The sequence below is a fragment of the Macrosteles quadrilineatus genome, unplaced genomic scaffold, assembly GCF_028750875.1.
Source record: "Macrosteles quadrilineatus isolate MER2022 unplaced genomic scaffold, UCM_ALF_1.0 Scaffold_5__1_contigs__length_97177068, whole genome shotgun sequence".
In the NCBI taxonomy this organism is placed as follows: domain Eukaryota; kingdom Metazoa; phylum Arthropoda; class Insecta; order Hemiptera; family Cicadellidae; genus Macrosteles; species Macrosteles quadrilineatus.
Window position 1 is genome coordinate 5,655,501 of NW_026542598.1, and position 144,179 is coordinate 5,799,679.

The following is a 144,179-nucleotide window of genomic DNA, read 5'->3' on the forward strand; positions in this document are numbered from 1 at the left end:
TTATCTGGTCAATATTTGTAATATTTAATTTCATTTCACCATTCTTTATCACCGTATAACACAAATAGTGCATTGCTAATGTCACACAAAAAGCAGTCCAATATGTAGCGCAGACAGTCAGTAAATTACTCGTACATTTAAATTTAAATGGACAAAAAATATACATTTAAAAGATACTCAGAATAAATTTGAAAAACAGGATCTTTGTTTGAATAAGCGTTTTAGCATTGACTATACACCTCATTGTAGAGGTAATGGTTTTAGCCAAGTAGCCTATCAAATGTAAAGCAATTACGAAAAAACGGAACGAAACAAAATAATGATGAAAATAGCAGTTCTCTTAGGACGCTTTTGTATTTGTTGATTAGGTCGAAACAATAAAAAATTATATAAACATGGGTCTAAAATGTCATATTTATGTATGTTTGTCCGTATGTGATTTTTACAAATTGTAGGCCTATCCAAAACTTTTGAACTCCCAGAATTTACTTCAATCTTACTACATCAATGTTGACATGTAGGACTAATCTTTGCACATAAATTTCTGGATTCTGCCGACTCGGTGCCCATTTTGGAATGTTCTGTCTTACACCTCTTAAAAACCAGCAAAACATCCTAGTGTGTGTTTAGGAAATTGTATTATAGGCAGACAGACAACCAGAAAACCAGGCATTTTATATCCATGTTTATGACTCCGTTTCATTGTTTCAACCCAATGAACAAAATATACAAACGCGTTCCAGATATTCATTTGGGGACAACCACATTACTGCGACGACAGCGAAATAACCTGCTTTTATATTAAAGTGCAAAGAAAGATGCATTATGAATAAATACGTGCACGATAATGTACGACATTAACTATATTCATACTTCAATTCGGATTAGTTTGAGACACTTAAAAAAAATTAGTGCTTTAGCCTATACTGGATTTTTTTTTAAGCAGAACCTCAATTAACTTTGTATATGTATTACTGTCAAATGCGACGTAAATTTTAAGCTACAACTCAAGATCGGTGGAATATTTGGCAAAAAACTTGATATAGTGAGCTGTAAAAACGAAAGCTGAAACTAAAACTTCTATGTAATTTTATTGGTAGGGGCCTATTGTGTTATTTTTGTCGGTTTATAACCAATAGGCCTACGTAGTAATTTCAAAATGTATTTGAAATATGTAAGCTAGAGAATTTGGACACTATTACTGTATAATTTCTGTGACGATAAATTACACCTGCTGTTTTGATAGTTTGAATTCGTAGGATTTAATTTGTCTGTCACATAAAATATAATAATAAAAAAACCGAAAGTAAACAACGAAATGTTGAACTCTGTTTCCATCAGTGTCAAGATAGTGGTACAAGTTTTGACGTTGGTTTTTACAAACAACCACAACCCTCTCGACATACGGGTCAAATGACACACTTCTGACCTCACTTCACTCAACAGACACTTCAACTCTTGACACAACCACATCATCTCTAACACAGCACAAGGTGTAATTCTACCTTTCTCCATCATCGTTGAAAGCGAATTCGCCCAGGAGGAGGTCTCGCAGCCGGTAGCGCGGAGGCAACGGTATGAACTCCGTAGGTACATCAGCGCGCGGCGGCAGCGCCATCGCGACTGACAGGTGGCTGCACGCAGCGCTAGTAGCGGCCGCGTCCTCAACTAGTCGGCCGTTGCTAGGCAACCTGCAACCACCGCCCCCACTCCCAGACGGCAACAAGTAGGCAAATATGGGTCACTGAGAGGTCAGGGGTCAGTGAGTGCATGCATACATAGGCCATTATCCAATGAATGAAGTATTTCATCTATGATACAGATGAATGTCTTGTATTTTAGTTATTTTTTTAAAGTTTTTCGTATGTAAATTTGAAACAAAGTTTTGTTCTTGAAATTTTGTAAATAATTTTGTTGCGATTCATCATTTATTTTTATTTGAAGACAAACAAGGCCTTAGGATAATGTGAGAAAGACACTGGGTGCTCTTCCCCAACCAAGAGCACCTCTTAAAATACAATCATTTTCCAACACGAAAACCACAAAAGTTTTTATGTACAACCTTTACATCATAGGATCCTAGGCTCTTGCCCAAGACCGTTTAACACATTACTTCAGGCTAGGCCTAAAAGGGTTGCGGTTGCGGCAAAAATCTTACAAATTCTATAAAATCTATCGGTGATTCGCGGGATCTCAGGGACCTCGTGATCCACTGCAAGGCCGGCTTATTCCTATCAGAAACCATAAGTGTGTTTCTAAACCCTCTTTCAGATCAGTACGGGCAGGCCCTTTCTAGCTGCTTGAATCTGGGCATTTCGGAACCTAAATTATAATTTGTTTTGTGTTCCGAAGCTGTGAGTCTGCAAGTAAAAATGAAGAAAAAAAATGGCTATGCTTTACATGCTATAGCTTAAAAGGAAATACTGCTGTGACAGAAATGTATGAATAGACGGTGTGTGTGTGTGTGGATAGTACGATAGATGGTATTTTCCAAATGTTATGGTGGCAGCTTAGGAGTGACTAAGTGAAATTCATGAACTTTTATAGAATGTCTATAGCATCAAATACTAGATGATAGCTTTTGACAAACTAGTAGGCCTACTCGCTCTATTGTATCAAAGCTGGTATCAAGGAATGTGGAAAGCACTGTTGTGAGGTGGGTAGGTAACGTGCTCGAAAGAAGGAGAGCGCATGAATCTCTGTGTGGTACAGTGAGACAAGACCCAAAGAGGCACCACAGGTTGGCGTCCTCTCACCGAATCTGTAGAATCTGGTGGTTGACGATCTCCTCTCCAAGCTCAATGCACAGGGCATTTACGCTAAAGGATATGCTGACAGCATTGTTGTCCTAATAAGACGAGAATTTATGAACACTTTCCTGGAACTCATGCAGAGGGCATTGTCCATTATAAAAAGGTGGTGTGACCAGGAAGGTCTGAGGGTCAATCCAATAAAGAGTGTAATGGTACCAAATGTAAGACTACATTACTTACGTAATCTCTTCACAGCTCAATAAAACCATTTAATTGTGGATTTTAATAGTAATGGTATTATTTACAAGAGAAATTTTGACATCACTAGAGTACTTACTCTCTTCGGTAATCAGGTCCAGGTTAAGAGGGAGTTCAAGTACAGTAGACCCCCTTAACCGACCTCACATTAAAAGATAATCGGATTATCCGCCCTTGCTCCCAAAATATCACAGTTTGTTTTAACGGACCTTTTTCTTAGAGCAAGGAATCTTGGCATTTACGCTCCCAGGCTCGGCGTTGGGAACAATATGCTAAACTCAACAGAATGATACAGGCAATAAATAAACATCCTGTCTCTTAACAAATTGTTGATTGTATATCTTTAATTGTGACAATAAATTCTGTACTGTATTACAATGGATTCGTAATGCATCAATTAATATTACTAAATGTATTAAAATAATAATTTGTTTAACTCCTGCCTATGAATATAATTTATTCCACTGAAAGTATTTGACTTTACATAATACCATATTTTGGGTTTATTTGTGACTCGTCTGTCATCAATACTTAAGAAAATATGAGATAAGTGTAGTTTATTTTGTAAATAATGCAACCACAACCTCAGAATAATGATTATATAAAATTCCAAATGAATAGCACTTAATTTTTTAAAGTCTTTAGGGATTGCCTGTTTTAATCAACCTTTTGAGCTATGCGACCTAACTTCGGCCCGGTCCTGTTAGGGTCGGTTAAGAGGGGGTCTACTGTACCTTGTACCTAGGAATAACGCTGGACAAGCTCACTTGGAACAACCATTTGGCACATGTAACGCAACACTCTCAGACCACACTTATGATGATGAGACATATGTTGGGAAGGCATGGGGTCTCAGCCCACAAATTACTATACTGGAAATCGAGAAAATCTGGCCACTAGCTCTCATACTCAACAACTTTTCACAAAGACAATAAGCCGGTTCCAAATTTTATAATAAACTTCCTAAAAAAATCAAATTAGAAACCTCCAAAAATAAATTTCAATAAAAAGTTAAAAAGTTTCTTATCAACAAGGCTATGTACTCCTTTGAAGAGTTTTAGTTCCATAAGTTATATTGCTTTATTTCATAAGTTGAAACTTTTGGTTTTAAAATAATGTTACCTATCTATTATTTTAATTTTGATGTTTTCATGTTTAAACTTTTAAATTGCACTGCTTGTTTTACTTTATTTGAGCTGAAAAGCTATTAATGTTGATGGTATGTGGTTACGCCATGCTTGATAATTATGAGTATTTTAGTTAAGTTTTGTTAAATTACTCATGACGCCATTCCTGTATTTATGTATTGTACTTTAATGAATAAAGTTATGAAATGAAACGAAATGAAAATGACTAATTTTGGCTATACACTACGGTTGCAAGACCAATGATGGTGTATGGCTCGATAGTCTGTGGACCAGACCAAGGTGATGCAAACTACCGCTGTAAAGAGACTAAAAAAGATCCAGCGAGTGTCATGCCTTAGCACTAAAGGAGCCATGAGAGGCATTCCAACTAATCCACTAATCCAATCAAACTAGATCCACCAGTTTGTAGTGCTAAGCCTCCCACCTCTCGACATGAAGGTGAGGCAAGGATGGCAGCCTACAGAATGGATTGCAGTCACAACTAGAAGAATAATGCCTCCAGTGAGCATAAAAGGATTGTGGACACTGTGCAGATGGACACCTTAGAAATGTTACCAGACAGGATAGTGAAGATCACAGATCTAGAAAAGCCATACATCAACATTGTTGACAGGGCTGCCTGGGATAAAGGTGAACCTGAATACACTAAAAGGGGGATCACTTGGTATACGGATGGCTCAAAAAAGCCAAAAGACACTGGAGCGGGAATATAATGTAGTCAGACCCAAGGCGCAGTTATGCGTAAGTCTGGGGAAACTGGCTACTGTATTACAGGCTGAAGTTGTTGCCCCTTGACTGAATATGCAAGAGTGTGTTTGGAGTGTGGTCAGGCCACACCATATACATGAACTCGGACAGCAAAGCAGCGGTAATGGCAATTGACAGTTTTGAATTTACCTCTAAGGCAATGAGAACAACAAGGTTATCCTTAGTTGGGTTCCAGGGAACAAAGGTATTGCTGGCAATGAGGGAGCTGATAAGTGGGCAAATAAAGGAGCTGAAAGCCCGTATGGGTCCAGAGCCAACGTGTAGTATTGCTTACAACACATGGACATAGAACATCGAAGGAGCTGGGAAAGAACAGAAGGCAACAGTCAAAGAGAATGCTGCAGACACCTAGCGGTGTGATAGCTGCAGATGCCCTTGAGCTGAATAGGAAGACCCTGTGGAAAGTGGTTTGCTTCATTAGTGGCCACTGGGTATTCCGTGGACATCTACACAAGATGGGGATTCAAGTTAAAAGCCTCTTATATAGAAAATGTGGTAAGGAGGAGGAGACAGCCTTCCACGTTATATGTATGTGCCCAGCCCTACAAGGTCTGTGTATGAGATCCCTTGGCCTATCGACTGGAAATCAAAGAGAAGAACAGGTTATCATAGTCAAAAGAATGTCACGGTTCACTGAGAACCTGGGATTTGACGGAGAATGAAGACCTGTGAATGAATGAGGTTGCACAATAAGCTGTTTCAGCTGCGATGCAATTCCATGGTCTACTTAAAAACCTGGACCTCTGTCTAAAAAATAAAACAAGTGTGAAAGCACACATAATAGCCAATGTTTTAAAATCTAACCATCCTTTCTGGTTCCGCATTGAAAGTTTAGGTTTGTCCGGGTTTTTTTTTCAACCCTTCCTTACAGAGGTTTAGGTCAGGTCTGTCAGAGCGAACCTGCGCCAGTGTAGAGGTGTGCCGTTGGAGCTGGAGCTGTTTCAAGGGAGCGCTCTACACAAGGAGTGGAGCTGGAGCAGCTCCGACGGTTCTCATAACAGCTCCTATGTTCATTTGTCTATGCTATTGAAGCAAATATTCCTATTGGATAGGTATGATGGAAAATGAAAAGAAATGAGTATTTTTCAATTCATTTTAATTCGGCATTTAAAAAATCCTCAAACCACAAAAATAACAAATGTAAATTATACGTCATGTATCCATGAATGATATTTCCATATAAACTAGGGGAAGGGGTATCAGTATTTAATATAGAAATACACTTTTTTGTTTTACAACTTTGAATTTTGCACAGTTTTTTTGTCTTTACACTACTTATTTAATAATATAAAGCAGAAAAGCCAAATTGCATAAATTGGCCATAAAGTTCAAATTAAACTAAATACTAGTTGTTTGGTATAGCTAATTATAATAAATAATATAAGTTACCTGTTTTAATTCTTAAAACAATACTGTATCTTGACAAATTATAGACGTGTAATAAACACTTGTCATGGAGAAATAAAATGATTTTCAAGGGATGATAAGTTAAAAGCAAAATATTTCTCAGTGGAACCCTTCGTCAAATAACTTATAAACTAAATCAGAAGCAATTGCTCTCTTGGAATGTTAGTTTCATGTCCAAAATTGCACCCCTTTTGTAAATAAAAAAGATTATTTCAAAACTAGGCTAATATTGCTCTTGGCTATAAAAACCCATTTACATCAGCATTTAAGGATAGACAAATAATTATTTGCTGCATGAACAAAATCGTAATATTGCAATCAGCAAGCAATAAATTCTAAATGCAATCTATTCAACAACATTTAAAATAAGTAATTGTTCCTCAAGTCAAGTTATGTAAGATAATATAATAACATTAGAAACCCCTATATCTCTTTAATATATCACACGATTTAGCCACAAGTGAATAGACTTCCAAACTATACACAAACAATGATCAACAACAACAAAATCTACACAAAAACACACCTTAATCCTAATGAGGAAAATTAAAAATCAAATTACACAAATCTGTGAACAGTAGTATCCAGCCTACCGGTACTTGTGTTTATAAAAGATAAATACTCTGTGACTTGGAGTTGCAAGTGTTACGAGGACGGAAGGGCCTGCGGGACTGAGAAGAGAGCGGGAGGCAGCGGTGTGCAGTGTGTCGACGCAAAGTCTGTCAGATATATACTCGCCTAGGAATCAAACACAACAATCGTTATAAAACTTAAGACTTTTCCTCCACGATCAGTAATAGTATATTTCACTTCTTCTAATCCTGAAAGTAAGTACCTGAGCCCAGAAAACAGCTAGCAATATAAAACAAAATCAGAAAAGAACAAGTCAGCTGTGAACAATATTTCTCGTAATAAAAGAATAAATGTAGGCCCTAGTACACTAACTAGAAGAGTACCCGTCCTTCGTACGGGGTTGGCATATAAGCCGTTGGTACACCTTATAACTTTTTAATGCTATTGCATATAATAGAACCAACTTAAATGGTTGAAACAGCTGACTAAATTCTTTAAGGGTAGCAGTGCGCGAATACACCACTCCCATGTTATTCTTATGGGAAAACATGTGATTAGATAGGTACATTTATTTTTAAAACCGTTAGAGATGTTGACTTAAATTTTTTTTTTATTCATTCCTTAGATTGTTTTCTATGATTTTGTGCCATATAAACAAGAAATTAGGTCTAGTTTTTAAAATATAAAATTAAATAAAAATTACTAATTTTTAATTGTGTTTTTTTATAATAAACAATTTATTTTTAAAGTAAAATTAATGGTAACATTCTAAAAATGCATGAAACTATTCACCATGGTAACAGGAAGTATTGTGTAAAATTTGGATCTGACTTAGGGGAGGTACGATTGAGGCATTAGTTCAAAATTCCTCCGTGAATAGCGCTGTAGTAGAGAGCATTTTGGCAATGAAGGTTTACTAATTGCAAAAATAGTTCTGTTCATAAAATAAAATTATAAATGCCTCAAATTCAATTTTAAATTTTTTTTATTATAAAATCACTATCATAACCTAACCGAACTAACCAAACTTGCTGATAATGAAATAATATAAAAAAAGATTATTAATAGAAAAAAATAATTCTGTTCATCAAACAAAACTAGAAATTGCTCAATTAAAATTTTATAATGACTTAATAATAAAATTAAACTGTCATAACCGAACCAAACCAACCAAACTTGCTGATAATGAAAAAAGCTTAGTCAAAAAGTTAATTCCACAAGCGGGATTCGAACCCGAGACTCACAGACTGTCAACCCGGCACGTTACCCACTAGACCATTGAGGCCGATAGCTGAAAACCGTATTGTTACGCTAATGGTGTTCCCTCTGCTAATGAGAAGCCCATAGCTGTCATCGTAACCTCATCTATACCTCCCCTGAGTAAATACCGTAAAATTTGGGCTTGATGAGTTAAGTAGTTTTCTTTAGAATGGTACCCAAACTTATAAAAACTAACTTTCGGATATTCACATTTGAACCCTTGAAGGGCAGGCTCAGTAGAATCCAGAAGGGCCCTCTTTCAAAAATCGGGGAAAATTATTTTTATTTACAATATTAGACTATGGGTACTCAAATTGTTCAGTTTTTTATCCTAAATGTAAATATGCAGTTTGATTGAAGATAAGACTATTACAAGCTTAGTAAACCAGGAAAACCCGGAAAAATGGGTAGTTTCCTTAATTTATCTTAATGGAAGATTAAAGATTCCTTCTTATGTAAGAAAATATCCAAAGTAGGCCTATAAGTGTTATATATTTTCTTAAACAGCACAAAATAAACAATATTTTGTCATCATTTAATAAAAGTAAATTTTTTGAGCATTTTCACGCACTGCTCCCCTTAATTATCCCTTTTAAATATGAATACTCATAAGGTTAACATGGGGAACAACAGAGGTACTGGGGCGGAGCCCGAAAGGATTTTTGAGATAAGAATAGTAATCGGGAATGTGAGCTATCATCTTGCCAAATTTCAGCCCCATCCGTCCAGTAGTTAATGCATCTCAGAAGGTGCTAATAGTTAAGTTCCTTTCAGTGGGGGAAGCACCACACTGATTAGACTTATCAGTGGGACATTTGATTAGAATAATTTCACAATCACAACTCGTGATAGCTAATACATAATGCAACTCACTAAGTAAAGCAGATGCTGAGTCTTCTGAGATGGATCTAAGGAAGTGCCAAACTGAGACGGGAAACTTGTCGGACCCTCCCTGTCTAGGTAGGCTGCTAGGATGGAACGACAAGATGCCTCATTGACATCGTACTTGACTAGCAACGACCCTGTGGACAAAGTCAGAGGTTGATTAATTACTGAAATAGTTAACATATTTCCTTCTGCCAGTTCATCAAACATATACATAAATGGAAAAAGAAACATTCCTGTGAAACTTACTATCTGCCTCTACAGTAAACCCTCTTTTTACTGCATTCCGTTAAACCGAAGCCAGGACTGATTGAAACCATAGTAAAAATTTAAATCAGTTAAAAATTAAATTAGCAAGGCTATAGGATCTGCCCTGGCAAGGGTTGTTGACAATTACTTGGAAGATAAAGTTTAGAAAGCAATTGTGTATTATTTTAGGAAATTAATTTTGTGTTTCAAGTTATAGATTTTATGATGATACGGTATCAAAACTATTGTTAGGAACCACCATTTCAGACCTCTTTGAACCAAAATAGTCTTTTAATTCCAACCAATGATTAACCCAAATAAAATTTTATTCTAAACAGCTTTGCCCTCTTAGGCCCGATTTCACCAAATTCACGCTAACGATGGTTTAGTTTATCTTCAGTTAAAACTAACTAACTGATGATTTAAGTCATAGTTAAGGAAATCTGATTTTGCCAACGCATCAAAACTAACGCTGGTTTTATAAACAAGAGTTTAGAGTAAAATCCAGGTGGCGGTGGCAGTGAATTGTCATGTTACCGGGCTGTTATGGGAACAAGTAAACATAACCTTTAAAATAAATCAGTGTTTAAAGTAGTGAAAACAAACCTGGAGTCAGCAAGATTATAAGAATACAATTGATTCTGAGCAGCAAGAACAAAATAACAACTGAAATAACAATAATAAATAGCAAAACAATTAAGATGAGTAAATAAAGACAAAAAACTTTGATAAAACACATTCAATTGAGAACAAATTGATTGAGTTTTGCTGTCGAGTCACGACTCAAAATCTAACTTTTTACAGGGAAGTTCAAGATTTCTGTTTGTTAACTAACCAGTTTGGTACATTAGAAGTAGTGAAAGAACTGGAGACAAAAGAATTACAAGAACATATCTAAAGATAACATCAAAATAATGGTTTACTATAAATACTAGCAGAATAATGAAAATTTAGGTTTAGTTATTGTCCTTAATTACGTCTGATCGACGCAAAACAATTGTTTGAGCGTAGGGTTAGGGTTACCCAAAACCGGGGAAAGGAAAAGGGAGCCTAATTTTTCAAGCAATGAAAAAAATAATTTGATGACGTTGGTAGAAAAACACTCTTTTCAGTCGGGATATAAGAGTGGCTATTAATCGCCTATCAGTTCAACCGAACGCTGATCACATACCTAGACTATACTAAAAACCTTGTGGGATAACCTAACGAAAAAGACCAAACGTGTTGATAGTTCATATCTAGTAATAAAATAAATTTTGTCTTGATTATTAAAATCATTAACCCTTTCTCTTATCCACCTAGTTTGGTGAACAACATAGGCTACTCTTCACTATCACTTTCAAAAGCTAATTCATATCGTATGTTCTTCTAGCATTTGGCCTTTCCATAGAAACTTAAAACCAGCTGATATTTACCTGACGAAAGATTAAAGAAGTTAACCGGTCAAAATTGGGCAGTTAATTATCTAATGACGAGTTAGTCTAAACTAGCTCTAACGGCGAGTGGTGAAATCCGATTTCGTCAGCTAAGAGTTAACTGCAGTTAGAACATGGTTTAACGGCGGTTTAAGTGTTAGGGTTAGTTTAATCGGGTGGTAGGGGTTTTACTGTACTTAAAAAAACACGTCATAGGACACTGATGTCTGTTAATTCAAATAGCTCTATTTGTTGCAAAGGTAAAATGGTTTGAAGAGTTGCTTTTTACTTTCTCCCCCTATACTTACTATAAGGAGAAAGTATTGTTTTTGTCAAAATTTTAGAGTTTTAGTTTTGAGTAGATATATCCATTTTGGGTCCCCCTGAACCCAAAAAAGTGGTTTTCGAAGTAATGTCTGTGTGTGTGTCTGAATGTGTGGATGTGTAAAGAGCTACAGACCACACCACACCTGTAGTACGATTTTGATGAAATTTGGTATGTAGGTACTAATCCATTGTGTCTTCAGGTGTTTTTTCCATTTTTTTAAATTTTGATTTTTTTGGGGGATTTGCCAAAACACCCATAAAATAACGGAAAAATAAAATTTTCTTGAAAATAGCCAGAATGATTTTGATAAAAATTTAGGATGTTAAGACCTTTAGATTCTGAACAAAATGGTACAAATCCCATTTCCGTAAAAATTACGGTTCAAAAGTTATTTTATCTGACGTTATTTTTCCATAAAGGATCCCTTAAAATTACAAATAAATTGGATTTTGGAAAAAACTGGTTTTTATTAAAATTAATGTGTTATGGTCCTTATAATTCTAAACAAAATAATGCAACCCTTATTACTGTAACAATTACGGTTGAAAAGTTATTGTATTTTTGTGATTTTTCCCTACAAAATTATCATATTTACTCCCACCGCTTACCCATAATAAAGTTTGTTGACAAGCTTATGGGAGAAAGTATATGTCAGATTTGCTGATACCGTTTATTTTTAAACTGTTGATAGCTTATTTAAAAAAATGTGACTTAGTAACAATGAAGATTTCTAAACACTTGGCCTTCTAAAAGGCCGCCTCTAAAAGCTACGAGTGCTATAAAAAAGAATATCAGTTTCTGTATTTTCCCTTATAAAAAAGATTAGATAAATTAAGTCTAAAACCACTAATACTACAACCAACACCAAAGAGACTAGAAAGTAAACATTCAAGTTCACCCTGTGGTGGTCAAGTCAACATCCTTTGGAAGTGTAGTTGAGGAAGTCATTATATCTAGACTTACACAACAAATGATGAAAAACAAATTAGTATCTCCAGCAATAAACCTAATCTCTAGTGGCATTTACCGACTGCTTAACCACAATATCTTAGGTGATATGATTCGGCTAACTGGAGCAGACAGCATTTGGGGTAGATGAGTGTTTACAATCCTTGCATTCAAATCTAAAGGTCGCTGGTTCGATCCAAAATGTATTCAATTCTGGACCCATATGCTGTTGGGCTATCAATTAATCATGGTACCTAATGGTCAACATTAGGTAGTAACATGACATTGGACTGTTTCCTTACAAAATACTTTATTGATTGCCTATGGTGCCTTATGTAGAATAAAACAACATAAACACATTACTGCTGGCTCTCTTGTGTGACAGGGATGTATTATTTTTTTAGTTTAACTAACGACTAAGAATTTTACGAATTATGTCAACATATTGGAGTTCCATATAAATTAGGCCTATATTGAATTGTGTCTAGTAACGCAAAAAAGAAAACCCCTTGTTTAGAGGACGAACTTTATCATGGTGGGCCAATCAAAATTGTAATGATTAATAGTTAAAATTAAATATACTTACATGTATATAACAAAAAGAAAAAAAACACATATAATACAAGGTGTCAGTCTATTATGTTTATACCACTTCAAAACAAGTTTAGGGGATATCAAATGTCATTCAGGCAGCGTACAGTGTAATAATTATTGTTTTGCTATATCATGAAAAAAATGGATAGTTTAAAATATTTTCTTTTATAAGTCTCAAGAGTCTAAAACAGATTTTCTTTATGATTTTTTTAATTATGTCTTAAAAACAATAAGTTAACCTAATTTTTTAATTAAATAATTCAAACATAATATGTTATTTACACATACCAAGTTTTTTTTACATTAAAAAGTGCTTGGTTTTGATGGATTGGGTATGGATTATTTTACTATTTTCGGTTAAAAATAACTAACTTCCCACACAAAATTATTCCAATCAACATTCTATAGACTGAAAATAGGAAACTGTTCACTTCCGTTCAAGCTTCATACAGTTATACCAATTTGACCAACTGTAACGGTCGGAGGAACAATGGTAAACAAACATTTTATTGAATTCACAACCGGTAACAACAATTGATGATTGTAGGTCCAGAGAGAGAGGGGGGGGGGGGAGAAATGGTATGATCAGCTGTTAATGACAATGGGTAACCCAGATACAGGATGACTGACAGTTTTGCTGGGAGAAAGCATCAGTTCAGCTGTGGATGTGGACCAGAACTTATCTCCTGTGCCTCTCTGTGTACTCCACCATGTCCTTCCCAACCCCTGGTGCGTATTTATTTTTACCCGCCTTTATTTGTATATTTAACAGCACTTAAATCAAATCCAACTAAACTTTATTCTGGTATTTTACATCATGTACAATTGGCATTAATTTCTTCTGCACCAATAATGCAATACATAAGTAGTAAAGTAAATAATAATAATTAAATAAAAATATTAAAATGAATGTAGGTACTATTCACTATGTTAGACATTAAAGAAAATGTCTCTATATTTATAAAAATCATTCAAAGAATAATATGTATTATTAAGCATAAAAAGGTTTTTAAAATTGTCTTATATTTATTTATATTACTTTCTGTTGTTTTTTCTGGTCTGGTAGTCTTTTTTTATGTTGCACCCATACAAAGTTTATTGATTTACTCATTGAATAGGCTAATTAACTTTTTTTTATTCAACCTTTCAGATATTTTTAAAACAATACTTTGCTTTCTTCAATTGATTAATCTCAATTTGTTTTTGAATTTTATATTAGAAATTTTATTTTATTTTATGAGGGACTCATTCAATTTCCCACTGAATAATTTTTGTAGGCAAATTTGTCCAGTGCCGCTCTTTTATTTTTGTATATTTTATTCATATTCTATTAAATGTTAAATTTGTGTATTTTGACAACGACATCATGTTCAAATAATTTGAAACTAGTGTACCTGTTGCTCGAATTCGAGCAATTGCGAAGCATTACAGGCGACTCACGAAGATTATGGAAATACTCACGATCTACGCAACAGTTAGATATAATCAAAATCTTTTGTAAATATCATATCTTTTCTCAAAAAGCTGATCTTGTTTTTTAGTGTTTCTACAAATTTTTCCCTCTCATAGCCGCATTAGGTTGTCTATAATAACGATTATAAATGAAAAAAAAACATTATTTCTTTTCTTCTACTTGGTTGTGTTCTATGACTTTTTCTATGTTTCCATTGTTTGCAAAATCGGTTATTTCAATGATTGCTCAAGAAATGTAGCATATTGTTAATTCAGTTTTATTTTTAGCCTATATCAAATTGTCCAGGATTTCTCGCTTTTTTCCATTGTAATAATTTCACCAACCCAAGTCTCGTCTACAGATGCAATACGCCAAAAAATATCAACTACGTACAATCTCCAAGAAGTGGTAAAAAAAGGCAGAAACCAAGCCATACAATAGATATAAGTTAACTCCATAAGAAATAATATTAAGAGTTACTGTGATATTAGGAGTTTCCACTGATTTGGTAATAGAACATTATATTGCAAAACATGACACGATGCAGAATAAAATCGATTTTAAAATCAGTAAAAACCTATTGCAAATACTGTACTTCATTTTGAAAAATTCAATAAATCACAATTTAAATATTAACAGCTGTTTCATTAAAAAGTAGTGTAGAATTATGCATATGGTAAACACATTTAAAGAGGCAACTTTAAAGGCTTCTGGGGCAGAGCCCCAAGGGAATTTACCTTATTCCTCTTTTGATGGCTCATAGACCAAGACATTTCTTTAGAGACCCCTACCAAGTTTCTACGCCCAGCCGTTCTCTCAAATTAGCTGGGACAAAAACCCAGTTTTTCCTCCATAAGAATAACATGGGATGGGAATTCAAAGGCCACTGGGGCAGAGCCCCAAGGGAATTTACCATGTTTCTCTTTTGATGGCTCATCTACAGTCCAAGACCTTTCTTTAGACACCTCTACCGAGTTTCTACGCCCAGCTGTTCTCTCAATTTAGCTATGATAAAGAAAAACAGTTTCAAATTAATATATAGATTAGACAACAAGGCTTGAAAAATCAGTTTCAAAACTACTCGCCTGAGACTATACTTGGGTTGACGACGCAAGGTACGTAAACCTATTTTATATTATGTTAATCATCTTCAGGCAACTGAAAATGTCATTGAATTTCTTTTTGATAAGTTCATATTTGAGCAGCAAAAATATTCCCCAATTTTTTCATGACACTAATAATCTTCAGTAAACTTATTTATGCCAGTGAGTGTCTTTTAAAATAGATCTTCAGGTAACTTAAAAATATCAGTGAGTTTCATTGTGATACTATTCATCAAGCAGCTTAAATACCAGCGAGTTTCTTTTTTATATTATTCATGTCACAAACGTTTGTCCATGACCAGCTACAGACGACCGCATGATGCAGCCACTGTCGGCTGCGGCTAGTGGTAACTACACCATCTCCTTCATGCCTCTACTCACTGTACTGGTCAACATGTTCCCTAAACTGCTGACCAGAGTCAGGGTACAGCCTCTCACAGCAACCTCACACGCTCGCAGTAAGTTGTCGTACTGAGATAGTTGGTGTGTATAGACGTAGTAAGAGAACTTAGGCCTATTGAGGCCATGGCTCCCAAAGTGTGGGACTATTTTAAAATCGACGTAGCCAACAATAAATTTGCCAAGTGCAATATTTGTTCTTAAATATCAGTAGGTGGAAGTACTACCAACAGAAGCACATTTAACTTGATGAAATATTTAATTTAATCACCCATAAGGTGTTTCTCACTACACCAACACAATCTGGATGTAAACCCAAATAAAATTCCGAGTTGGATGAATTTGTAATTTTAAAATAAACTCAAGTGTTTGGAATAAATTTTAATGATTGTAAATTTTTTTGTATTTTTCCCCCGAGAACTGTTTTCAGCCAAGAACCGAACCGTAAAAAATGGAACTGACACATCGCTAATAACTAGGTACTGTTTCTGCAAGCATTCATAATAGAGAACTGCCAAACTTGTGTACAGACAAACCTGTGTTGGATAGCAACTAACTAACCTGGTACTCTCTGGGTGAGGGATACCACTCACTGACTGTATCATTTATATTGTGCAAACTTTACTTTTTTTTATGGCGACCATACCAAAGTACGTATTTTAAGCCAAGTATGAATGGAGATGAGTGTAGGATGAGTGGCGCGATCTTGTAGTCTTTTTACTGACTAAGGCCGACATATTTCTTAGACATGTTAATTAATAGCCCATACAGCCAATGGCAACTAAGCAAGGCCCCACTAAAAAAACAGGCCATGCTGCAGCACGGGCAGCGCAACACAACGTCACAGTGGTGGATAGGTGTACTAAACTCTCACCATTAAAATCTAACAAACAGCCAGCTTGCTTATTTACCTACAATCTAAAACATATGGGAATGGCAATGGCAATGAATTTATCAATGAAATCTATCCACTAGTGTGACGTCATGGATCCTGCAGCATGGCCTGTTTTTCTAGAGGGGCCTTGAACTAAGGGACCTACAGTTTATGGTGGAATCCAAACCACATTTTTGCCTTGTATGTAATTAACGACTTGGTTAATTATGGAACAGATCGATTTAACCTTCTAAATTATATTGTGTGTAGAGCTAGAGGCCTTGTGGGAGTGGGAGAGAGACAGCCTGTGTCACATGTTGGAGACCACAGCTACCGAGGACCCTTGTCACCTGTACACATGCAACTACAACAAGGACAGCTACTGCCCGTTACCTCCGCAGGTTGTATTTGTAAAATATGTGACTAAATTAAATCTCCAATTATTACAAATAGAAATTGTAGAAGCTATATTTAACTTTCATCTAATCATATAAGAGGTCTGTGGGTAACCGATATTTACTGGTCAAGTAAACAATTGGATGAGGAGTCTGTTTGGGCCAAAATATTTTTGGGACAAGATTGGATCAATTCAAGCCGAGCCGAGGTTATACTCTGCGATCACGGAAACGTCTGCAAAGATGCAAGATCAAAAAGTTGAAGATTTCACTGTGATAGCAAATGATGTTCACAGTTTTGCAGAAAGTAGTTGTTTGTCTTTTTTTTTAGAATTGACAAGTACTACACCTTAGTTGATAATCCCAGGACTAATTTGTATACAAGTTAAGATCACAGACATTGTTGACATCGCACTGGTGAAAAGTATAGCAAAATACTGTATAATAACTCATCTAGTAGTAAATGTTAATGAAAACCTAGACAACATTTAATCTGACTTTTAGGGAATGTTTAATAGTACATATCTTTCGTAAACTTGAAAAATTATTTGACAGGAAAGCGACCCTGCCAATAATTACAAGGACACTGAGCTGGTGACTTTGACCGTGATTGACGAATGTACCACCCTGGAGGTGCGGAGATGTACCATCCCGAACCACAGGTATAAATGTTCAAAGTACCACAGCACTTGTCTATACATCTAATTATTTAATTTAATGTTTATATATTATATGCTATTATTAAACTATTTATATATCATCTAAAATTATGGTATATCTAATAAACAAAGGAGTCCCGCTTATCCGAGGTAATTGGGACCAAAGGCACCTCGGATACGTAAAAACTCGGTTAACACGGAGAGTGTTGAGAATAAATAGGTCACTAATAAATTAGTATTTATAAAACATCGTAAAAGGAACACTTAAATTACTTTATTGATGAAATTGCACTTCTTCTCTTTTGTTACATGACACTGTAAATACAACCAAGTTTACAATTACCGTAGTCGGAAAAACAAAACTTATTTTGGTGATAAGAAATTTAAAATAGTTTTCTGGCGGAGTTTAGCTCCTCTTTTCTCGGCTGTGATGTTCCGCCATCGCTGCAGGCAGAGTATTTCTGACATCGTGGCCTCGGGCTGCTGTTCCATGTAAGCCAGTGCCTTCTCAGTGCTTTCAGTCTGTCCGTGTGTGATATGCGTTTGGCTTCGGCTGATTCGTCGTCACTAGCAACATTTTCATCTCCCCCACACTCATCACGATTTACAACGTTTACAATATCGTTCTCGGTCAATTCATTACGTTTGTTTACCCAGTCCAGCAAATCTTCTTGAGTTAATGGCTCACTCGTAGGCAATGTAAATGCTCACTAACATCAGTTTTGTCATTTTTTGGTGCATCATTAGAGTGATATTTTTCTGTTAATTTTTGGATCCCAAAAGCTTCCTCCACGATTCTCTGACTGTGCTATTGTCCAACTGTTCAATCAAGTAGGTCAACAGTATTTTTCGATAGTTCCTCTTGAACGTTTCAAGAACACCTTGATCAAGCGGCTGATTTAGCGAAGTAACATTAGGTGGCAAGAATATTACCTCAATGTCTCCACTTACCAGATTGTCAGAGTCAGGGTGTGAGCGGGCATTGTCTAGAAGCAATACGGCCTTGCGTGGGAGATTCTTTTTCTTTAAAAATGCTTCTACAATAGTTACAAAATGGTTGAAAAACCACTGCTTAAAAAATTGACCATCCATCCAAGCATTTTTTTTTTTTTTTTTTTTTTTTGCTCTTTTACAGCCCTGGTAAGCATTATTTAATGTTCAGGTTTTTGAACGCTCGAGGGTTCTTAGCTTTACCGATAACCACCGATTTCAATTTCAAACTTCCGGATGCATTTTAACATCCCTATCGTAAGAACAGTAACCCTATTTTAATTTTTTTTATATCTAGGTGCTCTCTGATCATCCCTAGCTGCTAACGTTTTAGATGGTAACATTCCAAATTTAGGCCTGTTTCGTAGCAATTAAATATCTGTTCTGAAGCAAGACCATGTTTCATATCAGGGTTTCCAATTTTTTTTTACTCTCTAACGTCATTAGAATTTGCCGACAACTTTTCTCCACTAAATCTAACTGTCTTATCCCGAACCTCTTCTTCCAACGGTCTAGCCACCCTGTGCTAGCAGTAGAAGGTTCATCGCCATCTTTGAACGGTTTTTGAAACGCAATTGCTTTGGCTTTGATGATTGGTCCACTTAATGGACTACCCAGTGACCTCATTTGGGAGACCCATATAAACAAAGCCTCAGGTGTCTTTTACTCACATTTTTTCATAGTTTTCATAGTTACTTGAAATGTTGTCAAAACTGCTGCTCTGAGAAGCCCAACCTTCAATTTCAGATCTTTTACGCCGCCAGTTTCCCACGGTCACTTCACCAACACCTAGTTCCTTAGCCACTTTCTTAATAGACTCTCCATTGTCAAGACGTTTAATTGCATTAAATTTAGTTTCAATCGAAACAACAGTACCCGTTTACCCCCCATGATGGGCTTAGAAATAGCACAACACACCTCACAATGTACCAGTACCTTTAGCGGCACTCACTACAGTATTGACAACTAAGCAAAACCAACTACAAAATGGGGGGCGGGCAACAAACCACGAACGCACTCGACTTCAGCCAAACACACACAATGTTTGCCACTTGCTTCCGACGACTGCTGGTTGCTCCCAACTTTTTCTGACCGCTGCCGACTATTACGGATATCTGTCCACCTCCGATTTGACGCAATTTAGAAATTTGTATTTTCAAGAAGTACCTCGGTTAACCCGGAGGCTCGGATAATCGGGACTCGGTTAACCGGGACTCTACTGTAGATTATATTAGATCTATATAGGGTCAACAGGGAAGCCTATTGACCAACCTTTCCGCCACAAAACTTAAATCTGTACTAATCTTTTGCAATGTTCAATGATACTTATTTTGTTAACGTGTTGAGTTTATATGCCATGTGTTGTGTGTGGCGTGTGTGTTGTGTTGTTGGTATTGCCGTTATAGAGGTTGGCTTATATTTTTTAAGTCCATGACTTAAAACTTCTCACCTATTTTCAATCCTGTTTAGGTACAACTACGACAGAGCAGCATGTGAACCTACTGACCCTCTCATACTAGCCAAGTGTTCACCTTACACTCCAGGCCAGGTCAAACAAGACAACAGATAAGTCTGGACCCCTGCATTATAAAATCTTAAGCACAAAATTAGTTCCTATCTTTGGATAAACTTAACCAGTGAATTAGAAAAGTGTACAAATTTACAATTTTCACAAGCCTTTTGACAAATATGATTAGAAAAATAGTTTTAAGCCCTATAAGATATTTATAAGATGAGTTATTAATTTATGTATCCAACTGAAAATGTACAGTGTAGACCCACTAAAAACATAAATATTTCGATAAATTATAGTAATTTCACTGCTAGTCCCAAAAGTGACCCATTTTGGAGCAAGATAGTTTGGTTTGTAGGCAAAGAATAAACTATCGAGCCCCGAAATGGATCTTTTGTGACAAATAGTGAACAATACTTTTCATCACCATGCAAAAATCACTCAAAGATTCGTAAATATTATTATACGGTCTATTAAATCTCTTTTAAGTTTAAGTTGTCTAGCATAGATTGAAAATTTATTTAAAAGTCAGCTATTTCAAAACTATTTCTCGTAATAAAATCATACATTTAGTTTTTCCTGCATAGTTTTTCATTCATAGTTTTTTTTTCATTATAATCGTGTGTTTTGTACTTTTTAATAAACTTTTTCATTATTACTGTGTTGTAACCTAAAAACCAAACATCCAAAAAATGCACGAGAAAAGTCTCAATTATTGGAATATCCTTAAAATCTACATAAAACAATTAACCTTTTTATTTTATAAATTGACTTCTCTACAATTAACCTGACGCCAATCAATACAAAATATGATGCCAGAGTTCTACTGAGTTACAATCACACAAAAACATCAGCCTCAATGTTACTTTCTAACTGATAACAGGAATATTAAATTATACAACATATACAATATTGTAGGGTCTGACTTAGGGGAGGTACGAATGAGGCATTAGTTCAAAATTCCTCCGTGAACAGCGCTGTAGTAGAGAGTACTTTGGCAAAGAAGGTTTACTAATCGCAAAAATAGTTCTGTTCATAAAATAAAATTATAAATGCCTCAAATTCAATTTTATTATTTTTTAATTATAAAATTAAACTATCATAACCTAACCGAACTAACCAAACTTGCTGATAATGAAATAATATAACAAACGTTTATTAATAGAAAAAATAATTCTGTTTATTAAATAAAACTATAAATTGCTCTACTAAAATTTTATAATGACTTAATAATAAAATTAAACTGTCATAACCGAACCAAACCAACCAAACTTGCTGATAATAAAAAAATCTTGGACAAAAAGTTAATGCCACGAGCGGGATTTGAACCCGGGACCTTCAGCGTATCAGCCCGGCACGCTAACCATGAGACCACCGAGGCCAATGACTACTGTTCGTTTTGTTACGGTAATGGCGTTCCCTCAGCTTATAAGAAGCCCACAGCTGTCATCGTAGCCTCTTCTATACCTCCCCTGAGTAAATACCCAATATTGTATATAAACTAGGATATTTTGAGTGTATATAATTTGGGTGTCTTAAAGAGTATGTTGTTGGAGGTGTCATTTCTTGAAATTGTCATGCGGTAACAGTGCTCCTTTCTTGCTTTCTTCAGTCTCTTTTTACCCTCAAGTTTGGGGGAATCTTTTATAAGTTAACCTTGCATTATATGTTTGTTCTACTGCTTTGTAGTATCAATATTTATAAATGTTTTCACAGTGCAAATACCATTTTTGAAAATGTAAAGAAAGGGAACTAAGGTGTATTGTAACATATAACAACTACCTCTCTAATTGCTATTTTTAAGTTCTTTGGGTTGCCTTAGCAAACTATTTTTTATCTCTATAACATCATGATCAGATTTCTTTAAATTGGGATACTAAAAGCCTACCGGGACTCAGACTCGCCATTCTCTATCATCCCTCCAAACATTTCCCAACCAACAAACATAGTGCATCATTATTGGTTTGGAAATGTTTTAATTTAGTACGCCTTGAAACTTTTATAGAGTAAATGTGTCTCTAGGAATCAAAAAGTAATTCCACTCCCCTCGTACAGTCAGTTCAAAGTTAAGTAATACTTACTCTGCTGGTTGCCCGAGGTCTCTAGCCAGTTGGCCAGAGCGTCCTCTGACTCATCACAGAAGAGGTGGGGGAAGCGATACCTCAACAGCTGACCTAGTAGATTGTTGCCTCTGTTGGTAGACAGCATACCCGGGCTGAAACATATTTTGACGATATTAGGCATACTTTTGGTTAGACTATTTTTTTACTATTTATTGAAGAGTCAAATTGCTAGTAATGACTAGAGATGGAGAGGTCCCAAAATGTCAGGTAATTCTCAGAAGATTGTTGGGAAATAGTCATTTGTGCAACTAGTGAGCAAAGTGAGCAATTGCCTCATTCGAGAGAAATCTAAAGGAAGCGGTTTCTCGAGTGAGGCGATTACACTTTGCACTCGAGTTGCACATTATATTTTTCCTACAGTTACCATAAAACAAATAAATTGGTAAAGAAACGTGCCTTCACGTTGCAAGTCTGGAGTGAGACAAAGTAATTAGAGTGAGACAATGTTAACATTGTCTCACTGATGATGAGGGAATTGGCCACTTTCGTGCCTTCACGTTGCAAATCTGGAGTGAGACAAAGTAATTAGAGTGAGACAATGTTAACATTCTCTCACTGATGAGCGAATTGTCCACTTTGCTTTCTCAAATCAGTGAGAGAACATGTTCATTGTTAGGTAACTGTAGGAAAAAGTATATTTGTAATCTCTTGGGCAAAGTTAAATTTAATTCATGATTTTCTTAGGAGAGGATTAGTTGTAACTATCAGTGATATTGCCGCAACCCCGAATGACCATTACGATGTCTCTGTGTATGAGGGAGATGATCGCTATTTTGCATAAATTGTGGAAGACGATAATGATGTCCCCGTGGTCACCAGAGATGGTTATGTTTTGGCTGGTAAGGCAGTTGACGATGATGTTTTTTCCATGATTGCAGGAGATTATGATGATCCCTGCTTCTCAGGAATTTTAACTATAGTGCCATATCCACGGATTCATGATGGCATAAAACAGCTCAATAACACTAAAACTTGATTTTGTTTGCCTTAATTGCCATTTACAAGATTTTATAATCAAACACAGGAAGATAAATCTCATCCTAAAATCCAGGAAATAAATATGCATAATAATCCTGTCCCGTCATGTTACAAACTTAAACTACAATCCTGTCCATCCCTAGTTAAGACAGTAGATTTTAGCAATGCAAAAAAATAAATAAATTAGGTTTTATTTTTTTAGGGTGGTTTAGGTCAGATAATCACAACTCAATTCTGTAATGAATAAAAACTAAATATTAAATTTGCTAGAGTTAAAATTGAGTGGTCGACGGTTACTCACACAAGACAGATGACCTCGTCTTCAGTTCGTCTGTAGAGTCTGACAGGACCCGGGTACTGACACAGCTGAGCAGCTATGTCTAGGTTGACATGATGTCTGACAGTCCTCCTCACCACAGGCTCTAGGGCTGCTGGCATGCGAGGGACGGCGAGAGGCAACAAGTCATCAAATGAGGCATCAATCATCTACCAAATGAAAATTAAATTTAGCATTTATTCACAGTGTTCGAGGTCATATTTGTTATTTGGATATAGTTTGTGATAACCCAAACGTGGAAGATAATCACAATATTGCAGCTAGGAGTGACTGGAAATGGAAGGCTATTAAATCAAAAGCAGTCAGAACTAAGTACTCCTCAATAGTACAAATGGTATCAAAAGTTTTGAGAAACCAAGAAACAAAACCAACCCATCCCTATTTTAAAGATTTAAATGAGAAATTTATAGCTCAATACAGGTTTTTTCACATTTAAGAAAGTTCACAGTATTCAACATATTCACTTCAGAATACCGGTAGGTTTTTCTCGAGAAAATAGGAATTCGACAGTATTGTAAATGTTTAAAACATTACAGCATTACTAAAAATAGGTAATGTTTTTAGGAAAAAGCATTTAGCTTGGATTATAAAAATATCCAAATCTTCCATTCCAAATAACCAAAAATATTATTGGTTATAAAATATGGATTATATAAAAATAGGTAAGTATTTGCTACCATCAATTCCATAGTTTAATAACAGATAACATTAGTTTGAAGGCATGTTGCCCCGTTGTCAAATCTTTTGTCTTCATAATTGTGCTGAACACTTAATAACAGTCATGAATACGAATACATTAAGTTCACACACACACACATACAGTAAGCCTACATACACAGTAAGCAGTTAGTACTGAAATTACTTTATTTCCGAGTTTGGCCAGGAAATTATTTCTCGCTTAAACTGATTCCTTGGGCCAACTGTTGACTCGACCCAACCCAAAAATATTGTGGTTACAAATCTCTGATTTCTAGGCTTGACCCAACCTATAATTAGTTCAATTCGTAATTCAATTCAAAAATAAATATACGCAAAGAATAAATTAAATAAGAATGCCTTCATAAAGGAAACGCAACAACAATGCACTCCTGTATTGCAAGTATTGCATAGACTTTCTGAAGGGGTTTTTCTTAATTAAGTCTCAGAGCAAAGTTAGTCTCGCTCGAACAAAACAATTTTTTAAATCTCGCAAATGTGTCAAAAATTCTAGACTTGTCCATCTCAACATATTTTGAGCCTTAATGATTCAAGCTGGTTGCTTGCTTAATAACCCATAATTAACATTATTATTTCATATTTATTAACATAATTTCATTATTTGGTCCCAATGATTCTGCATTATGAATTTAATCATTGCTTGCAGCAAGGTGAAAAACAAAAAACAGGTGTTTGGAAAACTTTATTTTAGTTAGGCCCAAATTTTTGTGACTTTTGGGACCTTAAATTGAAAATCCATTACTTTTCAGTAACTACCAAGTCTCCCTTATAAAATTAATGAATTTTCCATTACTTCAGTGACCAGTAGACACCCTGTAACTATCATTATCCCTCCTTCCATAAAACTACCTTGTAACTTATTAACTCAAAACAGCAGCTCACCACAGCCTTGACTTCAGGGTAGTTACCAGCTGCCCATGACGTAGCGTATCCACCGATGCTCCAGCCAAACAGTATAATGTTATCTGGGGTGAAGCCTAGCCTGTGTATGGCAAACTGCATCACTATGTCCATTGCATTCTGTTCCTGCTCAGGGTACGGCATACCCTACGATTGTGAATAATGTCATTAGCTGCTTTACTTGGATAAACTTGAATCATTAAGTGTTTTATTGTGATGATGTAGTGATCAACTTGCTTTTAGTGTCAAAGATAAAGGTAAATAGAACAAAATATATTCTGTAATCTCAGGATTGCTTTTTAAATCTTTTTAAAGAGCCTACCATAGTGATAACAGTTGACAATGGCATGATTTCAAACCTAAAATCAATTAATTTTATACTTATACTTAAGATTTGATTTTCGTATCCTACTTTCAAAAAAATGTATTTAAAGCAAGATGTATGTATACATTAGTTCTGGTTATGGCCACATCAATTTAAATGTTAAACAAAACACTCATTAGATAACCTTTTAACAAACTATACTTACTGTACTTCCCCCAAACCCAGGATGGTTCCAGCCCAAGACAGAATAGTTGCATTTCAATGGAGTTATCATAATCCCGATCTCATAGAACCCAGCGTTTCCCTCAGAACAGATGACTAGGGTGTTGCCGTTGCCCCTGGAAATTCAAGAAAATTTAATCTGAAGTACTTGGCAAGGCAAGTAACAAATATAATTAATTTACTAATAACATTCAAGTTTATTAGTCTGAGTTAGGCTATTAGTTTATTAACCGCAAACGCAAACTAAAGAACAATTTAATATTTGAAAACAATTACATAGAACCTTCGACCTTACCACACCTGTGGAAAAATTTAATCACCAGATATTTATCCTGAGACAGTTGTGCGGTGTTATTATAATAAAGAGTAAAAGGTCGAGGGTTTTGGTATAAAAGAGGTTTAATTTATGAGAGAAATAATGAGTACGTGTTGTTATGAGAGGTGATTCGCGATGAATGAATGCAACAACTTTGAATATTGACATAAAAATGGTAATGTGATGGGAATTACAGATGGACTGTTAAAAACAAAGACATAAAATTAATACAAAAAAACAAAGGCAACTTGACTGAACATACCGCCCCCTTTGAACCAACAAGGTTCAACAAAAGAGAAATTGAAAAAAAATATAAAATTTGTATGAGAATTGACCAGAGTGGGTTGAAAAATTATTTAAAGAATGCAGCTTAATGGTATGAAGACACTTTGAATGATGGTCTTGAATGAGGATCTAGCTGGTCTGTAGCTAGGAGAAGGTTGAGGTTTTCTTTCTTGAGGTTCCACTTGAAACAACGCTGATGAGAGGTCTTAAAATATCCTTGACTCCAACGGCAGCATAGGCTTTGGGTGATGTCTTGAGGTAAATTTTCAATAAGAGGTGAGATCTTTGTTGGGTCAGGAACAGTTGTCAGAGAAGAGTTAATAAGAAGATGGCCAGGAGCTACAGCTGCCAGTTTCGAAGGTTTTGAGTTTGATATTGCTTCTTTTAGCGAATTTCCCATATAGGGAATAAGCTATTACCGTAGTACTCATGATAAGACCTGGACCCGGAACCGATTTTTTTTTTCGTTTTGAGGTCCCTAGAGGCCAAAAACACCATCCGTTCAAATTCATATATATATATTTATATATATCTAATATATAAAATTCTCGTGTCACAGTGTTTGTCTGCAAACTCCTCCGGAACGACTTTACCGATCGTTATGAAATTTGGTGTGTAAATTCTGTAGGTATGCGAATCGGACGTAAACTATTTCCCGTTTCGAAATTCTTAAAAGGGCTACGCCCCAGTGGCTCTGGAGTTTCCCATGTTAACCTTATGAGAAATGGAATTAATGAATCTTAACAGCTGTTTCAATTAAACAAGTTGGTTCTGTTCTATGATGTTCAATAGCATTAAAGTTACAAGGATTACCAACAGGGTGCAGCACTATTATTTCTTTTACATTTATGACAACAGTTAATTTGCAACCAAAAGGTGAGTGAGCGTAGCGAACGAACTTCAACCTGGAGGCGAGTGAGCGTAGCGAACGAGCTAACCTGAAGGCAAGTGAGTGCAGCGAACGAGCTCCAACCTAAAGGTGAGTGAGCGTAGCGAACGAGCTCCAACCCAAAGGTGAGTGAGCGTAGCGAACAAACTTCAACCAGGACGTGATTGAGCGATGCGAACGAGATCATCTTGAAAATTAAACGTAACGGTACTTTCTTTCCATCGGTCTGTCTTAGGGGAAACCTATAACTTAGGCGATACGAAGTTCGCCGGGTCAGCTAGTATATATATATATATTTATATATATATGTGTCCGTTAGCGCGATAACTCGAGCAAAAATGATCCGATTTTGATGAAATTTGGTACAAACGTGTAAACCTACGTTTGTTCGAACGAGTTCGCGAACCAGCATGATCGGACCATGGGAACAGGGGTTTATGGGGGCTTTTATGGGGTAAAAATGGGTTTTCCCTATTTTTGACCCAAAAAACATAAAATTTTGAAATTTCTTTCCAAACTATTTTGTAGAGCTTAAAAAAACAAATAATTTAGTATATTGAAGCGTTATAATGCGCCTAATGGTTACGGAGAAAATTCAAAAAAATTGTTAATTTAAAATTCCCATGTTATTCTTATGGAGAATAAGTAAACCGTTGTAGTGTGCTTGTTTATTAACATACTAGCTGTACCCGCGGGCTTTGCCCCGTTTAACTTCATATGTGAGCTCGTTCGCATGGCTCAATCACGTCCTGGTTGAAGTTCGTTCGCAACGCTCACTCACCTTTAGGTTGGACCTCGCTCACACGTCCTGGTTGAAGTTCGTTCGCTACGCTCACTCACCTTTTGGTTGCAAATTAGCTGTTCTCAATTATTAAAAAAAAAAAACAGGGTGTCTAGTTTATTTCCATTATAAAATTCAAGACTAATTCCAGACTTTTCAAGACTAATTCCAGATTTTTCAAGACTAGTTTTTTCAACAATTAGTGGGTGTTGATACCAAAATGTATCGATTCTTGATACTGATACCAATTGAATTTTTATAGCTTAACCAAATTTTCTAAATAATACTACACCAACCCCTGTCATTGTCATAAAGTAGTATTATGATAATGTGGTGTTTTCAAGTAAAGAAATAGTGCAGCAATAAAAAATTCTAACTAGAATATTTGGTTATTTTTATCATGAAATCTTCCGCATAACGTAATTTAGACATCATCATTGACTGCAGCGGTTACAGAAACGTGATCGTCGTCGTCCGCGATCACGGCAAAATCATTGTCATTTCCCGCGGCCTTGTAGACATCAATGACATCATCGTTGTCTCCCGCGGTCTCAGAAACGTCATCGTAATCGTCCGCGATCACGGCAAAATAATGAAAATTTCTTGCGGCCGTGTAGACATCATCATTGACCCCCACGGTCATGGAAACGTCATCGTCATCTTCCACGGCCACGGAAACGTCATGGTCGTCTTCCACGGCCACGGAAACGTCATCGTCGTCCTCCGCGGTCACGGAAACGTCATCGTCGTCGTCCGCGATCGCGGCAAAATCGTGAACATTTCCCGCGGCTGTTTAGACATCACCGTAATCTCCCGCGGTCACGGAAACGTCATCGTCATCTCCCGCGGTCACGGAAACGTCATCGTCGTCGTCCGCGATCGCTACTAAATCATGAACATTTCCCGCGGCCGAGCAGATATCATCGTCGTCTCCCGCGGACACGGAAACGTCATCGTCATCTCCCGCGGTCACGGAAACGTCATCGTCGTCGTCCGCGATCGCGGCAAAATAATGAAAATTTCTTGCGGCCGTGTAGACATCATCGACTCCCACGGTCACGGAAACGTCATCGTCATCTTCCACGGCCATGGAAACGTCATCGTCGTCTTCCACGGCCACGGAAACGTCATCGTCGTTTCCCGCGGTCACGGAAACGGCATCGTCATCTCCTGTGGTCACGGAAACGTCATCGTCGTCTCCCGTGGCCACGGAAACGTCATCGTTGTCTCCCGCTATCACAGAAACGTCATCGTCGTCTCCTGCGGTCACGGTAACGTTATCGTCGTCCTCAGCGGTCACGGAAAGGTCATCGTCGTCTCCCGCGATTTCGGAAACGTCATCGTCGTCGTCCACTATCGCGGCAAAATTGTGAACATTTCCCGAGGCCGTGTGGACATCATCATCATTGGCTTTCGCGGTTACGTAAACGCCAGACGACGATCGCGGCAAAATAATGAAAATTCCCGACTTTGAAATCAAATTTAAGACTAAATCCCGACTTTTCAAGACCATTTTGAAATTCAATACTAATTCCCGACTTTCCCGATTTTCCCGACTACTAGACACCCTGAAAAAATAGTGCTGCACTCTGTTGGTAATCCTTGTAACTTTAATGCTATTGAACATAATAGAACAGAACCAACTTGTTTAGTAATTGAAACAGCTGTTATGATTAATTAATTCCATTTAAATATGAGTACTCATTAGGTTGGTATGGGAAATTCCAGAGCCACTGGGGAGGAGCCCAAGAGTCCGATCAGAATAAAAACCACTTAGTTTTCCTATTTAATGCCTAAAGAATCAGTGTACCAAATTTCAGCCTCCTAGGTAAGTGGGAAGTGGGAGAATTAGTGATGAGTGAGTGAGTGAGTCAGTCAGTCAGTCAGTCAGTCAGTCAGTCAGTGAGGGCTTTGCCTTTTATATATATAGATTTTTCCCAAATTTGGAAAATGTTTTTATTTCTTACCAACTATTAACATTTTAGGCCTACATAAAAAAAAATTTTACCCTCCCTGTTGCAGCAAACCTAAGTATGTGTTAAACTGATTCTATTTAAATAGGGAATAAATGTGATATTTTTAAGGAGACATTTTAGTCTAAATCCAATCAGGCAAATGGAAATTCGCTTAGTCTGCAGGTTTGCTGCGGCGGGGGTATTTGTTCTTGGTTGGAGTGATTTTTGTTATCAGCCATAGGCTTAGTAGGATTCAAAAAATGTAGGAGTGTGTGATGAAGTTTCAAACAGGTCTTACAAGTATTAGTCGACTTGCAGCGTTTAGCAAAGTGATTACCAAGGCAATTTGTGCAGCGTTTTAAGTCGCGTACAACTTTAAGCCTTTCTTGAGGGGTTTTACTATTAAAGACAGGGCAACTGTACATTTTGTGATTTTTATGGCAGCAAAAACATTTCAAATCGTTTGAAGTACATATCAAAGCCATAGGAGGATGTTGAAACTGAATTGATTCATCAATTTGACGTGGAACTTGGTGAGGGTTGGATATTTGGAGAGGAGCTGCTTGCTGACTGCGACATAGAAATGCATTTTCACTGTTGTTACAAAAATCTTTGAGGAATTTGATTATTTCACTAGCTTGAGGAAAATCAGAAGAATTTATGCGTTTTGATTCGAAAACTTGACAGAGGTTGGAATTCATTTTTCGTAAGATCAACATACTAAGTAGGTAGTTGTCTTCCATGACATTATAGTCAAGAACACTAAGAGCTTGTTCATTTTCATTGAACTCATTTAAAAATGATCTGAGGTTTTTGATAGATTTTTCAGTAATATTGGGCAAATCGACAATTTTACTGAGGTGAACAGAGATTAGCCTACGCTTTGAGTGGTATCTTTCCCGTAAAGCATTATAGGCTACTGTATAATTGCCAGATGAGATCGGTAAAGATTTGATTAAGTGTAAGGCTTCGCCTTCAAGAGAACTTATCAAGTACTGGTGTTTTTCAACAAGGGATAAGCTACTATTGTTGTGGATAGTAGTATCAAAAAGGTTAATGTAGGATATCCATGTTTTAGTGTCACCATTGAAGGACTTCAGTTCTAGCTTAGGCAATTTTACTATGCTAGTAGTAGGCCTAGAGGTTGGGTTTGATGTTACCGAGTTAATTACCAAGTGTTCATCATTAGAGTTCTGAATAAGAAGAGAAATTTCGGTTTGAATGTTAATTGATAGTTCTGTTATGTCGTTCTGGAGCTTTAAAATAGCTTCTTCATTGTCAGAAAAAACGTTAGTATCGTCATCAACGTCAAGAAGCTTATCTAGGTTAGATTCAAAATTGGCAGAAATGGTTTTAGCTTCGTGCAAATAAAGGTTAAGTTTAGCAATTTGAGCTTCTGTTATTTCTGATGGACATGTTTGAATATACTTACTGATCGTATTTAATTTATTTAATTGCAATTTGCATCTATTAGAAAATGTGGAAAATCTCATTTTGGAAGTTAGGCCTAGATCGTTCAATGAGTTCAGTAAGTAGTCTAGATATTGTAAATGGATGGAGTAATTTGAGGATAAGGACGACTGAGGAATAAATTAAGGGTTTCTTTATTATTTTTGTGTTGTTATTGATTTATTTTAATAACTTACGATGAGATGCGGTGCGTTGTCTTCGAAGTACAAACATAAACTTACTTTTGAGTTTCTTGACGTTTGACGTTGCGATGCGATGTAGACGAAATGAAGTCGAGTCGAGATGAATGCAGAGCGGAACTAGCAGTTTTGATGACGAAGTTGAACACTTGGAATGAGAGGAGTGTGGACTGTATCGTGACGTAGATGACAAGTTCAAAATGGCGATGCGGTATTGTCCTTGGCGGCTTCACGTTGGATGAAATACGTTCAACCGAGACATTTAAATTAACTTGAAAAAAGTCGCACTAATTTCGTAGATATAATCCGCGGCTCAATAGGACCAAAAATCCGCGGCTCGAAAGGACCAAAAATCCGCGGCTCGAAAGGACCAAAATCCGCGGCTCGTAGGACCAAAAATCCGGCTCGAAGGACCAAAAATGTGCGGTGTTATTATAATAAAGAGTAAAAGGTCGAGGGTTTTGGTATAAAAGAGGTTTAATTTATGAGAGAAATAATGAGTACGTGTTGTTATGAGAGGTGATTCGCGATGAATGAGTGCAACAATGAAAATTGACATATGGTAATGTGATGGGAATTACAGATGGACTGTTAAAAACAAAGACATATAAAATTAATACAAAAAAAACAAAGGCAACTTGACTGAACAACAGTTCTTGATTATTTTAATGCCAAAATACATATTGTTCAATAATAAAGGTCCATTGTTGGTTCTAGAAATCATCTAAATATTTGCGAATATGAAAGTTCACAACAAATGTTCTAAATTAAAAGAAAGTTGATTTTTTCTTTTTGTAATTAGGCCTATTAACAGTTTAAAATTTACAAGAATAAAGTAAACATATTCCCTAGGTAGATTTGTCTTCCTTATGGATCAGCTGAAGACGATTTACATATTGGTTTTGTCTGATGCCACTAGGTTCGTGTTTTTGTTTACAGTTTGTTTCTTGTTATTTCAGTCTCTCAAAACATAGTTTAACTAAATAATACAGTCTAGACCTAATAATAAACAATTAATAGCTCGGCCGCAAGTTATATGAGCAAACAATAAAGCACAAATCATAAAATTAACCCTGAAATAATATAAATTAAATTCCATCGAATGTTGATAACCCAGTGTCACCAACATGAACTAGACATGAAAAATGAGCTTTAGATTTTACAATGGGTCGAGAAGTATTGGCCTACTTGTATTGATTGGTCTATGTTAGAAGTCACCTTCCTTTCTTTAAGTTAAAGGAAAAAAAATAACACTAATCATAAGATCAATTTCAAGATCGAAAGTACGTTTTTAAGTTTTTAATTACCCTTTCTTTCTTCTGTCAACAAACATGGAGTCAATTTCGTTGTTATCTCTGGTTTTCAGTTTGTATCTTTCGCCCTCATCTTTTTCAACTAGTTTTGATCTTCCTTGCATTAAAACAGGAGCTGAAACAGTTTGTACTGTAATATAATCCGAAGAGGATCGGAGGGCCTATTGCAGTATTTTCAAATATAAAACAACACCATTACATTCAAACCTACTTTTTAAAAGTAATATTCTCTATAGATAATTATTGCTGATTACATTAACTTGAATTATGAAAACTTACCCAACAAAATAAAGAATGTTTAAATCTTTGATAACAATAGTTTGTAAAAAAACTAGGTTAGACCTACTTAAACAAATTTTACGTAATTTCAGAAAATTGTTTGAGATTCAAGTCAATTTAAGGCCTTATGTTATTGGTCACATACTTCGCTGTTATTTTTACAATTTCCAGTTTTATTATCATAGTCTATTACATGTATTACTTAGGTCTATCCAATCATTCTAAATTTTGATTTAAACCACAAACTAACAAAAAACCTCCTTCAGATTCATGGTGAATAGTTTTTAACTTTCATCAAAAAACTATTGTATTTAAAAAGATTCAAAAACAAGTTTAATGAATAAAAAATTTTAAAATGTATAAAATTAAAACTGTACTTACACATCATGAAACTAAAAGCAGCGATGGCACCTGGGTATATAAGCCTGATGCCGAAGGTATGTGCTGCTAGGTAACTGAGTATGGAACACGGGGCATACAGAATACCTCGGTCCATGGACCTCTTACTTGACGAGTCTGTAAGTCGCTTACGATCCTTCTCTCTGTGGATAAAGTAAAATAACAATAAGGATAAGATGGAACAATATCAAACAAGGGCACGTGGTGTAGTTTATTATTTATTTATTTATTTATTCATGCAACAAAAAACATAATAATCAAAATACATTTCATACAAAGCTACAAAAGCCTCAGTAGGCTTGTCCGCAGCTATAGATAAGAGTCCAGTTCAAAAGTCCGTTCACAAAGATTCCAATCAGTTTCTTATCTGGTACAAGCTATTCTCCCCATCTGTTGTATTAAATAAATAGGTTTTCACATTTCATTACCATTTCTTTAATTTTTTTAACAATAATAGGAAAAACTAATATAACAAAAATTTTAATACAAGTAAATAAATATTTGAAAAAAACAACAAATTACTACAGGTAATTAACAAACCCATGTTTTAATCTAATAATGTTTAAACTAATATATCAACGCAATTTGCATTAATCTAAATTTTGATCCAATTCTCCCTATGCTGCAGACAATCCAGAATCATATTATTTAATGGCTTTTGCAGCATGTCAGAACAAAAATCACTTTACAGTTAAAACAAAAGGTATTTACTAGACTAGGAATATGTCTACAGCTTTAAGGCCTGTTCACACCGGCGTAGCCAGACGTCTGCAGACGTATTCGGTGTATTAATACGTCACCCGTGCACTGTTCACACCGCAGCTACGTCTGGCGGCTACTGCCACCACTGCTTTTTCCCATCCCCCGCCCACCAATGCCACACTCCATAATATATTCAGCAAATTGTGTTCAGAATCCCAAAGATCTAATTGGATCCATCCAATTAATTGAAGAAAATGTTTCTCAAATGAATATTTACCATGAAATCAATTTATAGACTTGTTTGTTATAATAAAACAAAAAGCGTTTCCTTCTATACTTTTAAATAGGTAGTTTTCGTAAGGTTTTGGATCCTTCCTTTTTAGTTCTTACAATATATGGCTTTCAATTCACAACAACTGCTCATGTCTGGATACCCACAACATTTTTCTTTTATTTATTTGACGTTTTTTTTTTACGTAACAATAAACAATCAGTGATTATAGAGCTTAAACCAGCACCAAAAGCAAACAATTGTTATTTATCCATTTTTACACAACAATGCGTGATCAAATTAATATGACACCGTAAATGGCAAAACATGTTTAAGTAATACTTCACACGATGGTTTTTCATCATACCTATAATCCTTATAATTCTGCAAGACAAAATCTTTACCAGAAAATTGTGGACGTCTGGTAAGTTGCAGGAAAGTGGGAGAGGTCTTAAATTAAAGGTCTTGACCCCAAAGACTCGGGAAAAATAGCAAAATTGTCACAAAGTTAACAGAAAACGAGATATAACGTAAAATATCCACCATAAGAAAAGCATGGACTGAAAAACGACTGCATTCTAATCAGCTGTTACTTATTTATTCGCAATTTTTACATTTATTCCGAAAGTCAATGTTGTTAAATAATGTTTGAAAATAAAATGTCTGTGTTAAATTTTTTTTGTTTTCCGTTTATATAATGAGTAAATTAACTAGACAGGGTGGGGAAGACCTGCAAGACGTGGAAGAGTATCCAGGAATTCAACTGACACAAGAAATGCTAAAAGAGAACGTCATGTAAGGCCTAACTATGAAAGAAATCAACAAGCTGGTTTACAACCTGCCTTAAGAAGAACGCTGGAAAATGAGTTGAGTGTTGTTTCTCAAAATTTAGATCCTCTTAACAGCACTTGCATGCATTGTGGCGCATTTCACTTCGCAGAGGAGGCCACAAATGGACATATCAACGCATGTTGCCACAATTGACTCACTAACATGCCACAACCACAAGTAAATGACGAACTAAAATAACTGTTTTCACACGATTCTAACTTCATAAAAAACATAAGGCAATACAACAGTGCAATGGCCTTTACGTCGCTTTCCGCTACACAAAAAGAGATTCCGGGAAATGGGCCTGACTGTTTTAATTTTCAGAGACAAATTCATAGATATATTTCGAACTTAATACCTCGAAATGGGGAGTTGCCTTCATATGCACAATTGCGTCTAAATTAGGGGCTATGCCCCTACAGGCCACTAGTATCATCATAAATTTGATAAAAGATAATATATTAAAGAACTGTGTAATGCCGGCTTTATAAATAACTAGCTGTACCCGCGGGCTTTGCCCCGTTGAACTTCATATGTGATGAGCTCGTTCGCATGGCTCAATCACGTCCTGGTTGAAGTTCGTTCGCTACGCTCACTCCACCTTTAGGTTGGAGCTCGTTCGCTGCGCTCACATGTCCTGGTTGAAGTTCGTTCGCTACGCTCACTCACCTTTTGGTTTCAAATTAGCTGTTGTCAAATATAAAAAAAAAATAATAGTGCTGCATTCTGTTGGTAATCCTTGTAACTTTAATGCTATTGAACATCATAGAAGAGAACCAACTTGTTTAATTGAAACAGCTGTTATGATTCATTAATTCCATTTAAATATGAGTACTCATTAGGTTAATATGGGAAACTCCAGAGCCACTGGGGCGGAGCCCGAGAGTCCGAATAAAAACCACTTAGTTTTCCTATTTAATGCCTAAAGAATCAGTGTACCAAATTTCAGCCTCCTAGGTAAGTGGGAAGTGGGAGAATTAGTGATGAGTGAGTGAGTCAGTCAGTCAGTCAGTGAGGGCTTTGCCTTTTATATATACAGGGTTAGTAAAAAGTGTGGAGACCCCCTGTTATTTTTTTAACAGCCCATACTAGAAAAACTAAACTCGGCACACCATTATGGCATGTTATGAAGTACTTTTTGGGCATAACCACCACTTGGTGTTAATCCCCAAAATGGGGGATTTTGGGGGACACTAAAAAATTTCAAATACAAAGACCCATCGAGTGACCTCTCATTTTGATGGTCCTGGTAAAGGAAAACCAACAACGCAAACTAGAGGTCTCTATCTCAGTTCAGTACAAAATGGGAGCCAATTGAAATTCTCATAAGTTCCCAAACCCAAAATTGGGGATTTTGGGGGAAACTCAAAAATTTTAAATGATAAGCCCCATCGAGTAACCCCTCATTTTGAAGGTCATAATAAAATAAAACTAACAACGCAAACTATAGGTCTCTATCTTAACACAGTAAAATATGGCAGCCAATTGAATATAAAATTGCAAGTTATTTCCGATTTCTAAAGATTTCAATCAGCTTCCATTTTTTACTGGATTGAGATAGAAACCTCTAGTTTGCGTTGTTAGTTTTCTTTTACCAGGACCTTAAAAATGAGGGGTCACTTGATGGGGCTTATCATTTAAAACTTTTGAGTTTCCCCCAAAATCCCCCATTTTGGGTTTAGGAAGCAAGTGGGTATTAGGCTTAAAAAGTACTTCATAACATGCCAAAAAGGTGTGTAGAGTTTAGTTTTCCTAGTGTGAGCCGCTACAAAATTTACAGGGGGTTTCCAGACTTGGAAAGCTGCAAGTTAAATTCAACTTCTGAGAATTTCAATTGGCTGCCATTTTTTACTAGATTGAGATAAAGACCTCTAGTTTGCGTTTTTGGTTTTCTTTTACCAGGAACTTCAAAATGAGGGGTTACTCGATAGGTCTTTGTATTTGAAATTTTTTAGTTTCCCCCAAAATCCCCCATTTTGGGGATGTACACCAAGTGACGGTTATGCCCAAAGTACTTCATAACATGCCATAAAGGTGTGCCGAGTTTATTTTTTCTAGTATGGGCCGTTAAAAAAATAACAGGGGGTCTCCACACTTTTTACTAACCCTGTATAGATGTTGAAAAGTTTAGATCATACAGGTTAGGGTACAGGTTTGAGGGTGACTGTGACAGCCCAGGAAACGAGTGCAAATGGGACGCTAGCCGGCGTAGCGGCAGCGCCTTAGCTTCCGCAGCTTACGTATAAATACGACGGTGTGAACACTCTCTATAAAAAACATTAAGAGCCACGTCAGCTCCTATTCTGAAAAAGTAGTAATACGTCTGGCTAAGCCGGTGTGAACAGTCCTTTAGAAGTCGTTATTAACCTACCCTTCAACATCACTCCATTGGAACTCCGCAGGCCAAGCATTGAACTCAAAGTCGTACTGGGAGATTGCTTTCTGGAAACAAAGAGTCACTTAATAATAACTAAGATATTTTATACAATATCTAAATTGCTGAGTTGAGAACTCAAAAATAATAGCAAATAACTTATCAATAAGCTAGGCCTATTTTATTTTGTATTAAAGCACCAATACATAGGCCAATATGTTAGTTACCTTGTTGATTGGATTCGAAATATCTTTCTGAGCCTCGGCAAGAACTCTCTGGAATTCCAAATACATTGGAGAAGTCATCCGTCCATAGCTGCGTAGACAGTATGACACCACTAATATTATCATTACGCCAACACCAAATTTGGTCAGTGTCACAAGGCCGTCTGGCTGGAAGTAACCTTTCTTGAAGAGTATGTAGGTGAGAACTGGAGAAGTGTAAATTGCAACATTGCCCATGATGTACATCTGAAAAATCAGTTAAATATCAGGCTATCGGTTCTTGAAAACATCAAAGTTAGGCACAACAATTAACTTAGGACCTAGAGACTTGATGTTTTTATTTAACTTATAATTAACCCTAAGCCTAAAGCAGCCTTAATAAAGTAGGTAGCCTATAAAACTTAAGGTACCGGTAATTAAATTAACTACGGTGAAACTTATATATGTTAGTGAGTGAGACTCGATGTTATCTTGCTTCCAGTTAAGTTACTCATGGACATAAATCTTGATTTAATTTCCAACGGAAGAAGCTAGCCATAGCTGCTTACTTGATGTCAAATTTAAATTGCTGGACAGTAAACTTAATAGGCCTACAACAATAGAAGTAACTTAACTTAAGCCTATAAGCCTAGGCCTAAATTATTAATTTCTTTAGGTACCGTAGGAGGCCTACTTAACTTACAGATGTGATGATTTGATCTCCCCATTTCTCAAAATTGCCTGCTTCATAGAGACCCTGAAAGCAAAGTATTTTTAAGTTAAATAACAATTTACACTAAGTTATGTTAGGCCTACTTACTATCTAAAATTAGTTTCCTTTTTTGTTAAATTTCAAGCAATTTCCTTTGAAGTTAACGCTGCTTCAAACAGATCAAGTAGGCCTACCTACAAGGATTAGGTCTGGGCCTAACTAAATCTTAGTTACTAAAGGGCAATACAACAAATATAGGCAGTAACCTAATACTTAAATACTTGAAAACAATCAGCTGTAAGTAGCCTTATCTTACTTCATTCACAGCTCATTCCACTTGTAAGTTTAATGTCATAGGCTATGTCCTACCATAGACAAAAAGAATTTTATAGACTAGCTGATGCTGAAGTTACTATATGGTTACCAAAGGTTATGAGGCACACCGTGTAGTTACGTAGTGTGAACGCCAAGGCTACATGGCGCTACCAGCGGTATTGCGCCAGAATCAATGGTAACCGCAGCACAGCTGGTGGTCTATATTTAATTTTTTTTTGTCTATGGTCTTACCTTGTTTATTCTAATGTTGTATAAGTTAGGCCTAGCTATTTGTACAGCAATAAGTCGCCTATCTTGAGTAGTATTCATCAGCGGTGGAAAATAATGGTATAGGCCTAAGTATTTGGATTCAGGAGGTAAAAACTAAGTTATGAATACGGTAACAGGATTAAAAATTTCTTTGGAGGCACCTAAGTTATAACTTAGTAAAACTCAAAAGCACAGTGGAGTTAATGTCCTCGGAGGTGTAGCAATGGTAATTACTCCGTATAAGTTAGGTGTCTCCAACCGAATTTTTAATTTTGATATCTTACTTTATAGTTTTTTACCTCCTGAATCCAAATATAGCCTACCATTATTTTTCACAGCTGATGAGTATTTCTCAATATATCGCCGTAATAATATAGGTACAACATTACAATAAACAAGGTAGGATGGATGGCATTTACAAGTGGAATGAACTAAGTTTATGGGTTAAGTAAACCAACAGCTGATTGTTTTCAATCATAGTCAAGCAAAATGGAAGTGACGGTATTTACTCAGGGGAGGTATAGAAGAGGCTACGATGACAGCTGTGGGCTTCTTATTAGCTGAGGGAACGCCATTACCGTAACAAAACGATCCGTAGTCATCGGCCTCGGTGGTCTAATGGTTAGCGTGCCGGGCTGGTAAGCTGAAGGTCACGGGTTCAAATCCCGCTCGTGGCAATAACTTTTTGTCCAAGATTTTTTTATTATCAGCAAGTTTGGTTGGTTTGGTTCGGTTATGATAGTTTAATTTTATAATTAAGTCATTATAAAATTTTAGTAGAGCAATTTCTAGTTTTATTTAATAAACATAATTATTTTTTCTATTAATAAACTTTTGTTATATTACTTCATTATCAGCAAGTTTGGTTAGTTCGGTTAGGTTATGATAGTTTAATTTTATAATTAAAAAATAATAAAATTGAATTTGAGGCATTTATAATTTTATTTTATGAACAGAACTATTTTTGCGATTAGTAAACCTTCTTTGTCAAAGTACTCTCTACTACAGCGCTGTTCACGGAGGAATTTTGAACTAATGCCTCATTCGTACCTCCCCTAAGTCAGACCCGGAAGTGACAACTTTAATTAGCTAAGTTAGGGTAACTCTGATTCTGTAATATGAAAATCACCTTATTAAGTTACACTTTTCACTTTCTAAGACCAATAAGTTAGGCTACATAATAATGTATTAATTATTGTTACCAGTATTTTATCCTTATTATTGATTTATATTTCGCCGTTTGGAAATTACCTACAGTAATAAAATGGTGCTATTCTAACATAACCTAACCTAACCAAACCTCTAGAATGTGTAAGCAAACTCCTTTTGATGTCAGAAAAGGCATGTCAGGGTGATAGGTCGTGCTGTAGGCCTATGTGAATTGGTGACTGCATTAAGTTCTTTGAAGGTAGGTTAGATTAGGTAAGTTAAGTTAAAGTTGGGGTTATAATGTATCAAGTTGTTAGTTTATGTCGCCTGCAGACTGTTTTTGTAAAATTAAAATCCAGAAAAAACACTTCAAATTACTATTTCAAAAATGCAGTCACCAATTCACATACAGCACGACCTAAGTTTACCACCCTGACATGCCTAAATAAGAACTACATGTAACTTAATTAGTCCACCAGTCCATCTATATCTCCATAATTTGACAAAATTCCTATTATAGAGAACATTAAGTTATTTGACTACAGAATCACTTGAAATGTTATCCATCGTATCTTGTTTATTGTAATGTTAATGTTTTACGGCGATATCTTGAGAAATATTCATCAGCGGTGAAAAATAATGGTATATTTGGATTCAGGAGGTAAAAAACTATAAAGTAAGATATCACAATTAAAACCTATACGGAATAAATAGGCCTACCATGATCATAGATGTAGGCCTAGAATGACTTACTTCTCATGAAGCGGTTCACGAGAGAGTTCACCAAGTAGGCTAGGCCTATGAAGTAAGTTAAGTATTAAGTTGTGCCGGACTGGGCCTAAGCCTAACTTAGTCAAAATTGGAAAATTAGGGTACCGTAGGCTAATTGGATTGGAAAATAAGATTTAACTTAATGATTGACACATCAATTTAACTTAATTATTTTAGTTGAATTATTATATTCAACCCTAGGATGTCAGGCTTAAATAGGCCTAATAAGTCCACTAGCCCTACCACCTTAAAAGCCTCGCTATGAAAATTTCATCCAGTAAAATGTACTCACTTGGTTATTTCTTCCTGAATACACTTTGTAAAGTTTAGGAGAAAACAAACAATTTAAAAATGCACGAATGGACATTTTTGTTGTCGTTACCGAACAAGGATTTTGATATTAGGAGTGAAGATAACCAACTACCAATTAGCTTAATAGGTAATTATCGAGAGCAGGATAATCGGTTTCTAAAACAATTTGGTATTCTAATTCAATCTTCATTGATTCTATGATGAATCCAAAACGAAAACACAACTTTCAGTTTCTTGAGAAATGAGTTTTCAGTTTTCACATTATTGTTTTCTGCTATTTTGCTGATTTATTTTTCTCTTTAGCAATGCTGCCAACTACAAGGTCTTAGTCCAAATTATTTTAAGTGCATACATTAAGTATACACGTATTACCTTCTTCTTCACCAAGACCAGCTATGCCGGATAGGTTGTATCAATTAGAATTAATAAAATTGAATAAAATACTGACTGATACGCTTGTATGTTACTATTTACACATATGTACACGTTACTTATGGTGGTGGATGTAGCCTCAATTTAGTTTCAGTTTAGTTTTAAAAAAAATCTCATCCAGGCTATAGATTAGCCTTCCTACTAGCCATGCCTTCAACACTTTATCATAGACTAACCAACTCTTTATCATAGATAAAACAACTTTATTAAGCTTCCTTGTTTCAAGGTTCTTAATTTCTTGGGGCAAATTGTTGTAAATCTTGAGCGCTATGGTCGGGAAAGCATTTTTAGTTTTAGAGAGCCTGCAAAAGGGAAGGTCTATTTCCTGATTATGCCTTGTTCTGTAGGTATGGAATGTATTTCTGGTCGGAAAATTTTGAATGATGTTTTTTACATATGATGCACATAGGAGAACAAAGTGGCTGTAAACTGTACAAATTTTGGTTTCTATAAAAAGAGGCTTGCAGTGGTCCAATCGTTTTCTAAAGGTTGTTATCCTGATAGCCTTCTTTTACTCTAGAAGAACTTCTTGGCAGTTAGGTGCATGCCCCCAAAGCAGCGGGCCGTAGCTCAGCACGGTATGGAAGAAAAGCTTGATAGACGACCAGTATAGGTATTGTGGTGTTACCAGCTTAACTTTCTTAGCAGACACACAACTCTCGATAACCTTCTGCATACGACTTCAATATGCTCAGACCATTTTTCAGTTTGGGCTCAATGGTGAAACCGAGCAGATTATCTTTAGTTTCAATCTGAGGATGTCTAGTTAATAATGATTTTAAGTGCTGAGCCACTTAAGTCTAGGTCATTGATTGAGACCAGAAATATAATTAATTGGTCCCAGTACTGATCCCTATGAGGAACGCCATGATGTTGGATTGGCAAAGGTTGACTGAGCACCGCTAAGTGATATCATTTATTGCTGTCTATTTTCCAGGTAGGAATGGACAAGTGTGAGTATACACAATTAATTAATGGTGCAAAATAAATTGGTTATTAGGTAAATTATGCCATAGATTTAATATACTCATTGGATACAATTATACAAGTATCAAAGCATAGTCACAACCACTAAGCTGGGGGATATTGGAGGTACGGAGATGAAGAGGCTGTACGAGAATAGTTCCATACTGAATAGACCCATTAATTCATTGCCATGCTTGTCCTAAACAGCGTACAGAAAAGCACTGATGGTAGGATGTGTAGACATTTTTGCAGAAATACTAGCTGTTTTCTACTATAATCACCTGATTGTCTTATCTGGACCCGGTGATTTGAAGAGAAGGGGCGTAGCAAACTTACAGTACAAGCAGTACATATCTAACCTCACCCATATATATGTTATGCGAAAGGATCAAAGGAAATTCTCCAACAGGTATGTGTGGCGCCTCCCCCGTCCAGTCACCGGTTCTCTCCTCATCCTGCTGCACATAGGAAGCAATAATGCAGCATAGGCATAGACTAACCAACACTAAAGTAGACTTCTCATCCCATTGTAAATTTTGAAGCTCGTTTTTAATAGTTCATGTCCGGTGACTCTGATCACCAAGCATGTGTCGACAAAATTTTGTTTCTATTATTTTAGCGTTAATTTCATAATTTGTGCTTTACGTTTACCTAGGGAGTATTTTATGCATGCCATTTAGGGAAGTGAGTTAATTCTTACCGCGTGGCCTGGAGTATTTCAATGGGTTAATGGGTTCGAAAAACAAAGCTATGCTTTTACTCGAGAGAACCTCATTCACGTTTTCTGTATCTGAATGCTTCTCGGATGCCTTCGCAGTCTACCGCTTATTTGGCACACTTACTTCTCACTTCTTACTTCCGGTTTCCTCGCCACAATCGTTTGATCGGGGAGACGTCAACTATCTTCCTTTTTCGGGGTTTTCTGTGTTTCGGGTTTCGTGTATTTATGTTTTATGTTTTGTGTATGTGTGCTCCTCTATGTATTCTTTTATTGAGTCGTACGGCCTTATGCAGTTAGGTACAATTTTAATTTTTTTCCAAAATTGGGTGTTTGATTTTAGATGTTGGGGTAATTGATTGCGTAGAACATTGATCCAGAGTATGTGGGTGTGTTGTTTGTTTTTTGAAGTCTATGTTGAGGTATATTTATGTTTATTTTACTTCTGGTGTTGTGGTGTGCTACTATTGTCTTAGGTTGGATTGGATCGGATGGTAAAGGATTATGGTTTCGCAGATATAAAGTGAGATTAATGTCATTATTGAGTTGGATGAAAAGGGGCTTGTGATTGGTTGATTCTTCTGATCTTGTTATTGTTTCTGATTGCTTTTTTTAACGTGAACAGTTTTTCCATATTCATTTGAGCTGTTGATCCCTAGGCTGCAATTCCGTAGCGCAGATGTGAAGTGACGAATAATGAATGGTTTTCAATCGGTCAATTGCACACACTGATCAAAAACTGAGTATGATACGAAATCAATACTATGAACATCTCATATACATAATAAAAGGAAGAGGGTCTTCAATTAATGCACAATAAGCTTTCGGTCGACTTGCCAGGACCCTGTCTACCCCTCTTCTATTATGAAGCCTAAGCAACACATCTTCTATACATCATTATTACGGAGGTACCATTAATTTCCTCCTCTATATATCAGTTACCGGTATGACATATAAAGCTGGCTCCGGCCGTAGATTTATAATTCATCTCCGACTATCTGTAAGCGGATGGCAAATCCTTGATCATGGTCCTGGACTATGTTTTATCTATTGTCCTGACTAGATAAGATGGTTTTAGTCAGTTACAAATAAGCTATATACAATCGATACAATGCATCACACACTTCATTCTATCGCTTCACTCATAGTGGGTTAAAATACGCACATAGGTGGCGCCACCATCTCAAATATGTTACTTACTTGTTACTTGTGGTTGTTCGCCTCCGCTGTCCTTAAGAAAGGGGGCTCGTCCGGATTTATTTATAAATCTTTGACAAAGTTACCAATGGGATTACAACTAGGGACCTCTTGCATATCAGCCGAGCACTCTATCCACTTCACCACGAACACCGATGGATGTAGGCTACATCATATCGATGTGGTAATGGTGTTCCAAATTTGTCAAAGATTTATAAATGGTAACAATAATAATAATAAATCTATAAGAGAATATACTTATTCTAAAATTGTATCCTCTATCAAAATAGGTACCCAATGTAGTAACAGTAACCAAGTCTTTTCACCAAAATAGTATCAACAAGTTACCTGTAGATTATATAGAGATAAAAGCAATCATTTGTTCAAGTTTTTCCCCCACTTTCCTTGCTAGAGTTAAGTAAATTTAGTGGTTTTCCACAGCTACATAGCATGTCATAAAACTTAGCACAGAAAAATTAAACAGGGTCCTGTTTGACTTTTCTTCTTCATTTTGTCGAATTGTCGTCTGTCTTTCCTTATGTCAGTTGTCTTGTCAGTCAATATTCTTCAAATCAATCGTCAATGTTTAAATGTTATTAATGTTCATATAACTCAGGCACTGTCATTGTCACTGTCACTACTGTCACTAGTGTAAGCAGTGTGAGTAGTGTAGGTCAATTTGTCAAAGTCAAGTAGTGCTAGAGTGAACAGTGAAGTCTTTATTGTCTGCTTGTTATTATTGACATTATTGGTTATTCAGAAGTTTATGTCTTAAGTTAATTGACGTTGACTTTAAAAAGTTTAAATTTTAGGCCTAGTTGCCATTTGGATTGTTTCGTGTTAGGCCTAATTGGGAAGGTAGAAATGGCACACAATTTGGACAAATACTTTGAAACAGTTCTGAAAATTACAAAAGAGGCTGGAAAGGTAATTTGAACAAATAGTAGGTAGCCTAGGCCTACCTACATCACCAAAACAAATGGTTCTAGGTAATCTAGGATGTCTGGTCTATCATTGACCTAATTGATCAGTTCAAAGTTTATTTCTAACAACTAGGTCTATCATGTTTCGGTAAAATTTAAAATCATTCATTTAAGCCTATAGGTAGGCCTATTCATTAATTTAACCTAACACCTTAACCTATTTAGGCCTTAATACACAGAGGATACACGTCTGGTAACCGGACGCGGATTAGGCGTCCGGCAGTGACGTCAACGTGTTGTGGGGGGCCCGGAACACCATTACCACATCGATATGATGTAGCCTACATCCATCGGTGTTCGTGGTGAAGTGGATAGAGTGCTCGGCTGATATGCAAGAGGTTCCTAGGCTAGGCCCTAGTTGTAATCCCATTGGTAACTTTAACTTTTTGTCAAAGATTTTGCTTTAAATTCCATTTCTTCTTAACTGTTCATCTTTTGTTTGAATTTTTGGCATTTATAATTTTATTTTATGAACAGAATTTAACCTTCATTCGATTTTTTCATTAACAGCAAGTTTGGTTGGTTAGGTTAGGTTATGACAGTAACTACCGAACGCCTAATCCACGTCCAGTTACCGGATGCGTATCCTCTGCGTATTTAATATTTGGAGGTGGATTGCATCTCCACTGGAAATAAGTTATAAAACTGATATACTAAGCTACAACTTTTAATCTTCAGATTAGTTTAGCTGCAAAAACTCATCAGCCAGCTAAGTTATCTTACTGGAATAAGGTAGGCCTAAGGTGTCCTAAAGCTGAAAGCTACTGATGGTTGTTTTTACAGATTATTAGACAACGGATATGGGATGTTAAAACAGTACAGACAAAATCAAGTGCAATTGATTTTGTCACTGAAGTCGACCAACAAGTGGAAAAATTTATAATTGATGACATTACATCTCATTTTCCAGATCACAAGTAAGTTAAGATTTTACTGTGCTTACAGTTTTTTCTGCCCTTTTTACAGAAATATATTTTTATTTTTTATATTTTTTACTTCTTAAGTAACTTAAATAGATAAGTTAGGCTAAACTTACTCATTGTGTAATCATGGTGGACTCCAACATAACTGCATGAGGCCGTAATTGTCCATTGCACCAGGATATGCATATTACTCATAATCTATGTACCGTACTTATAATATGTCTCATCGTATTCAATTATTTTTTTATGTCTTGGAATCTCAGTACCATTGTAAGCATATTTATTGTACCGTACATAATATCATGTACACAATAAATTACCTACATGTACAAGTCATGTCTTCATGTGTCAAGTAATTGTAGCCTACTCTCATAGCTGCTCTATTTTTGTATATTCTACTCACAACTGTCTCACATTGTTAAGTACTAGGGTAGACTTCCGTATCTGTTGTTAAAAACAACCAAATGAAAATATCGATTGTTCGATATATTGATTATTTCATTCGATATATCGTTTGGTTGGTTAGGTTAGGCCTAACTAACCAAACGATATATCGAATGAAACCATAGATATATTGAATAATCAATTTTGATCTATATTTTCATTCGGTTGTTTTTGACAAAGATATGGAAGTCTACCCAAGTACTATTATATTGTGACTTTGAATTAGAGTTAATAATTGGACATATTTGAACAAACTCTTTTATTGAATGTAATATTTATAAATTGTAAATTGAAAAGGTAACATTGAACTACATTGTTTCATAATTAATAACAACAGCTGATCATAGAAAGTATGAAGGATACTACACAAGTTTAATAACTACTCTATTGTTTCACTACTTAAGCATGCTCCTTATTTGCTAACTTAGGTATTATTATATTATTCAACCTCACATGTAAATCGAGCACAACAGTGGCTGTGCAAATTTATTTTTAAAATGGATTTTCCGTAAATAACTATTAACTAAATAAATAAATGAAATAACTTTTTGCAAAAAACTCGCTACAAGTTTTCTATATCTTGTGTTTTGAGTTGAAAAGTGATGAGAAACTGATCATTTCTTTTCTAATCTAATCTAGTCAATTTATCAGTCCTCTGTACTAACTTGGAGCAGTCACTCAAAAAGACTGTGTATTGCTTATAACATAAGTACCTGAGTTTCTCTCTGCAGTCCTACCGAATTATAAGATAGGCTAAATAAAACTTTATTTGCATAAAAAAAAAGAATTGGCCTGACCACATGTGCTCAAGAATTTCTTTCCTTAGGTTAAACTTTATACCTTGGTCTGAACAATCTCGAGCTGACGCGACAAAAAAATACCTACCTAGGTACCTTTGCTGCAGCAAACCTGCAGACAGAGTTAACTTACATTTGCCTGATTGGACCTGCACTTAATTAAATAATTACCATAAAGTTGTCAGATTTATTCCCTATCCAAACAACATAAAGTTTAATGGGTACTTAGGATTGCTGTGCCAGGGAAAGTAAACGGGTTTTTTTTTGTGAAATCTAGGTAGCTTAGCATAAAACAAACAAAATGTCCAAATTTTATCAAACTATATCCATAAATACAAGCTAACTAGAACAGTTTACTTATTCTCTATATAAGAATAACACAGGAATTTCAAATTTACAGCTTTTTTTACTTTTTTCCGCAGCCATTTATTGTAGCCTATATGCAAATATTCAAGTTTTTTATACTCTAAAAATGGTTTTAAAACTAACCAAGTTGAAGTATATTAATGTATTATTGAGGGTCAACAACAACCCATTTCAACCCATGAAACCCAGTTGATCATGCTGATTCGCAAACTCGTTCAAATAAACCTAAGTTAGCTAACATGTTTGTTTGTACCGAATTGCATCAAAATCAGATGATTTTTACTTGAGTTGTGCTAACGGACACATACATAATATATTCTTGTGTGTGGCAGATTGTGTGAAAATATAATAATAATATCTATGGTTCTTACCGTCAACGCAATCAGGGGTAATATTCCACTATGGCCGTTTCGGAGATGACTCCATCGTCAGGTGCGTAGTGGTACACTAAACTATAGTCTTGTCACATTTAACACGAGTTTTCTTCATTTGCATTGCGTCAGGGGTTGAATAAATAATACACATATATGTACACATATATGAAAACATTTAGAGCGTGTGCACGGCTTGAAAACTGACGACCGACTCGAAGTGAAAGTGAGAAACTGAGTCGGTCGCCAGTTTTCAAGCCGTGTACGCGCTCTAAATGTTTTCGTGTGTCCGTCCTGTACATATATGTGTATTATTTATTCAACCCCTGACGCAATGCAAATGAAGAAAACTCGTGTTAAATGTGACAAGACTATAGTTTAGTGTACCACTACGCACCTGACGATGGAGTCATCTCCGAAACTGCCGTAGTGGAATATTACCCCTGATTGCGTTGACGGTAAGAACCATAGATATTATTATTACATACATAATAACTATGAATTTGAAGGGATGGTGTTTTTGGCCTCAGGGGAACTCAAAACAAAAAAAGTAAATTGGTCCTAGGGGGGCTATGTCTTGCTGTGAGACCCACGATAATAACTAACTTAGTTACAACCTAAATTGGAAGGCAATGTTTGATTTTAATTGGTAAATTAATCACATAAACACTCTTTTTCAGATTTATTGGGGAAGAATCGTCAGCAGAAGGTCATAAAATAACATTAACAGATGATCCTACCTGGATCATAGACCCAATTGACGGAACAATGAACTTTGTTCACGGATACCCTAACATATGCATCTCCATTGGTCTATTGGTAAACAAAGTAACCGAGATTGGAATTATTTACAACCCAGTACTGGAACAGCTTTTTACAGCGCGCAAAGGGCAAGGAGCATTTTACAATGATAAACCTATCCATGTTTCTGGAAAAAAAGGTAACTAATGTTCAACTAGTGTGTCCATTCTTTTAGTTTCATGCATAGATATTCTTTTTACTGACCAGGTCCCTCAATCAGCCACCTCACTTTCCTCTTCTCCACATCCTTCCACTGCTGTATAACATCAATGTTACATGGCGTTTAAGTGAATTTTAGCACAGCCTATTCTCATACAAGGCCGCAGCGAGACTAAAGTGGCAACGCCGCAATCCCGGCCTACCAAAACCGCTGTTGCATTAATTAATGTAGCATCTTTGTGCAATGTTTATACATTACCATGGCAATAGGCCAGCCGTTACGACGCCACATACCAAAGGTTGCCTTTTATTAGAGGAGACTAGTGTACCTGTTGCTCGAATTCGAGCAATTGCAAAGTAATACAGGTGTTATTTCAAAGCGAATAACACAGTCATAATTTCCGATGACTTAAAAGAGTCAACTCAAAGATAATGTAATCAATCACTACACTCTAGTTATCGAAACTGAAAACGAACTATCTTGTGTGTATGTCATGTGTTTTCTATGAACAGCTGTAATTAATACGAATTATTCGTCCGTTCAAGCAAACAAAATCTTTTATCCATAAGAAATACATTGGGATTTTGATGGCCTGTGGGGCAAAGCCCAAAAACTTTTATTACAGGAATTGGTGAAAGGGGACATCTACACAAACAATACTTCATTTTGACACCTCGTTTGTAAAAATCAGTCCATTATTAACGTAGGAGTAGTGTTTCGTAGAAATCGCCTTCACGTATTATATATAAGGAAGATAGCCTAACATATTAAAAAATATACTTTTTTCAGTTATTTCTGAAGCTCTGTTGGCTATGGAATTTGGATCAAGCCGAGATCCTGAAAAAATGAGAGTAGTCCAAGAGAACGTCAAAATACTTTACCCTCTTGCCCATGGGTAAGTTGATGTTGTAAATCATGTTATCAGCTTATGCGAAGCCACAAAACACACAGTTATACAATAGCTTTTTCTATAATATGTCTTGGACCATAATTACATGACCTTGTTTAGCAATTTGTCTAAATAAGTTTAGGTAATCAAAAGATCCGTGGTTTGATCCTGAGAAAAGTCATTTAGCTTTCTGATTGTTTGAAACTGGGCTCAGGTGTTCTTGAATAAACGATCCTAGCAAAATAAAACCTACCTAAAAACAGTCATAGCTACTACCAAAGCTACAAAAGTTACAGTTCGGCAAAAACTTCTGTGCTAGCGGATGGGACAGGTTATTGGCAGTACCCGTAGGGGTGAGTGAGTAGCAGGGGACACAAACGTTTTCACAAAAGTACCCCCGCCTGGACCCGGCCAGATCTGGTCGCGTGTACAGAAACTTTGGCTAACCGAAACTGTATTCATATTTAGCTTAAAATACATATCCAAGAGTCCATTGCTGTATATAATACCCCCGCAGCAGCAAACCTGCAGACTTGGCAAATTTCCATTTACCTCTCTGGATTTTTACTTAAATATTCCTGAACAGGAAATTGCGTAGAGGGCCACTATGGGTGACCAGCCCGAGCTGGGGGGCTACATTTAGTGGTGTGCTGACAATGTCGCGTCATTAAACAAAATGGAGAGAGTCACTAAGTGTGGCTTTCCTGTTCTACAGGGAATGAAAACAGAGAGAATAATACGACCGCAAAGGGTTAAATTGATTTCCAAAATATACGACTTTCATGATTAGGCTTTTAGTAGGTAGTCCTAGCTTTAAAACGATTTAAAATGTCCCGAAATTTCAAGACTTGCCTATCTCTACCCTCCATATTAAAATACATAAGATACTGTTTTAATACTTTTATTTGAAATGGCGACCATACAAAGTAGGTATTTTAAGCCAAGTGGCGCTGTCTTAAGAATGTAACCGAATTTTCTTGTTGCAGGATGAGATCAGTTGGTTCAGCTGCTCTAAACATGGCCAATGTGGCTCTAGGGGGCATTGACGGTTACTTTGAGATGGGGATCCACGCGTGGGACATGGCCGCTGGGGACATTATTGTCAGAGAGGCTGGCGGAGTGGTCATCGACCCTACAGGTGAGAAACTTACTTGCCAACCCGGAGATGATAGATGCTTCACATGCTGCACTTATTGTAGCATACAGATTGAAAAAAACCTTAAATGTCTTGAGAGAGAATAAGAACTAAAATAATGTAATGTAGTCTCACAAATCTGGATTCTATGGTTTGACTCGCCCCTTTGTAGATAACATAAGGAGTTTTACTTCAAAGCACCAAAATGTATTTCTATTGAGCACATAATCTTTTTCAGGGAGTCCTTTTGACTTGATGAGTGGTAAAGTGTTGTGTGCTGCGTCCCTGGAGTTGGCTCAACAGCTGAGTGCTACCGTGAAACAGTACACACCTTCACGGGACAATTAACCGCTACTCGCTGACAGTGTGCTTCCGATAGTAGGTGCCTCTCTAAACCTCGTTACCTATCATGCATTTACATCAAATGATCAAACCTCATGCTGTAAATCAATGTGTTCACGCGATATTATAAGCGTCATTCCAAAGTATATTTATATTGTTTGTGTGTTTTAAATTATAATAGTGTTGATGGTATCTGTGTTCTTTTATTTCCCAATTGATTTTTTACTAAAATTTACTATTACAATAACAGCTAGGAAGTGATTTATAGGTTTCACGAGCAACATAATAAATTCTTTATTGATAGATAATAAACATCAAAGACATAACATTGTATAAAATTACAATCAGTTAAAACTGGAAATATGAAATGAAATATGGTCAGTGAAATGCGTTCAACGTTCAACGGCATTTTTTATGTTGATATGTAGGCAAGCATGTTTCTTTAAAAACTTCTTTTCGCAGGAAAAATCTACACATAACTTACTGTTAGAAAAATATTTGCATGTAGATGTGTAGAATCCCTTAATGAATTAAAAAAAAGCTAAAAAATAAGCACAAAAAATGAATTTAAAATAAAAAAAATAACATAGTCCTTATGATTTGCCGTGCTGATGACGAAATAACAACAAAATATAAGCAGAAAATCAAAACATCAATACATATTTTAGGTTGAGTTTTCATCCACGAGGCGACCACTTGCAAAAAAATCATGATATTAAGATCTCTTGTTTGAACATTATTCATTTATCTGCTTATCAAATTTGGTTTGTTTATTAAATAAAACAAAAATGCGGACTCTACAATCAATAGTGATTTTTTCAGCTATTCATTTTTTTAAATGGCACTTATGACACATGTTAGATTATCCTTGGGATAACGTCAGGTTACGAAGTTTGTTGAGTAGATTTTCGTTGTTGGCGGCTTCCAGGCTTGCTTGCTTGTAGGCTGCCACACATTGTCTTGCCTGTAGTTAACATATTAGGTCATCAAATTTGCACACATCACAAATCTGCTAGAACTATTTGCTGGACAAAATTTGAGGGATTAACATTTGGGGATGTGTACACCATTTGGAATATTTATTGTTATTGGTAATCATAAAGCTATAGCATCAAGAATTTATTTTAATACTACTTAAACAATTTTCACAAACAATTTAAAATCTTTACTGGAGAAAAATGAAAAAAAATATCAACTGGTCCATTATTAAATTGATTTTCATTAATAGTAACTAGATTCTTAAACGTTGTAAACATTCATTAAACTATGATTGATAGCATTTAAAAGTTACACTTACAGACATGGGCTTACTTTAAAGATATGAACTGTTTTTTAGTGCGTGAAAGAAAAATGAACAATTAGCTTCACTTATTACTATTCTACGTTCTTCCTATATACAGTATACAACATAGACAAAATATTTTTTTTTCGCTTTTGGTTTTTTTCTAGTTTTGTCTATTGAGTTTTTATTTAATTGCCTAGTTGACCTCACCTGTTCTATCAGCTCCGACCTAACATTGCTTAGTCTCTCCCTCTGATCTCTCTCTTCCAGCAACTTCTTCTTAACCTAAAATAGAAATCACTCTTTAAGTAGATTTACGTAGCCTACTATTAACTAAATACCCCCGCCGCAGCAAACCTGCAGACTTAGCGAATTTCCATCTGCTTGATTGGATTTAAACTAAAATGTCTCCTTAAAAATATCACATTTATTCCCTATTTTAACAGAATTAGTTTAATGATTACTTAGGTTTGCTGCAACAGGGAGGGTAAAAATGTTTTTTTTTAATGTAAAATATTAAAAGGTACTGTGGTTTAGTAAGAAATTAATGTATTTTCCAAATTTGATCAAAATATGTTCATTTAAACAAGCAAACTACAACAGTTGACTTAGCCTATTCTCCATAAGAATTACATGGGAATCTTAAAATTACGATTTTTTTGATTTTTCTCCGTTACAATTAGGCGCATAGTAACGCTTCAATATACTAAATTATTTGTTTTTTTAAGCTCTACAAAATGGTTTAGGAATAAATTGTGAAATTTTGTGTTTTTAGGGTCAAAAATGGGAAAAACCTATTTTTACCCCATAAAACCCCCCATAAACCCCCGTTCCCATAGTCCGATCATGCTGGTTCGCGAACTCATTCAAGTTTATCCCGCCTTACACCTTCAAACCAAATTTTATCAAAATCGGACAAAAATTACTCAAGTTATCGTGCGGATGGACACATATATATATATATCTATATATAGATATATAAAAATTTGAACGAATGGTGTTTTTGGCCTCTGGGGACATCAAAATGAAAAAGTAAATCGGTCCCGGGCTTAGGTCTTACCATGAGACCTACGGTAATAGCTACTTCCCTATAGGGAAATTCGCTAAAAACTAAACAAACTTAGAAGAGTAGCCATAGACAATCTTTATTTAAGAATATACATACATAAAATGTACTTACCAATCTTCAAAACCAATACTTTTAAGAGTTACAAGCAGAACAAAAATAAATTTAAGATCAAAGTATTACCAACCTAAATTATTGTTAAAAATTCAAGACTCATCATGAATTTTTTTATTACTCCAGGAAGCTCGTTATTGGAGAGAAGAGCAGAATTATTCTAATTCCTTTCAGAGATTGTTGGACGATGAGTGATGAGCCATACTAAGATCTGCATAATTATATGGGTGTATACTATGTGGCAGTTCACCAAATCCTAGATTGAACAGATTAAGGTAGTATCTTTGACTATCAATACAACCAATATCAATATTCAGTACCCAAGTAGTGGTTGTGTTGCTAGCCTAGTGGTTAGCATCTCGGACTTCGGTGCGGGAGGGACGGGTTCAATCCCCGGCACATCCACAAAACTTTAATGGGTTTGGACCGCTTTCCCTTAAAAGTGTTTGAAATTACTTCATAACTAAAATGCCACTGGCGTAGATACGAGCAAAAGAAATAAAAATAATAATAAGTCAATGGTAGTATTAGTATATAGTTACTTTTGCTTTGCTGACTTCGATTCCCTGAAGAATGCCCTCAAGTTGTTCGACAAACTGTTCTTTGCTTGCCTGAGATGCCATTGCTCTGGAAAATGTTGGCGTGGTATTAGAATTCCAAATACATATAAGGATGAGACAAAGTTGGAATACATCTAGATATTAGATAATTTTGCAACTAATAAAATTAAGACATAAATGTTCTAAATGTTAATCTGTTTGTAATTCAGGGCTTGAATAAAGGAAATATATTACACTTGCTAACAGGAGTTCTTGGTAAGGTTGATCAAAACAAAAATATATATTTTTATTTTATTATTTTTTAGGGATAGAAATTTGTTTAATTTTCCGTGGGGATTTTTTTGGGATGTAAGCCCATTGTTTGATGCCTTTCCATGGCACCCATCTCTGAGATGTTTAGACCTTTATACTGATGGCAGATTATTAAAAGTGCAGGATCATCAGAATTTTTGTTGATTTCTTACTATTTAAAATTTATTTAAGTATAAGTTTTTAGTTCAATTTTTATTGTTGGCATGTTAATACAAAACAAAAGCGCTATTTAAAATATTTACATTTCCCAAAAATTTCATTTAACATGGGCTGAAAGAAAAATCCTGCCCTATCCCGTCTGCAATCCGGAGCATCACTGATTTCAGTGATATTTCCGGTTTCTAATCAATTCCGTTAAAACAACCTGCTGGGGCCAACCACGAAAACACATTCTAAAAGTAGCCTATATTTAAAAATACTCACTCATTATAGTTGTCCGAGATGGATGATAGTAATCCCAATTCCTTACTAAGAAAACTGTGCTTATCATTCAATGTGTTGTATAGTGTGAAAAACTGCTTTGTTTCCCTGTGCTTGGCAGACACTAGAACAAATTTCCTATATTAATCATGGTTAACCTCTATTTTTTACAGGTAAGTAGGGTTAAAGACCCCAACATTTGACAAAATGCATCTGCAATTAAAAAAAGTTGACAAAATTAGTTACAAAACAAAATTGAGTCAGAAAAAAGTCCGGCAATTTGCTAGGATGATGGCTAATCATTCTTGTGCGAGCCTGAGATTTTCGACTGAGTCACGCTTTCGGAAAACTGTAACTGTATACAACTGTTACAATTTTGCATTGTACTACTTTTAAAACGTGTCAATGTATTACCTTTGACTGGATAACTAACTATACACTTTATTCCCACATAACAGTTGTACCAAGTTTCAGAAACATTGGCACAGATGAATTGGGCCACTGACAGAATGTGCTTGTGTAAATTGACCATTTTTGTCAAATACCCCAAAAGTTATAGTTATTTAAAAAGTCGATTTGTTAATAAATATTTATGTTAATTGCCAGGAAATCAACCAAGACAACACAACAAAATGGCAGACACCTGAAGGATTAAGGTAAAAACATGGCTACTGTAGGACAATGGAGATGGTATGTCTACTTCAGTTTTTAGTGTATTACCTTGACTGTACAGTTCCATGAACCTGCGCTGGTACTGTGCCAGTTCTGCACGAGACGGTACCTGGTCCAGCTGTCGCTGTAGTGCTGCCACTGCTCGGGTCTGTCGGGCCAGTGCTACCCTCGTAGCAGCAACACTGCGAGTCAGCTGTTCCATAGCCTTCTCACTCTCCTCAGAGTCTGTGTCCGGAGCTTCAGTCTCCTCCGCTTCTCTGCAATTTGAATTTTTGTGTGGAATTTAATATATCTCCGGAAGAAACAGATATCGGCCTCTAGAGACTTTTGAACTCTGCCTTATCGCTACATTGGCAAACCACACGTGTGAATACAAAATCAAATCAAGCTTGAAACAACACTGCGCTGAAGAGGTTATTACATTTTCAGTCAGTGGCGAAATTGTATAGATTAAGTGAGACAGTTCAAGCTGGCAATCAGACAGTGTTTGTCAATATTCTCAGTTTTTACTACTTACTATTACGGTGGAAAGTGCTAGTTGTTGTTCACATCCAGCTATATGACATATAATGCTAATGTAGCCTTAACCCCTTAACTAAAAGTTTACTATTTTTGTGAAATGTGCAGTAAAATAAATAAACAGTAGGCATAGAGTAGAAATGCATCAAACAGTAGAGATATACTGCATACTCATTTCATTTTTTGGTGGTCATGTTTTGGGCGATGATTACCATATGGTCCCATATTTTTAAGATTTTGCACATGACCTCCTCTACTAGTAAATGTGCAAAACAATTGGGCCACCCTACTGTAAAGGTAAAGTAAGAAACGAAGAAACACTGCACATCTTTATGGCCTCGGGATCGACTTTACATTTGACGCTGCTCTTTCTAGTGTTTTGTAGTTCATTGGCTGTAACAAAGAGTTCATTTTGAAATATATAAAATGGACAAGGTCAAGCAGTTTGCAAAAGCATGAGTTTTTGCCCTTTATTCAAAGGATTCCTTGTGACAAACCTAATCAGACAAAACCTTTAACACTAGTAACAAAATGAAGACAATCTGTTATTACTGTATTTAATTTCAAATTAGAAATCAATCAACTTTGAAACATTACTAACAGTTCGGTCGTATATACTCACTTAATCAGCTGTTGTAGGGTGGCCAGTTCAGTTTTACACTGTTCTCGGAATTCTAGTTCTTGCTGTTTCAATGTTTCACTTGTTGTCACAAGGCTCTGCAACTTCTTCAATATCCTAAAAAAATTGTTTTAGTTAGAATTTTCTTTCCACCTCCAAAATATCTGACAGCAATACATGTCCTTATACACTGCTAACAGGTAAAAACTTCAGTTATAACTTATAAGCTATTCTCAAGCGTTCAAACCAACAGTTACTACAGTTAAAGGTGGGTGTCATATCCCTGAATCTGTCTTAACACGTGATTTAATTAGTATGTAATTTTCAAATAATGGTCAGATGTTTACACTTTTATTTTAGTTAATTTAACAAATATTAGTTACATCTTATCCAGTGTGCGTATTTAATAGTACAAATAATACCAGGCCACCTGTTCGAGTCACAACAGTGGGCCTAAGCCATGGGGTCATGGAGCCATTAATTCTAACCACTAAATTCCAAAGGCATGTAAGTTAACGAAACATAAATAATACCTATCCCACTTTATGATTATACAACTTAACAACTAAGGCATATTTTAACACAAATACTATGGACTCGATTTAACTGACATTAGCAATTTATTTAATCAGGACCATTTTTCAAAAGAATAATGAAGCACAGCTAGGCCCAGTTTAAAACTACCAAAAAGCTGACTTTTCTCAGGATCGAATTGGCAACCTTCAAACTGTCAAGAGAGCACTGTAACCACTATACTACCAAGCTATAAATTGTGTAGATAATCTCAATTTAAATAAATAAATAGGCATTAGTTATAAAAAAGTTACATCATTGTTAATGTTAACACTTTTTAAATAAAATGAAAAACTATACTTACCCCTGTTCTGCCTCAGTCAGCATGTGTGAAGGGGAATCTTCATTTGAACTGTCCTGTATCCTTTCTAGTCGATCAGACTCTTCTTGCAATTTCTGATCTAGCCGTTGTTTTTCTTCGATTAAAGCGGTTTCCTTGATTTTCAGTCGTTGCAGTTGGTTGGTTTCACTCAGCTAGAAGATTTCAAATGGCAATGAAAAGAGGAATCAAGTAGGGCCTAATGCAAATATATGGATAAAATAAGAAAATGACTTTATAATGGTTATATGGTTAGTTCCCAGCAAAGAATGAGATGTTGCTTAAAAACTAAAAATAACTGGTAGTAAAAAGTAAAAGTAACTGGAGGGTCTTTAAAAAAAATGTCTGTGGGAAATGAACTCGGCAAATTGTGGAATGATAACAAAAATTAAATAAATACAAAGACAGGGTTCACACAACACCTAGTAAACAAAATTTGGAGAACTTTTAGGGATTTTTATCAGCAATATCCAGAATTTGGCGATGTTTATTAATGTGACTGCAAAGAATATTTCAAAGTATTTACGTATTTTTACATGATACATTGTTGTCAAGATAAAATCAACAGCACACTTCCAACCATCTCTTACCTCACTTGTGCTTAATCTAACAAATAGTATACTTCACTACTAGTCACAAAAGTGTTCGGGGCGAGATAGTGTTTTACATGCGAGTTGAAGACGAGCATGGGAAACACTATCTCGCCCCGAAATTGAACTTTTGTGGCGAGTATTGAACGATACTTTTTATCACGATGTAAATTTGTAGGAGTTTAGAAAATGTATTTTCATGCAAAAACATTGAAAAATGTACAGTAAAAATTGGGGATGGAATTTAAAACTCTATGGGTTTAAGGGGACATCTGGGGAGCCAGCTAATGTATTGGAGACTTTACCAGAAGACCAAGGATATTTATGGGAGCTGTACTCATGCCAAGCCGCGTTTACACAAATCCAGTAGGCATGCAGGTAACCTGCCCCGTAACCTTGATGCCTACTGGTGGCCTAAATGCGGCTTGAGTGGTATTTTTTAGTCTAATAACTAGGACAATAGGTTTATAGTTACAAAAACAACTTCCACACAATTTTAGCAGCTACACCTGGCTTAGATATATCTTATAGTCCATCACATAGATACTAACCTCTACCTGAGCCTGAAGTTCAGTGTAGTGTTCGACCGCTCGAGCAATCTCATCCGCTTGTAGACTCACGATGCTTCCTACTACACCTGCACCTACACGCACCTGTGGACATATCACCCGTGAACAACCTCAATCAACATAAACTTATGCGATTTCTTAAGGAGTCTGCAGATTCCCAATATTTTTGGGGCAAATTCAGGTGGGGTTGAGCCAAACTTCCTGGGGACCTGTAGTGTTCTCACCAAACCAATCTCCCATCAATAAGTTTATTTTGGGCAACAGCAGAGTGTATAGCGTTCTCTATAGAAAGACAAGTAAAACTGGTATCGTCTGTATGCACACTCAACTAAGCATTACAGAGTGAAGAAATTGCACACTGTCTTATTTATGGACGTATGCGAGCTTACGTTGAGACATTGAAATTTGTATTACAACATGCTAAATGGATGCGTTTTCTTGAATGTAAAGGTAACCAAACCATCAAAGTTTGAATAGAAGGATATATTAAGTTTACTTGGTTAATTTTATTTAAAATGAAAGGAATTATTTCTTTGAAGACCTTACATTTTGTATAATAATCCACAATTAAAGAGGAATGGTATTTTATAACATTATAAAATACTGAACGGAATAGAGTAGATTGTATGCAATTCAATAAATCTTTGTTTCCGTAATGTTTTGGGTTACATTTTGTTGGTCAAACAAAAGGTCTGAACTTGACCTGACCTAGGTAAACAAAATAGCTCATCAGCTGGACTTGAAGAATAGAAATAGAAAGGAGGCCATTCTATGACGAGACTATCCCGATCCATTCTATGACGAGACTATCCCGATCGTAACACCCCCCTCTACCGCACCATGCCGTACGCTTAGCATCAACCGAATCATACCGGCGCATCAGCATAGCATTACTGTTTGAGGCAAATTGTTATCTCTATCACTGTGACTGTTAAAACGTATTGTTTGTAGGTTAAATTTAAATTAAATATAATTAAACTGTCATAACCTAACCAAACTTGCTGATAACGAAAAACTCGAATGAAGGTTTACTAATCGAAAAAAAAATAGTTCTGTTCTAAAAGTAAAATTATAAATGTCTCAAATTCAATTTCATAATTTTTTAATTATAAAATTAAACTGTTATAACCTAACCAAACTTGCTGATATGAAAAAAATTGTTGACAAAAAGTTAGTGCTAACAGCGGGATTCGAACCCGGCACCTTCAGATTATAAGTCCGACACGCTATCCACTACACCACCAAGGCTCATGGCTCTAATCCGTATCGTTGTGGTAATGGTGATCCCTCAAGAGAAGAGACTAACATCACGCCATCGGTAAGGCCGGTGGTCAAATCAAATCAAATCAAACATCATTTATTCCATGAATCAAAATATACAACAGTAATTCTAACAAAAATGGATCCTCCCCACATAGGCAGAGCCTGTGCGTGGGGAAACGAGTTAATCAGTCATCATATTCTACAATCTATAATCTAACATAATCTATAATCTAATTTACAAAAAGGGAAAAAACAATTTTACTGGGAAGCCACAGCAGATAACTTAAATATTATGGAAATAACTAAAAGGTGTAAAAAAAGGGAAAGTAATTATAATAAAATAATTATAAAAAACCAGTAAAAAGGTATTTAGATAATAATGTCAAAAATCACTGGGACTTGGAAACCATTCATACAACTTCTACCCACACGCACGCACAACACCCACCTAACACGCATGCAACGACTCACTACAGGGCCTGTACAGGCGGCTGGTAGCCCCAAAGGGCGGTCACTGCTCTGTCCCTGTGGGCCAGCGGCGAGCCGACTCACTCTCTCTCTCTCTCATGCAACTCTCTCACTCAGTCACTCTCTCTCTCCCTCCCACACACAAACACATCATCGACGACACACTCACACGCACACGACCCTACGAATACAATGACACAAGATGGTGGTGGGGGGGTGTTACGATCGGGAACGTGTGTAAACATGATGTAACATAATATTGGCATAATAAATACTTGAACATCAGAAACCTATAAAGAAACATTGGAATTGTTTCCAAAAAGGTAAACATTAGTTAAATAATATCTCTAAGAAAGTAAAGATTCAATAAGTAGGTCTTTAAACATGAATGGAAAACTGCCAAAGTTGTTTGTAAACTTTATGCATATTTTAAGACACTTTCTAGTTCCCATTGAACTGAACAATACTCTGGGTAGTGGAACCTGGCTCTGGCTCCATACCCTCACTTCTTGAGTTGAGTTACCCATTTAACTTGTGAAACGTTCTTGACATTAAAAATGCCCTTTGGAAAACATAATTCAAATATATACAAAAATGTTGTGTCTGTCTACCAAGGACTAACCAATGGTTTAAGACCCAGGCCAGGTAGACGGTGGGTTAAAAGAAAGGTCCAATAATACAGACTATAGAATATCCCAACATAAAACTAAGTTAAACCTACAATACAATTCAGTACGGCACATTTGGATCTGTTTACTGTACTACTCACATTTAACTACAATTTATCAACATGCTCAGTTAAAAAGTACAACTACTAAAGAAGCACACTATCAACTTACCTCTTGTTCTGGCAGGGAGGCCATTGATGTCATCAACCTCCGAGAACGGTCCTGTACAGAGATAAACTGACAACCATGCAAGCAAAATTGACTTTACAACAGGCCAGTGGTTCCCAAACTCATCATACAATACCATCTTAGAGCAGATTTGCAAAAGTCTCATCACAGTGTGTGGGGCCTGACGATGTATATTTGAAGGTCAGTACTCCCAATAATGAGAAAACTCCGGTAGACATTCCAATCTTAGTAAAACAACAACTTCAGGACTTTGTGTTCTTAGGCTACTATGAAGAGTTTTGAAATATTACTGCTTCTCAATCTTGTTTTAAGGATACACTTTACAGAATGGACACGAAAAAGAGTTCACAATAAAAACTATCTATCTATATATTAAGAGGCAAGCATGTTTCTTTAAAACCTTCTTTCTCAGCTCGTGTGCATCGCAAGCAAAATCTACTCATACTGTTAGAAAGATATTTTCCTGTAGATGTGCAGAATCCCTTTAAAAATTCAAATAGGCTAAAAAAGCACAAAAAATGAATTTGAAATTTAAAAAAATTAACATGGGTTTTATGGGTTGCCATGCTGGTGACGAAATAACAACGAATCATAAACAGAAAATCAAAACAAATGTAAGAAATTCCAATCACATGTTTTATTTACAGTGTGGGGTGAAAATAAAGAAGACTGTAAATAACATATTTTTGGTTGAGTTTTCGACCACGGGACAACCTCTAGTATGTATGAAATTAAAACATAATCAGTAGCTGTTACTAAATGATTGATAGTAATTATTAGAGTTCTCTCAATGAAAAATAAATAAAATTTAATTGGTGGTTTAATTAACATGGTTTAGAAAGAACTGATAAAAGTAAACAGATTATTAACAATTAAATTATTACAACATTAATGATATTATCTTCGGATAGTAGGCAGTGATAGTACTGTACTTTTCTTTCCCCCTATACGGGTTTTGAGGTTTTTTTTCATGATTATTTTTTAGTAGTACAAAGAAGAGCATGAGAGCTTTCACACTACACAGTTACTGCGACAGCAGAAAACCGTGCCGTCTTGTAACCGTCCATTCACATTGAACCGGATGGTTGTCATGCCGTGGCTGTGCTTCAGTGGCGCATGTAGTTAAACGCAAGTTTTCATACTGCAACCAGCCAGTGGAAATAGATCAGCTGTTGCAATGTTTATTGTTTACAATATGACCTGTCCATTGTACGAAATTTATTTTAATTTTGAAATTGTAAACACATTTATTTCGCTGTACGGTCAGAAACTGTATCATTTAAAAGAAACATAGAAACAACGTAAAATTGTACTGTTTTCAACTGGACAGCAAAAACCGTATAGTGTGAAAGGCAGCTGTTTTGTTCTCATCCAGGACAGCTGGGTTTAGTTCAAATACAACTTTTTCTGAGAATAGGGTAAGTACTTTGTACAACTAATACTTTATATCTGCTCTTTGAAGGTGTGCTACAAGTATAAAAAAGTATGTCACCCATATACTTAAGTACAGTATTCACAGTTTAAGAACCACTGGACTAGTCTATACACACAAGGAAGCAAACAACAGAAAATCAAACTTGTTAAAACACTCGACTGTACAACAAGAACAAAAGATCCTTACAGAAATTATATAATTAAAATATAATCAAGAATACTTTAAAATATAAATTAAGACAGTTTCAAGCACCAACTTTTTTTGCTAAGCAAAATTGACTATGAGCAAAATTTAAAGGCACTTGAGGCTAATAAGTTAAACAAAATGTTTTAATTACACTTATCAAACAATATGTAGGTCCTACAGTGCTGCAAATCAAGTAGAAAAAAATAAATACAAAAACACAAAAAATGATCAAGGAAAAAAAAAAACTTAAATCAAAGAAGGAAAGAAGCATGATTTCTAGCAATCAACCGAACAACTCTCAATAAAACAAATGGAACAAACAACAATACCTCGTCTACTTGAGTAACTTCTGCTTGTCCATCAGGCCCACTCGTTACCTGCAAAAGTATTTGAAAATTAATAGCAAGACAGAAAATAAAATCATCAGTAAATACTAAATAATCTATTGGTTATGAATTTAACAGGCAAAATCACTGCTTCATTAGCTTTCCATTTCACCCTGAAATGATGGTTTAATTCCTTTTGACAGTGAACAATAGATAAGTAAGAATAAAAGAATCATGAACAATTTGTTAAGGCTTTGCTGCAGCGATTTAAATGCTACATTAAATTAATGTAATAATAATATATAATGCTTATTGAATTTGAATAAACTTAATTTTAGACAACTGAATCATTGTTAATAAATTAGTTGACAAATCTATGAGCTAGGATATGCAGCACCTTTAATTTTTTTTTATTGAGTAAAAAACATGTTTAGATTATTTAGAAACACCATTGCCATACTTCTTTTCACTATTCAAGCAGTGCTAGGTGATTATGACAGAAAACACGTAAAATGTTTAGTTTGCCAAAGAGTTGTCGAGGAAATAACCGAAGAAATTACAAGCATCAGCCCAAAACTGAAGTATGCCAGGGGTAGTTACATTTTAGAAAATAAATCAAACGCTAAACCAATTGAAATGAGAAGATCTCAAGAGTTTCTGGTGGATGTGATGGAACGTTTGTGCAAGAAAATGAGTGATTATGTTCGAGCATACAACAAAGAGACAGGGAAACTAGAAGTGATTCCACTGGTGATAATGGGAAGTATGAACCCGAGATTACACGAGTATGATGTGATCCAAGACGGAGATCTAGAGAGCCTAGAATATTACTGTGACTCAATTCTTTCAGAATACGAAGAAAATATTATCAACATGTTTCAGTCCGGATTGAGAAACATTGAGTCTAAACTCTGTTACTCTACTGACATTTGCTTGAACAATACTGATGAGTTATGACATAAATCAATCTTGGATAGTGTATTGAAATTACTTTACTTGACTACTAGAAATTTGAACAAGTTAGAAAATTACAGCAGATTTTAAGTTTTTATTTTATTTTTACTATTAGGCCCTAAAGTAACCTTACATGTGCTCCACAAAAGGGTTTAAGCTTGTGATTTATAAAAATAAATCTTTTACCAATAACTAACTATATTATTTATATAGCTAACTAATAACTAATAACTAACTTTTTATTTGCCTACAGTCTTGATAATCAAGCCACTAAATCATAAAATCGAGCTGAGCTGAGATTTTACTAAAGTAGACATTTTTGGTTGCTAAAAGCGTCCAAAAGATTGTGTGATAAAAAAAGATGAAGATTGATTGATTATCGATTTTTGCTGTCAATGATGATGTCCCAGCCACCGCATGAGACAGTGAGGATCAGGATGTCTTCACAACCAAGGTAGGCCTAGATATGTCGCCATTGCGAGAGGTCATATTGGTGCACCGCATGTACAAACATACTTTTAGAAAAATAACATTTTAAAGTCTTCAGAGGGCTTGGTTAGTTTTTCACACATCCATGAAGTTTGCTCGTGTGTAAATGAAGTATGAATAGCCTACATTTAATTTGTAAAAAGTCAAATGATGTTTTCAATATGTAGGAAACATTTATTGCAACCATTTGAAAGTTATCAACCAATAATAATGTGTTATAATGTGTGCAAGTGGCTAGACTTTTGAACAAAGCCTAGCTTTAATACTCTCACGATATTATCAAGATCACAGAAAGTGTCTGCAAATATTGTTAACATATCCCATGATCCTGGGAGATTATAAACTCTTCGTCATAACATTAAATGCATTTTTATTTCATTGATTTTCAAATCAACTTGTTGAATGGGATTATGAGTTATGTATCAAAATATCATATACAAAATCTTAACTGAAACAGTTTTAAGTTAGGGACATTTTTCCAACAGCTTGAATTTAACAGATTCAGTCCTAGTGACTTACAGCCTAAATAAATTGATTTAGCTAATATATCTTAAATTCACTACCTACTTAATATGTAGGCCTATTAAAAATATTTGTTGATGGATAAACTTTTTGACAAACTTACTGGAACTGAAGGGAAATGGCCGTACTCAAAAAGAGTACTTTCCACTCTCTCAAGTATATTGGTTGGTGGGTCTCCTGTTCGGCGAAAGTTTCTTTGCGGACGAAACTTCTCCTGCGTACACAAAATATTATATTACTAGTGCTCTTGTTGCTCGAATTCGAGCAATTGCAAAGTATTACAATTTCAAAACGAATAACAGTCATAATTTCCGATGACTTAAAAGAGTCAACTTTAGGATAATGAAATGAATCACTCCACTACAGTTATCGAAACTGAAAACTCACTCACTCGAAAAACGAAGGCTCTTGTGTGTATCATGTGTTTACTATGAACAGCTGTAATTAATACAAATTTTTCGTCTGATTAAGTAAACAAAATCTTTTCTTCATAAGAAATACATTGGGATTTTGATGGCCTGTGGGGTGAAGCCCGAGGACTTTTATTACAGGAATTGGTGAAAGGGGGCGTCTACACAAAAAGTACTTTATTTTCACACATTGTTTGTAAAAATCCGTCCATTATTAACGGAGGAGTAGTGTTACGTAGAAATCGCCTTCACGTATTAATTATAAGGATATGGTGTTATTAAAGTTGTTTGGTTAAATACTCTTACAGAACAGAGTTTTAAGAAGTCATAGTTCACATGAATCTTACTTATCAAACATATGTTTTATAAACAAACTACAGAAAAATCTTTATTATCTGACCTAAGAATGGTAAGAATGGATACATGAGGTCTGATAAAAGATACAAGATCGGATAAAAGAGGTTTGATGATATGCAAAATAATAAAAATTAAATTGCAGAAACTAACCTGAACATTTTTTAGGTTGAGTTGTGCTTTTTGGCAGAATGCTTTTTGGGCTTCGACTTCAGGCTGAGAGTACATTTTCTCAAACTGTTTCACAGCATAAGATCGGAAAAAATCCCCCATTTCCTTGCGTCTCTCCATCGAGTGTTTGACAAGCCACTAAATTTGGATACACAATATTTTTAACTTTGTTACAGAAAATGTGTAAGCTAATAAACAAGATACATTTCCTTACATCCCTCCATCAGGTGTTTGACAAGCCACTAGATTTGAATGTACAAGAGTTGTCTGAAAATTAAGGTCTCCATCTCTAAGAAGACTAATGTTGTGTTCTTTACTTAATCCACTGCTATACTAACCCAATCACAACCCTATGGGACAATTAGTCTCGTCATAGTAGGCCTATTTAATTTTTTAGATAATTCTGGTACCATAGGCCACATATATAAATATAACCCACCTAGAGAGATATATTCCGTCCAAGTGGCCAGTGGGTTAATACAAAAGGAAATTACCCTCTTCCCACAAAAATATTAATCACAATTCTTGTTTGGGGAAGCTTCAACTATTTTTACAAATGTTCTTGGAAACTAACAAGACAACTGTAGTTGTCCCATAAACCTGGAAACCGGCTAAAATAGCAGTGGATTAAGTTAGGAACACAACATTGGTCTTGCATTTGGACTAGCTTGCTTGGTTTCGACAAGAGCTCAATGGAGACCTTAATTTACAGACAGCCCTTAGACTATAAAATTTTAAACTATATACAGAATAAGTTAAAACTATTAAACATAGAGTAGCTTACCTAACTAAGTATATTGTTAGTATTGTTCAAACCCTCTAATGATACATTATCATAATTTATATTAATAGCTAATTAATTGAAACATTTATGCTCTTCTATCCTATATCCAAGTATTTCACAGAAAGGGTCTATAAATATTATGTTATAGTTAGTACTTTCACAACAAGACTCTAATGGTAATTATTAAAATAATAAGACATCATATCAAGGTTGAATAGTTCTAATTTAGGTTTGCAATAGCATAAGATTAGGAGTAAAATAAATTCAAGGGGGTTTGAAAATGCCACCAGTTATCAAGAGCGACTTGTTGTCAAGGATGACTTGTTATCAGAGGTTCCAATGTTCATGATGTAAACCTGACAATTCTTCTAGTAGCTAATGTTGTCTAGTAGCTAATGTGTAATGTAGTAGCTATGTAGCTGTTCTTGGCTATTCAGAAAAAAAGTGTAATAAAGTTGTTACCAAACAGAATATTATTACTGTACTGCTTACTACATAGGCCTCCTACCTGAATAACTGGGTAAATGTGTATGAAATCCAACCCTTGGATCTGATGAGGTTCTATTCGATGAGGGCATTTCATTTTTGGTAAGACCATAACAATTTTTTCCGTCAGGGCTCTGAAAAAGGAAAACAAAAGCCTATTAAAGTATATTTTGCAACTTTCTCAGTAGTATTTTTTATGTTAACTCTCTTAAGGTACGTTATGCACTATGTTTACAAAGTGGCAAAGGAAGTAGACTGAATGGGTTAAAATCAGAGATCAATAAATAGAGGTTATTGATATCAAGAAACATAAAATCACTATTTGAAACAGTGACGCACATACTTGTACCTATAAGCATTACATAGGCAAAGATTGTTCAAGTGAAATAACCTGGTTAACCTTGATAACAGCTATGACCGGCTGTTTTCCAACAGTGGGGCCTTGGTTATATCCCTAATCATTAGTTATTTGGTCGTCCCTGTGGACGAAAAAGTACCACCAATTTGCACGCTATTTCTGCGTGAGCGTGGTATTACTGCGACTAATTCACAGTATGACCACTAACTCACGATGAGACTACCACCTGAGTACCTTATTAAATTGTACTCGAAGAAACACACCAGACTTGAAATGCGCTGAATGTAGTATTTATGTTGGCCAAAAAGGACGAAGTTTCAAGACAAGGTTTAAAGAGCACAGAAAAAGTTTCCAGCCTAACCAAAAAAAATCCACCTTTGCACAACATTTATTAGACTTCAATCATTCAATGGGAAATATTGACGACAGCTTTGAATTCTACACACTTGCAAAAAAAGGGAAAAGATGTACACTCTGGAAGAGTATGAAATATACAAAAGTTTTAGCAAAACGTTTTTATACAAAACATTAAAACCTGTGGGACCATATTGTTAAACGAAAAACTGCAGTCCAGTTTCCACTCCATGTTTAATTCGCTCATCACATCAATAACTCTGTTCATCCAACAACAGCTAATCTGATCTTTGCCCAATGTCTCTTTCTCTCTCACACAATTAATTGATAAGCATAGACGACAAAGTTTTTCTACTCTGCCCCTTGCTACCTGTGCGGTTGGTCATCTTTTGTTAGAACAGGCCCTGTTTCTGAAATGTTTTATTGTTTTATGTATTTATTCATATAATTTTGTTCGTGCCGTTTCGTACTGAGTTTATCTTCTGACGATGTTAACTACTGATCAACTCTACATATGTACCAGAAGCTGGCGATGGTGTTTTAATACCGAAATAAGTACTGAATTGACTTATTTCATTGAGTTGTGATTAAATTAGGTAGGTAAGTAATTAAGTCTTACATTATGCACACATGGATTTTAATTTAGGCATTATCTTTTAACTGTACTGTCTTGTTTTTTTTTTAAGTGCTGCATATGAGCAGAATTCAACCTATGCAGCACCTGGCATTTTTATTTTAACAGAACCCTATGGCTGAGAAGTCCTATTAGCTAGGACATTCTGTATTGGTATGGTCAAACTCACATTTTTTGACCGATGGTAAGATTTTCTTGAAACAGCAAATCAACATCAATATCAACATCACAAGAGTCGATACACCAAGTCATCCCGCCAACAATCTGTAAAATGGTACATTTAAAGTTGTTAAACGATAACTAATATAGAAGTAATGTTAGTTAGCATCCAACCAAGTAGATAATCTAAAAGTAAAAAGTTGAGCATGGTTTGGCTCAAACTTGGATTTGTTGTATAAGTTAAATGACCTCAGAGATGATAATTTTTTTGATGCAAAGTAAGCAATAAACAAATAGGCTAATAGGCCTAATAATAATGTTGCAATAAGCCCTCTGTTTTCCAAATCTACTTTTCATTACTGTTCCAACTTCAATGAAACAGGTGTAAAACCCCTTTGCCGGCCAGCTGATATTTAAAACAGAACTTACCTTATCAAATGCAGAGAGCCCTTTAATTCTAGCTCGAAAGTATCCAGCAGCATAGAGCAAGTCAATTATTTCCTGCTGCTTAACAGATTGCTCTTCATCTTCTCTTGTTTCTGCCTGAAAAAATGTATTTATTCGATTTAGACAATAATTTTGTGAGTCAGTGGCTTAGTCGGTAGCGTCTCAGAGTTCGGGCCCAAGGCAGCGATGTCGTGGGTTTAGATCCTAGTCACTGCCGAAAACATTTTATCAGTACAGATCACCTTTATACTGTACCAGCTCATTCCTTGCTTCAATATACATACGATCCAAGCAAGGGCGGTTAGTCTATGTGGACGGGCAAATGCAAGGTTAAAAGAGGCTGCCAAACTCTTTTTATAATAAAAAAATAAATAAAAAAATGAAATAGAACAAAAGATTTAAAACAAAGGACATTTTCATTGCTTTAGACCTAAGGGGCTACATAAATGTAAATCTTGACCTGGAAATTTATGCACATAAATAGGGTGGGTACGGAAAAAGGCATTACCTTTCATTACTCAGGTTCATTATCAGCATTACTCACGGTACGGTAGTAAATAATGGAAAAGGCCGGGCTAGTTAGTTAACTATCATTTCAGCCTCTGGATTGCTTATATAATCAAATAAATAGTAAACTCTTACCTTAGCAATCCTTATTATGGTTGTCCGATATTAATTTCAAACCCGTAGGTTCATCTTCAGTCGTAAGTTTAGGATTTTATAATAAGCATTTGGTCTACCTAAACTTCCGACTGAAGATGAACCTACGGGTTTGAAATTAATATCGGACAACCATAATAAGGATTGCTAAGGTAAGAGTTTACTATTTATTTGACTAGTTAGTTAACCTATTGCATCTTATTCCTGATCAACATTTTTACCGTAGGCTAGTTGATTTTTGCAGGAAAATGTGAGCTATTGTCCTTAATTACTTATTTTAGGCCTATGAACCTAAAAACTGCTTTTGCTACAAGCAAAGTTTTGTTATTATGAGTAACTTTATTGGTTCAACTAAACTTCACCTCCTAGCGTTATAATATGTGTATGCTCGTTCATGTTTAAATTAGCTAATAGATGAGTTTACTTATCAAACGTACCATAACTTGGATGTAACTTTTTTAAGTACCGGTAGTGGTTTCTACATGAGCTATATAGCCTATGTTTTGACGGACAACAAACAAACGTAGGACTAATTATATCGATCACAGATGTCAAGTAAAATAGTAACTTATATAGTACTTGTTGTACTTTGGTATTATATGGAGGCCACATATTTTACAGCGGACTGTGGCGGTTATGTTAGGTTGGGTTGTGTATGTTTGTAGGACTTTCCTCGTTTTGTTATGATTCGAATGATACCAGATGAGTCATACTCTCAATTTATGACAACCCAACCTAACATAAGTTAACCGCTGCAGCGGGCTGTATAATGGTGGCCTCCGTCTAATAGGCCTACCATATGGTATTATGTTTTATTATTTGGTACTTTGAATTACCGTACTTGAAGAGGCCTAGTTTAACACAAAGTCTACTGCAAGAAGGACGAAGAAGAAGATTAAACAGTACATAGGCCTAGCGGAATTTGAAACTCCCCATTGAAAGTTAACAGCGGATGTAGGAAATTTAAATTGAATAAGTTAACTAGATGTTTGAAAATAGTTCTGAAAGTGAGACTAGGTTATGAAAAACAACCCATAAGTTAAGCACAGAGTTAGTAAGATACAGGAGATGCTTACGGGACAGTGTACACTTTTAGCTAATAGTATTTTGGGGTGGAAATGAACAAGTATCGAACAAGAAAGAGCCGGAACGGCAGTGGCAACATAGCATTGTTGTACAGCAGTCGTTGCGCACAGGGTCTTGATACAGGGATGAGCGATGTAATACGAGATGGCGAGGGGGAAAAAGAATAGAATTTGCTGTAAACACCACCAACTGGTGCTAGACACCATTGAACCAATGAATATATCCTGTTTCTTACTTCTTTGTGCTGTAAGAGAGCAGATTACAACCTACACTAGGCCAAATATATTCTAATTTACCTACCGGTACCAAGACTCAAGCTTATGTCAGGCTAGACCCTATGTTTAATTTACAATATGAAATTCTTATCACAAAAGTTTAAACGTTTATAAAAGCTATCATCTTCACAATAAATAATCTAATTTTAAATTTCGAAATAAAAAGCAGTAATAAGTTTTAGTTTATTACCTGAACAACCTTTCCTTCAGCATTAACAATCATGGACAAATGCTTTGAACCATGTTTAGGTTTCAATGCGTCTGCAATTGACATTTTGATTAAATTGTATTAATCTATGTAAATTTATTTAATGGCAACTGGCAATTAATTAACTACTAACTAGGCCTATTATTGACAAGAAGTCGATGAAGTGAAGTGACAGATAACAGAAACTCAAAAACCTAACCTCTAAACCAAACAATTTTTTTTTAATTCTCAAAAGTAAAGGAAGAGGAAGGCTGCAGTTGTTAGAAACCATGTAGTGTCACAGTTCGACCCTGGAAGACCTGCCAAATTAGCATTGTTAATAAAGCTTATACACTTTTTTAGTACTGTAGGTAGAGCATATTACAATGATATCTGTAATAGTTGGGTGTAAGCACAGACAAGGGAAAATTAGTCAATGGTGTGAGGCTCTGGGGAGTGGGATTTCTTGATAGGGATTTTCTCCCTAATCCTCGTTTTGTTAAATTTTACCATAGATAAAACATACTCCCTTCTCGTGTTGGTTAGTCTATGATTTTACCATTTTACACACTTAAAATAACCACTGATATTACCTGCACTTCGCCGTGATTGTGTGTTAATAGTATGATAAACAGTAGTTGTCTAAGATTAAAGCTAAAGGTCAAAATTAATTATGAGGCAAAATAATAAACTCTTCTTTGAATGGGGAGTGGAAGCTATGAAAACCTTTGTTAGTATAGCACATTTTGCACTTGCCTATGCAACAACCATGGTGGAAGGAAAATTGCAACAATATGATAGTTTAGCTTTAACATGGTTGTACTTTTTTTTCCATTTTAATTGTTTTATTCATAGGTTGGTAATAGAAAGTCGTTTTGGAACTTCTTTTTACACTTTATACAAAAAAGTATTGTTCTTGAAAACATGTACTGTATTTCCAAAAATTATCCTTTATAACAGAAGGAATAGTAAATAGTTTTCAGATTATGTTCAAGATTGTGAAAATAACAAAGGGCAATGTCATCGTACGTGGGTTCTCCAGGAAAAATAATTCACAAGAAAAATAAAACAAATATCTCCGCCACAGCAAACCTGCAGACTAAGGGAATTTTCATTTGCCTGATTGGATTTACATAAAATATCTCCTTAAACAATATGACATTTATTCCCTATTTAGATGGCATTAGTTTAACGAGTACTTAGGTTTACTGCAACAGGGAGAGTAATAAATGTTATTTTGTAAAATGTTTTAGTATGAAATAAATGCATTTTCAAAATTTGATTGAACATCTTCATAAAAAAGCAAACTACAACATTTTTCTTATTCTCCTTAAGAATCAAATGCAAATTTTAAATTAAAATTTGTTTTCTCCGTTACTATTAGGCGCATAACAACGCTTCAATATACTAAATTATTTGTTGATTTTTTTATCTCTTCAAAATGGTTTGGAAAGAAATTGCAAAATGTTATGTGTTTAGAGTTAAAAATGGGAAAAACTTATTTTACACCATAAACCCCCGTTCCCATAGTCCGATCGTACTGGTTCGCGAACTCGTTAAAATAAACAAAGGTTTACATGTTTGTACCAAAATTAATCAAAATCGGATGATTTTTGCTCAAGTTCTGGTGCTAACGGACAGACACACATATTATATGAACTCGAAACTCGAACAGATAGTGTTTTTGGCCTCTAGGGACCTCAACACGAAAAAGTAATTCGGTCCCTGGTCGAGGTCTTACTATGAGTACTACGGTAATAGCTTATTCCCTATATGGGAAATTCGCTAAAATATACAAAACATAAAAAATTATATTCCTGCCTTTTCTAATGTTTACTGTTATCTTTAATAAAAAATAATATAGGAGAAACGTACATTCAGATTGTTCATCTTCTCCCAGTAGTAAGCGTTTTTAATATCAAAGGATTTCACTTTTGAAGCTCAGAGAGTTTTTAAAAATCGTTGCATTACACAGTTCAATAAAAGGGGATTCAATGGGGACATGTAAACTGAGATGTCTGGGTCTTTCTATTTCGAACTTTTACCCGCGCAATATAGTAGCATTCATCATGTTCACTAGTGATTTTGAGTTCATAATTCATAAAATTTATTAGGCTACTAATTTAATCTTGTTACGATTGTCGTGTCTGTTAACGAATTGTGCATAGCTAAATAATAATTTAAACAATGTAAAATGTGTTTTATTCACATACAGATTAATAACTCGCTCTTACATTGATAATTGTTTTGCTTTTAACTACGGCTTTGTTTAGTTTTATATGACTTGAAAAACATAGCTTTGGGCGTTCATTTTCCACATAAGTCAAAATCTTAGGAGATTGGGTACCTAATATAATAGTGTTCGATTATTTGCTTTATTTTTTGTTTGCGTAACATTGAATCATCCAGAAACTGCGTATACTTCTGAATATTGCATGTATATATTGATTTGAATGCAAAACCCCAACGCTCTTACTGCCTCAACCACACAATATCCGGCTAGTTTTTTATTCAACAACTACAGAGAGTCCCTGTGTGGTTGGAACAAGCTTTAATATTTAAAACTTTCAATACAATATTTTGCTCAAATGCTTTTTCATATATTTCGTTGGCATGGAATACGAAAGTAAACTTGTGCGCTATCTTTTACATTGCCTATAAGTAAATGAAGAAATTGACTCATTTCTGTACCGATTGGAAGTCTTATAATGGTTACCTATATTTCCTTTTCACACTTCAGGAGGGTGGTGTGTGAAAAATTTTTCGTGTGCAGGTCCAACGCGGCCTTGTAAAAGCTGGAAGTCTTTAAACATTCCAAAAAGTGAATATTCTATTTGAAAAATTTAATACAAAATTGAAAACTGTTTCTAAAAATATTTTTCTTTTCCAAAATACGCACAGGTATGAGCTATGTTATGCTTGTCTAGAGGTTGAGTTCGAAATCCTGCAGGGCTCAGATTCAAAACCTACGCTTCAATACTTTTAGCAACTACATATCGTATCCGAGGACTTTTATTACGGGAATTGGTGAAATATCTACACAAGTCTACACAAAAAAAAAACTTTATTTTGACACGTCGTTTGTAAAAATCCGTTCATTATTAACGGAGGAGAAGTGTTTCGTAGAAATCGCCTTCACGTATTACATATAAGGATTCCACAAAATTAAGAACGAAGATATTACACATTGAATATACTGTAGTGTAAATCATCAGTAAAATTACTACCCGTAAATTGTTTCCGTATTCACTTATAATGCCTAATGTGGATTTTCCTGATGAGTTATTTTTGATATAGTACACAAAACATCAATATTTAATTGTTTACAGTATGTTGTAGCGTATTAATATGTTGGCTAAATATAAAATAATCTTAGTTTTCAACAGCTGATTAGCAAGTCCTCTCATGATGTGCAATAGTTTCTTACTGGTTCATTGTTGTCTTGTATTGTTCGTGTCGTTGATCGGTATAATGTATTTTCATGTTACTACACGTAGTGTCCGTGTGTGACCACGTTGTGAGTCTTTTTCTCTATTCTACTCGAGTTTTACAAGACATTTAAAAGGAGTAAGTGTCAAGTGATTTATTACATGATATTTTACGCAGATTTTCCTGTGAAGACATGCATCTTTGTACTGATGATTCGCCACAGTATTAAGGTTGGTAAATTTGTTGTATTTTCTATTAAATATCTTTATTTGCCAATCTTAAAAGCTAACCTTTTTCGGTAAAAAAATATGTAACTATTCATTATCTGTCTTTCACAGTTTACTGTTTGAACCTAATTATAAAAAATAAAATCATTTGAAGGGTGTTGTTTTATAGCCTTAAAGTGAATGTAGAGTTTATGGAATTAGAATAGGAATACAAAATCTTTGGTTGGAACAACTATCACAAATAAATTAAATCCATAACGCTAAAAAGAAAATGTTCCATGATAAATACATTTATTGTAATTTTCCGTCGAACCAAACATAAAGAGTGATCATTTATAACTAGACCCTTGGTGCTAATGTAAGAAAAGTCTTTTCCCGGACGTTGGAAAACTTTGCGTTAGGCTCCTGGGTGTAATAGACGTTAGTGGACGTTACTTTTATTGGATTTAGTTCAGTTTATAAACTTGGTCAGCTTAAGTAGCCTACAAATCCCAGTTCGTCAAAGATTAATGATAATTTTTGTTTGTCATTTTAATGTTTACAAACACTCATAACCGTTATGTTCATTTTGCAGTTTAGCCAAACTATCTGAAACATCTGAAATACAAAAAAAGAAGTATGATACTGTAACTAGATTTTAAGAAACGGGATTGAACCTGTTTCATTTCGACATTTATTTTAGACATAAGACCAAGTACAATAAATTAAACAAAGCAAATTAGATCAGAGTAACACCGTTGACTGGAAATACTTGAGTTACCGTTGTAGGTAACATTAGGTAAAAGACGAAAGTTCGTAAAAAAGTACAGCGGCTGGCAAGGCATAAATTCGATCCTATATAATTTAGGATAAATTATGTTTTAAATCTAAAATGGTATAAATTATTTTCATCATAGGGTGCAGCAAAATATGCCATTTTTAATACACGCGTTGCGGGTCTAAAGTACATCTTTTACTTACTCCCTAGAGAGTAAAACAACTTTTTAGCCTCATAGGGAGTAAAAGTCGCTTGTGGAGCAATCGCATGTATTAACATTATGTATCGATTGGTATAATCGGTTGTAGCTTATTGTTGCATTTTTGTCACTAATGCAAGAATATTACTTTACCGTTCAACATATTTATAGTTTAATGTGTTACATGTTTAGTAGCACGAATACAAGAAAGTGTGTACACAATCTTAATAGACGAATAATTATGGAATCATTTACCAAACAGGTGCTTGTATGCATTCGAAAAATTGAAAACAAGTTGGACGTCGCTTTGAGATTTTACATTTACATTTTTCAATGATACATGTTTTCTAACTTAGTTTGCTTAAATTATGTTACATTATGACAAAATATATAGTTCACGACACGGACAAAAATTTTCTTTTCAACCCTCGCTCATTTTCTGCTGAAACTTGAGCTCGGGTCGAAAATAGTCACTTTAGGCCCTAGTGATTAAATATACAATTTCATCGTGCTAGGATTTTATCAGCTGTTGTGGAAAGAAAACATTTCACAGGCTGGGATAGACTGTTAGTTTATTGAATTAAAACATTTACTTCTCTCATTGCATGATTTTCTCATAGATCGAATACAGTACCACTATTTAGGGTTTATTGTGAGTGAAAGTAAAAATTTATCTCTTGATCTCGATATATACCCAGGCCAGTTCCTTACACATGCTTAAACGCATCTTGGAAGTGAAACGTTATCCAGAGGCTATGGCCTCTTTTTCGGTTCGTATAAAATATTTTATTCGGAGAAAGATTTAGCGTTTATTTAAAGGATTACCTTATTACAATAATTTACCGTAGAGATGAACATGAATTAAAACATGTTAAATATTTTCCTTTTAGCGAATTTCCCATATAGGGAATAAGCTATTACCGTAGTACTCATGGTAAGACCTGGACCCGGGACCGATTTTTTTTTCGTTTTGGTGTCCCTAGAGGCCAAAAACACCATTCGTTCAAATTCATATATATATGTGTGTCCGTTAGCGCGATAACTCGAGCAAAAATGATCTGATTTTGATGAAATTTGGTACAAACGTGTAAACCCACGTTTATTCGAACGAGTTCGCGAACCAGCATAATCGGACCATGGGAACGGGGGTTAATGGGGGGTTTTATGGGGTAAAAATGGGTTTTTCCCATTTTTGACCCTAAAAACAAATAAATTTGCAATTTATTTTCTAACCATTTTGTAGAGCTTAAAAAAAGAAATAATTTAGTATATTGAAGCGCTGTTGTATGCCCAACGGTCACGGAGAAAATTCAAAAATAGTGTAATTTAAAATTCCCATGTTATTCTAAAGGAGAAAATTCAAACTGTTGTAGTTTACTTGTTTATGGATATATGTTGATAGAATTTGGCAAATTTATTTATTTCATCTTATACTGATGTATGGTCAAAAAACACTTTTTACCTTCCCCGTAGCAGCTAACCTAAGCACTTGTTAAATCTAATGTTATTTAAATAGGGCATAAATATGTCTTATTTATGGAAATATTTGAGTAAAAATGTAATCAGACAAGTTGAAATTCGCTTAGTCTGCAGGTTTGCTGTGGTTGGGGTATTTATGCTTTTGCTGTGTTGTATCTTATTACGTTTTTACACAGCAGTAAGCTTTAAGTGGACTTTGAGCATGAATAAAATAAGTTCTGAACTAAGAGGGTTTCATGCACCGTTAAATAAAGTTAACTTCACACTTAACTTGTCGAAGTATTTATGATCCGTGAAAGCAAGGATATTCTCTCTCTGGTATCCTCATTCCAATTTGTATACATACTGTAGGTTGAGTTATCTAACGATTAAGTAGCTTACATTTGGACTTTACGAATTATTATTTTATTTATTGAGGCAATATTCTCAAAAGTTGAATAATGCCCGATCAAATCTATTTCATTTACTAATTTTAAATATGACTAATCGCTTGGTACTCGTTAAAATCATTCATGAGGTAAAATAAATTAGTGTTATTTAAATGCTGTGATACCATTTAAAATTGCAAGCATAACATTCACTGACGAAAACTATTAAATGAAATAAATATATCTATGGTTCTTACTGTCAACGCAATCAGGGGTAATATTCCACTACGGCCGTTTCGGAGATGACTCCATCGTCAGGTGCGTAGTGGTACACTAAACTATAGTCTTGTCACATTTAACACGAACTTTCTTCATTTGCATTGCGTCAGGTGTTGAATAAATAATACACATATATATACAGGACGGACACACGAAAACTCCTAATAAACACCTATTTATTCAACACCTGACGCAATGCAAATGAAGAAAGTTCGTGTTAAATGTGACAAGACTATAGTTTAGTGTACCACTACGCACCCGATGATGGAGTCATCTCCGAAACGGCCGTAGTGGAATATTACCCCTGATTGCGTTGACGGTAAGAACCATAGATATATTTATTATATTTTCACGCAATCTGCCACACTCAAGAATATTAAATGAAGGATGTTGTAGACTTAGAATGTTTCAACTGTTTTGTTTAACTCAACATCAATTAAGTTACCCATATAATTCATGCCACGTAATTATTGTAAATTTAATAAAATTACTTCCGGTAGTAAGTACAAACCAACAGTTATTGTATTTTGTAACTGTTGACATATTACCCATTAAATTATATAGTTCTGTTATATACTACCTTTGACGACTCAACAAATATTCGTGTTTAATCTTTCCTATTATGTACCATTTATTTATATTTACATCACAAAATATTCTAGTAGTTGTAACATTTGTTTAAAGCTTATTTTTCTTGTAATCCTGTAGGGAATTACGTGAGGACACAATTTGGCTTTTGAGTTAGGATAATTTAGTCATCAAATTACACTTTTAACTTGTCTCAGTAGGATAGTAAATTACTTACTTAATTGGTAAGGAACTTTATTAGAACAATTTTTAGTTAATGTAAAGACCTAAAATTATTAGTGTTCAATTTTTAATTTTTTACCAAACTGATATACAATACCTAACATGTTACGTTTGAATAAATAGTTTTCCTGTTTTATTAACGATTTTCACTGATATCTTTAATCATAAAAATATAACTAAACAATTAATTTCCATATTAAGGCTGTATTTTAAATATACAAATGAAATAAGTTTTATTGAAACTCCGACATAGTGTACTGTTGGAGATTTCTTATACACTTGATTATATCTTTTTATACTAAAATTACCAAGGTATTTCTGTAATATCAACATTGTATTTGTGTTGTGACAAGTTTTAATTGACAAGTGATTAATGTCTTGGTAGTCGCTGCAATCTCTTGTATTATGTGGTGTTCTCTTAGTTGTAGATGTGATTAGCACCAAAACAAGTTAAAATAGTAATTGAGAAGTATGCATCGTAATAATGCTCAATATGCTTCGGTTGACGTGCTTCAGTTGTAATGTTGACACTGGACCCACATTACAATAAAAAGTCATTGTTAAGTATTGATAAAAGTAAGTTCAACCTTTCCTAGATGAGAAGCATTGTAACAAGGTATTTTTATGCCTAATTATCCGTGTGAGCAAAAATAATTATACCGGTAGGTGTAATTATTTAAATTATTAGCTATTTAAAGTACTTTTCAATATTTTAAGGATTCAGAGTTAACTCAATATCAATCTGAAAGAAAAGTGGAAAAGTAGGCTTAATTTTTTTGATTACTTACTTCTCCTTCAATTATAACGGATGTTAACAGATAATTAGTATCCTAGAACATTTTGTTATATTTTTTATAAATATAATTTTTTTGTCTATCTACGCCAATAGCATTTAATAAAGTTTTTTTTTTATAAAGGGACGGTCCAAACGCTGGTCTTTTGCAAGTTAACGTCAATCTGTTGTAAGAAAGCATCATTAAGGGATAGCCCAATGATTAATCACATTCGAGTCTGTTAACGATCCATCCTGGAATCAAAACGGCGAATTTAAGATTTTAAGATATTGCACTATAAAACACAAGAAGAAAATTCTGTGCCTAAGTAGGCATAAGGGCCGTAATAATAATCTACCGTAATACCTACTATAATAAATGTTGGCCAAGACTATTATCTGTAAATTTCGATCATATATTTCAATAATACATTGTGATGCCTTATAAAAACATTCTAGTATTTTAGAATGCTTTTTACCGCTCGGATCTTTAAAACATGCGAATCCTTAAAAGATGATTTATTCATGAGGATGGATATATGAGATCTTCCCACTTTAGCTTCGCTAGAGCAATTTCAAATGCTAACGTGTTTCTTGTATGCGTAATGATGTTGAAGCATTACATTGAATGGCAAAGAGTCAGAAGTATTAAACCGTACTGCTCAATGGTTACAAACAAAAGTGTTCCTTCACATGTTGAAATAGTAGCAGAATAGAAACTTATATTTTATACAAACACTAGCTTGTAACCCGTGGCTTCGTTTGCGAGAGTATTACCAATAATATAATACAGCATAACATAGAAACATTTAGACACATCGAAAGTCATTGACTTAACCAGTATGCATTGAAAATAAACACACGTTACTCCTTTTCCCAGACATTATTTTTGGGGAAAGCAATAATACAAAAAAAATACGTTTCTATAAACATAAAAAAGATATTCGTTAAGTTGATGGATTGTCCAATAACATCCATATATCTTTTGACGAATACATTGATAGTAATTATGAGTAATTTATATTTAACGTTAGTAATTGATAGTAATACAAAAATGAATCACAAAAAGTATTCTGGCATGATAAACAAGATTTCATGTGGTCTTATTTTTTAATTCTATGATACTATTTCAAAAGTCCCCCTAAAACAGGTTTCTTACTTCTGTTCTGTGTTGTCAATAATTATAGCTGCTTATATTTTGAAAATTCAAACGTAATAAAAACTCGTTGTCAAACCTTGTAGCATTTAATACTATTGAACATCACAAACCCCAACTTGTTTGTTACGTAGGTAGAAACAGCTTTCTAGATCCTTTGATTCTATAAACATGAATATCCATGATACCAGCATTGGAAAATCTAGAGCCACTGGGGCGGAGCCCTAAAGGATGTTTGAGATGAGAATAGCCTTATCTTATTTTGTTTACACAGATAATCTTGCATCAAATGTTACTGAGGAATTACCATACCAAAAGTCACCTTAATGTGACCAGTAGTGCATGACTGATTGAGCCCCAAACACATATATAAACACACAAACATTCAGCTATATTATTATAATATTTTTATTAGACTATATAGTATGAAGTTTGATTTACTAAATCTCTCTATAAAAAGACGCGACTTCAATAAAACAAATGATGAGAAAATACTAATGCAAGTGGTGGGTGAGGCTACATAAGGACCATTCTGTACAAACACAAATTGAGGGAAGAGTAAAAGGGCGTCGAATTCAAATTAGGGAAGGGGGGGACATTTTTGAACGCGGGGTGTCATTTAAATCGTTGTTTTGTTTAGGCCACGTAAAAGGCCATATAAATAACAACGTTCTTGAAAAAAAAAATACTTTGTATAATGACTCGTGTTAAAACTGAATTGACCCGTAAACCTGCATTCGTTAATTTCATGAATACACTTTATCTGTTTTTAGCACCCGTTTGCCTTTTACTAACTTTCATAAAGGGGTTTCTCTGTTTATTTTGCTACAAGGGTGGTGGTAAACGTTTGTGTATTTTGTCAATATTTATTACGCATGCCAAAGTATCGTACCTATTTGCCCCTCCCCCAAATTGCACTCCAGCCCTAAATTCACAAACTATTGAAAGGTACAACAGAGTTGACGGGAATGTCAAGTGTAAAGTTTCTAGCCTTTTGTCAAACAGAAGTTTCTCTGAGACACTTATCAACTATAAAACTTACTGTACTTCGTACCCTTTGTGTTATGTAAATAAAAATGTATTGTTTCTGAGGTGTTACATTTTTAAAACTGTTACAATTACATTTCATAAGAAATATGTTGCTAAATTATGTAAAAACCTACTATGGTATACCGTAAAGGGAAAATATGAATAGAAAAAAATCTTTGAAGAGAAGAAAGAATGAAGAAAGAGAATAACAAAATCACAAACTCTATCGCCATCTTATTGACCTTTCACCTGGATTGTTTCTTCCAAAACTGACATCAATACCAGAGAACTGATTCATACCGCTCTGTATTTTTCTAACATGAATTTCTCTATGACTTTTAATAATATATAGCAACGTGTTTGTTAAAAAATGTACAGTTGTTGAAAATGTACTCATAGTTAGTTAATTTATGCTTCGTTGACTCCTGGTAAATTTCTAGTAACAAAATATTTAAGTTAAGACAACAATATCGATTAGAAAAGTGGCATGCAACTTATCTTTCAATGGTTTTTAATAGAACACTAATGTTAATGGTATGATTTTAAAATTTTTGGAATTATTTTTTAAAAGACTACGTTGAAAGAGTAGACCACTCAAATTCCTTTTACAATATGATCCTAGTTACGAATGAACTCATCCATCTTATCAAAAGGTTAAAATCCACAACGATCTACCATTGGTAGCCTGTCTGGATTAAATGCAAAACTGATCTGCCGTAGGATACTATTACGCCTTATATGTTTTAGAAAACTATTATAACGAACAAAATCGTAACGAAATAAATAGACGGTTAGGTTATACAGTATACGACCCAACTAGCTTATACACACTTATTGAAGTAGGTAATTTTTACGGTGATAAGATTCGTAAAGCCTTTTTAAAGATTGCCGTCTGTAATACCGTATCTTTGTTGCCCAAAAATATGATATCAATTTAATTTTTCTCCCAAGCATTCTAAACGGAAGAGAACGATGTCGAGTTCTGATTTCTGTTAAACAATCTCCAATAATTCCATGTAGGCCTACAGTAGTTCCAAGTTATTAGTTTTCCTAAGTTACAACTGACAAAATATTACTATTCAACAGACTTTATCGTACAATTTCGTGTTTATCCCTTTGATACTTTGAATGTAAAATTTGATGGATTGACTTCGACAATTGCATTACAATATCTTTACCTTTTCAAGAGGCTAAGTGCGAAGTCTTTGTATTCAGGTTCATGAATAATTCATTGTAAAGACTGAGAAGAAATGTCTACTTCTTAAACAAACATCGCCTCGAAGGAAGTTTGTTTGAATAATTTTCCAGTCTCTGTTTGTTAGTTTTTTTATATCTTATGACAACTTGATGCTTTTATAACTGCAAACTGTTGGAATGAATCGTAGATGCAAGGAGTTGCTAAAACTACTTTGTTCTTTACTGTTTATCCAATTTTATAGTATGTAATAAGTTATGGAATTATGTTTTTAGTGTTCATTTTTTTAGTCGCACTTCAGTATTCCAACCAAACAACACAAAACAGCGTGCTTTTATTAGGCACGTAATACTGGAACGCTTAACACTGAAAAGATACTAAGACTTCGATCGCAACGTTTCCCATTTCTTTTAACGGTTTGATTGTACCTAACCTAAAAACCTATTGTGTATAATGTTTTAAAGATTAATTATATATAATGATTTTTATTAACTGTAGGAAAATTATAATATGTAACGCGAGTGCAAAGTGCCTTTGTTAAACTCGAGAAACATTTATCTTATGTGCAGTAAAGTGTCACTTCACACACTAGTTACACAACTATCTAACTAGTCTATACTCATTCCCCTGTTTATAATTAAAAAGTACAAATATTCTTATACATATTTGGAGTGTTCCCACAATATGATTGTTAATATCAATTACAAACTGAGCAGTCAAATTTAAAAATATAAAACAAAAAACTCTTTATGGGATCAGCTGTATGATTTATTTAAATATGGATGGATAACTGTAATGATTCGATTTACATTCTCGTAGTTCAGTAATGCTGCTGTATTTAAACATCGAAATGAATAGTACATTTTGGCTGCAAACTAATTGTTTATAAAATTTATAAGATTTTATTTTACAGCATTACTACCATATGACCTAATACAATGCTAAACCTATGCTTAAACCTAATACTCTAACGTATTAGGCACAGGTATTTAAAACTAAGATACCTCGAAAATTCAAAACTATTGCGGAGCTCTTAAAGACCAATAGAGTGAATCAATATGTGTAACTTTTCTTGATAACTTCGCTCATCCTCACTATAGATATCAAATGATACGTTGGCAGGTTTTTCGGAACCTTTTAATAGCTATCAAACTATTTTTTAAATGTGTCAATTGTATAAACCAGCAATAATTTAGTACTATTAAGTTTTCTTATAAAAAAATACATAAAAAATATACTACAATAGAATATTGTAATGAAGGAAATAAACGCTTAAAAAATAATAATAAAATCCATACAATAACAATTTGATTACTAACCTATATAACTTTGTAAAAAGACATTAATAAATTACATAAAGGTTTAAAAATACTCAATCAATTTAAATTGAAGAATTTTATTTACAGCATCAAATTGCATATTTTTGTAATTTCATTAACATTACATTATGCTTATTTCAAGTGAACATGACTGATGTGAACTAAGTCCAAACAGTAGCAAATAATTACACGTACTGTCATTTAGCCATTTTCTAACAACACCGCTAAGCCATTACTGTTATGCATTATACAACATGTCTGTCTGTCTGTCACTTATGTCTGTCACTAAACTAGTTAGTGGTTATTTACGTTTCTTGGTAGAGGAAGTGGTAGTCAAGGCTAGAGTTGGCTATTGTAGTTATCTCTTTGTTAAACACATGCGTTTATTGTATGTAGATTCTTTAATATTCACACATGTTATGAAATCAGAGGATTGATTGGTTAAAATAAATATTAATCACTCTAGCTGATATTGCTGAGATAACGATATTTTGATTTCGTAGTTCTCCACGACATTTTGAGGAGAATATTATGATTGGTCTTGTATCAAACTGTTTTGACTATATCTTAAGTAGTTTGGACAAGCAGTTTCACCAGTTATCAATAAGTGGAGAGGAATAAAAGGGTTAAAAGGAATAAATATTGGATCAATAGAAAAAATAACAATAATTTTTAGTATCACCATTCCTGTGAAATTTTGACGTATGGTGTTTTTGGTCTAAAAGGACATCAAAACGGAAAAGTAAATTGGTCCCAGATATAGGTCTTACTATGACACCTACGTTGCGTATTCTCTATAAGAAATTCGCTACTCAGGAATCGAAGACTTGAGAATTTTCTATATTCTGATTGTTTACGAATCCTTATTTGACGTTCAGAATAATTTGCCAATAAAGGTAGCAAAACGAAGAAAAGTGCAATAATTTGGCTGTGCTTATTTTCATATTAACTCTGAACTAAAGGTCTGCTCGTTTTTATGACTAACATTTGATCATTTTAGTCTTACCTATACTTATTAAACTTTCAATAATCCTTACAAAACTCCGCCATGGATTTTTTTTTAAAGAGGTTAGTGGCCACTTTTAACCTTGCATTTGCCCGTCCACATAGACTACAGATCTGTGCGTGGAACGTATCCAGCAAAGCAAGGAGTGAGCCGGTACAGTACAAAGGTGAACTGTACTGATAAAAGTTTGTGGCAGTGACCAGGATCCGAACCCACGACACTACTGGCCCAAAGTACGCGACGCTACCAACTGAGCCACCGACTCACCAAAAAAGTACGAATGAAATCAGTAATGCAATAAAATACCGTGTCAAATGCTGGGGCATTTCACAACCTAACAGTAACTTACCTTACACATTGTACAAGGCAAACAAGATGAGCTTGAAGAACAAAGCACTACAGAAGGCTTTTGCAATGGAATGTTAAACATTTACCAATGTAAAAAGTCAATAAATTAAATATGTTAATGTTGTTACAAATCACAGCTTCATAAGTACTTATAACTCATCATTCCAACAGAAATATTCGTTTTTATGAAAAATTTTTACTAATCATTTGTGTGATTGCCTACATAAAATCTTGATGTACAATATTCAATTAGCTTACAAATTTAAATAAAATATCTAGGACACAATTTCAGAATTTTTCATGGGATATTGCAAGGTAAATTAACATTCACACACATATATAATTAACATTCACAATTTTTATATTTAGGAGTAGAAAGATAAATATTGATGTATCATTGTTTAACGGAATATTTTTCCTTTAACATCCGTGATAAGTGAGTTTTTCAAACGGGTCCCTTTGAGACAAGGAGTTGAATCATCAATAATTTGGGATTAATACGTCCTGGAAAATTAAAAAAAAACCTGGCTAGCAATTCAGGTAGTTGTCGTGTCATAAGAAATTTAATTCACGAGATACTTTTTAGCTTCTGTCTTCAATTTCGATATGGTTTGAATTTACTGCAGTTGTTCTAGCAAGGTCTGAAACAATTTTACCCCTTAGGCTTTAAATTAGGTTTATACAGTGTTTGGGTTTATATAAAAAAAGTGTTCTCGCCAAGGCTCGTATCTTAAATTTTCTACTCGTGTCGTTAACCTTTTCGCAATCGCTGCGTAAACTACTATTACAGGGATGATTACAGGTGATCGGACCGAAGGAGTTAATTCGAAAGCGGAGTCATGGTGGGAGGGTAATTTCTTTCACCCTGTGTTGGTAGTGTTGTAAAAGATTGTTTACAATTAGGTCATTCTTATAACTTAGCTAGTAAAATAGAGTTTGGAACAATAGTGAGAGCATGGACACAGTGTAATGGACAGACAATGTTGTAGAGGCTTGCAAACACGAGACATTCAAGGGTAGATTTGCATTCGTTTGTTGACACTCCTGTATTTGAACTCAGGGCAAACCTGCCCCAGTCCTTTATTTTACACGTTTAGTTTGACAAAAGGTTTTACTTATTTTAACAACCATAACGTATACAGTTTAACAGGAAAGCTTAAAACCTGATAAGTTAAGCAATTTGTAAAATGTATTTGTAATGCAACTCAGATATACAGTATTACGTCTAAAAGTTTGAGGTGATTAATGATTATGTAAATTCTATGATTTATACTTGTAAAATATTAAATCACCAAACATTTTACACTGTAATAAACTTAACGAATTTGCTTTACCGAATGTTCCAACAATAGGGTTTTCTCAAATGGCTAGTGACAGTCTTTCAAAATATATAGGCTTAAACTAATCAGAGATTATTCTTTGAAATGACAGTCTTACAAAATAAATAGGCTTGACCTAATCAGAGATTTTTTTGTTGAAATTTGCTCGTAAACGTGATTAGACAAAGCTAAAATGCTTAATTAATACTATTTTGTTTGGTTATTTACCATAATTAAACACTATTTATTTATTCTGACCTCTTTTCAAGTTATTCAACAATGTAGTGATTTCAGTAAAGCTGCTTTAACATTTTCTGAAACTTTTTGTTTACCAAATATACTTAAAAATCTGCTAGTACACAAAAAACTAAAAGGGTAATGTTTAACATTATACTTAAAAAAATGTGTAAAATTAGGTTTGGAAAAGACAGATATTTCCAATATAGTTATATTCTTTTTAAAGTAGTTATGACCCTTAGGTGATTTAGATTGGATATAAAAATGTTTTATTTTATTGGGCGGTGCGAAGCGAAGCTCTTTGGAATCGGTTTCCATGCAAACTTTCTAACACTACCACTCAATAACGGCTGAACATATTTTAGCCAAACTTAGCAAGGTTGTTTTGACAAATGTTTGTAAGGTTTGGGACGAAATAATTTAAAATGTTGATGATGCCTATATAATTTAAATTAAAGTTTTTAAATTTTTACATTGGTCTTATAGGTTGCCATGATGGTTACAAAATAACGACGTAAATGTAACAAATAAGCATAGCATTTCGTCTAAACAGTAAACCCAGAACAAAGGGGAAAAATCGAATGATGACTACTGCACCGCTGATCAAATAAAACAGAGAAAGATGTACAGTATTACACGCTATTTGTAACTACCACTGATCGAATACAAATTTTATCCATGCAATCCAAATTATATTATAACAAATAATATTTATCCTATGTAATTGGGGATAAATAAAAAATAAATATTTGAATCTGCATTTTTTAATAACTAGGTATTCTCAAATCAATAGACCTGTTATGATCTCAACATGCGGTCTTATTATTTAAGTTAAACAATGCAATTAACTTCTTATTTAGTTGTGAATTTTAACCACTATTTAATGTTTGTTTCATGCTGTGGAAACGTTGTCAATGACAAACTAAATAACCACGTGTGTTAAATAGCAACAATTCACGAGTAAATTGGATTTAAGTAAATGAGAGTTAAAACAAAACAATTTGAATAAGCTGCTTACTACTAATAAAGCATTATTGTTAAATTAATGCTTATGCAAGGACAAAATACGTGGTTTACCACAGAGTTCAAACAAAAAGTTCTATACTTGTATACAGCTAGCAAAGATTTGAAAGCAGGAATTAAATTTTCTACAAAACACTCTTAGAATTTTTCCGGAAATCGCACTCCTTCGCCTTAAAAAAACACCCTACTTCCAAAAATTGTAAAACTTCTCTCGATTTTTTACGTGTTTTTTAAAACGACTTAGTGGACATATGTTTGCACTTTTAATGCTCCCGCATTGAAAGAAAAGTGTCTAAAGTAAAATTTTAAGACTTTCAACCCCTCAAAAAAAAAAATAAATAAATAAAAATGGCGAATTTTTGGTAAAGCAGTACACATAAGTCGGTAACCTAGTATAACGATTTGGTTCTCGCTCTAATTTTTGCTAATGGATTTAACTTATAATGAAGAAGTTTCCGTGCGATTTTAAAGATATTTTCTTGGATCTCTATTTTTACCAATTTAGTGTGTTAGCATGGGTTTCTCTTGCATTGCTGCTGGGTTTTTCCACCAGGGATATCCCAGGTTAACCGAGAGCAACAACGCACAATGCATGGCTAATGCAGTAGCAGCCTGTGCCCTCGCCTGGCAAGTGTTCACATTATCTCTGTGGTTGGTTCATTTGTTTGATCCTGGTTTGATCGTTGTACTTCATTCTTTTTGGACTCTTTTACTTGTGAGGTTTAAGTCCGTTTGTTGTAGATTTGCATATAATTTTTGTATGTTTTAAAAATACTTTTAATTTAATTCTTGGGTTGACTTCCCTTGGGTAATACAGTATCTTTGATCTTTAACAGTCGTTATTTAAGAGATTTTAGAGTTGAAATTTATCTTCTGGGAGGTACATACAGTATTATGCTTGATTTTTGCTGGACATGTGGACGTTTGTGTTTGCAATTACTATCTTAATGCAGACCTCGTTATTATTGAAGTTTTATATCTGGTCATTGTTACTTGAAATTACTCTGTTATTACATGCCTTATAACTTGATTTATTTTATTTTAGTTTTATTATAATTTTTCTTATTTTATATGTATTTTTCGTATATGTATTTTTTATATATTTCTTGCAATCACTATCTTCATGCAGGTCGTTGTTCTTTAAACTTGGTTTCATTACAAAATTGAATTGACTTGGTTTATTGAAATTACAATGTTCTATAATGTCCATGTTACACATCAGGGCATGTGTGTTTGAAATTAATTTATTGTATCAATATCAATATCAATATCAATTAGTTAAGATGGGACGCCACTATGTGCGTATTTTAACCCAAATATGAGTGAAGGATGAGTGGCGCGATCTTGTAGCCTTGTTAGTGACTAAGGCCGACATGTTCCTTAGACACAGCTGTTAATTAATAGCCCATACAGCTAATGGCAACTAAGGGACCTACAGTTTATAGTGGAATCCGAACCACATTTTTCCTTGTAATTTACGAATTGGTCTAATTATCAGGATAGTACTGCGGATAGTCGTAGTACTCACTAGTGCGGACGTAATCCACACCAGGGAGCATCGCATCCACAGTGCATCCCTATAAATATCCACAATTCGTGACCTCCTAGTAGCTGGATTACAGGACGACGCCACCCGCCCCAGTCACCTTCATATTGGTCTGTTTTTCACCATTTCTAAAACACAAAAACACATTATAAATTCAATTCCCTTATTGTAACATGGCTATTCACACAGCATATGGATTACCCTTGTTATTTCCCGATACAAAATGTAAGCCTCTTTTTATTCTGGTCGGACTGACATAATCCGTTTATTTTAGACAGCCGTGGACGTAGGTTTTAATTCAACTGTTGAGACAAAAAATCTGTCAACAACTAAATAAAATATTGTAACAAGACTAGTTCTTACCTTTAAAATATTAATGATAGAAATGGTTAAGTCCCATAATGTCTTTACTAGCTCCATATCCATTATGACACTAAAACAGACATTCCATTTTGTTAGTAAGGTAGTACGTTTTGTGGTTCCTATGCAATCAGAAAATTTGTTGAAAATAATATAAATGCTACTTTACATTTTAAAACTTAACTTACCTATATTTGGTTGTTATCTATATTGGAATTCGATTCAAAGTATCATTTCATAATTTCAATTATCAACCACCTTGTAGCAGGTCCATATGAAATCTTGACGAACATGTTAACATGAACTTGATTATCTTGACACAACTCTCACTTAGCAATTAAACGTATCTTCTAACTCCTTCCAGCTTGTACACCTTTGTTTTCGTGTGTTGCCATAGATCTGGTGATTTTGGCAATGTTCTAGCGTTGTAAAAATAAACAAAAATCTTGTACCTTTGGATGAAAATGAATGCTTCGTTTGCGTGACATATGGTTTTCTGGAGGTATCTTCTGATAATATGTTTGTGTTGCCTTGTCTTTCCTGGTAACATGGTAACTTGATGTTTGTGCCTCTAAATGTGTTTGATTTTTATTAAATCCCTTTAAGAAGTACAGGAAACTTCCACTGAATATCGCTCCTACTAACGTAAAAACGTCCACAGTTATTACATTACCCATATCCTTGAAAAAAAAAAAAACTTTAGTAAGTGACTGCAATACATACAATAATTTTAATCACTGAGCTTACACAGTGAGATTGAATGATGACTTGTCTTCTTTATCATCACCGGTCTCCTTCTTGGTTGGGGTTATCTTATAGCAAAAGCAAAATACTTAAACATCACCACCTCTCGTTAATGAAGCTTAACCTTGTGTTGATCGACAAATACAATACTTCCTAAATGTACACAAAACATCAATACATTTACAAACAACTGTCCTCATCATCTGTTATATTGCTGTCATATTGGTGTCAAAGGTGATCAAATCACAAATTTCCATACTTTCCCATTTCTACTAGTAGGACAGTTTAGTTCCAACAAACTCTAGTTCAAAGCCGGTTCAGTTGAATACATCCTCTGAATGTCAAGGAAAATTTTGTTTTTAGTACAGAGTTTCTATTAAAACCAGTAAGAATTCTGAAACAATTACATGCACCCAATGAAAGGATAGCAAATATAATTTGGTCTATTCAAGTATACATAGGTCTAACGATATTTTTATGAATACATTCTATAGCTAGAACACCAATATTAAAATACTGCAAATACAACATACAATGAATACAAAATAATAATTACAGTACTACGAACCAACCTTAGCAATGAGACAGATAATGCAGGAGATTTTCTTGAACAAAGTTTTAGTAAATTTTAAGAAATAATTCTGAATGGTTACTGTGGATTCGAGTTCTTTTATTTCGTTATTAGCAACAACTGTAAACCCTGTGAAATTTTTTGTACACATCTTTTTACCTTAAAGCCATGATAGAGTACGCATAGGTACACAGAATATAAATACAGGATGTTCAAACAACTTTGGACAGTTGAATATTTATTATTGACGATTCTGGTTGATATAGTTTACTTTTTTATTTTATAAAATTTTTTTCCAAACTAGCTATTTTATTCACTGCCGCTGTATGAATTGACTTGAAATTACAGCTCTTGAAATATTATCAACTTTTAACCACAAGGTTTCAAAACAAGTTCAACGTAAGTATTCTGGTCCGCCAAGTTTGTAGAATGCAGCCGTGTAATTTCAAAGCAATTAAATTTTTTTTGCATTTAGCTATTTATGAAAACCTATTTATTGTTCAAACAAATAAGTTAAGGTATAAGTTTTTATAGGTCAACTAGAGTTCCAAATTATTAGTTTAATTTAAACATTTTATTTTATTTAAACATTTAAACGTTTTATCTAAACATATTTTAAATGCCAATTTAGTATAAAACTTACAGTATAAAACACTCGTATAAAACTATGCTTAGAACTTAGTCCAGTTACCGTAGTATGCCTAATTTTGGAAAACCGTTAAAATTTTATGGCTTTCTGTCCCAATATCTTCAGGTGTTGCAAAATCGGTGACCAACTCGGTTTGGAGATGTATGGCAATGCCTAAACGCTATAAAAGTCAATAATGCAACATGACTTATAATTGAATTCATAAAGTCGTAGCCTACCAAAACTTCCAAGTCTTAAAACAATTACTGTGGAAAATTTTAGGAACGCCAAGAATGCTGTTGGTTGACGTAACATTGGAGTAAAACATAGTAATAAATTACAATTTATTGTGACAGTATAACATATTTATATTCGGGACATTTGAAGTGGGCGTGCGGTAGTGTTCAAGTGCTGAGTATACAGTAAGTATAATGATATGGGCCAAAGTAGTTATTCCCAAATCCTTTCAAAAATACTTTATCCCCTTTTATAACCACCTTGTTCTAATATATTTTTAATATTACCTTTTAATATCCCCAAATGCATTTAGTTTTTTTTGTCGAAATACTATTTTTATCGAAAGGACCTAATAGTGAAAAAAGGTACAGTCAATATGGAATGTCAGTCATCGTTCGTCTGCCTATTTCAGTTTATCAGGCACAATTCAGTTGTTCACTATCTGCTACGATTGCCTACAGTTATTAGCCATTGCTGCGATATGTAGCAACGCTGAAAACGGAAGCGGTATCCGTTTCCTGTGTTTGAATTTCCGCTCGCAGGAATTCACCGCGATTTTTCAATATCATGGAAGAGATAAAAGTTTAAATCCATCGATATTAAAACTCTGATCGCCATAAAACCCAATCGGTCTAAAGAAAATACGAAAAGCGTTCTACCCACGTAGATTTTTATTTCTACTTAAAAATGCAAGGTCTTGAGTAAAAAGAAAATTGATAAGTAAATAAATTTCCCTCTGTTAAATTAATTTTACTTTAGTATGAAAAGGAGGTTCCTCCAACAGAATTTAATAAAGTGTTTTAAAATAAATAGTTGATGAGAAGAATATTAAATAAAAGTATACACTTACAAACTTAAGGACAGATTACTTCATTCCATTTTATTTATATACTATTTCTCTTGATTAAAGAAAATGCACAAATCTATATGCCTATGCTGTAAAAACTTATTACCATCCAAAAATTAAATTGCAAATATGTATAAAATAAATCGAAACTTTCACCAAATACAGGATAAAAGTTATAGTTGTATTTAAAACTCTCTAGCTGTAGCAAAGTGTTGAAGAGCTGAGCTGAAGCATTTTCAACGAAGTTTGATTATTCAATCAGAATTCATGGCTTAGCGACTCGTAAAAGCAAAAGTGTATCCAGTAAAAGTCAACTTATTTTGTCGTTTAAGATCAACTTTATGCGTGTGGTAAAGTTTTACTCATCTAATAAATTGGTTACGTTGTATGTAAAATGTTAAACTACTTTACAGCATTCAACTACATTACTTAACTTTTTTGAAATACTTTTCAAAATTTGAACTGGCTATTACAACATATTGACAAAGCTTAAACGCCGATCATCTGAAACTTAATAAACAAAGTAAAAGAACATTTCCTTTACGCTACACTACTGTGAAATGTTTTCGTTGCATGTTTATCACATGCGCAAATCTATCATTACATTGTTTACTACGCAAAAGAATGATTACTATGCGAAAGTAATGTTTACTATTTTTTTTTTTTAATTTGCCGAAAATAAACAAACAAGTATTTGTTATTGTTTTATCAACTGCTTCAATTTTCAACAACTAAAATAAACATTAACTTTAAAATGAATACATAACCTAAAAAACTCTATGAGTTTTGTGATGAAGAAAATTATTATTCTTTGTAGTGTAGCGAAAAGTGACGTTAAAACACGAGTGAAAGTGGGTCTATACGGTACATATTATTCTTGACCATTTAAAGAGCTCGATAAATCTCGCACTTCAAACATGGTCTCAAATATGTAATGACTCACTTTTTACTCTTGTTATGAAATATACTATTTGGAAGGACATATAGAAAATATAAATGATGATTAAGTATCCTACTTACGTAAATGTACAATGTGGCATCAAATTTTATATATTGACACATTTCTTTGGGTTTTGATTTTTACCAATTTCCTTTTATGAATGTAATACTTTTATATTTAAATGTACTGTTAATGAGTAACCTATAAGGAATGTAATAGAATAGACATAATTAAATAAATAGTGAATAATATGCTAGTGAATAAATAGTGCTTGGTAGTTAAATAATTTTGTTAATAATTTAGTTATCAGCTATTTTATAATTTAATTCAAAGGTTAATAACTAAATAATTCAAATTTATATATACAATGCAAATGAAAGTATTGTATTAGATTTTGTTTCAAGTGAACATGCTGGAAGTGACGTCAGTGAGTGCTTTGGACTCTTTCTCATACAAAAACTGCCTGTGAGAAGTATTTTTTTTACTATAACAGTCACTATTGTTCATTGGATATATATAAATAAACTTGAACATTACAGATATAGTTTGATTAATTATTTTACTAGTGTGTTTAATTGAAATAATTATATATATAGTTAAAATATAACAAATAATATCTATAATAAGTTATTTTTTATTTTGTAAACTCCACGCTGGTGAAAACTACTTAGGTAAAGTTTTAGGTTCATAAGAGATTTTTAAAAATCTCTAAAGAAATATAAAATAAATACCTTTATAAATTAAAAAAAGAAGCAGAGAGTTGTAAAGATTGATGGGTCAACTTTCTGGTAGATGATAAATTAGTGACACAATGGCAATGCCGGCTTTGTTTCAGGAACTCGTACAACTGAGTTTTCAGATTAGCTTTAAGATATAAAACTAATTGCACCTGTTAGTTGAAGTGTTAAATACTTATAACTGTGGATTGTATAATACTTTCTAGTTTAATACATGACTGTCCAACATGTGCATTAGTTGTATAGTTGTATACATTTTTCTATAGTTTAATAGTACTAAGATCACATTTTTGAATAAACCCATCACGTTGTCAAACATGGCCTAATAGCCCTAGACAGTGGAGTATGTTTTGTTTATTTGGTTTCAGATAGATTATTCACAAGTCAATAAGGTTGCAAAACCCGATAGCAAATGAATGTTAAACAAGGTATATAGAGTCCCAACAAACGGTGCCTTGGAGTGGTGCCAAGCTACAGTCCCTCTGAATATTAACTTAGAATATTCTTAAGCTTTGGCTATGTTGTCCTCAAATTTATTATTTTGTGTTTGATTGATATATTTTAGTACCTTTAATGTCCAAGCATATTAGTGATTGAGCTACTAGGGCTAAAAGTAAATACCAAAAGCTCTGGCAAGGACTAAGACACGCTTGAAAACAGAATAGGACCAATTGACTTAAATTTAAATTAATGTATGTAAAATTAAATCACATGTTTTAGTTAATTAGTTGTTAATTAATATTTACTAATTATGTGAAACCAAATACATTTTACATATATGAATTAATGTCAGTGATAATTGGTGTAATACCATGTCCTGAAAAATCAACCATAATAAGTCCCACACCATTTGCAGTAATAAGCAGCAGTAGAATACATTGCCAAGTTTGCAATGTTAATGTTTGGTTAGTTAATGAATAGCCATGCCGTACTACAGAATAACAAGCAAACAATTCAAACACTCTATTACTCTGTAATAAAAATACCCCCCACTGCAGTAAACCTGCAGACTAAGCGAATTTAAATTTACATGGCTAAATTTCGACTAGAACATTCCTTTAAAATGGTTTATTTTCAATTTCAGTAACAATAACTGTAATGGGTACTTAGGTTTGCAAATACAGGAAAGGTAATGAGGTGTGTTTATTTCAATGTTGATAGCTTAGTATGTAATAAAAAAAATTTCCAAATGTGATTGAAATATATCCATAGACAATTTTAAGAATTTTAAATTTAAAAACATCTCCATAACCGTTAGGCATACAACAACGCTTCAATATACAAAATTATTTTCTATTTTTAACTCTAAAAAATGGGTTGGAAAGAAACTAATGGTGAATTATTATGTTTTTGGTGTCAAAAATGGTAAAAAGCAATTTTCACCCTATAGAACCCACCTTATATGGGAATATCCCGTGTATGGAAAATTCGCTAAAGCACCAAAAAAACAAACAATATAAAGTAACAACCAACAACAACTAATAATATTGCCAGTACAACCAGCAACAAACAATATTGTAAGTTCAATAGTATTTTGTGTTTGTATTGTTGCTTATGCAATCCTAACAAAACACTCAAGTGTTGCAGGCTGGCAGTAGTCCAAGGCAATGAGACTCTATACCCTGCTTTACATTCAGAAGCTATTGGTTTGAACAGCTATATTGACTTTCAAACAATACATTAAATTCTTTCAAGGTAAATAATACTCTGTAGAAAAATTTACCAATAGCTCCAACATATTCAGGTTTTAATTTGTTTAGTAACGTAATTACCTTCATATCAAAGTGTTGTCAAATTCTTGTCAAATAATTATTCTTATGACTATTTTTCATTGTATAAAATGACAACACGACTAAGGCGCATTATACCGCAATATTTTTAGGAAGAGGTGGGAAAACGCATTTATGCACGCAGGTGGCTAGCTTGTAGTGTGGGACTCTAACGGGTTTAAGGCCCAGAGACTACCCACTAAAAACCTCCTCTACTCATACAGTATAACGTAACATACTGTATGAATACAATATCTTATTATTTTCATATCTAATGTGAGCTAGATAAGCTACACTTAATGCAGTAAAATTCGTCTGAAATTTCACAAATATTGTTGTTGACTTGCTTAGTGATGTAGCCAATTAAGTTATAATAGTCCAATATAGTAGTCCTATTTAAAACTGGGAACAATTAGTTCTTTATGATACTTAATGAATTGATGTGCAATAACTAATGGCATAGTTTACTTAGAGTAAAAAAAAGAGATATTACTCAGTCTAACGGAAAACTTATTATAAATGTCTGCTTTTTTTGGGGGCGTCTGGTTTTGTTTTATTATACAACAGATTTTCCTTGTATAAATTTGGTACATTATCCACAACCGTAACCGTATTAAAAATACCTACTTAATGACTTGATAAACAATTCTTAATCATTGAATTTCCGACCAGTTGTTAAATTTAATCCTGAAAACACGATATGTATAAATAAAGGTACGCTACATGACACATTGCAATATATAACATACACATAACCAATAACTCAAACAATTCTCTAGTTTTATTGTAGGTTAGTTACATTCAGGTTAACTTGATCTGTTAAGCTTCTATGGGCTATAGACCTATGTATTCTATGGGCTATAGACCTATGTATTCTATGGGCTATATACATATGTATTCTATGGGCTATACAGTAAACCTATGTATTCTATGGGCTATACAGTAGACCTATGTATTCTATAGGCTATACAGTAGACCTATGTATTCTATGGGCTATACAGTAGACCTATGTATTCTATGGGCTATAGACCTATGTATTCTATGGGCTATACAGTAGACCTATGTATTCTATGGGCTAAAGACCTATGTATTCTATGGGCTATAGACCTATGTATGAGGAGGACATGTCCAGTAGTTGTTTCCACAGCTGTCCAATCACTAATTACTCTACACTGATGTATGCGGGTTTGCTCTAGCTCATTAGTAATATTACACAGTATGTTGTGTAGGAAAATGGACAACATAGGTTACGATGTTTTGCTGTTAAATGTATCACAAACTAGTTATAAATACTTGGTATTTACATTAATTTGCATGATCATGTTTAGTAATTTCGTTAAAAATATTTTAGCCTCTGCTAGTAAGTAGTTAACATTTCTTGTAATAAGTTTATCGGTATGTTTAAATCTTTTATTAAAACATCTGAAAACTGTTTAAGTCAAACCTTTTCTTGATCATAACATAAAAATACGCCATCAATAATTTGATTGCAAAAAATCAAAGATTAACTCGAAAAAGCAAGATGAGAAAACAACTTTAAGGTAAAACAAACAAAGGTAAAAGGAAGATCATTTGTATTGGTTTTCTAGTATAATATACACAGAATCACAGCATGTAGAAACTTTACCGACAATATTATCTTGCATATGGTTCCTTAATAACGCCTCGCTTTTTTAGGGTCGAAAAATGTATTTTCATCCCTTATTTAGGTCAAACTGCTAACCACGACTCAATACACCTGAACAAAATGTGAGTAAAGCTCAGATACTATTTGCCAAGGATATATACAACTCCTTCACATTCTGTTTATAAACTTAAAACACTTTTCCAAGTTGAATGTTTTAACCTTATAAATATGAATATATAATTTACGTTTAAACATTAACAATGTGCATTTAATTGGCATTCCCTTTCCTACCTGGCATTCCTCCTACGCTGTATTGTCAGTCAAGTATAAACTTTGACAGTTGATTGTTTGGCTAAACTACGCCAGACTTAGTCTCTGTCAAACTGTCAAGGTACAGGAACTGGGAGAGAGTGGCAGACGGCCTGGCGACTTAACATGTTTTAGCTTTTAGAAACAGGTTTCCTCATGAAACTGTTCAATAAATTATAACACATTAGTTACCTTACACATCTTTATGACATAATATACAGATCATATTTACAAAATACACGTTTAAAAAATTCTGTTACCTACAATTAATTAAATTCTACATTGAAATTACATTTGGTCACGTTCTGCTGTATATTCTGTCGTATATTTATGTTTCTCAATAAGATAAATCTCAGAGAGGTAATTTAGATAAGGTGTTTCTGTTTCAATTAATTACAATTAATTGAAATGAACAGTTTGTTAATTAATTTTTTTTTATTTTAAAAACATTTGACACAACCGTACCGAATAATAATGTTGCATAATTTCTTTGTTAGTTTTTTTTTTCTTTTTTTTAATGCATATGTATCATAAATAATAATAATAATTCCTCTACTATTCTCTACTATGGCCAGACAAACAAAAGACCAGTTTTTTTAGAACCTTTTGAACTTTTTTTTTTTTTTATCTACGCCAGTGGCATTTTTCTAATGAAGTCAAACACTTTTAAGGGAAAGCGGTCCAAACCCATCAAAGTTTAGTTTAGTTTAGTTTTTTGATTTACTATATTGGTCTGAGTTAGCAGGGTACCAGATAGGGTAACAAGGTGGTAGAACTTCGATAACAATACTCTGATAAATAACACTTTTTATCAAGGTTGACTTCTCAAGGTTTCTAAAACTTTTTTAAGGGTCGTAAATATCATGGGTGTTAGAAAATTACACTTTTTTTTATCTAGAACCTCTTGTAACCCAGGGTGTTATGATTGGTGTTCCACTGTATACAATCTAACCAATACTTACTATTGTTATTGCCGCATATTAAAATATAATTTATTCCACACTTTGACGTTTTTAGGTGTTTTACATTGGTGGCTGAAAGTTACGTTTTGCTGGCTATGCCAGCTGTCATCGTTATTTGGGGACCGAGAAGATTTTTACATCACTAGGGCCGCAAAATCAGATGCCCGCTTACTTTCTTAAAACATGAATGCATAAGTATCCATAGCATTGCAATAAAATTGTTTTATTGTCATCGCTGCCTAGTAACTATTTATCACTATTTTTGCTGATTCCTCAAATTATTTCTTCACATAACCTTTAAGTTGTAGTTGTGTTGACTATCAGTGTGCATTATTATTGTGGTGAATAGTGGTAATAGGGTATTGAAAAATAGCATTCGTACCACGGACCGAAATGGTTTTGCAGCTCCCAACCTTTTTACGTTCTCGACTTCGTCTCGCACTTAAAAACTATTTCGAGCCGGCAAAAACCTTATTTTCGGCCCTAGGTACGAAATATACTATTATCGTCTATCTACAGATAAAAAACTCCAATGCGGGTAAAATACATTCTAACCCTATAGAAGTTCATACGAGTTGTATGTAAAGGGACGCAAATGCAAACTATTATCAGAGTTTTAGCCGATGTTATATTTGGAAGAGCTATACATTATTTTAAGATTTTTATATTTCATGGGATTAGGATTAAGATTTTAAACTTTTTCATATGAATTTACTTCGACACTATTTTATTTTAAATTGACAACCTTACTTATAATCGTACTAAATCATTAGTCGTAATATAAGGTTGAGAACGTGTATTTTCGTTCTACTTGAATTAAAAACCCAAGTACTCGTTTGAATTAAAAATTGAACTTATTGATTTAGGAAATAAACCATTATCATAGGTGTCATGGCAAGATCCAGAAAAAGAGTAAATTTAACTGTACTTTAAATTAAATCATCCCATTTAGTTAAAAAAATATTAAACTAATTTTCCAATTATTCATATGTTTATTCTTATGAAATGACCTAATAAAGGTGTGGATTAAGACTGACACTGCATTATTCTTCATTCTTAAGTAAACAACATTAAGTAAAGTACAACATTTATCAGAAATTGGAGAAATTCCATACATACAAATATTTAAGGTTCAAAATTTTTTAAATCCTGAAAAAAAACAAGTTGAATTGTAATTGAATTGTTTAAAATATAACATGGGCATGTTATTTTCAGCTGTTCACATGTCACTTGATACATGTCAATAATAAATGTTAAGAGCAATCATAATTAAACAACAGTTACGCTCTAAAATGTTAAAATATACATAATATTTGTAAGTAAAAATATACGAGTGAAAATCTCAATTTTCAAATAGGCAATGCAAATTCTTTGTTAGTGTAAAAATTATTTAACACAATAATGTTGATAAAATGGTACAGGTTAAATGCATAATAGTTTAAAAAAAAAAAAAAAAAAAACTACCTACAGAAGCAATAATGACACTCTAATAAATGCGACTGCAAAGACATCAATATTGTCTTGTCTCTAAATTATGTCTTCTGCAGCGAGAGAATTGTTAGGTCGTTGCAAAACTCTATAACCTGAGATACAATTTATGTAGCTTAGCTACTATGGATTACTGAAAAAATCTCATCAATATACCCAACTCCCATTTTATTCTTTACCTCTTTAAAATATTTATTTCGAAATTTTCTTATTAATACTCTAAATTGTATGTCCATTTTAATTTATAGTTCTTATAAGTTAATATCTTCTTTCTGATATGATCTAAATGTATTCAATAGACCTACTTTACCCTATTGTTTGGATTTTATTTACACTCAATCGCTAAATCATTTGGGATCTACAATGATATATACATAATGTTGTATTCGTTGGGGGATTTTCTAACACTCATACTTTCTTTTAAAACACCTACACGAATATACTGTAGTAAATTAAGGTATTGTATGCTGGGTGTAACATGCAGCTTGTATAGTTAACTTATGTATCATCGGGCAGGAAAAATACTATCCCAGATAAATAGTTTTAGGCTACGTTCGATCGTAGATCAAAGTTCTGTCAAGCCGGTTTTATAAATAGAATGCCATTTTCTTACAACAAAATGTTCTCTAGTCACTACACCCTTAGCCTGTGTATTGATAATTTTATAGTAGAGATGGAACATGGGAGAGAGGGCATACTAGATATATGTATATATGTATATGTATGTAATAGCTATAAGTTGAATGTTGAATTTAAGTAAAAAAAAAGTTATTAGGCTGGTTTTTGCACTTTACATTGTTTTTTTTTATTAACAACCAACGAGATCAAAATAAATTAGTGTTAGTGATAATATTAATTTCTGGTGTTCCAATTATTGTTGTAGACGACTACTATGGAATAAATATTTATTTTATGCTACTACTACGCGTTTTAAGTGGTAGCTGAATTCCAATAAATTAATGGTATGAAATGTATTTTGAGGTACGTAAGAAAGTCTTTTTTTATATTGAAACGGCTCTTTTACGTTAGTGTTGAAGGGATAGAGATTTATCATACTAAATTACAAAAAATTAGAGTTTATTTTAGGCACAAACTTAATAAAACTAATGTTTGTAAATAACAAATCTTCATGCAGCTAGTTATCTTAAGGCCCACTTTTGAATGATAAGGCAGCATCTTAGCTCTATGTCTTGATGGATTGCTTCCTAATAGCATCTGAAAAATTGGCATTTATTTTATGGACACTTTTACTTGAAGAGTAAAGATTTTAGAAGGTGTGACATGAAAATCTTTCAGACTATTTTTGCTTCTTCAACAATTTTTACATGTTTAACACAACAACATGTTACATGTTAAAAAGGATTCTTCATCGATAAATTAATTAAATACACAATCCGGCTGAGCATTTGAAATATTCTTGCCTTTTAGTAAACATTCACATTTCTATTAATCAACCTACAAAAATGAGTACTAATTCCATCTCCATGTTAAAGTTGTAGCCAGGTTTTTAATCAAATTTGTCTTAGTTGATGTGAGCCACCTAGAGATTGCGCTGATCTAAATTACTGATTTCTGCCGATTACATGATGGTTTTTACCAAATTAAACTGATGGAATGACTTATTATGATGGGATGTCTTAATGGTACTAATCAAAAGTTTTTTTGTTTCAACTGACGGAATGATTTATCCAAATTATTTTATCCTGAACTAAAAATATATTTATAAGCATTCTATGAAAACCTTAAAACCCTTGTGTTATGAATCACTATGAACACAATCAATACAATATAAGTTGGTCCACAAGTATTTAATGAAGACAAATAACAGAGGGTATGTTTCATTTGACCACAATCAATACAAATCTTCTGCAGCAGCCATTAATTCACTTGATCAGGTGTTGGTCTGAAAACAAATCGTAGGTTTTATTGTAATTTATTATACTGTACACTTTGTTCTAACAATGTAAAATTGTTAATAATTATTTGCAAACTGAAATACTCGACTTAAAATTATAATACTGTATATCGGTAAAACTATTGTTATTTTCCACTGCATACTTAGAACTATATTGCAAAGTATATAATATATTGAAACAGTTTAAATCCTCCCAGGAAAAACAAAAAAAAAAATATTTTTGCATTCCCTCACAATAAGTCATATACATTTCTTATTAAATTATTCGTTACAGCAAAGATAAATTATTTTAGTTAGACATAACACTTAGAAAAACACTTCTAGGCAACAGTTCAAGGTAGAATTTACTTTCAGAACTTTTACAAATAAAAATTGTTCGAAGCGATCAACACTTACTGTAAAGTTACAGGCTGATTTAGAGTACATGGTTTTGTAAAAGTGTTTGAAGTGGGGTCGGTTCTGTAAAGCTCTAAAACCCCAAAAGCCCCTAAACTGAATTTATGTGAGAGGGAGTAAGTGGCCTTAACCTAAATAAGTTATCAAGGGAAAGTGCCTATATGGTAAAGGCCTGAACTACTATAAATACTAAAGTATTAACTAACTTTTAGTGCTTGAGTAAAGAATTTCGTTCAGAACTTTTTATAATATAACAAAACCGAAAATAACTGGTTGTGGAGTGAAAATTTTGAAATATATCCTGCTTCTGTGTATTTTTTGTATGGTGACAAACATAATAATCATTTGGAACTGCTTTCTTGGCAACAACTTGTTGAAAATAGCTGCAGAAATTAAATTAAGTCTATGCTTTTCATACATCATAAAATAGGTATTTCCAAAGTACTACTAAGGCTCCTAATTTGAAAACCCCGTCGGCTTATTTACGAAGTTAGGCAATGTTACATGTCAATTTAAAGTATTCAATTGGTATTTTAGTGAGGTGAGTTTAAACTGCTATAAAAAGGAGGCCAAAATAAGCATTGAAAGGTGATTTACAAAATGACCTATATGAATAAAACATGAATTTGGCACACGGTAGAATGAATTGGACTAGTATCTATAATAGTAGGTAATAATGTTACCTTCTACCGTTCCAATTTGGTAACATTATTATTATTTATTAATAATTGAGGTTCCAGTAGTAGGAAATGAATTCCAGTATCTAAACTACAATAAAATTAATACATGTCGATATTAGACGCTTTGCATAGATTAACATCGTATCTTTTATTTCAAATATTTATAAAAGATTTCATAACTGGTTTAATCCATATTTGTGTCCATTTGTATTCTGTTCATGACTCGTTTTATAAAAAAATGCATAAAACGACCACTTAAAAGACAAATTTAAATAATGACTACGTAGATGAATGTATCATTGGTGGATAAGCAAATATTAAAAGCTGTTCCACAAAAACGGAAGTAAAGTTCCCAGCATCCACCTGGTCTTGAAAACTCTCAGAAAACCTCATTTTAAACTTCTCCACTTAGTTATTGAAGAAAACATTTCTAAGGCTAGGTATTTTCTTAAGGTAATGAGAATTACGACATTTGGTATTACAAATTTTCCAAGGTATTGTGAAACAGTATTTTGTACTTATAGAAGACCATAATTACTTTTATGACGAAATACGCATTGTTTTAATGGTTATATTGAATCACGAATACTAGAATATAATATTCGTGGTATCGATTTAAAACATTATTTACCGACGACATTATGTAAGTTGTTTTATTTTGTTGTCACATGGAATCAAACTAATGATTTTAATAATGTAAACTAACAATATTATTACTTGAGTAGAAATAACGTATATTATTGTTCTTTTATTCTATTATTTTATTTCTTTTAACATACTTTGGTTATGTGCTATTACCTCTACCTACTTTTGGGGTAGTAAAAGGATTTGTAATAATGGAACTTGACAATGTCAAGCAATCTGCAAGCTTTTAGTTATCCCAAAAAACGCATATGTTATCAAGGTAAAGTGCCTATATGGTAAAGGCCTGAACTACTATAAATACTAAAGTATTAACTAACTTTTAGTGCTTGAGTAAAGAATTTCGTTCAGAACTTTTTATAATATAACAAAACAGAAAACAAATGGTTGTGGAGTGAAAATTGTGAATTATTTACTGAATAATTATTATTATTATTAAAATACCTATTTTCTGACATGTGCCCAGAAAAAGTTTAATTTGTCAAAAAAACATGACACTTTGTACTATTTATTTATTTATTTATTTACTGTATTTATTTATTTAAACACCAACGGCAAACACCATTTTGCATTAGCTATGCTAATGCTAATTATGCTAATTCAAACATTTTTTTAAGATAACTTGATAACTTGATAATAATATCAAATGTTATCTTATTTTTACACACTGTCCCTTATAAGTTTTTTTAGTATCTAATGAATTTTGTTTTGTGTTTTTATTTTTATGTAAACCATATAGAATTAAGAATATTTTTGTCGTGAACACAAAATTCGGTGTATTGACAATGGTCACAACTTAAATGTAAAACAAGAAAATATACCATGATGTCAGATGATATACATATATATATACATATACATACATGGATATAAACAAAATATTTTGACATATAAACAAATGGTATACTTCTAAACTTTTTTTGTATGGAATAACATAAACATGGACATTGATTGTAGGATTTAGTTGGTCATTTCCCAGCATATATCAAAAAGTAATTGTATAGAGTCGTTCGTTAAGGAGTACATTTTTTATTTTATTTTTAAATTTAGTTTCTGGCAGTGACTTTATATTTTTTGGTAATAAATTATAGAGCTTGGTTGACATATACAACCAGTTTTTTTGTAAAGCACTTGTATTGTTGAACTCTTAAGCTAAATCTTTTCCTTGTATTATAAGAAAGAAAATCTGCATTAGTACTAAATAAATCTAAATTTGAGTGGACATAACACACAGAGTTGATTACACAATAGACAGTAGAGCGTTAAGACACGTAAATTAAAAAAAAAATATTTACAGACTTTCTTTAAGGGACATTACAAAAAGCCCTGATTGCTCTTTTTTGCAATATAAACACATTTTTACTATATGAACTAGCTCCCCATTAATCAATACCATATGTTAAACACACAATGAATTTGTGTATAATAAACATTTAACAATACATAATTATCAACACAATGTTATAAACATATTATCTACTAACATGTGTTTATCAACACATTATCTTATAAACATAATATAAAACTTTAAACAATCTCTTAGAATTAAATTACATGGAAGTTCTAAGAAATTCATATACAATTAAAAGAATACTATTAAGAAATTTGGGTATAAAATTAATATTTTAACCATTTAGTAAGTAACTGCTAAAAAGGAATATAATATAGATCTTTAAAAATCAGCTACTTAAGCTATGAATTGTTATAAATGTATAATGTTTTTGTATAATAAAGAGCATAAGATGGCAAATATAATTTCATTCTTCTAACTTTTTAGATAAACCCATATTTATGTTCATTATCCGCCACGGACTATAAAAAATGCTAATCGTGAAACGTGTTTACACATGTTAAGAAAGGAATTTGTATCTACTCATGTATTTTGATTGCTAATTATTATTGCTAGCAATAATTACTAATAAATGCTAATTTATTGCTATATCGTCATTTATATTGCTCAGAAAACGGAATCAGAATTTGCAGGAAAAAGATTCTGCTGAAACTCTTTCCTCGTAATCCTGTAGGAAATTATGTGAGAACGTAATTAAGCTCCTCCGTTCTAACAACCTTTGAGATAAGATAATCCAGTCAACAAATTATGTCTCTTTACCTTTTCCCAGAAGGATATGTTTATTACAATCCCTACTAATTTGGTGAGAGAAACGTATACAGTTTAGCAATCTCCTTGTATTTACATGTCAAAATATGATAGAACTAAGATTTTTCTTCACCATGAATAAAACTCAGACTATGAGGTACAATAGCTAATTTGGAATGTACGTTGTGGCTCTTAAAAGTGTTAGTTTAAAATCAAACTTTCAATATTAAATATTTGATTTCTACAAAATAAATAAAACTTTTAACAATTTTTATTTTTATTCTGTATGTAACTGTAAGGTTTATGTAACAAATTCACATAAAACTAACGAATGGTGAATGGTTATAAAACTGTGTATGATGAAATATAAAAAAAAACTTCAGTGATTATTGTTTTAACGTCCTCCTATATTAAGAGCTATTTAGAGAAAATTATTTCTGCTGAATCTCTGCTTCTCGGGAATCTTCTGTAGCAGCACACCAACCTATATTAGTGCAGGATTAAATGTACCTTAAAACTGTAATTGCCTGATAATTCATTGCAAATGAAACTCCAAGAATAACTATTTGTTGATTAGGCTAATCTCTCAGAAAGTCGTAAACAAGCTACAAAAGTCTGTTAGACTCTTTATTCGGTTTAATCGTTTAGCGTCGATAAAATGTAAGAAATTGTAATTCGATTAAACAGTTAAAGAGATAAATTAAGGTTGGTTAGGTTATTCTTTTCGCTTAATAACAAATACAATAATACAGGGTGTTTCGTAGCTCTCTGCCAACCTTTTAAGGGATTATTCTATGGTTCCTAAGGCCGGATTCTAATCTACGACCGGTTCCATGTACGTTATGTACACCTGTGCAGGTATACTGGAGCGTGTTTGTGAGCCTGTTCAGGCAAACCTGCACAGGCAAATTGACCTGTACAGGCAACCGAAGAACACAATTTTCATATATGATACCTGCACAGGTTTGCTTAACCTGAACGTGTGTGTGGGTCGGTCTGGTATACCGCACAAGTTTGAGTCAGTTGGCAAATTCTCCAACTAGAGTTTCGCGTTCCTGTGTTCCGTTGCTGTATTGTTGACATTTTTTTTTTGTTTTGTGCGTTTTGCGCTGTGTCACCGTGACTGTCCGAAAATTGAATCGAATTCTATCCAGGCAAGTCCATTGAAATGTATAGATCACAACCCCGTTTGTAGGAATACCATGACTAAGAGATGGTCGCATGATTTCGTACGAGTGGTCGCTTATGATAGACCAGTTGTAAAATAAAAGAAAATTGAGCCTGATGCCAATAAGTTCATTTGTAAAGAAAATAAACAATTTTCATGCCTTTTTACGATCTTTGATCGTTTGAATTAAATCTTAATATAAGTGTCACTAACTTATGAAAAACACATAAAAATTTACCAATATAATCATTCATAATGACAGCAATTTTAGTTTTATTACAAGAATAACTATAAAATCATTATCTTATCAAAACACACAATAATTCTGTTTATTAGAAATCAGAATTGTTTTCAAATTACGTAATGTTTCCTTAAATAGGCAAATTGGGGAAGACTCATTACGAGATTTGTTTGTAATAGTAATTTCGGTAAATCTACAAAACTCTATGCATTATTTTGATGTGCATTTTTAAAAACAAAATATATGAGTATATACGGGTTTTCGGATGAAACAGGACAAATTATGTATAATACAAAAAAACTGCTCGCAATATTAAAGTAACGAGGTAAAGTATATACCTTCAATAACAATATTATTTAAGTAAATAATGGCTTATAGGGGTAAGGTAATATAAGGTCGTTAATGTGAAAAATGATAAAAACTAAGCATACACCCTTGACACGTCTGCAGTTCCCTACTAATGTCCAGTCGTTACTTTTATTAATATTCTCAAAGCTACTCGAATAGAATATTAACATCTGCAGTCCTCCACCATACTTGTACTGCTCGTTCAGTGTTTAAGTATTGTATTACTATGTTTACAACATTTAAATACAGATACAGTTTATAATAATTCATTCTTACACAACGACAACAACAATGACGAACATAAAAACAACAACAACAAACACAACATTGCTTGGAACAATGATAAATATCAGCCTTTTATTTGAAAGATAATATTATTGCTATTTTAATTGAATACTTTAATCGTACATAGTTGAAACTTTGAAAGTACTTCTGATTGAACCGAAAAGGATAGATTTTAATTTACGATTCATTGATATACGTGCTTGTTTTGATAGTATACGGTGTATTTGAGTGGTTAAAGTGGAAATCATAAGGTCTCTGGTTCGATTCTGAGAAAAGTCAGTAGTTTGTGATGGTTGAACTGGGATCATCTATATTAGATAATTAACTTAAAAAAATGATCCTGACCAAAGAAACAACTAATCATTGTTAAACAAAGACACACATATTATCCCACCTCATTATACTTTACCTTACATTCATGTTTAGCCTCCAAACAACCTTCAAACAACTTAACCTTCTCAAAGTTGGTTTTACCGAAGCAGAAGCAACATTCCGCGCGTAATACATTTGGTCAAAGGTCTTCTTATAATAACAGCTGTTCGAAACTGCAACACGAATTACTTAAACTGTAACTAATAGAGGAATCAGATCCAAAATGTTCAATATGACACTATTTTGTTCCTACAAAAGTTATGGAGCTTTAAATGTCAAAGGATATTTTAAATATCGATTTGATGATAAAAGTGTCAAAACATTTGGATTATAAAATTACCTTGTAATATAAAATCTAACGTCCACGCCACTTTCTGGGGCACTCTGTATATTTCAATAGTAATATTAATACATTGTAAAAGTGCAATTTAAAACAGTAGCTGCAGAAGCAATTATGATACTCTAATAAATGTGACTGCAAAGACATCAATATTGACTTGTTTATAAAATATATCTTCTGCAGTTAGAAGATCATTTGAAAATTGCAGCACTTTATATTCCAAGATGCAATCATTATTTGTTGTAACAACAGTAAAATGGTTGCCATGGATTACTGAAAGGGCGTTAACCCTTAAATACATTAAAATGTAAATGGAATATTATCATTAAGAGAATATCATTATAAAACTCATAAAAAATCACAGTACTAACTTGGATTACAAGCGTATTAAAAAATTGTGACGAATTAGTAAACGAATTGCTTTAATTAACACTGCCTTTAGTAATTGCTATGGCGTTAGTAGTAATGTTTGTAATAATTAGGTGTGTAAGTTTAAAATGATGGTTTCTAAGAGTTTTCGAAGCCAGGTGTTAATTAAGAACTTTACTTCCGTTTTTGAGGAACAGCTTTTAATATTTTCTTAACCGACCTCTGCTGCATTCATCGTCGGATTCATTAAGCAAGTTTATCTCTTTTAGTGTACTTCTGTAGAACTTCTGATTTCACAAAGAGTTAGAAAACGGAATAATAATGTAAACATAATGTAAACAGTAATATGTTCTTGTGCCAAATATATACTATGATACAAAAGTAATAATGCAACTTCTACAGTTCCATTTTTATTCGAGTTCAGATGACAGGCTTATTTGATACTTATTTATTCGACCGAATACCATGCCATGTTTATTTTGAATTAGCATTTTAGTAAAGTAAAGAATAAAATAAATAAGATAATTCTTAATTTTAGTAAAGGATAAAATTCAAACAACACTAAAACATTGCTCAACATGGATGCTTCGGATATTAAGGACTCGATTGTTTAGGATGTATCAAACACAAAGGCTGTTTTCACTTTTAAATAATTCATAACATGATACAATGCATCCCTTGATGGCATAGACATAGACTTAAATATAGAAATATATAGACATAGCCAAAGACATGGACTTGGACATAGACATAGACACAGACATAGACATAGTTAATTCATGAATAAGTACAAATACAATGTACATCTCAATCACCAAGGACAGTACCTAGAGTAGTCTAGCAAATTATTCAAACAAACAATTCAATTTGATCCATAGTTATCAGTTAGCATACTTCTTCTGTAAAATATGTGTACAAATAAATTATAATACCATGTTAATAGAATCAGGCAGACAGGAATTCTTGTATACTGCAAAACTCACCTTCCACTAGATATCTCCTCATATGTTTCCCAAAACCATTAGAAACCAACCTTGAACTACACTGTTGTACTGTTTCAGGAAGCTGTAGCTGGAAGAAGGGTCCAAAAAATTCGCATTCCTTACAGAGAGCGTCAGACGATGACAAGGAGTACGAAGATCTCCTCCATGCCTAGTGGGGTATCTATGGCACTGACCAACCGACACTTGGCGACACGTAAACCAGCACAGTAACCAATAGAGAAGCATACGACTACATATACTTAAAACATCAATCATGTATATAACCATCAAACCTCTACCATACGAGCAGTAGGCGTAACGAAGAATAATCGCTTATGCGATATTATTAAGAAGAGTAAACTAGAATTAATTTCTTATGATTTTGGTAGGAATTAGAACCTAATTTTAGAAAATGAACTATCAAAGCTATCTTTGGATTATTCCTTATTTTATTAAAATTTAAACTTATCTCAGCAAACTAGTCATTTATCTACTCAAATTTGTCAGTTTGTAAACTCGGATATACCAAGTTAAACGCACTTAACAAGATTCTTTATCGATAAATTAATGGTTTAAACATTTAGCTGAACATTAAAATTGCTCTTCCATCTTATTAAAAACACTCACATTTCTAATACCTAACCAACTGAAAAATGTTTTGCACCACATAATTTAATTTTTAAAGAATATTGGAAAAAGTTACTTTATAACCACTATGAAAATCTTAAAACCCCTGTGTTATGAATGCCTACGGATTGACGTAGGTATTATAAATCCCTACACAATCACTACAATATAAGTTGGTACTCAAGTATTTAATGAAGACAAATAACAAAGGGTATGTTTCATTTGACCACAATCAATACAAATCTTCTGCAGCAGCCATTAATTCACTTGATCAGGTGTTGGTCTGAAAACAAACCGTCGGTTTTATTGTAATTTATTACTCTGTTCACTTTGTTTTAAAATTAATATTACGGTACTGAATAAACTGCCTACTGAAATACTGCACTTAAAAATTAAATTTGTAACCTAATTAACTACCCTTATTAATAATGTAATATTTTAGTAATATCAATGTTATTTTCCACCTTATTCTTATTAACATTAAATCCTCATATTTTGTCACATTGCTTAGTTTTTTTAGCGTTCCTCTTTTTTACACAGTAATATACATTGTATGACTAATATGAGGTTATAAAAAACTACTTTGTTATTCATACATAAAGACTTAAAAAGCAATTTTTAAACCACTTATAAAGCTTAGGGTAGTTTCCAAAAACTTGTAATAGACTAATGTTAAATGAATGAGTAACAATGCCATACAACATATCTAAACAGCTACAATATACTATTGCGCATCATATTTCTGTTGCAAAGCACGGTATTATAAGATTGTTAAATAATATTAGAAAAGCATAACGTTAATTTTCTTCGGTAGGAAAATCATTGTTACAAAATACAGATCACTTAAGTTACTAAATAATATTTTTTAAGAGTTTTCACTTAAAAACATGGCTGACGGGTAATACAGTTACACAATACCTATTGACCAACTATATCATATATAGGAATTAAATTGGCACCACCTGCTTAATTGTTTCATACCCAGGTATATAACCTACACAACGGCTAGATAGTAGTCACAACTATGTTGTTCTTATTGGTTTTCACGGTGAGTTTAAAATGTATTTGGTAAAATAACTAGCTTGTACAGTGCTGTAGTTACGAATAATCCAATAAATATATTCATAGAAAATTTCTAAGGATTATTTCACACTCTCTATTGAACTGTAAAACAATGGATTTACGTGCAATAATTAATTACGGCATTTGTTTATAGCCTGATTTTGACAATTTTACCAAAATATATTATAACATACACATTTTATGAGAACGTCTAGAGATCCATGTAAAACTTATCTGTATTGAAAAACTTCATCAATTCACAGCCATACTGTTCCCACGTAATCATGAAAATAGTACACTATATTATTAAGAACATGTTAATACAACAAAGATTTAATGCTAAACTCTTGCATTATGTTTTTTCCACTTTTACAATGTTATGTATACACTTCTTCAGTGAGCTATCATCGTTTGTATTGTTGCAGGGGCTTGTGACTCATATATGTGGGGTCAAAGGTAAGACTTATCATCAAAATGATATCAAATCATTTTTACAGACTCTTATAATTAACCTTTAAATACGTTACTCTAAGTTGCATAAGGGGTTTCGAGCTTGATTGAAACATCAGCCTGAAAAGTTGGGATTTCGTAATGAATTCCTAAGTTTTTTTATATTTTTATTTCCAAAATTATATCAAGTTTTAATTTTAGAATATCAAAATTTCGAAAATAAAATTGCTAAAATGTCATTGCTTTAAAAATACCTCATGAGAAGTGTAGCGTACTTGAAAAATTGAGATAGAAAAGTGTATGTGATCTGTGTGGAGGGCCAATTTAGAATTGTTTAAAAGTTTATTAGCGAGGTACACGATGCCTGTACTAAATTCAAATGTTCAAAAGTAAAGTTCTGCGCTGGTGAGGACCTTCGTGATATCCTGATGGATAGTCGATGCTAGTTGAGAGATAGCACACAATCTCGTTTGAGTTAAGATAAGCAGTGAATTCAAGTCCGCAAACGTATGACACTATTATTAGATATTGGAGACCCCGAAAACGTCCATCTTTGTCAGCTGTACAGACGCTACTCAGTCGCGTCACTGCATTCCGAATTGTAAGACTAAAAAAAAAAAAAAAAAAACACGAAACATCGGTCGGTTGTCCATGATTGACAAAAGATTTTAAACATGTGGATAAGCATGAGAGTGTCCTAGTTGGGCAACCGACAATGCGACCGGTGGCGTCGGACGACCGACACCGTCAATCTAAGACAAACATGTTTTTCTTTAGTCTTGCGGATCGTCAGACCACCTATTTCGATTTTAGGCCTTGAAGAGGGCGTTAAAACGATGTTAAAATGAGGCTTTCTTCCACAGAAATTGGCCGCATAATGTTTGGAGTATTATTGTTGAGTCTTTCTTCAATTCGGTGACAATGTAGTTAAATGTATACCTATTGTGGTTTTTAAAAGTCCAAGATACAATTTTAAATTTTCATACATATGATGAAACCCACCAAGTTCATACTTATCCTTAAACATTTTATTTGTAGCACTCCTGTGGTCCAACGATTTCTTCTTATACTAAGCAAAGACTATAAAAGAACTGTCCAGCAGCACGAGCTTGCGTCATTTCTCAACCGATAACATGGTAACAATGGTCGAATGGAGAGGAACTGTAGGAAGAAGCGAATGAACATTGGATGTCACCTGTCGTTATTAATTACAACTATTAGTTTTATGGCAGTAGATTATTTAAATCGTATGATCTGAAGAAAAAAAAAACATTTTCTTTAAAGTTCGTAATATCTAAACTAATTATTATTTTATAAAAATAGTTCTTACGCTCTCGATTTCATTCAAACGCATCGCAATTGAACAATGAACAAAACCTTATCTATTAACCGCACTGAAAATCTAAATCAAAAGACACCAAAAACAACAAACAAAAACAATAAAACAACAATAAAAAAATCACCACCTTCTTTTCCACTCATCAATCATGGAAAAAGTTATAAGGCGTGACAGTAAAACCCGGACGATTTGAAATAAGCATTTTACTCATTAAGAATTAATTTAATTTTGGCTGGAAACAATACCATGGCGTATAAGATGAATGTTAACAAAAAAATTGCTGTGCTGCCGTGTTGTGCTCACCACTTCACACAAACGCATCATAGGCAAACATAGGGTGTTGAACAATGTTACTGATAAATACTCTGCATGATAAAAATTAAACTGGCCTAAATTAAAAATAAATGAAAAAAATAAAAACTTTAATAAGAAATAAAATATAGTATTTTTTGCTTGTGATTTCTATACTAATTTTTATTTTATAAAAAAGTATAGACGTTAAATCTTTATTACTTTAGAACAAATTCAAATATAAAAAAATGCCGGGAATTTAGATGGTTTATTGTTTTTACATTGTCAAATATTGGTAGGCCTATTTATAATTTGCGATTTCAATTAGGAAACAAAACCTCACTTATGACATTCTTATAAAATCATGATTTTCATTAAATAGTACGATTTAAATCCTCCGCTTATTAGTAGATATTTTTATCATCATCTAAAATATCTTTGACCAATCCTTATATTAAAAGGTAACCACTTTGGATTGAATATAAAAACACCCTATGACTTACATTTTATCATAATTATATCTAGTATCTTAGGTCAAAATTATAAGTTCGCTATTCCTGTTATTTTAATTGAGACCCATTCTCAAAATAGTTTTAAGCTCCTTGAATTTATCAACAAATAATTAATTTCTGGGACAGTTTTACATTCGGCATTCTTGCCAAGAGAAAAAAATGATATTTTAAATTTCAATCTTGGCCAAAAAAAATATCACTTGTTAATCAAATTACTTTAAAAGTAGTAATGTTAAGTTATGCTGTATAATATAGTCATTATAAGGGGTTCGTTCTATTTCAAGCGTGAATTACCATCAAAATGATTAAATTACTAGCTACTGATTATTTCTTTCAGTTTATGATGTTGTTTTGAGGATACCCATCAATTATTTGACTGACGACAATTTGAAAAGTACTTTGTATGCGGGAAGACACATGATTAAATGTTTTCAATTAAGAGATGAGCACACGTTCTACTTCATGGAGTATCAAGATATACGTGCCCAGTTTGTAGCAATCATCTACACTTCATATGACTCTCGAGATGCTAATGTAGCGATGGTAGCCCTATATCCCGACAGTTGTGATGGCAGTCTCGGAAATGAAATCAACGTAAAATCAAATAAGGTAGAAGTATTGCTAGGTGGAATGAAATGGGCGTATTTTAAGGATTCAAAATGTGAAGGAAGGAATTTCCAAAGCAATCGCCTTCCTAATACCTTGTGGTCTTCTCAAAAACCCCAGGTAAGGTTAATCCTTAGTAACCCATGTTAAATGGCTACTGTAATTTATATAAGTTAGATCACAATAATTTGTTTAATTGGTAGGCCCTAACATTGATATAGTTAACCAAGGAAACTAGCATGAAAACGCATTTTAATTATTCACACATGAATTTCAAAATGGTCTCAATAAAATTAATAATTTATTTTAACTTATTAAATGTAACAGAGCAATAAATTTCACTTTTCATATATTCCTTGTAAGGTGTTTTTAATATACATCATATTGAAGTATTGTTTTGCATTACAGAATCCAAAAGAATCTAATGATCCATATATTGATAAATCTAAAGGTAAGTTAGATATCCAAAAGTACTTGTGTCATATAATGCAAATTCATGCTATCATGCCTTGTATTCCACATTAATAAAAAAATGATATAGTTATTACCATATTAGTATTTCACTTTTTGCCACTTTTATCTATGTTTAGTACATTGTTGGATAAGTTTTAATACATAAGTTTATTGAAATGGATTTTTTGTGTGTATAAAATACAATCTAAAATGCTCTTTAGGATGTGCTATGTTGTATTATTTACAATGATTCGGTGTGTTAGGATAATTATATTTATTTAATGATAGGTCAATTCGCTAGTACATTCGAAGACAATAGATTGTATATTCCTTATGGTCAAACTTATGAGCTTGTTATAAATTAGAGTGTATGAAATAAAAATTCTGACGCGTTTAAAGTTTACTCTAGATATTTTTTTCCGTAAAAAGAGAAAAATTAATAATATTACCTATTGCAATGTACTTATGTTGCATATTAATGAATGTAGGTATAAATACAATCAATGGATCTATTATGGAAATTTGTTTCATTGTCAGTGCTTTGCAAGAGGAGGATAATCCGGTTCTTAAAACCACTGTAAAAAAACTGTTACAATGGATTAGAGAGGCAAAACTCAATCCTACTCATCACTTATTTCAATGAAAATCGCTTATGTATAAATTGTGTGGCAGAACCAAAACTATTAACTTCATCACAATTTAAACAGAGAAAGTTTATAATGAAACCTGAAAGTAAAACGTAGTAAAAAGGTAAACAAACCATTATAAATCCAAACAGATGTCATGGCTTCACCTAAAGGGTCGGTCTTGGGCCCTCTGTTATTCCTAATTGATGTTAATGAATTTCCATACAGTATTGACTGTAAAATTATTTTATAATGCAGATGCCACCACCATTTTTGACTTATCTTAGGATATAGATTTGCTTGAAGACTGGTTCAGAATGGTTCTCTGCTAAAGGGTCCCCATTTAACCAGGATAAAACTCTCATCTGTAGCCTCAGAGCTCTGTTTGAAAATATAATAAGTCAACCTTTTAGGTATTACACTAGACCAATCACTTCCCTGGTATGAACATGTTAAAAAATTTACTCCAGGCTGAGCAGACTGGATTTTCTTTTCAGGAAGCTAAAAGAGCGGTCAATCCCACTAGCTATTTAAAGAATACCTATTTTGAAATTTTCCAATAATCTCTATATTTTAACCGTAGTTAGTCTATAAATATAACATTTATTGAAATATAGTTATAAGAACCTCGACTCTTTTAACTGCAAACTGGCTGTGCATACAAACTGTGATATTTCTTTAGACTACCTAACTTTTTTACCTGTTTTAGATATTTATTTAGCCCATGGATTTCCAAACTGTAATATCCAGTCTCATATCTCATTTAATGCCTTAGTTATTTTTTTTTACTCTTTGTAAAAGCCTATTTAATTATTTACAGAGAGTAAAGCCGATTAGGATATTTCTATGTCTATTATTTATATATAATATTTATGTATAATTTGCATCACACGTTGCACTGCCTCTTTATACATTATCTATGCACTATATTTGTGTTTATATGATAATAAACATTAATCTGATTTGAAAATTTTTAATGTGATTAGATACAACACTTTAATTTAGTTCATGTCCATCAGAGAGGAGTTTTACCGAAAAGAAATAACAAGTTTTTCATCAAGACCATTTATTTAAGTATGCATTTGATAGGCCTGTGGTTTATGGTTTTTAAGAAATTTGTGGCTCATTATAGAATATATATAAAGATTAATAAAGATTTTTTTTTAATTTCAGTTGAATACGTTCTTACTGATTTTGAAAAACGCTCTTATGGTTTCTTAAAAAACATAAAAATAACTATATATACTGAGTCTAAATATGTTCTGAAATGTTTCGAACTAAATGGCGAAGAAAGAAGGAAATTAGATTCCACTGCAAACTACTTGTCGATTCTATATAAAAAAGATATAGAAAATGGCAATAAAGAACTGGCCTTACTGATCATGACCTCTTGTGAAAATATGGACAGAAACATTATAAACCTCAAAAACGAAAAAATGGAAGTCTGGTTGTCGAATGATAATTGGTCGTATTTTGAATACTTCAAATGTAAAGGAAACACTTTTAGGAGTTCCCAACTGCCCGCCACAGAATGGATATTGCAGGACTTCAAGGTCTCAGACACCCAGGTATATGCTATGTCGATCTAACTTAGTTTGTACTTGCATTACTAATTATAAAATTCAAGGGAAGACTTTAAGGTATTTATTAATCAAGTATATTATAAGAAATGGTTTTTATTCCCGTCACAATATGGATATTTTAGCACTAAAGGTGTTGATTGAATTATTCGCTACCTTGTTTGCTAGCCTTTCTTTCTGCAAGATTTTTGAAGTTTACACAACTATCTTTCGCCATATATAATATATAATAGCTAAAATTCGTTTACAGTCCTGGCAACAAAGACAATATAGCGGGGAAAAACTATGTTTGAGCCAAATATGGTACATTTTGCCAACCATTACCGTAGTTTTTATTATCTTAGTTTTACTGTAGTTTTTTACCGTAGTCTCATGGTAAGAACTAGACCCGGAACCAATTATGTTGTTCGTTTGAGGTCCACAGAAGCCAAAAAACCTTCAAATTCATATACAGGGTGTCCCGGAACTCTCTACCAATATTTTAGGGCATTGTTCCTGGGTAGTTAACATACCTAAATATCATATTTAAATTGTCCGGAAGTCCTTAGTTACTCACATAGCCGCCATTTTGTTTTTTTAAGTTATTAATTTTTTTTTAGGAATGGTTAAACATACGTAATTGAAACTTTGCACAAACATTTATGACAACTAGACAAAGTTACCAAAAATTTATGACGAGTTTTAAAATTCATAAAACAAAATGGCGGCCATTTTAAATTTTGTTTCTTAAATAACTCGAAAACCGTTGGTTTTACAAAAATTTTAGAAGAATAACTTTTTTAAGGCAATTTTATTACAAATTGATTGACACCTTAACTTTGAAGATTAGACAAGTATTAACTGAGATATGTTAGTTTTAGTGATACGTGACCGCTTTCAGCATGCGCTGCAACTAACCTCCAGCGGTTACGTATCACTAAAACCACCATATCTCAGTTAATACTTGTCTAATCTTCAAAGTTAAGGTGTCAATCGATTTGTAATAAAATTGCCTTAAAAAAGTTATTCTTCTAAAATTTTTGTAAAACCAACGGTTTTCGAGTTATTTAAGAAACAAAATTTAAAATGGCCGCCATTTTGTTTTATGAATTTTAAAACTCGTCATAATTTTTTGGTAACTTTGTCTAGTTGTCATAAATGTTTGTGCAAAGTTTCAATTACGTATGTTTAACCATTCCTTAGAAAAAAATGTATAACTTAAAAAACAAAATGGTGGCTGTGTGAGTAGGCCTAACTAAGGACTTCCGGACAATTTAAATATGATATTTAGGTATGTTAACTACCCAGGAACAATGCCCTAAAATATTGGTAGAGAGTTCCGGGACACCCTGTATATATTTATAAATGTCTATTAGTACGATAACTAAAAACAATAAACTGTATCAACAATCTGACACACACTTTTTTAGCTTGTCAAACACCGTTATCATGGGTAAGCGATAAGAGTAACCATGATATTTTTGATAGGTAAAATCACAAAAATATCATTAACTTTTGAACCGTTTGCACTGTTTAGTTTAGAATTATAAGGACCATAACAGACGAAGTATTTCAAACAGAACCGGTCTTTTTTTTAAATATACTTTTCCGTTTTTTCATCGGTGTTGATGGGATAATAACATAAGTTACAATCAATTTTGTACCGTAGTTTTTACAGAAATTGAAGTGTTACCATTTTGTTCAAAACTTAATTGGCTACAACATACTAAATTTTTATCAAAATCGTGTAAGCCAATTTCGAGGAAATTTTATTTTTAAAAACTGGCGATACCATGGATTATTACCTACAAACCAAATTTCATCAAAATTGGGCCACAGGTATAGGGCCACTACGTATAGGGGGAGGAAGTAAAAGTGTATTAACAAAGTAACTGGTTTGTAAACATTATCTCAAATTGTAAAAATGCACATAGATTACCTCCTTGTAACAAAACACCTATATCTTTGGGCGAGAAAAAATTTGTAAACAAAAAGTTATTACAATAATTCAAATTACTAAAACATACAAACATTGTTGTTATAACTCATTTTCCATGAAAATCAATTGATAAAAAAATTTTAATGAGCTTAACTTTGAAAACTCAAGGGCAAAATGTAGTTATTGTCAGCAAAAATTGCATGAATCATCTACTGGATAGACGTTATAAAATCCAAATTAACCACGACAGTACAATGTATTAAAGTCCAAAAAGGACGAATTAAAAATAGAATATTAGTTTTAGACAAAAGTCTTTTGGGAAAATTTTAAGAATAAAAACAAACCAGAGTTGGATAAATATAAATCTTGATAAAGATTAACATGGAAACCTTGTTTTCCATATTGACAAATGTTTACCGAGAACCACAGTTAATATAACAGGTATTATTCTAAGTCAAAATCCTATTACTAATGAGTTTTTTTTGTTTGGCTTACTACCTGGATATTTTAATGATTAATATTATCACACATTTGTTTTAGGTGATTCAAGATACGAAAGAATCGAGAGGTAAGAAGTATTATCAATTAAATATCCGACAATCCCAAATACTCTCCTAGGAATTGTTGTACCGATGAAAATTTCATTGAATTTAACGCTAACTGAATTCATACATAGGAATTCTTGATAACGGCTATTAATTTATTCTATAGTGAATAGTGCAGACTCCTGTAGTAAATGTTTGCGTGATTGTTGAAAATACTAGTAACATGCTCCGTGTAGGTTACGTTACGACCAATCGATGGTTGTTCTGCAGATTGCTGGTGTAGTACTTAACTAAACACGAAAATCTCTTTAGTAAATATGCCAACGAAGTTGGTTCTTTAGTATTAACAAACTTGGAACTATCTACAAGTCATTTAATCATATGAAATCATTGTGTAAGTATTACAATAGTTCTGTTTTTGGTTGTTTTTTTTACGGACGGAGTGTTGGACTTGTTGGAAGCGTGATGACATTTATCAGCTCTGAAGGGGGATGCCACAAGGTCTGAGTGCTCTTTTCTCAGGGTTCAGACTGTGTCCCTCTTAGGATAGCGGTATGGTGGCAATGGTTCCGATATCGGACTGGTTGCAGGAGCAAGGAGCCAACGATAGTGGGCAAGGCCTCTGGCTCCATGACCTTAGGTGGTAAATACACTCTCGGCTTCTAGGATCTGATTTTGTAGCCAGCTTTTCATGGAAAGAGTCTGTTTCTTTCCCTTATCTTTCCAGGAACTGATCTTGCTCCGGTTTATAGCTTTAAGGTGTTTGCACCTGCTGGTCCTATGCTAAGCCCATATTCCATTCATACAAAGTCGGTTCCCTAGCGGGCTGCACCACTCTTCATATACCATGGCGCACTGTAATTCAGAAATTTTGGGCGTTAACCACTCAGAGAGCACAGATAATCCCTCAGTAGACCAACCTTTTTCGCCAACTGCTTTTAACGCGAGTGAGATCAGACTTACCTTGCGTTAGCTCCTGATTCCTCCCTGGGTTACTTTCCACACGTGTTGATTCATTCAGTTTCCAGAACCAACCTTATATTTGTCAGTCTCTACCTATGTAAGGGTTCCAATTCCTCCGTAGTGGGGACGCCCTGGTTAACATAACCCTAATTTACCCTCATGTTAATACTGTATATCGTTAATGCGTAGGCCTAAAGCAAACAGTGAATAACGAAGTTTAATTGGGAGGATGTCTAATATATGAAATCAAAGACTGTTGATATAACTTTAATTCAATCATTACCTTTCTAATTAAGGTTTGCATTAGTGATAGATTTATATTTTTTTTGTTTTCAGTTAAACGTGTTTATACACATCTGGATCCACCTTCCAACCCAAAGTTTGCAGACATTAAAAAAAATATCAAGATTACTGCGTATTACAGGGAGTATATACTGAAATGCTATGAATTAGAAGACAAGGCGGAACCTGGCAGTGTCCCAGTATACAAAGCGATAATCGAAACGAAACCTCAAGGATGGAAAGACAAACGCTTGCTATTTTCAATGGATATGAAATCATGTGATAACATGGACACGAACATTATGAACTTCTTTTTTGACAGTCGTTTTGAAGTTTTTACCGAAAATGATGAGTGGTTATATTTTGAAGGGTCTAATGAAGGTTTTCATTACATTGAGTCCCGTACTCAAAACAGTATTCCAGTTAGTAGGTGGAAATTACAAAAGCCTTAAGTTACCCAGAACGACCCCAAAAATGGACCTGTATGTATTCTTTTACCAGCTGCAATTCAAATAAAATAATATATATTATATTTTTCTTTAATAAATTGATCATCTAAAAATATTGCGTTTTTTTAAATTTATTAAATTATTAAATTTACAATACCTACTGCCTACTATTTTATGCTATGCTTTTAAATGTAGAATTTTGCAATTATTATTAACAATATTATTACGCATTATTATTACAATATTATATTAAGGCAACATCATGTTACAACACTACTATTACTATATTATTAATTACTAATTAATTACAAAATTACTAATTCCTAATTAACTATTACTATTATTATCCGTGAACACAAAAAAAACATGTTACAACAATATAATTTTAATGCCATCAGTCAAAAATAATATCGGTGAAAACCATAGGTCCCTATCTCAACCCAGAACAAAATGGTGACAGTTTCTGTTATTAGGCTTTACATTTAACATTTTTGAGCTGCCCCAATATACATAATTATGGGTTCCCAGGTGAAACTGTCATATCTACAACTAAAAATTACACAGTTTTTTTTTTTAAAGAGACAAGCTTTCCTAAAACAACCCGAAAAAAATGTTACTATGAATGCATATTTTTAAGTGGGGTCTCTCAGGTTGATGAAAACTAAAAAGCACCACCATATCGTACTGGTATTTGACAGGGACTTCTAGTTTTTGCAAATATTCTTTTTAACTCACGGCCTTTAAAATGAATTGTTACTTGTTGTGGCTTTGTTTTAAAAGTTTTTGAGGTGTGCCCGAAACACCCCATTTTGGGTTCCCGGGCAAAATTGTCAAACCAACCAAAGAGTAGTTTTTAGTTTCATGTAACGATACAGTAATACTGAGTTTAGTTTTCCTGGTACAACCCATAGAAAAGTTAATAGGGGATATTGATGTATATTTTTACACAGGGTATCTCAAGCTGATGAAAAATAAAAAATGGCTGCCATTCTGTAATGAATTGAGATAGTGACTTTTAATTTGTTCTTATATTTTTGGAGCCAATGACCTTGAAATGAGCTATTATTTGGTGGGGCTTGTATTTAAAATTGTTGAGCTCCCCAAAATAATTCATTTTGGGGTTTCACACAAATGTGAATCCATCAAAAAAGGGTACTTTTATAACAATTAAAGTTGTGGAGAATTTGATTTTCCTGGTGTAACCCACTAAAAAGTTGATAGGGGGTGTCCATTGTCCATATATATATATATATATACTACAGAGTGTATATATATTATGTTTTATATATATATATATACAGGGGGACAATTAAGTATTAGAACGAATTTTTAACTTTTGAGAAAAAATTATTACTCAAATTTGTTAATCAAAAATAATTCCCATTGTCTGTGTGTTCAACGATTTAGGGTAGGAATGGGGATTGTACCTGGAAGAAAATGGAGAGTAGATAATAGGATTCAATTACTTCACAGATAAACGAATAACGTGAAACTTTTCCACAAAACAAGTTGTTGAAATGTTTTTTATTTGCTAAATGCATTTTCTTCAACAACCAACGAGAAACACATAAAAATTTGTATAAAGAAATTAATTACGTATTGAAGTCCATAATTTTTTTTATTTTTACAACAAACTAACGCTAGATGATAACGCGAATAAAATATTCGAAAAATGTATTAAATACTGGCGTTGATTCTTAATACATAAAACAATATTGTCGTGAATATTGAAAGCTATATATCACTTGTAATTCTATTTCTGTGCGGCTCAATGCCCCGCAAAAAACATATGAATTTAGAAAACAAATTCATCGCGTTAAATATATTGACTCGAAGTCGAAAATTAAATACAGTAATAATAGAAGGGAAGCAGTCCAGTCATTTTTAGCTGTATTCTTGTGCTGCAAATGCCAAAGATAACCGAAATTAGCATCTTTCCATTTTAAAAGGTAAGTTTGTTTCAGACGGGCAAATTTTTATCCTCGAAATCAAAATATGTCCCTACTCACTTGTTCCAGTTAGGACTTTACATTCTACTTTACATTGTTGTTAACCGTTCTGATCACACGAAGCCTTGTGAGGCCCTTTTTGATGTATTAATATCAATAAAACCACTGCCCCATTTTATTAGTATAATCTGTGTCTTGGCAATTCACTGACCTCTATATTTAAAAACTCAGTTGGAATTTCTAGATGGGTGTCTCCGCCTTCGTCTGTTTTCGAGGACTCACTCTTCTTCCCCTTGGCATACTGACAATTAATTACCTAACTTGTCAAGTTCATGTAGTAATTCATTAATACTGTTAGTTTACATAGAAAATTAGATAGAAGTTACTTGGCTTGGTGCTTTCAAAACTGCTAACTCAAAATACACCCAAGTAAAAAAGAATCAAGTTATTGGTTAAAAAAAACTATGTTTGTGTAAAAACGTTATTTACATGAAGTAGATGATTTATTTGATTTCACGATCAGCTGTTTCGTTTCTAATGATTTAGTAATGTCAAAGATTTGTGATTTTAAATACATCAATTATTATAATAAGGTTTTCTAAATCATGGTAACTTATTCTCAACTAAATTTTACTATTCCCAGCATTAAAATAAAGTAGTGAGATCCATTATGAGTAAACTTTAAGGTACACAATCCTTGATTGAAATGTAGTATACATTAACAGTCATAATACACAGCAATTATTATGTAGTAAACTTTGACTATTTTCAAGTAACAAACATATGTTTGTGTAAATAAAAATTATCTCCCATGTTATCCTTATGGAGAAATACGAAGCTTTAAAGGGCCCCAGGGCCTCACTCTCTAATTATTTCCCTAAAAAGAAAGTTTCCTGCACAACTTCACGTTACGCTCTTTCCAATGACACCAAAAACTTGTCAATCGGTTTAATAGTTTCGGAGGAGTAATTGTCACAAAAAACCTGCTTGCGTATTAAATAAGTAATAAATAAATAAATAAATAAATAAAATAAATAAATAAATCGTTAAGGGGACTTAAGTCATAATATTGAAAATTATCAAGTTGAATGCATTTACAAGCAAGACTTGGTGACAAAGAACATTAAGGAAAAATCCACACGCATTAAATTATTCTATTGCCCATTCTTGAATGATAAGGCAGCATCTTGGCTTTATGGCTTGACGGATTGTTTCCTAATGGCATCTGAGAGAAATTTAATTTATTTTATGGACACTTTCACTTAAAGAGTAAAGCTTTTAGATATTGTCATAGGACAATCTTTCGGACCATTTTTGCTTCTTCTACTACAAAGACAGTATTTCGTACACATACTCTTTAATTTTTTATAGGTAAAACTATAAACAGATATACAAATATTGTTTATAGCTTCGTTGAAGTTGTATACGCATTTAGCTGTGCATTAAAATTGCGTTTGCCTGTTATTAAAAACAGCCAGGTTTATATTTTTAATCAACTGCCAAATGAGTCTACTTATCGTGTGTTTTCATTTCTCTTAAACTGACCCAATGATTTACACTACATTACATTATTTTGTTCTTAAAGATGTGTATGGTTATAAACACTCTATAAATCTATTTAACAAGTGACACAATCACTACGATAAATGTTTGTACTCATGCTTTCAATGAAACTAATAACAGCGCTTTTGTTTCATTTGGCCACAATCAAGACAAACTCTCTACTGTTACCTTGACCATGCGTTGGACTGGAACCTAATCGTTGGTTTTATTGTAATTTATTGCGCTGCCTACTCTGTTTCAACTCTGCAGAGTTTTTGAAGAAAAAAAGTCTTTATGAATACCTAATCATGTTTCCATTGAATTGCAATGTCTTAGTACCTAACCACTAATAATAAAATATGAAAACTAGGATTAGGGCTAATCTTTTATCACTCTTCAAGGAAAATCCTTTTAAATAGACACAACTCTTGGATTCATGTACCTGTCTTGGATTCTACTTGCATTCATGGTGGAAGTAAGACCCATACTACGTTTACCCTTAATCTATTGAGTGTTAGAAAAACCAACTTACGTGTATAGTTTTACAAAAATCCATTTTACGAAGAAGTATGCCAAATTCCGATCTGAAATTTGACATTAAAGAAATCAGAAATCTTTATTCACCATTAATAAAATTACATGAAATAGCCAACATATGTAAATAGCCTAAACTAAGATTTTTTTACAATATCCAGGTGTACTTACATCAATCATCACTTGATACTATTAACTTGATGTCGTTACAAGTCATCTATCTTGTAATACCGTGGTGAATTACTACTACTAATTACTTTCCATATTATATTATTATATATAATATATTATATATATTATGTAATATATTATATATTAATTATATAATATATATAATGTATTACTATTATTACTGTTATATTATTATTATATTATTATTATTATTATATTTTTTATATTACTTTTTGATTTAGCAGTTTTAATCAAGAATACAATTTACTTATATAAAATGTCACTAGTAGGTTGTTTAAAATTCACCCTAAGCTGTACGTCACCCTATTCATAACAATGATAAGAAAAGGTTTTTTACTTACTCTACGTTGTCTATGTATTAAATATCAACGATAGTGGCATGACATCTTGAGACCTATAACCAACAAAATCCATTTTTGTATGGTCCCACTACTAGGTCTTCTGGAGATCACATCAATATGCAGATTCAACTAGGCCAACTATAAAATAAATAAATAATGGTCTCTCGTTCAAAAAGTTTTTAATTGTGTAGATTTCTACGCCTAAATATCTCAAATAAAATACTTTAAAAATAGATATATAAAAAACTTTTAAGTTTTAAATTTAAAACTTTGAAAAAACTTTAAATTAATGTTAACGTAGTCCAATTGAGACATAAATTGACAAAATCCATTTAAAAAATGTATAAACTAGAAGAACTAAAATTACATTTTAGAAGTGGTTGCCAATTTTTACTGTTTCTCTTGATCTCTAGGATTAACTCTGGATCGTATAGTTTCTTTGTGACCGTTAAGGAAATCTACAAGAAGTAAATGTAGTGTATCATGCATACAAAACATTGCTCTAGGCTATACACCAATTATATAGCCTAAAAAACTGTTATTTGTGAAACGAATAGTATCAATCGTTGGTTGCTTTACAATATATTGATGTTAGATTTAATGCTTATAAAAATCATTTGGAACAAGTTAAGCATTCAGGGTAACGGGATGGTTTAGAGAACACTGTTGTGTAAAGGTGTTTTAAGTACAGTTGAGCTACAACACTCTAAGACCCAACGTCCTCTAAAATCAAATTTATGTTAGGGGGAGTAAGTGGCCTCTGCTTAAATAGGTTATAAGGGGAAAGTGCCAATGTAGTAAAGGCCAGAAACACTATAAATACTGAAACACTAACTAACTTTTAGTGCTTGACGTAAAGCACGTCGCTTAGAAAGTTTTACCCCTTCTGGTTAAGAATTCTATTCTTATACTATAAAATATTCTTTTAAAATAGCGAACAAAAGAATAGGCCAAACAAAGTTTAAAAAGCTACTAAAAAGAGTGTGTAACAGAAACAATGTGCTACTAATAGTTCGTATTTTATTATCATAAGTAGACGAAAACGGCAATGAGTTGTCACTGGCATTGCTTTCGTACGAGAAGGCTGGAAATATCTGCAGCTATTAGATTATTTTTTAATACAATATTCATGAGGCGTCACAGCTGTTAATGGTTGAAAACACTATACTACATTCAAAGTTTATGTCAAGTTAACTGTCATTTTTTATTCATTCAATGCCAATTTGTAGTTTTTATAAGAAAGGTTAAACAAATATTTATTATTTAATGTTTTGGTGTAAAGTACCATGAATCGTCCAATCCACGTAAGTACCTGTAATTATCCCTTTTAATAACTCTTTGTGAAACCTGCGGATTTTAAAAGACCGCTAAAAGGGGTAAATTTAATTAATGATTCCAACGATGAATGCAGCAGCGGGGTGGGTTAAGAAAATATTAAAAGCTGTTCCTCAAAAAAGGAAGGAAAGTTCCCAGCTCCCATTTGGTTTTGAAAAGTCTTAGAAACCCTCATTTTAAACTTCCGCACTTAGCCTATTTGTAACAGAATTGATTTCTAAGGCCTTAATATATTTCTAAATGCAGTGTGGTGGGTATAATTTTCAAGGATATAGGAAAATATTGTTTTATAGTTTTTACAATGCTAAGAACAGAATTAAATACTGAGAATGCAGAATTAATAACTCACACTTAAAAAAAATAACCACTGAACTGACCGAGATTATTTAATGCTGTGAGTTGAAAAAAAGATTTAAATAAAGATCGCTTTAAAAATTTGTTACTTTAGTTATGAATGGTTGTAGGTGTTACAAATATATTTTATAAACAGAATAAGGCCTCAATTAGAATTTAGTAATGCCATTAAACTTATTACAGTAACAGGCAACGTCAATCAGTACAACACATAAGGTTGTATGTAGCATTTGTGTTTTTAACCTAGACAATACTTAATCCACATGACATTAGTGGTTTAACCTAAAAGATTAAAAAAATCTTCCACAGAGTAATTTAAAGAATGTCATTACATACGATTTAAAATTATTTACTGGCAAAGTTCTATTTTCTAATGGTAACTTATTGAACAATAGGTACTTTTGATGATCGTAACTGTTGAAGGTTTTACTTAATCTAATATAAGGTGTAACAATATTGTGCTTAGTTCTAGACTGCTGTGCTGCATAGGGAAGTTAGCGACATTTTCTTTTTCCTATATAAGCGTGGAAAAAGAGTATACAGTGATGATAATGTTAAAATATTGAGCTCAATAAAACTATATTTACAAGATTCGGATTAATCAAATAAAACGATGTAATCATAAACAATAACTGGTCTCCTGGTTATATAAACAAATAGTGAAGCACAAATCATGAAAATAACCCTATAATAACAGAAAATAAATTTTGTCTACCCCAGCGATCAGTGTGGATAAACATGAACTAGACACGAAAAACAAGCTTCAAAATTTACAATGGGATCACAATAAACAAAAAAGGCCCTAAAATAGAGCCTTGGAGAACGCCAGCCGATACATTAAGCATTTCAGAAGAGGTATCTTTTATTACAACAATATGTTTTCTATAACTTAAATATATACTTAACAACAACAAGCTTAACTCTAGATTGTCGATACAATAAACACTTAAATTTACTACAGAGAACATTGTGATACATTGTATAAAATGCCTACAAGGCAGGTGCCAACTACCAGTTTCTTTTCAAATCCTTTAAGAATAAAGTCCACAATTGTTTCAACAGCCATGGCTGTGGAGCGCTTGTTTCTGAAACCATACTGATGATCCTACAGGAAATTATGAAGTGAGAAATATTTAATACAGCTGCATAAAAATTCTTGATTCAATAATTTTACTGATGGTGGGAACAGTTGCAACTGGGCGATAGTTCTCTGGACTGTTTCTTTGGCCTTTTTTTAAAAAAAGAGTGATTTTTAATGCTTTCAGGGAGTCAGAAAAATTGCCAGATTTTAACATAAGGTTGATAAAAATAGGTGAGGGGATGAACAACGAAACAACATATTTTTTCACAATACAGTTACTAAGTCCGTACAAATCTTCACTTTTCTTTTGCAATTGAAGTTTACAGCAATAGTCAAGAAATAGTTCTGATTCGGATTTTAATTTATAATAGAAATATTATCTATATTATTTGTATAATCATTATCAATATTACCGCGTATCCTTATTATTATTACTAAGTGTTAAATATTACTTAATAAAACGCGAATTTTCTATATATATATATTTGTATCAAAACTGCGGACGTCACATTATTTTAAACCACATTAAATCCCTACTAAATTATAGATTTGTAGGTGGTTCAAGACTTCAGATTTTTCTCTAAATAGTGTCCAAAAGCCTTAAGGCTCAAATATGTGTTAATTTGATAAATTACTGTAAATGTTTTCTCTGGTTGAAAACAAGTTTTCCTTCTTTATTTAAAATCGTAAATGGTTTTGGCAGCCAAAACGTTTTAAACTCGAAAATTCTTACACAGGAAAATGTAGCCGTTGTTCTACTTCAATCAAGTGTCAAACACTCCAAGTTTAAAAAAGAAGTTGACATGAATGTCAAGTGCAAAATTTCTAGCTTTTTGTCAAATCGAAGTTTCTCCGAGGCACTTATCCACACTATGTTCATGGCAATAGTCGCAAGCGAGTTTTCATCGAATCATGTTTTTTACTTTTCACTCGAATCACTTTTTACTCGTGCTTAAGCTAGGGAGATTTATAATTTTGTGAGCAATGAACATTACTAACTGTTATTTCTAAGGTAGTGCGTTAGTTTGTTATTCTGAAACATTATTTGACCAGTTAAACTATGAAAATCTGTGATTTAAGTACGGTTTTGTTAATTTACAGCTTGTAAGTTTAGTGAATTTTTGCATTGTGAGCTAACTTGGCTAGTATATTGATTCCAACAAACCAGTGTTTAAAAAATTTTAGAGTTAGGTACGTCTTTAATTTACATTTTTAACACTCGTAACACACATAAGTTAGAAAAAAACAGAAAAAACTTTTGAAATGTAATTCTGTTTTGGTCACCTACAAAACTTAAGTTAATAAAAAAATGAAATTGAGATTCAATAACTAACAAAACTCTAATTTGTAGGTCGAGTTTCACTAACAAGATTTATTCAGGCCTTAGCTTAATTTACTTGTTATCGTTCAGATAAAACTCGGCTTTAACAAATATTTACTAAGGAAAATAATTTAAAAATATATACTATCGTAGAACAGGACAAACTTATTTTGAAATTTTCTGAGATAAAAACAAAAAGTCATAAAAATTTTAAAATATTAAATAAAACTTCATAGTTTAGCATCACAAATTATTTTGTGCAACATTTTATCTGCATTGTCCTTTAACTAGGTTGACAATAATGTTGGTTAAACAAAAGATTCCTTATGAGGGAAGTATTATTTAATGACGGCAACAGCAAGTGTATTAACATTTCCCTTAGAATTCACCCTGTTTCAAGCAAAACAGTTATTATGATATAAACCAATTCGTTTGCTACAGTTCAAATATGTCATTCAACTGGCTGTACCATTTATACAGAACTGTTTGGTCCTGCAGAGTGACATGGTAGTAATAAGATAATAGTGGAACATGTGTTTATTCCCTATAGGAAACAACCACCGTGATGGATATAAATTAAAGTGAATTTAATGAAGACTAATGGCAAAGGGTTGGTTTCATGTGACCACAATCAAGACATATGTTCTACTGTAGTCATTAATTCACTTGATCAGGTGTTGGTCTGGTAACTAATCGGTCAGTTTTATATTAATTTCTTGTATTAATAACTTTTTATTGATTTTTAACATTATTAAAATCTATAAATTATTTAGGTTAATTTAAAGTTTTAGTGTGATGAGCTAAAAGTTAGCTAAATTATAAATATACGATCTCAACCATAATATGTTTTATGTTATTGGAAAACTGTGATGTGTTTACCTACAATGTTTTTTTTTTCTTTTTTGTAACTATCATGAATATCAAGCATAATAATAATAGTCACGGATTCTATTACATCACTATGCAATTTGAAAATCAATATATTTACTTCTTGTGATGATCTATCTATCTATACTATTATAAAGAAGAGGGGTCTGTCTGTCTGTCTGTGTTTTTGTATGAGATAAACTCAAAAACTACTGAACCGTATGGGCTTAAATCAGACAAAAATAAAGATACAGCTCCGAGGATATATCAAACTTTTCCCGCTTCGATGTTGACCTAGGACTCTGCCACGTGGGCTTTCAAAATTCTGAGGTGAGAGTTTTAAAAGTAAATATTGATTGGTGTCCATGGTAACAAAGACCAAACCCACAAAGTTTAAATGTAAGCAAGCAGAACTGTAAAAAATGTTGATTTCACATTTCCAAACAGCTGGTTCAAACATATTAAATACTGCGCGGATATTAGAACAGAAAGTTAAGGGTCATATAAATAAAATAATGATGTAAATCGCCCGAATGTAAACATTATTTGACAATACTTAAATGGAGCATTGCCGTATCAACCTAGGCTCTTATCATGAGTTTTATGGAAATTATTTTTTAGATTTATTTTTGTGTAAACAGTACCTAGTAAAAAACTCCTGCCGCAGCAAACCTGCAGACTGCGAATTTCCATTTGCCTGATTATAGTTTCCCTAAAATATGTTGGAAAATTACACTACAGACAGGTTTGGAACTATTGTGATAGCTTTCCGTTTACAATACAAAACATTCAACATGTTATTTGATTATACCATGAAATCTATTATTGATTTTGTATCCTATGTAGCCCAAATAAGCTTAGGTGTTGACAGACTGTGTTAAGCACAGTCTGTGTTCAAAAACATACTACAAGTTAACAGTACAACATACTACGAGTTAACAAACATACATGAAGTTAAGTAATCCAGTTCAATTTCGTTTCTAAATTAAATGCTAGGAGTGAAACCAATTTTAAGGCATTTTCAAAGAATCAACATTGTCTTTTTTACATACTGACCCCTTTGCGAGGCACGGGTATAGCTGCTAGTACAAAAATAAATATCCAACCAGAACAAAAGTTTCAGCGTTGATGAACCGTTAGGTTTTATAACCCGTTAAATAAAGTCAAGCGAAGTAAGTTACTAAGTTGAGTTTTATGGGAAAGTGAATATAGTTAACTTGAGAATCTCATGGGACTTGTTGATACTTTTGTTTGTTTTTAGTGATTGAGCATGGTGTTAGGCTATCTTTTAGGCTGTTTAAAAATGTATATATGAAAATATAGGGAAGATTAGTTTAGCGATGGTTTAGGCATATACACTTTCACAATTGAATGTTGAAATAGTAACTAATCATTGTTTATGATTGCACTTATGTTGCAGCTATTTATTCACATAAAGGTTATTCACGAACACGTAGAGAAATAGATTTTACATGGATTGATCATTTTCGGTTAACTTAAGTTTAAGTGTCCACTAACTGACCATGTACTACTATGAGAGAACGCAATTCAAATGGCAGTAACTTTCTCATCCGAAAGTAAGACTGATGTTCGTTCGTATTATTGAACAATAAAGGAACGTTATACAACTGTAATATTATTTATTTGTAATATTTAAATACAGTCGTATCTCACTACTGACACCACGAGGGAGCAACCTGGTCTACTATGAGAGCGCGGAACTTACGTCCTGGAAGTTCCGGGTTCTATTCCCGCAAGTCAAAAATGGATTGCATGTATGTTAAGATGCCACGACCCTCTTCTAGCCTGAAATAATGTAAAACGATTCCGGGCCGTAAAGTTGGAGTACAAGCACTGGTAAATATATATAGAAAACACTAAAAACTGAACAATCAGAAACATTAAGATGATGGACTGCACATGTTAATATTCTATTCGAGTAGCTTTGAGAATATTAATAAAAGTAACGACTGGACATTAGTAGGGAACTGCAGACGTGTCAAGGGTGTAAGCTTAGTTTGTGTAATTTTTCATATTAACGACCATAATATCACCTTACCCTTATAAGCCATTATTTATTTTAATAAGCGTCATTGGAGATTTAGAATGGCGTTTTAAATATAACTACGAGCTTTCATGTTGTACATTATTTTGCCCTGTCGCGAACAACAAACGTACTATTTTGGGGAACATAATGTATATATAGCAAATTTAAAATTAAAATTACCTTAAAAAATATAACGTCATAACAGGTTATATTTATATTGATTTTATACGTTCAAAGTTAATAATTTGATCATGTTATAATTGCAAATGTATGCTTGAAAACTTTCTGTGATAGAAAACTTATGGGAGTTTTTTATCACAGATTTATAGTTTTTATCACAGATACGTCGACGATAACAACAGCAGACAACACTCATTGTTGAACAACTATTTGTTAACCACCAAGAAACCTATAATTTAGTAGGGATTTAACGTGGTAATAATGTGACGTCCGCAGTTTTAGTAAATAAATATATATAGAAAATAAGCGTTTTAAGAGGTAAAATTTAACACATAGTAATAATAATAAGGATATACGGTAATATTGATAATGATAATGCAAATAATATAAATAAAATATTTATTATAAATTAAAATCTGAATCAGAACTATTTCTTCACTATTGCTGTAAACTTCATTTGCAAAAGGCAAGCACAACTAAATCAGAATATAAACCAAAATAAACAACAATCAATTTTGAAATATGTACAAAACCTATCCCAATGCAATTATTGCCAAGTTATTCAAAATTAGGCTAATGCATGCTGGTTAATCCAGTCCAACAAACTACTTACTATTTGAAAGGGCATGGTTTAAAAACTCATTTACATTGTTAAACTATTATGATTAATTTAACCTCATAAAGTTTATATTTACGGTAAAATTAAGGAATTAAGTCTGGAAGGGTAGTAAAAAAGCGCAGGCACATTCAAAAATGTAGTTTTTGGTCAAATGCATTTCTAGACTTTGGAATTTGAAAAGTTCTTGTTCTTGATTATGACTGGTGGCATCAACATATTTTGTAACAGTATAATGCTAAACTTGTATCTATGTGTTTACAGTACCAACCTTTTCCAGTGATGCATGGTATGACCTAACAGCTAAAAGCCTACTGCCAACCAACTGAGGATGTTTGATATACATACGCGCAACACTGTGTTATGAATGATTGTTGAAACAGTTTTGTCTTTTCCATGTATGATGAAATAATACTCTAGCTTCCTAGTCCATACAAACGCAATGCTCGTATATTGGGTAAATATTGACACGCTAAAACAACATACATGTATTCCAATCAGAGATGGCTGGGAAATCAACAACCATATCTGACAGAGTGGAATTGCAGCATAATGATTGTTTGGCAACAACGTCACTGTATACCATATTTGGAAAGATTCATTAAAGAGTATACATGAGAAAAAATACTGACGAGAGCAGTATGAATCAAGGATTTATAATACGTTTTCAAATTTAACCAGACAAAGTTTAAATTAAAGTTTTGATTATTTTAAAGCCAAGGAAGAAATCGGCAGGTACAGTAACAGTCTTGATAGTATAAACGTTAAGTACAAAACTCGCCATTCTCTTGTCAATCATTTGAGCGTTAATTTTTCATTACATTCGAGTAATAAGTAATCTAGGGATTTCGACTTTAAAGTCCGTTTCATCGGAAACGACTTTTTGTAATACATATGTCCCTTTTTCTCAGGAACTATAAGAGATAGAACCATGAAATTTTTACAGAATACATTTGAAGCTGTTTCACAGAAGGTGGTAGTAAATTTTTTAATATACTCTACCTAAGAAAACGTTTACTGCCATTTATAGACACAATACCCCGGCCGCAGCAAACCTGCAGACTAAGCGAATTTCCCTTTTCTGATTATTTTTACTAAAATATTTCCATAAATAAGACATATTTATTCCCTATTTAAATACCATTAGATTAAATGATTGCTTAGGTTTGCTGCTACGGGGAAGTTAAAAAGTGGAGAGTGTTTTTTTTTACCATACGTCAATAGTATAGGATGAAATAAATAAATTTGCCAAATTTTATCAATATATATCCATAAACAAGTTTTCATTTTCAGTTTTCAGTTTCAGTTTTCATTTTCGGCTTTCATTTTCAGTTTTCATTTTCAACATAAGAATAACATGGGAATTTTAAATTACACTATTTTTGAATTTTATCCATTACCGTTAGGCATACAACAGCGCTTCAATATACTAAATTATTTCTTTTTTAAGCTCTACAAAACGGTTTAAAAAGAAATTGCTAAATATTTTGTTTTTAGGGTAAAAAATGGGAAAACCCCATTTTTACCCCATAAAACCCCCCATAAACCCCAGTTCCCATGGTCCGATTATGCTTGATCGCAAACTCGTTCGAATAAACGTAGGTTTACACGTTTGTACCAAATTTCATTAAAATCGGAAAATTTTTGCTCGAGTTATCGTGCTATCGGACAAACACACACACATGGGTGTCCTTTAAGTCTTTCCCTGATTATAAATCTTTGTTGTGCGGACACCATCAATGCTACGCCGTACTTTTTTAGTTTTTCTGAAAGGGAATTTAATCAAGTTTTTGTTGGTACCACTTTAAATCCAGCTGATTTCCAATAATAACGTTACGTTGAACAAATAAAGAAAACAGTAATACTGTAATGGCAAGTTTGCAAGAGAAATCACAGTTCGTCTTATGGTTTCATGAAACTCATTCCGCTGTTACAGTTCAGAGGATTTTTTTGAGAAATTGTGGAAGGTTCCACCTGATGGGAAAAGTATCAAGAGTTGGTATGCAAAGTTTCAGGAAAGAGGCAGTGTGTGTGATAAGGAAAGAACCGGTCGCCCGCGTGTTAATCAAGACACAGTTGATGCCGTGCGCCATGCATTTCGACAGAATCCTCGCAAATCAGTCCGAAAAGCTAGCCGAGAGCTACAAATTCAACGTTCTGCTGTACACAAGATTTTGAAAAAAGAACTGAAATTCTTTGCTTATAAATTACAGGTTGTGCAAAAACTTGAGCAAAATGACTTTCCTCTCCGAACTGAATTTGCAAATAATGTTCTGGATCGCTTGGAGCTGAATGAAAATTACCTTAAACGCATAAGTTTCTCAGACAAAGCTACATTTCATGTCTGTGGGAAGGTAAACCGGCACAATTGTAGAATTTGGGGCAGTGAAAACCCCAGAGTTGTGATTGAACACGAAAGGGATAGCCTAAAGTAAATGTGTGGTGTGGATTAATGCACGATAGGATCATTGGACCCTTCTTTTTTGCGGAAGCAAATGTGAATAGGTGGTCTTATTTGGACATGTTAGAGTTGTATGCAGTCCCTCAACTACAAGAACTTCAACCTGAGATCATTTTCAGCAAGATGGCGCTCCACCGCATTGGGCTAGATGTGTAAGAGATTTTTTAAATGCTACCTTCCCAGAGCGCTGGATTGGGCGTGATGGGTCAACAAAATGGCCACCTCGTTCACCAGATTTGACCCCCTGGACTTTTTCTTGTGGGGTTTGTAAAGGACATTGTTTATTCTAGCCCGGTAGCCGATTTGGAAACGCTCAAAAGAAGAATTACGAATGCTGTTATGTCTGTGACTGAAGATATGCTGACTAAAACATGGAATGAAATCGAAAATCGCCTAGTTGATATTCAGGCCATTAGAGGCGCTCACATAGAGGTGTACTAACATTGTATATAGTTGTAAAAAACTTAAGAAGTTGCTTGTTCTATCTGTAAATAAAACTTTGTTCTCCAATCATTGGTTTTCGTGTTATTCGGTTTCTTTATCAGGGAAAGACTTTGTGGACACCCGGTGTATATATATATATATATATGAATTTGAACGAATGGTGTTTTTGTCCCTAGGGACATCAAAATGAAAAATTAAATCGTTCCTGGGTCCAGATCTTACCATGATACTGTAATAGCGGTAATACTACGGTAATAACTTATTCCCTATTTGGGAAATTCACTAAAAGTGAAATGTAAAGTATGTTTTGGGAAAAATATTTAGACACTAAAATTTGATTTAAAGTAAATAGTTTAGGTATTAGTTTTGTATAAAATTATGAATTATAACCTTAAAGAATTCAGGTTTATAGCTCTAGTGGTTTATAAGCAAATGGGACATTAAGGTTGCTAATTTTACATTGTTACTGTTATTGTACTGAGATTGTAAACGACGAAGGTCGTTATGAAGTGTGCTTACCTTGGGTCGAGGATTGTAACATGCTTCCTAATAACTTGGAACTTTCAAAGAAACGGCTTCAATCAACGATTGACACAATGTTACGAATAGACTGACAAAAAAATGTGAGTACTTAGTGAAAGTAGTGACAATAATTTATTTGAACCATTTTACTACCATCTTCATTATAAACCAACATAAACTCAACTCATTTGTTTACAATCTCTCCTTAAAATTAATAACATGTGTTTTAATTATTAGTAAGCATACAATATTAAGATTGACAACAGCTGGCAATTACCAGATAGTTAAACCATTGACTATAGGTTAAACCAACACAGCATATATAACAGTTACCATAGGGCGTATGATGCCCTCTTAACATTTTTTCAGCGTAATAATTAATTTTAAGAATAATAACATAATTAAAACAGTTTGTTGAAAAAAGGCACAAACTAGTTAATAATTTTTGGTGTCTACTGTGTTTTGTTCGTTTCTTTCTCGTCAACTTACATCAACTGACTATTTCAATTGACGTCACGCAGATGTTTTCAATTTGTTAGCTACTGACAGCTTAAACTGTGTCATCAAGTTACCTAGGTTAACTACACTACATGTGCTACAAAAACTAAAATTTTTAACGCGTTAAGATACAACGATATATTCTTTGCTTTGGTAAAAGAATACAACCATAAAAGTATGATATAAAACTTAAAAATAAAATGCTTTACACCAGAATATGTAAAAAGTCACAAAGAGATACATGATGTTCTTATTTCATTGATAACTTTTGGTATATCTAACAATATTACCTGCGTTATGGAGCATAATACTAACTAATTTAAGTATGAAACGAATTTTCATTGTCTTGTTGATTTAAAATATCTTAAAAAGTCTTAAATTTCTTGATTTTAGAAGTTAGTGTACAGTATAAAATTGGTCTAAATCTAAGTTAATGTAAATTTAAAGTTTATGTAACTAATTTGTGTTTGCCATAAAACTTATCCAGTACAACTTATATAAGATAGTTAAAATTGTATGCATAAATTATAAAAAAAATTTGTTTAACAGGTACCTGAAGAAAACCTTAAGTAAAACCTTCACCGATATGTCTTAATTAATTGTTAACTATGTGTTGTGACTATAAGTTTTGGAATATTAATAAAAACCCGTTTGAAAATATTTATTCAATTGGAACACTTGTAAAATCAAAGAATAACTAAAACAATGTTATGTAATAGTGTTATGTAAACATAGAACAAAACAATCATGTTAATAATGAAACTAATATATTTGTAGTTAGGTTATTTATACGTGACTAGCAACATAGATTGGACAGAATCAAAAAATCTGGATTTAGATTAAACTGCCTTAAGTTTTGCCTAATATGTTTATACAGGGTGTCCCGTATGTAAACAGCCAAACTCCGGGAAATGGTTTTACGGGTCAAAATAAAGAGAAAATCAAGAATAAAAGTTTTTCCAAAATCCAAAATTCGTTAACCAGATATTCGCCATTTTGTATTTTTTACATAAACATTTTTAGTTTTGAATTTTTTCAACAGATTGTAATACAACTTGGTATGTAGGTTGAGGTACAAAAGACCAATGTTAGAAACAAATTTAATTTTGATTCAACTTAAAATTAAAAAATGGGGGCCATTTTAATCTTTTAAACTTAAATTAGTGAAAAATGGATAATTTTATGAAAAAAAATGTCAACTATACTTTTATTTAGCTTTTTAATTACCTATCAAACGATACCAAGTATAAAAAGATCCAATAAGAAATAACTTAAAAACTACGATTTTTAGTTGTAAAATGGGGTAGCGTAAGGCAGCTAGTCAGGTTTGCCCCATTTTACAACTAAAAATCGTAGTATTTAAGCTATTTCTTATTCGATCTTTATGAACTGGTATATTTTAATAGAGAATTAAAAAAGCTAAATAAGAGTGTCCTTGACATTTCTTCATAAAATTAGCCTTTTTTAGGGATTTAAGTTTAAAAAACTAAAATGGCCACAATTTTGAAATTTTAAGTTGAATTATGATGAAAGATTGATCTTTCTACCTCAACCTACGTACCAAGTTGTATAAAGATCAGTTTAAAAAAATTCAAAAATAAAAATGTTTATGTAAAACATACAAAATGACGGATATCCGGTTAACGAAACGATTCCGGAAAAAATATATTCTTGATTTTCTCTTTATTTTGACCCATAGAACCATTTTCCGGAGTTCTTTACTTACCGGACACTCTGTATATATAAAAAAAAACTATGAATATCATATGTATTAACAGTAGGCTTGGTCTGTTCCATATTTGAGTTTTTAATTTAACTGCCAATTCGGTACTTACGTATTATACGGAGGCCACTTATTTTACAGCGCGCTGCGGCGGTTAGGTTAGGTTGGGTTATCATAAGTTTTTATGACTCATCTGGTATAGTTCGATTCATAACGAAACTAGGAAAGTTCTACAAACATATTTATGATAACCCAACTTAACCCAACCGCCGCAGCGCGCTGTAAAATAAGTGGCCTCCGTATAATACGTAAGTACCGCCAATTCATCTACTTTACCTATAGATAGGTTATACAGCAATTACTTTGAATAATAGTGGTTCTACGTTTTCCTAAACCAGCGAATTTCTTTCGTTCCGATCAATAAAATCCGCAGGCATTTAACACTTTTAAGTTTTAAAATCCCGCGTTATTAGAATTGTTACTATCTGGATATTGAATTAATATACCTACCTAGAACCTTTCACGTGTAACGAAGCAATAGACTAAAATGTTAAATTAAAATGGGAATAAAAGGGAAATATGTATGTTAAGTTTGGAATTTTATTTATCATGACATGTGCTATAAGCTAGACTAGTTATTATTGTGCTTTAAGTTAAATGTTAAGCTATTTTTTACGTATCTAAAAGCATGCCGAATTTAATAAAATGTTTGATAAGAGTGCTTAAAGAAAATTAAGCTATTCGTTCAAAAGTTTCTAATAACGACAAGTCTTTGTAAATCGTGACTACAGACTTCATTTACATTCTGTTAAATATTCTCCTTCTGGCTTTGCAACTGCAGCCAAGCGGCAATAATGACAGTCATTGAAAACTATTTGCCTTTATTGTCTCAAGCCTTAAAGTAGTGACCACATTAAGAAGATCTTAAGAATTCAAATTAACAGCATTTGAAATATAATGTTCATTTGATTTGCGACTTTTAAAACTATTCTTTGTGAACAAGACTTAAGATTATTTTGAAGTTCAGTTGTAATCGAACCACCAACAAAATTTAATCATTGTATATGGACAATTGTTGTAAATATTGACGTGTCTTTTAAAATGTCGAACAACATTTGTTTGACATAAATTACAAATCTTGTGACTTTGTAATATATGTGAATTTAGAGCCATGTTATTATCACAGATTAAATCACAAACCTTGCACAGTTTCACCTTCATTTGATGTATTAACTTGTAGTGGCGTAACAGGTTGCTTTTAATAATTTCGACATCATATGATGTGGGATTGCCCCTGAACTAGTAACTAATATAATGGTTTTAATTTCCTTCAGTCACCAGTTCAAATAAGTCGGCTATTGCGACCTAGGTTTCGGCACGAAGTTGTGCCATCATCAGGCGGGCCAGTTTTGAGTCTTCAGTCCAATGGACGTCGTTCAGTTACTAATTACATAGTCACGTCATACAGCACAAACACGCACACGAACACATATAAAGAATAATACCGGTATTTACAGAAGGACGACATTTTTGTAAATTCACCGGCCGCGACGGATGACATCCAAGCCACAAATCAATGAGAGATGTGTTATTTTATGATGATAAATTGACCAATCCATTTATTTTATAATAAGCTATTATTATAATTTATAATAACTCACTTTATTACTTTCCCTGTAGCAGAAAACCTACGTACTCATGAAAACTAATGTTATTGAAATAGATTTAATTGAAAATCAAATCAGGCAAATGGAAACTTACTTATTCTGCATGTTTGCTGTCGTGAGGGTATTCTGTTTATTCCATGAAATACAGAGACGGCGTCACAACCTGTGATCGTAAGGAAAATGAATAGGTAGCTGCACATCACCGGAGGGACTTGAGAACAAAAAGCACTGAAACATCTTTATAATTTTACTTATTAACGGCCGCCATTTTTTATCAGCTTGATCAAACTCGACCATTGGAAACCTGGGCCGAGATAATATATTCAAGCACTTGTATGCCAAATTTAAATGCATCATTTTTAAGGAGATATTTTAGTGTAAATCTCACGAGGCAAATGGAAATTCGCATAAAATGCCGGTTTGCTGTGGCGGGGTATTATTTCTTCCAACGTAGTCCTGCTGTGTAACTTTTACTGACCCGTGATTTGTTGTCTCTCCTTTTGAGAAGTGGTCTTTTGTTTTCAATCATTCGCTATCTTCCTGCATTGTTTTTAATGCATGTTTTTAATTCATTTCTCCTACTGGATTCATTTAGTGGCATTTTGAACGCTCGGTACAATACAGATCTGAAGGCTGCAGTCTTGTGGATCGTTGGATGAATAGAGCAGCTGCTAATCGTTTTGTCCGTTTGCGTCGGGTTTTCTGTAGATTTCAAAGTCTATATTGTCACCTTTTCTTTCTGGTGTTAGGTCCAGGAAGTTGATATTGTCGTTTTAGCGAATTTCCCTATAGGGAAGTAGCTATTACCGTAGGTGGCACGGTAAGACCTAGACCCGGGACCGATTTACTTTTTAATTTTGATGTCCCCAGAGGCCAAAAACACCATTCGTTCAA

At 33.5% G+C, this 144,179-nt stretch overlaps 4 protein-coding genes across 5 annotated transcripts; 2 read left to right on the forward strand and 2 right to left on the reverse strand.

The window, feature by feature from the left end:
* Nucleotides 1–6,006: 6,006 nt before the first annotated feature.
* On the reverse strand, nucleotides 6,007–41,602 carry LOC128995287 (phosphatidylserine lipase ABHD16A). The gene is made up of 12 exons (XM_054420254.1): nucleotides 41,331–41,602; nucleotides 38,525–38,578; nucleotides 37,846–38,088; nucleotides 37,616–37,686; nucleotides 33,423–33,583; nucleotides 32,757–32,877; nucleotides 25,558–25,690; nucleotides 25,010–25,174; nucleotides 23,375–23,559; nucleotides 22,054–22,187; nucleotides 9,041–9,189; nucleotides 6,007–7,072 (listed from the first exon to the last, which is right to left on the reverse strand). Exons 1-12 carry the CDS (start codon nucleotides 41,403–41,405, stop codon nucleotides 6,980–6,982), a joined length of 1,584 nt encoding a protein of 527 aa, XP_054276229.1. The 5' UTR covers nucleotides 41,406–41,602; the 3' UTR covers nucleotides 6,007–6,979.
* A 3,691-nt stretch (nucleotides 41,603–45,293) lies between these two features.
* LOC128994557 (inositol monophosphatase 1) lies at nucleotides 45,294–52,066 on the forward strand. Its single transcript, XM_054419182.1, has 6 exons — nucleotides 45,294–45,590; nucleotides 46,430–46,563; nucleotides 49,228–49,487; nucleotides 50,298–50,403; nucleotides 51,384–51,535; nucleotides 51,771–52,066. Exons 1-6 carry the CDS (start codon nucleotides 45,528–45,530, stop codon nucleotides 51,878–51,880), a joined length of 825 nt encoding a protein of 274 aa, XP_054275157.1. The 5' UTR covers nucleotides 45,294–45,527; the 3' UTR covers nucleotides 51,881–52,066.
* Nucleotides 52,067–52,153: 87 nt separating this feature from the next.
* LOC128994333 (coiled-coil domain-containing protein 93) lies at nucleotides 52,154–72,527 on the reverse strand. Of its 2 annotated transcripts, XM_054418795.1 has the most exons (16): nucleotides 72,358–72,527; nucleotides 70,129–70,242; nucleotides 69,710–69,804; nucleotides 68,217–68,328; nucleotides 66,907–67,062; nucleotides 66,093–66,203; nucleotides 64,028–64,075; nucleotides 62,060–62,110; nucleotides 59,472–59,573; nucleotides 58,316–58,485; nucleotides 57,442–57,555; nucleotides 56,349–56,557; nucleotides 55,632–55,752; nucleotides 54,879–54,963; nucleotides 53,367–53,441; nucleotides 52,154–52,838 (listed from the first exon to the last, which is right to left on the reverse strand). In XM_054418795.1, exons 1-16 carry the CDS (start codon nucleotides 72,439–72,441, stop codon nucleotides 52,737–52,739), a joined length of 1,749 nt encoding a protein of 582 aa, XP_054274770.1. In that variant the 5' UTR covers nucleotides 72,442–72,527; the 3' UTR covers nucleotides 52,154–52,736. The 2 variants fall into 2 exon arrangements, with proteins under 2 accessions (XP_054274770.1, XP_054274771.1); XM_054418796.1 differs by lacking the exon at nucleotides 62,060–62,110.
* Nucleotides 72,528–114,027: 41,500 nt separating this feature from the next.
* Nucleotides 114,028–123,743, forward strand: LOC128994830 (uncharacterized). Its single transcript, XM_054419633.1, has 6 exons — nucleotides 114,028–114,053; nucleotides 116,527–116,915; nucleotides 117,204–117,246; nucleotides 119,048–119,442; nucleotides 121,913–121,940; nucleotides 123,217–123,743. The coding sequence occupies exons 2-6, from the start codon at nucleotides 116,607–116,609 to the stop codon at nucleotides 123,612–123,614; spliced, it is 1,173 nt and encodes a 390-aa protein (XP_054275608.1). The 5' UTR covers nucleotides 114,028–114,053; nucleotides 116,527–116,606; the 3' UTR covers nucleotides 123,615–123,743.
* The last annotated feature ends 20,436 nt before the right edge of the window (nucleotides 123,744–144,179 follow it).

Coding starts and splice junctions, on each gene's coding strand:
- LOC128994333 (XM_054418795.1), bottom strand. CDS start 72,441: ATGTCAATTGCAGACGCATTGAAACCTAAACATGGTTCAAAGCATTTG. Junction 59,574..62,059: donor CCTCCCTGCCAGAACAAGAG/GTAAGTTGATAG, acceptor ATATGTCCACAG/GTGCGTGTAGGTGCAGGTGT. Junction 53,442..54,878: donor TCGAAGTCAGCAAAGCAAAA/GTAACTATATAC, acceptor TTTCTATTTTAG/GTTAAGAAGAAGTTGCTGGA.
- LOC128994557 (XM_054419182.1), top strand. CDS start 45,528: ATGGCACACAATTTGGACAAATACTTTGAAACAGTTCTGAAAATTACA. Junction 49,488..50,297: donor CCATGTTTCTGGAAAAAAAG/GTAACTAATGTT, acceptor TACTTTTTTCAG/TTATTTCTGAAGCTCTGTTG. Junction 50,404..51,383: donor CTTTACCCTCTTGCCCATGG/GTAAGTTGATGT, acceptor TTCTTGTTGCAG/GATGAGATCAGTTGGTTCAG.
- LOC128995287 (XM_054420254.1), bottom strand. CDS start 41,405: ATGTCCATTCGTGCATTTTTAAATTGTTTGTTTTCTCCTAAACTTTAC. Junction 38,579..41,330: donor ATTCAGGAAGAAATAACCAA/GTGAGTACATTT, acceptor CTTTGCTTTCAG/GGTCTCTATGAAGCAGGCAA. Junction 32,878..33,422: donor TGCTTTTAGTTTCATGATGT/GTAAGTACAGTT, acceptor AAACTGTTTCAG/CTCCTGTTTTAATGCAAGGA.
- LOC128994830 (XM_054419633.1), top strand. CDS start 116,607: ATGATTAAATGTTTTCAATTAAGAGATGAGCACACGTTCTACTTCATG. Junction 116,916..117,203: donor GGTCTTCTCAAAAACCCCAG/GTAAGGTTAATC, acceptor TTTGCATTACAG/AATCCAAAAGAATCTAATGA. Junction 119,443..121,912: donor TCAAGGTCTCAGACACCCAG/GTATATGCTATG, acceptor CATTTGTTTTAG/GTGATTCAAGATACGAAAGA.